At 40.2% G+C, this 144,179-nt stretch overlaps 3 protein-coding genes across 4 annotated transcripts; 1 reads left to right on the forward strand and 2 right to left on the reverse strand.

The window, feature by feature from the left end:
* Window positions 1-422: 422 nt before the first annotated feature.
* LOC124142346 (AP-4 complex accessory subunit Tepsin-like) lies at window positions 423-15,199 on the reverse strand. Of its 2 annotated transcripts, XM_046510768.2 has the most exons (13): window positions 15,114-15,199; window positions 14,653-14,725; window positions 13,363-13,454; window positions 12,842-12,935; window positions 12,238-12,305; window positions 11,508-11,598; window positions 10,946-11,014; window positions 10,234-10,263; window positions 8,226-8,426; window positions 6,683-6,803; window positions 4,641-4,836; window positions 3,280-3,414; window positions 423-2,796 (listed from the first exon to the last, which is right to left on the reverse strand). In XM_046510768.2, the coding sequence occupies exons 1-13, from the start codon at window positions 15,168-15,170 to the stop codon at window positions 2,563-2,565; spliced, it is 1,461 nt and encodes a 486-aa protein (XP_046366724.2). In that variant the 5' UTR covers window positions 15,171-15,199; the 3' UTR covers window positions 423-2,562. The 2 variants fall into 2 exon arrangements, with proteins under 2 accessions (XP_046366724.2, XP_046366725.2); XM_046510769.2 differs by lacking the exon at window positions 10,234-10,263.
* Window positions 15,200-18,163: 2,964 nt separating this feature from the next.
* Window positions 18,164-31,450, forward strand: LOC124142345. The gene is made up of 6 exons (XM_046510767.2): window positions 18,164-18,344; window positions 22,513-22,573; window positions 24,176-24,247; window positions 26,008-26,144; window positions 26,765-26,867; window positions 29,504-31,450. Exons 1-6 carry the CDS (start codon window positions 18,260-18,262, stop codon window positions 29,619-29,621), a joined length of 576 nt encoding a protein of 191 aa, XP_046366723.1. The 5' UTR covers window positions 18,164-18,259; the 3' UTR covers window positions 29,622-31,450.
* An 8,688-nt stretch (window positions 31,451-40,138) lies between these two features.
* Window positions 40,139-91,367, reverse strand: LOC124142343. Its single transcript, XM_046510764.2, has 8 exons — window positions 88,011-91,367; window positions 72,987-73,055; window positions 64,251-64,408; window positions 55,523-55,677; window positions 52,499-52,653; window positions 46,461-46,700; window positions 45,837-46,011; window positions 40,139-44,435 (listed from the first exon to the last, which is right to left on the reverse strand). Exons 1-8 carry the CDS (start codon window positions 89,488-89,490, stop codon window positions 44,159-44,161), a joined length of 2,709 nt encoding a protein of 902 aa, XP_046366720.2. The 5' UTR covers window positions 89,491-91,367; the 3' UTR covers window positions 40,139-44,158.
* Window positions 91,368-144,179: the final 52,812 nt, after the last annotated feature.

A 144,179-nucleotide genomic window follows, 5' to 3' on the forward strand; every position in this document is an offset into this window, starting at 1 on the left:
TACCCGCCTCGCCAGACCGGTGAGACTCCGACTACATGGCAATGTTTCTGGTGGAAGGTGTGCTGTACTCCAGCAATCTACTCCAAACACTGGTTCAATATCGAGCAACATTAGGATTTGTACAAAGTTCATGCACGGAGTCGGGCACATTTGACTTCCGGCAGTTATACACAGCCTCCTTCATTACCTGAATGCCATAGGCCTGCATCACTACAACACTGCAGGAACAGTGGGGTAGCCTAGTGGTTAAAGCATTCGTGGGGCGGTCGGGTAGCCTAGTGGTTAAAGCGTTCGCTCGCCACGCCGAAGGCCCGGGTTCGATTCCCGACATGGGTACAATGTGTGAAGCCCATTTCTGGTGTCTCCCGCTGTGATATTGCTGGAATATTGCTTAAAGCGGCGTAAAACCATACTCACTCACTCACTCACTAAAGCATTCGTTCGTCACGCCGAAGACCCAGGTCAGATTCCCCTCATGGGTACAATGTATGAAGCCTATTTCTGGTGTCTCCCGCCGTGATGTTGCTGGAATATTGCTAAAAGCAGCATAAACCCATACTCTCACCACAACACTGCAAAGCATCCATAAGTATTCACAGGTGATGTAGGAACACAGTGGAGTATTGATGATGAAGCTGAGCTTGTTTTCGTGAGCAGCAGACCCTGTACACTCCAAGGTACTGTCACAAGTTCTGTCTACTTAACCACAGCTGTATATCCTGTTTTACATAAACTACATATGTAGCACACAATATAGGGTCTATGTATGTTTATGAGGATAGAAATTTTCGCAACATGATCAATACAGCATGCAGCAGTGCTTGAATATATTTTACATTAAAATGGCATAGCATACTTGAAGCTATTGCCGAAGTTTAAAGGAATTACAGCCATGTAATAAGGAGAGAGAGAATCTCATTATGTTGTATTAATTAATACACTCTGCAAAAATGGAAACACAAAAGTAGTAAAATTGTAAATATCTGACAGTATCGCCAACATCCATACAACAATAATACCAAAAAGGAATTGGTAATTTCTGCATGGATTGGGCTGATTTGTGTAGAAAGAATGAGGTACTGCAGAAATTTTGGAGAAAAGATGGAAAATCGCAAAAACAAAACCACGTGAGAGCCTGTCGCCATCACACACCAACACAACATCACTTGTTGGGCTATAAAAACGTTGGGTTTTCATGTGCATGCTATCAGAGTGAACAGCAAACACATGCCACAACTAATGGAAGCCCAACACAACAACGCCATCAGCCAACACTGCAATCAGGAGAATCATCTTCAGCTGTAGCCAGGTTTTTCCACGTAGCACCAAGACCCATTACAAGACTGGAACCGTTATCAGACACACGGGACAACATGGGACCACTCCGGATCCGGTCGACCACGTATCACTATTACAGCACATGACAGATTCATATGGCTACATCACTTACATGAAAGAACCAGCATGGCCACCTCTACAACTGCGGCAATACCAGGATTGCATTGGATATCAGCCCAGGCAGTATGGAACCAATTATTTGTATTTGTGTTCGACGACCAGTTCGAGGCGTCATTTTGACGAACATGCATCAATGGCCGCGACGTCAATGGTGTCAAGGTCACAGAGCATGGCCACAACTGCGATGGAGACAAGAATAGTGACGAGACACGTTTCATGCCTTGCCGTGCGGATGGTAGAAGTTGTGTTTACAGGCGTCGCGGGGAACGTTATGCACAAAACTGCATACAGGAAATGGACATATTTGGTGGTGCTAGTGTCATGATGTAGACAGCCATCTCCTACATGTATATTAAAGGCTTAAAGAAATTTAAATACATACAAATATCTTCCAGAAATTAGCAACAACCATTTCTTTCGTAAAAACTACCAAAATGACTTTCTGTTGTTGAAAAAATGACTTCCCTTTCAAAGAAAGCAGCCACAAAAAATGCTAAATTGTGAGGTCTTGAACGTGTGGTGAGGTGAAATGAGGTTTAATGTAGGGCTGGGACAGGTTCCTCGGGTCCTCAAGTCAGTGGGATACTAAGTAGGACCCAGGTACCCGTGAATACACTACTCCGTGAATACACTACAGGTCACGAATATTCACAAAAAATTTCGGACTATTCACACATTCCTTCTGACTTTTGAATAAAGATAAAGCTTCAATCAAATTCAGTTATGCATGACCAGATCATTTTATAGCGAACCTAAATACTTTTTGCCCGGGCTCAGGTCAAACAATTCCCTATCGTACACTTTGTACCAATCTCTTGATACCTACAACAGGTACCCGGGTAGGGTGAGGTAATAGGAGGTTTGGTGTAGTACATTTGGACCCGTCCCAGCCCTAGTTTAATGTGTGTTCACGATTATTGCACTCACATAGCGACATGCATGCACATGTGTATGACAGATTGTAGTAGTCTGAGATACCACAGACACGTTACAATGAGTCCTTGACTTATCCCCATAATGCCAAGTGCCAGGCAGGGTAACATCAGTTGTCTCAGCAAGGGAATTTTCTCATCTTGATTCCAAATATACAGACATAGATCTATGTCATGATAAGTCATCACTATTATCCAGGAGACCGTCTTGTGATATTTCAAAGTCATCAGTAACCAGCGGAGTTGATAGTAGCTCAAGGTTGTCAGAGTTACCTCCCTCTAATGCTGTTTCGTCTGATTGACATGGAGAGGTTTCACGTCTATCTGTGTCTGTGTTGACGATCAGCTCACCAGGGTCGGGCAGGATACTTGTGTGAGATGTCAGTTTCTCAAGGATACGGATTATCTAAGGAAAAAAATGTTCATAGTAATCTCTTTGGTACTATTGTTCTTGTTGTGTAGTGTTTGTTGTTTAACGCCACACTCACAGGTATTCCAGCGATATTATGGCGGTCTGAAAATAATTGAGTCCAGACCAGACAATATAGTGATTAACATCATGAGCATCGATCTACGCAATTGGGAGATGATGACATGCATCAACCAAGTCAGCGGGACCTACCCGACCCTGTTAGTCGCTTTTCAGGCATGTACGGGTTGCTAGAGACCTATTCTAACCTGGATCTTCACGGGTCTGTAGTAAAATATTGCTAAATACCTCATACATAAGTGATACAATTTAAAGTATTTACTTACTCATTCTCTGATTACTAATTACTTTCCACTTCGTATGTCTCAAATAGAAGACACAAGGATTTAAGGTTTTGGACCTACAAGACCCACAAAATTAACTGGACAGTCATTCGATCATGCAACGACCTTGACCTACCTTCCTGGCCTTGGAGTGAGGTGGGCCAGTCCAGTGCCCATGGACTGCCAGTAGACTTTGTTCACTAGTCGAGACCAAGTATTCAAGGTTAACCAAGTCAGATCGCAAGTAGGTCTCAAGAAGAAGCATACTTTTCTGGAACGGCACAAACAGAACTCGTAAAACTTTGTTATCTCAGACTCCATTATCTTGCTACATCACTAAGATGACGCAAGCACAGATACAACAAGGGAAAACAAGGTGATCATTTTGAGACCACAAGTTGTAATACAAACAGTGCAGATAGCAATTTGTTTGGTACCTGTAGTGTTGTTTTTGTTGAAATGATCTAGATAGGAAGTAATCCCTGTACACCTGTACATATCCGATTGCCTAAACATTCCATGTATACATGTTGTTTCTGTGTCTCCTCCTGCAATAGCAATGTGATGTAACTTTCCTATCCTGGCACGATCCTTATGTCGGTAACATTGAATATCAGCACTCAGCCTCCGTGGAAACACAGGTAACTCAGCTAATATTGCACTGTCCTACAAGATGAAGGTCAAACTCTATCACTGGGCTGAAACAGGTTTGTCAGAGTCGGACAAAACATTCATCGTGTTCAGTAATCAATGGAATGTGGATATTCTCCATTTACTCTCTCCTTAATACCTATCATTCTTTTCTGTCAGCTTATTCTTAATATAGTAATATTCACAAGCTGGCGAGTTGTAGTATCTGGTAAAAATAGCCACAATGTTGTAGCATATATCGGAATGTAGTTTACAATTCATACCTAAAAAGTATTTCCAGTCAAACTACAGCATGACACCTTCAGACAGACAATATGAACATGAGCAATGAGTTGTCAATAGGTTACATATTTCCCCAGCTACATACTGTTGACAAGAATCTTCCAGGGTATACAAGGTGTTACACAGAAATACTGAATTGCCTTCAGATACGGTCCAGAAACAAGACTCAATCTTCAACAGCAAATGACACACCAAAACATTCCTACTGTTTGTACGTTTCATGAAGATATACTACGCAATAGAAGTTAAGGATCACCCGATTCTTTCATAATGGTAAAGTTAATCTGTCATGACATGAGAGATTAACTATAGTAATATGAAAGAATCAGGTGATCCTTAACTTCTTTTGAGTAGTATATATTAAATTCTATCATAGCTCTGTTACATAAACACTTGAGGGTAAGTTGAACTTTAACCCCTAGACTGCTTGTCACAACTGTTGTCAAGCAGGAAGCAGGAAAATGACTTTCAAACATCGGCAGGGATGTGTCAACAATCACTGGATCTGAAGCTTGAACAAGCAACATATTGTGAGTGACAGAAACATGGACGTGGAGCCCCTACCATGATGACAGGTTCCTGGTCAGATGTGAGTCTCTGGATGATGAAGTCAAGCACCTTCTCGGAGTTGAGCCTGGAACATCGTCTTTGGAACACTGCCAACTGGGACTGGGTCAGGAGAAGACAGCTTGGATCATCCACGATGGACGTCACAAGGTTCTCCTCTGTGCTCCAGTCGGCTAAGGTCACGGACTCAAGTCTAAAACAGAGGACAGTGTTTAAGAGAATCTGTTTCTCTTATAAATAACAATTTACCAACATTTGGAGATAGTGAGTTCGGAATAGCGCAACATAGAACAGTTTTCCAGTTATATCAGCATGTCAGCTTAATGTGGGAGTGAGGGAGTAATTTTTGCTTAACGCCACATCAGCAATCTTGCAGCTAGTTCCTGGTGGTAATGTGGGAGTAAAGCCAAAAGTGATGCAGGTTTTAGAAGTTTGCTTTGGGGAAACTTGCAAGAACGGATATGTTGCTGACAAACTTAGATACATCATCAGGGCGAACAGGGATTCAAACCCATGATCATAGGTTTCTGGCGTGCACAAGGGATGCAACTCTGCACAGCAAATTGCAGGGGCTAAGTGAGTGAGTGAGTATGGTTTTACGCCGCTTTTAGCAATATTCCAGCAATATCACGGCGGGGGACACCAGAAATGGGCTTCACACATTGTACCCATGTCGGGAATCGAATCCGGGTCTTAGGCGTGACGAGCGAACGCTTTAACCACTAGGCTACCCGACCGCCCCTTGCAGCGGCTAAGATGACAGGTCCATGTCCCCCACCCTCTTGCTGTTTGAAATTAGAATGAGTGGATGAATGCATCTTGTAGTCATCTATGTAGCAGCTACACCATGGGTCATAGGGCAGTGTCAATCAAGGAGCCATGGTGTGAACAGTCCTCCAAGCTGTTGATTCAACATATCTCGTGGTAATTCATTGTAGCATCTTCAAAATTGGCAGCTATTGTGACCATGTAATTTGGCCAAGCATGAGGTATTGAGGACGTATTCTGTTGTGTAATCCACACAGTGTAATACAGATTGGGTCATGTCACCTGGTGGCAAAAGCTGCGTCAGTAACATGGGGCTGCTTGTGTGAGACACGGCCGACATGACCCTGGCTGATCCACAGACATCCAGTAGTTCACTAATCTTGTTGATCTTCTGTCATCACCTGTGCAGCAACTGGGGATTATCTGTGTGTCACCTGTGCATCACTTGTGTGTCACCTGTGCATCATCTGTGTGTTGTAGGTGTGTCACCTGTGCATCACCTGTGTGTCGTAGGTGTGTCACCTGTGCATCACCTGTGTGTTGTAGGTGTGTCACCTGTGCATCATCTGTGTGTTGTAGGTGTGTCACCTGTGCATCACCTGTGTGTTGTAGGTGTGTCACCTGTGCATCACCTGTGTGTTGTAGGTGTGTCACCTGTGCATCACCTGTGTGTTGTAGGTGTGTCACCTGTGCATCACTTGTGTGTCACCTGTGCATTGCCTGTGTGTTGCCTGTGTGTCACCTGTGCATCACTTGTGTGTCACCTGTGCATTACCTGTGTGTTGTAGGTGTGTCACCTGTGCATCAATTGTGGATTACATGTGCATCACCTGTGTTATAGGTGTGCCACCTTTGAATTACCTGTGAACCACCTGTGCTACCTGTGCATCACTAGTGTGTCACCTGTGCATCACCTGTGTGTCATAGGTGTGTTACCTGTGTTTCTCCTGTGTGTCACCTGTGCATTGCCTGTGCATCACTTGTGTGTCACCTGTGCATCACCTGTGCATTGCCTGTGTCACCTGTGTGTCACTTGTGTGTAACCTGTGCATCACCTGTGTGTCGCCTGTGTCGCCTGTGTCACCAGTGCATCACCAGTGCATCACCTGTGTGTCGCCTGTGCATCACCAGTGCATCACCTGTGTGTTGCCTGTGCATCACCTCTGTGTCGCCTGTGCATCACCAGTGCATCGCCTGTGCATCACCTGTGCATCGCCTTTGTGTGTCACCTGTGTACGTCTCACCTGAGAATGACAATGTGCACAACTGACCTGTCCGCTAGGTCCGAGCTGCCTCCACTGTCCGAGTGTTTCTTGTGAGAGCCCCGGGATGGTGTGGGTGGGTCGTCGTCCCAACCCCCTCCAGCTTTCCCTGGGACATGCTTTGGGGGTGCTGGAGAGATATATTAGTAGTCTTATCTTTCTCTATTGTACACACATAATCATGATAATAATCACATGAACTTAAATTTTGAGTTTGGTTGAATGTTGCCTTGAACAGTATTTCAGTTGTATCATATCATGTAAACTTGTAGGAGGAAAGTCCAAAGTGATACAGGTCTTACACGCTGAGTACCTTGATGAAATCCACGAGCACAAGTATGATCCTGACAAAGTTGAAACATAATCAGGGGATTCTGGGATTCAAAGCAACGATAATACTGGTAGGTTTCAGGCATGCCTAAGGGAAGCAACTCTACACAATCTCTATGGTCTCATGAAAGATTACTTGAAATAATTGCAACATAATAATTAATAATAATAGTTTGAACTGTTGTACAGTTTGTGGGATAAATTGTTTTAAAATGATCATTCCCCAAATCTTATCATCAAGAAGGTATGTTTTTACTACTCTTTTAGCAATACTGCAGCCAGGGAACATCAAGAATGGGCTTCCTATATTCTAGTATCTGAACACACAGGGGGAATCGAACCCATGACAAGCCAGCACTTTAACCACTCGACCATCCTACCACCCTACTAACTACCAACCACTGATGGATGGATCAGGGTATTGTGGTATTTCAACGAATCAGTCACCACTTCCTAATAAATACTGGGATTTCAGTAGAATTCCTTCAATCGGAGTACTACATTCGCCGTAAAAGGCGCTCTGGGCACTTAGAAAATAGACAAATTGGGGTGCTTAGAAATACTATAAACTGTGAATTAACTTTGTTGTCAGAGATCAAGTTGTTAAGAGGAAAATAAGTACAAATCGTTACTAGGCAAATAGAATTAATGCTACACTGCTGTATCTTTTAAAAAAATCTGTAATATACAGTTACACAAGAAAATACAGACTGTCAGGGGTTTTTTTCACTTTAAGTACGGGTAATTATGAAGGTGAAATGGGGTTTAACGTCGCATCCAAGATTATTGCACTTATATAGCTACGTGCATGTACGTGTGTGTGTTTGTGTGGCTGCTTGTACTAGTCCGGACTGATGCCGATTTATAGTGCTAGCTCACTGAGACACCATGCTGCAGTTTAACATGAATACCCCACTCAGACACAGTATACTGACTCCGAGCCGACCAGTCCTTGTTTTAGCCCCTTAATGCTGAGCGCCAGACAGGGTAACAACAAGTACCATCTTTTAACGTCTTTTGGTATGACGTGGCTGGGGATCGAACTCCGGACCTTCCGCTCTCCGGGCAGACGCTCTACCACTAGACCACGGAGGCGGTCGTAATTATAAAGATTACTTTCAGATTGGTCTAGATTATGGTCAGGGAGTGCTGATAGAGTAGGTTGTTTAATACGGCAACCAATGTAACTACAGTACTTTAAGTAAATAGACAATGAACTTACTTTTCTTAACAGGTGATGTGATGGGTAGAGGTACTGTCACGTCGGTTGTGATTGGATCCGGGCTCATGATGACTGGAGGTTGGTACTGCCCACTGCTTCCATCCAGGTTGGCAAGCACCACCCTCTGTCGGTCCGAATCTGTCTCCGCCATCTTCTCAGCTATCCTGCTGATGCCATCGATGATTGTGTCCCCCAGGGATTCTAGGCAGAGTTACCCATCATTCTTAGGGACACTGATATGGATGGTTTTGTGTATTGTGTAAAACTACAGTCTTTTTGTTTATTTGTTGTTTCAGGCCGCACTCAGCTATATGATGTCAGTCTGTAATATCCAACGATTGACATTTTGAGCATCAATCCACACAATTGGGATACGTTGACATGCTTCAACCAAGTCAGCAAGCCTGACCACCCGATACTGTTAGTCACCTCTTACGACAAGCATAGTCGCCTTATATGGCCAGCATGGGTTGTTGAAGACCTATTCTAACCCGGATATTCACGGGACGTACCTGACAGTAAAGTTGTACATCCATGAATTGCATTACAAAAGTATTATGAGTCAACCACAGCCTTTAATAACCTTGCCAGAATGAGATTACTCACATAAAACTAATGAGAAGTATACTCCCCAGGGAGCTGAGAATGCAATTTGAAGAAAATACTTGGTTTTTGTTTAATGCTGCACTCAGCAATATACCAGCTATATGACAGCAGCCTGTAAAAAATCAGTCCAGAACAGACAAACTAGTGACCGATATTATTAGCAAAGATCCATGATGTCCATGTGTAATGACATGCTCTGAAGCAAGTCATCGAGCCTGACCACCAGATCCCGTTAGTCGTCTAATATAAGCTTAGCTTGCTGGGGACCTATACCTGGTATCCCTGTGAGGACAGTGACTACTTGCCTTTAATATCAAATATACAGATACATCGACATTTGCCAATGTTTGTTATATCTCCGACAATACTTCTCTGAATCTATTGGATAGTACACTAGAAGATAGGTAAACAGCACATGCTTTAATGAATTTAGTTCTTGATTTCTTTATCTTAAAGATGTTAAAAAGTGTTGCTTTGTTTTGCTTTTCTCCACCTGTCTTCACCTATTTTTCAGATTAAAATCTGTAACCATTTCATCAAATTAGTCTGATATCTAAAATTGTGAAATCTTTCAATCAAAAACAAATATGGTAAGAAACAAATAACATGCATATGATTTTCAAGAAAGCAATAACTTTCCCAATCATTAACCACTAATTAATGTCTCCAGTGCCATAAAATACTTAAGTCAGAATAGTTTGACAGGACCAAACAAATACTTCACCAAACAAAAGCTGACACACCCTGGCCATGCATGAAATATGTATATAACATAGGTACGCGATATACCACAGAGAACAATGAAGAACAAAGTGTGGTTTATTTCACGATAAAACATTGTTCTATCATGACGTCTTTACTGGGGATTCGAACATGGGCTCGCAACTTGATCACGTCGTATATTGGACGTTATTTTTGAGAGGGGAGTGTCTAGTGAGTTGTTCCCAATAGATGTAGCTGGGCAATGCAGATGAATGTGATGGCTGAACAATCGCATCCAAAAGCGAGAGAGATATGACGACTGTCATTGGGAGAAAAGGTACAGGTAATCGACATAAGGATTGTGAGAATATGCGGGAATACCTACCTGTGCATAATATGAACTCGACATTGCCGAGGTCAGATTCCATTGTGGCAGTCATCATTATTAAAATATGGGTAAATATTTTTTCAAGCTTTTACATTTCATCATCATCCTTAAAGAGGCTGTTCATAATGTTGATATCTCATATAAGAAATAAACGACTCGTGGTCGTTGTTTATCATGGTTTATTCTCCCTGCAGTGTTTTAGTGTACGATAAACAACTCCCACTCTTCGTTTATTTCTGAAATATGATGAAGACAAAAGTTGTAAAACCACAATGAAAGAAGAGATGAAGAGGCCCATAGTCTAATCCATACCTGCTGCGTCCCTCAATTTCCATGAAGTAGCTTTGAAAATGATTACATAATACACATCACTTTAATCACTGGAAATAAATTATTTATTATCTACAATATTCAGTTTGTTACTTGTGAATAAACTCTATTTGTTAAAATCAACGTAGGTGAAGACATTTTGAAAATAAGATGCCGTGTAACTTTAACCTTCTCAGTCACTGAACACACATTTCTCAGTCACTGAACACACATTTCTCAGTCACTGAACACCTATTTCTCAGTCACTGAACACGCATTTCTCAGTCACTGAACACACATTTCTCAGTCACAGAACACACATTTCTCAGTCACTGAACACACATTTCTCAGTCACTGAACACACATTTCTCAGTCACTGAACACACATTTCTCAGTCACAGAACACACATTTCTCAGTCACTGGACACACATTTCTCAGTCACAGAACACACATTTCTCAGTCACAGAACACACCTTTCTCAGTCACAGAACACACATTTCTTAGTCACTGAACACACATTTCTCAGTCACAGAACACACATTTCTCAGTCACTGAACACACATTTCTCAGTCACAGAACACACATTTCTCAGTCATTGGACACACATTTCTCAGCCATTGTTAATAAGTCATATATATGTATTCTATGTAACCTGCAAAGTAAATCAGAATTTTGACTTCTTAGAATAAAAGAAAACAATTATCATAATCTTACTTGGTTGATTCTGTGGGGAGTTACCAAATCCTTCCATTTTGCCCGAATTGGAAGAAGGGCCAAGTCCCACTGCAACAGAAGAATGAGACATTATCAAGTTTGGTGAAACCTACGAGCACGGGGATGGTGCTGACAAACCTAGAAGCACAATCGGGGCAAACAAGGATTCGTAGCCATGACCCGGTTTCTTGCATGCCCAAGGGGCGCAACTTTGCACAGCAGACTGCGGAGCCTTGGACAACTGGGCGACCAATGCCCCTCTTAACATGAGTATATGCTTGAATAAAGACATCATAATGCTGAGAGTTTACGTCATATTGTCATCACACCAACCCCAGTGAATAATTTCCATCTATCATGATTTGAAATTAACATGATTCAAGAGGATGTACAGGCTCCAATTCTGTCCCTTTACTGATGCTCTTTATTGGTGAATTTTATCAAACTAAATGCATTATGCAACTAAATATTTTGAACTTAATCATATCTAATATTTTCATATTTACACTGACATAACATTTATAAGAGCTTATACCTTTAGAAGCATAACAAAAAATCTTACTCATAGCCTTAGGAGATGGTCTTGCTGGAGTTGTCTCCCCTTTTCTTGAGTTGCTTGATTCCTCAACCTCAAACAAAACTTCACAAAGTTCCTATGGGAGGAAAATGTACAGACATGTAACCATGGTAACTGCTATGAGCTGAAAAAACATCTGGTTTAAAAATACAAAATCAAAAACTTCTATCATAATGATTTTTGTAGACCAACTATTTGACTGGATCAGGAGATGTGTTTATATTTACAAGTCATATACAGGGATGTGAATGGCTTTTTTTTAAAAAACACTCAAAGTCAGCTATGGTTCTGGGGTACTATATGAGTTATGCATATAAACTACGGTTACAATGAACCCAAAGGGATCACTAAATGTAGTTTACTGTATTGTAATGGCAAGTATTCCAAAAGTAACCCTTGATGTACATGATGTACCGGCAACAAAAGTCATGAAAAATTCCCATCCCTGTATATGAATCCAATATCATAACTCGGTTTGGATCACAGGGCAGAATATATCCCTAATACATCATGTTCAAGCCAACTAAATAGCAAAATGGGGATCAAGTGGCCACAATGGCTGCCACCTATGAACAGAGAGCACCTGGATCATCAAACACCAGGCTTATTGTATCATTGTACCCAGTGGATTGAATGGATGCTGACAGTAATACAGACCCCAAGTAAACCTGATTCACTCACTCACTCACTCACTGACAAGAGGTGGAGTACCAACCTGAGCTACTTTCCTGACCATGATGTAGGGTATGTTGCCATGCAGTGGGTCGGGCGGTCCGCCATACTCTGAAACACAATCACACTAGCAAACTGACAACAGTTAGAGATGGGCCCAACCTTCATAATGTGTTTGGGGGATTGAAATTCTTTTCCATTATCCTTTGATTAAACATGGTAATATACCAATCTCACTATTGATTTATTATGTCACAAATATCCAACACTACGGCACTAAGACTGAATTTTTCACTAGTTGGTACATTAAATGTTATACAGAAGGTCAAAAGAGTGAAAATATGCAAAGAAAATGTAATATATATAATGTATACTACAGGGCATACCACATATGTACTGAATGTTACATTCTACAATCACACATGGGTCACATTCTGTGAGCAATGCTTAGAGACACGATCTTTGAAAATCATTCATACAAAGTGTCAGCTATATATGGCATCAAAAATGTATTTTTCTTAGCTCGAACTCCTGTCAGTTTAGGTGAGCTAAAACAAGTCATTTTATCATCCTCATCAACAATTATCTGCTTGTACCTGGTGTAGTCAGGTACCCCCTGGTGTAGTCAGGTCCCCCCTGGTACTCACTTGTTGCTGCCCTCACCCCTCGGGCTGTCCTCATCAGACCCGCCTTAAAGTTGGGGTGGCCGTTGTCCACCGTGTACCGCATCACCTTCAGCACCTACAGGAGATTAATAACCTTCATCTTGTTTGTTTGTTGTTTTATGCCACACTCTGCAATAGTCCAGCTATATTCCTGGCGGTCTGTAAATAATCGAGTCTGGATCAGACAATCCAGTGACTGACATCATGAGCATTGATCTACACAATTGGGATACAATGACATGCATCAACCAAGTCAGCAGGACTGTCCACCTGACCCCATTAGTCGCCTCTTACAACAAGCATGGCTGCCTTTTAAAACCAGAATGTGTTGGTGAAGACCTGTTTCATCCCAGATCTTCATTTCATTATTCAAACTGTGATCAAACAAATTGACTAAGCTGTCACTTGTCAATTCAAATCTAATATTCTCAGACCAATGCAAAGAGGCAACCTTCTGCAGTTGTGGATTATTACTAAGCACAGCACAGTGTACTGAAGATTACCTTCAGTTTCACATGGTAGGAGTTCTTCTCCAGACGGTCCACCAGGTACTCCAGCAGACTCTCGCAGTAGCCGACAGACTCGTGGCTGATCCCTGACATAAACAAGAAACATTGTACAACCCTAGGCCATCTCGAACATGTCTTCGATGGGAGAATCATGTAAGACACTGACACAGACTGATTACTAATATCAAGAAAGATTCTCACATGAAACTGTGTATCATCTTCTTCAATGAATAGTGTCCTTGGCTTTCACTACAATCTCTGTTCTACAACTTAGTTTTTCTGTCTGCCCTGTTTTACAACATATTGTTTTTTATGGAAAGTCATTTAACTTCTTCATACTGTCCATTTATGTTACCTAGTTAAATGTTCCAATATGCCAAGACATGAAATCACCAACATGATCACCACCTTTTTCCATATGTTCAGAAATTAAAACAATCAGGTTCTACTGTCTCATGATAATTCCACAAACTTTCAAACCTCTTGGTGAAACTTCACAGGAGTATATAATCCTTTTCACCATGTGACAATACGAAACATAGAAAGCCATTTGAAATACAGTAAACTACGTTTATAACGAACACGCTTATAACGAACTGACGGATATAACGAACTTACTTTTTTGTCCCAACTATTTGCTGTAGTTATGCTGTATATATGCTTATAACGAACTAGGGTTATAACGAACTAAAATTAGTGGTCCTGTTGAGTTCTTTATAACCATAGTTTACTGTACATGAGATCTTTTACTGTTATACAATCCTCTCTGAGTGAAGATCTGAGACACTCCTACTTCATGTCGGGTGAACTCCCTAATCAGCTAATCAGCGTCAAGGCTTCTATATTCTCGGTAAGATTGAGTATAACAACTAGACAAGCATATCTAGAAAATGAATATGACCAGGGAGCTCTGAGAGCAAAAAATAAAGGTGTGCTATTACATATTCTGTCATTTCTGAGCACTGTGGCATCTACACCCCATAGGGAGGGTACATTTGTGCTCTGTGGCGGTCTTCTGTTTCTAATATTAAAATGTCAAAATCGAGGTGGTTAAGAAATTATGCCAAATTATTTTAGAAATCTGACACCTGATAAGCAAAAGAACACACATCCTTCGTTTAGGCTTGACGTTTAAAGTCTGTAGAGGGTTCACCTGACGTGACCTTCTATGAAGGTGCCCTTCGATCTTCACATTGGATTTAAGGATCTGCTGTTATGGTATTGATTTTTTTTCCATAATATTCTAACATTAACATTGACTACAAAAAGTTAAATCCTGCACACCACTGATCTCATTGTACAGGTATCCCGGTATCGGCTTGTCGTCATCGGAGGTGGCCTTCAGCAGGGTGCTGATCTGAAATGCACAAAAAAGGTTTTATTCCAAATAGATGATATTTACAAGCTAGTGTTATCTATTTGAAAAAGCCCCAACTCTTATAAATCCCTTTCAACTCCGATTAAGATGCCATTTGAAACTGGTGTTTCACAACAGTACTGTGTCGGTGCGAATATTTAACTTCTATAGAATTTTACATCTGATAAATTATGTGTGGTGTGACAGCTGTAGACAGCTGTAGACAGCTGCATGTCTATTTCTGTCAGCTGTCATTGAGACAAAAGTCATAGTGGAAACTGATTTACGAAGGAACAGTCTTACACTCAACTAAATTGTTCTGTTGAATACAAAAATAATATACCATAGCACTTGTATGTAAAACAACTTCATTTCCATTTATTCAAACCTTATTCACAAATGATATTCGTTGAGAAACCAGGTTCACTGATTCTGGGCTGTTCATTGCAGGTACTCTTCTTTTGCGTTTGGAGATAGTAAAGTGGGACAGGTTTAAAATCCGGACAAAACAATTTCGAAACCGGATAAAACCCAACAATATGTGGCGCGTATATCTCAATATTATCTAACGCTGCTACAACTACTTTATCAAATGTCGTTAGAAATAACAATAGAAAGGGAAAATAGAGAAGATGATTTGCAGTTTTAACTATTTTCTTGGGTACGACAGAATTGTGTGAAATATAAGTATTATCTCTTGAGTGGTTGTGTTCGAGTTCATAGGACTTGTTCATAGCTTCCGCTTGTTCGAGTACCGTGGCCAGAGATGCAATGCAAGTCTAAGAATCCCCGCTGCGGCGTCAGAAATACAGCCACCGTTTTTGAGTGATATGAACATTCATACTTCCCAGAAACTAGGCTTATATACCTGTCTTGTCTTTTATATATGACATTAACTGTGAAGCGTTTGGTTATTCGGGTATTTTATCAGGGGTTTGTCTTTGATTAGGTATCCACACAAGTTTTAGAGGGTATTCAAAAAATATTTACCCACCTGTTTCTTCATATTTGCATTGGTATTTAACTTAAAACCTGTTTTGTAACAATCCTTGAATGTAAATAATTTAAAACTATGTGAATAGTAGTATACCCGTCTGCGTTTGCTTGCGGCTCCGTTTCCACGAAGACATTTCTTTTGTTAATTTGTTTATTTGTTTAATCACCAATCAGCGACAACCGACATGTACACTGACTAGACACGGTGTGCTTTTAATTGACAGTATGTTTCTCGCAGAAGCTGTTCCGAATGTCACTGTCGGTAAGTGAATTTGGCGACCGGCTGATACACAATCATTTTATCTAACAGTTGTAATATACACAGTCGTTTTATCTAATAGTTGTAATATACACAGTCGTTTTATGTAATAGTTGTAATATACACAGTCGTTTTATCTAATAGTTGTAATATACACATTCGTTTTATCTAATAGTTGTAATATACGCATTAATTATATTTCAATAGCGTTTTTATATTTTTTTGTTGCGTATTTGATATGCTAGGATTTGATTTGTCTGCATATTTCAGTTGATTTTAGGCGTGTTTTACGCAAATACGCAGCTTATCTCGAGCTCTGTCAGTATAGTAGAGATTGTCCGAATTTCAAGGAGTTCTCAATGTTGAGATCAAGTGGCATGTACTTCAAACAGTAAACTATATGCGCGTAAGTGCAACCATCAGAAGAATTGGGGCGTGACAAGTTATAGGCGTTTGACCTGTGTTATTATCCGCCCGTTATTAGCCTGGTTTGTACGTCTGACGTTGTCCGAAATACTATAATGCGTTACCGTAACATGATCTCGCGGTGACGTGCACGAGCCCCTATGACGTCTTGGGTTAAAGAAGCGGGGTGTAAATATCAAACCCTGCTTATGGTACAGAATATACTTCAGTACTAAAGATAAGCTGAAATAATCACCCCAACCATGTTTCTTATCTTCTGGGTGTAATTATGCAGGGTAAAGGTTGTGTATAGCCACACCAAAATGTCATCCGCTCTGGGGACACGTGGCCCAGTGGACGGGGTGAGGTCAAATGTGATTCTAAGTCGCGTTCAAGGTTATTGCACTTATATAGCAAGGCCGTAGTTAACTCTTTTTTTGAGAGAGGCAAATATTTGTACAAGTATCAAGTTCAAGTTATCTTTCACAAGGAAAAATGTTTTCTTTCTCTGCTGTCAGACGCCCTATCCAGTAGAACACGGAGGTACACTTCAAAGTAAGCGTTAATAGCCGACGTTTTCTCTCGCTTGTTCTTGATGCAAAATAAATTTGATTACAAATACGGAGGGGGACTTATTTCAAATGACACAATTATATTTGCTTTAAGACAACAGATTCTAAAAATCCTGGGTTATTCTTGAGCGGCTCGATAAAACACTATAACATGCAAACGAGAAAAAATCCAGAAACAAATGGAAACTTAAGGGAAGAGAGAGTTTAGAAAAACTCAAACAACACACGTGGGTACAAGGTTGGCGTGGGTGAAGGGATGCACGATTATCGTCAGATCATACGTTATCGAACATCATACGTTTGCGGGCGACCATGTTTAGCGCGATTACGTAGAGGGGAATGTCCGAGTAACTCTCCATTCCTTAAAAATAATATAGAGAGGCCCCGCAGCGCCCGAGGCCCATTACTTTTAAGGAATGGAGAGTTACGAGGATATTCCCCTACTTAAAACTCATCCCTACTTTTACACTTTACAATATTCTGTAGTTGAAAATATTTGAAAAATTCAAATGCTGCTTCAAGATAATGTTCAGTTGACAAGCAACTCTCCATTCCTGAAAAATAATGGAGCGTTCAAACAATAGAATGACGTCACAGATGTGTTTTAATTGATCTTACTTGCGCTATAACAAGGGAAGTGGCGTCACACAGACATTGTAAATACTCAGCTGATGGCCTGTTTGTAAGACAAAGTCGTCTTTTATAAGTGACTGAGATGTTTTACAGTAACTGTTGTCCTCAGAAAACCCTTAAGGGTTTACTAGGAACTTCAATTGCCTCGAATAGCCTACATATACAGCTTTTATAAACCCCCCTCTCTCTCTCTATATATATACATACACACATACACACGCTCACACACATATTGCGACCCACATAACGTGTAACATGTGCTTTATTTCTATCGTTTGATTGGTGACGTTCAACTTAACAGAACCCATGCATTTGACCACATACTTTTCAACTCTGAGCCACTCCTTAATCCTTTCGAATGGATATGAGTATTGCTTGATACAAAAGACTCAATTAAAGATGAGAGAAAACGTTAATATATACACACACAAAATCATACAAAAAACATACTTTCGTTTGGATATGTCGGCTAAGAAACAAATTAAAGGTAAATAGAAAAGTATGCACGTGTTTCGAATGCATTTATATTTCGCGCCATGTAGAACATTGTCCAATCAGAGAGGCTCCCGGTCAAGCACGATTTCCGGATCACATTGTTGCCCTTGGATGCTACGGTTTTAGGCATGTTCTCCGTGCTGGTTTAGAAATGTTTACAAGTTTACAAACAACATGGGCTTGACTGGCAGGAAGTGTGATTGTTGTTGTGAAGTGTTCCAGTGGCTCTGTCGATTAGTTGGTATCGTTACAGCGCTTGGTAAGTGAAAACACGCCATGCGTGGCAAGGGAGTCTGCTGTTTGTCAACATGATCACGCCACTCCAATGGCAGTGGAGAACGGGCAAAATGCCAAACGTGGTATTTACCCTCGTAAATTTTAGTGGAAAAGAATAAAATATAAAGTTAATACCCATATATCGTAGTCGACATGTTATTCATATTGAGATTTACTGTGTTATGTTGATCTTATCGGCTTTAACAAAAGCAGTAAAGAAAAGAAATTTTATGAATGAAATTCCAAACTTGTCACGCCACTATTTAATGCACTCGTTTAACCCTTTCATTGTTATGTTTTGTTAAGATTCTTTGCCACAGTATCAATATATCTATATTATAAGTTCAACTGCTCAACAAATATTTGGTATTTAATTTTGTAAGCCTGTTGATTGAAATAAGCTAGATCTAGATCGTCCCATAAGTGTGTTGATCGTTTGGCGAATCGATCACTGTCCTTATTAAACAAGGAAGGATTATTAAAAGTATTGTGAAGTCAAGATTGTTTGCTTCAGAATTAATTCAGAGTGACAATCAAAATGTTTCTGAGTAAGTTATAGTACCTAGTGGAGAAACATCAGTCATGAACTGACTGACCAAAGTGACCACTTTGATCAGATGATTAGATCTGTAAACATAATCAAGATTAAACATGGCTATTCTAGTCTAGTCTAGTCTAGTCTAGTCTGTTTGTCCTGAGAGTAGATATCTGGAAGGAATAGGGTTTTAATTTTAAATATGAAATAATATTGATTTTCTTTTCACCAAATGATATTTTACATATCACAGTCAATAAGCAGTTGACTGTGAGTACATAGTGTTTGACATTAAACATGAAAGTCATAGGGTCTTTGTCATAGAAACCAAAGGTTAAAAGTAAAATATCTAGGGTCCCTTGATTCGAATACCGTAGAAGTTCTGAAGAACCCCAGGACCCCCTTAATTTCGAACACTGGGTGCATTACCCTCATGATAAACAGTGAAGCTTGTCTGATTTATGAAAACAGATTAGCCAGTGACAAATGCAACTAACACAAAGATTAGCTCCCTAACAACTATTCAGAAATGTCCCAACTGCCTATTAACATTGATTTAGATAATGGTAAATGAGATTAACTTTATTAAAAAATAAATTATTTATGTACATGCTTCCCCCTCGTACCTCTCCAGGATAACTGTTGATTGTAAACAACATGGTCGGAAGTTAGTTCCTAGTTAGTTGGTTGACTGTTTGTTCATTTGCAATAAAAGTATGCAGAAATCAGAGCCATTAGTGTCGGTCAGAAGCAGTGTTGAATTAAAGCTTGAAAGTCATGGGTTATTGTCGTATTTTGAAGGCAATATGTAATTCATTCTTAGATTTTCATACCCCGACTGTCTGACTACCAAACACCAAAATTGATTGTTGCCTAATCATGCTATTGTTAATCATTTTAGTTTAAAGGGAAACAACACTCCAACTTTCAGTCGTCTAGCCAGCACCATTTTAATTAGCCTGTGCAATCACCAGAAGCCAATTAGCGCCAGCGACCCAACAAACTGGGCTTCTGACTCCGCAAGGGGCCAACTTGAAAATCTTGTTGACAGTGAGGGGGAATCCCCTTGAATCCTCGACTTTGATTGGATGATACTTATTATAACCTTACACCTTGCAAATTCATCAGCGTGTATACATATGTATGTACACTTATGTAATTTGGTATTCAGAAAATATGTGTACATACTATTTTTTTAACAGTGAAATTCAGCTCATATGCTCAACGGCAACGACCCTCATTTTTCATGCAAATTGCCTAAAATACAACAATTGCTACTCCCTTCTTATCATCATGTTTCACGGTATAACAGCTTGTTGCTATTTCTGGCCCACTTTATGAGAAATTACACATGGTAATGTTTATTTTTGCATAAATAATAATGCCTAGCAGAACAGAAAATACAATTTAAATGGTAAGTCATCATGTTTAGTAATAGTTTATATAAATTTCACATTTGTGTTGATCAAGTTTGTTCTCTGAAGGGATACTATGTATTTTTTTATTGTATGATGTTGACCGATAGCTTCACCCTTTCAAGCCATGTATGCAAATCAACAACAAAACCCATGTCGGTTTGGCTGCAGCACTTTATCGTATGCCTTTGTTATGATGTACGGCTTCTCATTAGACTTTCAAACTTGGAGTGCAGTTTCCCTTTAAAATGATTGAGTGAGTGAGTGAGTATGGTTTCACGGCGGGGGACACCAGAAATGGGAATCGGGAATCGAACCCGGGTCTTCAGCATGACGAGCGAACGCTTTAACCACTAGGCTACCCGACCGCCCCTTCTCCTTAAAAGGACCGCCACCATCTAGTGCATAGATTGTCTGCCTTGGGAGCGGGAGGGAGGTCGGTGATTAGGTCCCCGACCATGTCATACCAAAAGATATTAAAAGATGGTACTTGTTGTACCATGCGTGGCGCTTGGCATTAAGGGGTTGGTCGGCTTGAAATTGGTAGATTGTGTCTGAGTCGGGTATTCATGTCAAACTGTGGCATGGTATCTCAGTAGGCTAGCACTATAAAACTGGCTATAAAACTGGCATTAGTCACATAAACATAGTGGGGTCACTATATCCAAATACTTCGTGAAAAACATGACCTGTGCAGTACAATATATCTATTGTTTTGTATTAATACATGATGCATGGTATTTTGGCGGGGACACAGGTGTCCCATTCGTTTAAGGCGGCGCCTTTCCTGTGTAGAGTTGCGCCCCTTGGGCAGCCAGAAACCTGTGGTCATGGGTCGAATCCTGATTTGCCATGATTATATTTCTTGGTTTGTCACCATCATGCCCATGTTTGTGGGTTTCACCAAAGTGGTAAACATCTGAAACCTGCGTCACTTCAGGCTTGCCTCCCACATTAAGTTGACATGCAGTGCGCCCTTAAACACCAACTCACACACTCACTGTTATAATGTGATGATTCACAAGATTGCAAGGCAATGAATTAGGCTAAAAGAACAATTTATTTTGTTTCTCAGGCATCTGCATGTCACTTGGAAACCAGCTCATTGGGCTTCTTATTCATACTTGGGGCGGTCGGGTAGCCTAGTAGTTTAAGCGTTCGCTCGTCACGCCGAAGACCCGGGTTCGATTCCCGACATGGGTACAATGTGTGAAGCCCATTTCTGGTGTCCCCCACCGTGATATTGCTGGAATATTGCTAAAAGCGCCGTAAAACCATACTCACTCACTCACTCTTATTGATATTTAAATAGTATGTTTCTGGCATCATATATTCAGTATTTCTGACATAAGTTTTCAAATTCTATACAATGCTATGCTTTGTCAACAATTATTATTTATTCACTGCCAAAGTTAATGAGACCTAATTTGTTGTCTTCAGCTTAAAGGAAATAGAGACATGACCTTCCCCATACAGATGTTGTGATAAAATATTTAAAGCATCCCACCTCCTCTCAGGAACAGAGGGGCGGTCGACTAGCCTAGTGGTTTAAGCGTTCGCTCGTCACGCCGAAGACCCTTGATCGATTCCCGACATGGATACAATGTGTGAAGCCCATTTCTGGTGTCCCCCGCTGTGATATGCTGAAATACTGCTAAAAGCAGTGTAAAACCATACTCACTCAGGAACTGAAATTAACACTAGCCCAGACAAGTTTTGTAAAAGGTATCCTAAGGGCTAGTAGCATTTCAAACATTTTGGGGGGATATTGCTATATGTTACAGCAATAGGAACTAACAGGTTTAGTCCACTAGTCCTTATAATGATAACATATAGCAAAATCCTTAAAAATCCCAAATATCTACTTGTCGTTAGGATACCTAAACTATTGGAAGTTTGGCAAGGACTACAGGACTTGTGCCAATTTCTAACGCTGATGTTATCACTATTCTCTGGCTAGTTATTGGTTGAATTCCATCCATCACTCCCTCATCAGTTCAGTAAAAAAAGAGATCATTTAACAGGGTTACAAATTAATGCTAGCGCGGGGCTAGTCCAAATACTGCGAGCTAGTACATATTTCCCTATTTCCCCATTGTTTTAACCAGGGCTAGTAAAGCTTTTGAGTTAGGTTCTAACCCTGATGTAATTATTTTATATAGCCCTACAACCATAATCACTGCAGCCTCTTCTGTTTGCAGTTCTGTGGGGTGCCGGAGTGGAGGCTGCATTTTATCAACATGTTCTGGGCATTTACATGCTGTGAGTACAATAATATGCCTTACACTGTAATTCCAATTTCCTGTTTCCATGGTAACGGTATTTGCTATCTTTATATAATTCATATAATGTTGAAGTAACTGGAGTAAGGGATTATTGTCTATCATGCTAGTTAGGAATTAATGCTGTAGTCCATTTGTGTAATGTACAAAGGGTTATGTTCATAGAGACACAATATCACGTTAAAGCTTCATGTGATTTTTATGGGGAAAATCTGAAATCAGCTTTATGAGTAAGAGAGTGAATAATTCATCTGCAAAGATATTTATAATTTAGAGTGATTTTGATGAAATGAACAAAGCACCAGCCAGTTTCAAACAATGCATAATTAATAGATTTTTTAATTCTAGCTGGTTAGAGGGAAAAAACACCCTTCATGCTACTGATAAATAGGGAATCTCACCCTCGTGTCTTTTGATATCAAATATTTATCATCCAAAACGGGCTCTCACAGGAGATATGGCTTGGGTGAGATCAAGTGATATCTACATTGTAGATATCGCTGCAATGAAATTTGCATCACAATGCTTTGCAGACCATTGTGACGTCATTGGTTACCATGATGTCACAATCAAATGATATCACTAATGGCTCTGCTACTGAAGCTGTTAGCAGTACGTTTTACAGTAAGACACTGCTTATAACTGTCTACAAAGTGAAAAAGTTGGAAGAATGATTTTGGATGATAAATAAAATCTCACCCTCATGTCTTTTGATTTCAAAGATATCAACACTCGTTCAGATGCATTCAACACAAAATGCATGTTATTTGTATGTTTACATAAGCATTTGGCAGATTGCCAACACTGCTGTGTCTAAACATTTCAGAAAAAAATATATACCTGTTACAGATATCCTTATTCATGTGATTTTTATACTGTATTTCTTGTAAGGATGAGGATATAATTTTTTGTTTGTTTGAAGCACCAGGGCTGTACTGGTACACAATGGAATATTAGCAGTTTGTTGCTTGTGTATATGATCTTGCAGTAATTCTGATGTGACAATCAACTCCAGTAGAAAAATGTGTCACTTGATACAGGGACAGTTACAGTTTGTGCATTCATTCATGTTCACCACATGGTTGCACGGTTTGATCCCAATTTCTGGTGTCCCCCCACCATGATATTGCTGGAATAATACGAAGGGTGGCGAAAAAACGTACTCGCTAGCGAACGAACGACATGTCGACTCAATAGTTAGGCATGAAATAACCATCTCAACTTTTTAATACATCATATGATATTGTTGACAAGCCATCCAAACTCAACACACTGGGAAAACGAAGTCATGTATGTTGGTATTAATTTCAAGATTCAGGGTACTGACTACTTTGGAATCCTGGTTAGAATAAGTGCCCAGCAACCTATGCTGGACATGAGCAATCAACTACATCCAATGGTCAGGCTCGGTGACTTGATTGCTTATCATGCCCCAACAGCATGGATCATTGCTCACAATGTCGATAACTGGATTGTCTGGTCCACAATCAATTATATACAGGCTGCTGTCATATTGCTGGGATATTGCTGAGTACTACTTTAAACAACGATAAACAAACCTTGTCTACTTGTTGGGTTTCAGAGTGGCTGCGGTAGTTGTCACAGCGTTGGAATTTGTCTTTGTCGTTAACTACTTTGTGGAAATATGTACACGGTAAGAAATCCTGCTATGCATGCAGTGTTAGATATTGGCACTAGTCTTGTAGTCCTTGCCAAACTGCCCAATAGTGGTATCCTACGGACTAGTAGAAATTTGCCTTTTGAAGGGTTTTGCTATATGTTTTCATTATAAGGACTAGTGGACTAAAAATGTTAGTTTCTATCACTGACATGTACATGTTGAAAAAAAAGAAGGAATTCTCTTAAAGAAGTAAAAAGTTGTACTTGTCATGTAATTTATATGAACTGTTCTGGAAATGGCACCAGTATTCTAGTCATCCAATCATTAAGCATATTGCCTCCAATATAATATGCCTCAAAACAAAAATGTATTCAGGTGCACCGGGGGGCATCCATTTAGATGTCGTGCATGCCCTATGGCATTGGGGTGTGCCCACAAGAAGAATAGTTTTGATCCGTCTTCAAACTCTGTCATTTCACCTAGGCGAGAGATTTTCCCCTTTCCTTTTTTTTTAGATGGATGACAGTAAATATTTGTGCAAAAGTACATATATCACTAGCTTCACATAATAAGCTCTGTGACGACAGATTTTTAAGTGTCCCTTTCAGGCACCAGAAACTGATTTTGACCCTGACATCTGCACAAAAATACAATGAATTTCTAACCCTGTAAAGGGTTTTGGAGGGCTTGAAGTTTTATTTTTTTTCACGTGTAATTAATATACATGCAGGGAAAGAAATACTGGTTAGCACTTTAGCACTTGTCTGAAGCAACCTGCCTTATTTTCAAATTTCCCTGTTGTCAGTTGAAGTTTCCTGTCGCTAACAGTGTACCTAGATGTTGTTATTATTTCATCTTCCCAAGGCAAGGGCGTTGACTGACACCAAAAGTCCAGTCTCTACCCATGCCGAATAAGGCAGGCTGGAATTCCGGATTTACTTTTGCTGGGCTACCGAGTCTATGCAAATGACGACCCGTGAACATCCTGGGTAGAATAGGTCTTCAGCAACCCATGCTTGCCGTAAAAGGTGACTATATTTGTCGTAAGAGGCGACTAATGGGATCGGGTGGTCAGACTCACTGACTTGGTTGAAGCATGTCATCTTATCCCAATTGTGTGGATCAATGCTCATGATGTCAGTTGCTGGATTGTTTGGTCGAGACTCGATTATTTGCAGACTGCTCAAGAGATTTGATGCATTTGGCAAGGTATGGCCTGTTTTTTTGCAATATAGATCTTGAATATCGATCAGGTCATCTTGACCAGGCGCTGTCATTTTGGTTGAACTTTTATAGTCCGTTAACACCCTTGACTTGGAAGATGTTATTTTTGATACATATACTGAGAAAAAGTATTCCATCCACTCCAAAGCTGGGGCTGCCTCTGTGGTCTAGTGGTAGAGCATCTGCTATGAGAGCGGAAGGTCTGGGCTTCGATCACTGGCCTCTTTCGAAAAGACGTTAAATAAAAAGAGTTTACTTGTTGCTACCCTGCCTGGCGCTTGGCATTAAGGGGCTAAAACAAGGACTGGTCGGCTCGCAGTCTGTATACTGTGCCTCAGTATTCATGTTATCTCAGTGGGCTAGCACTATAAAACTGGCATTAGCCTGGGCTAATACAAGCAGCCACACACACATACACCATGTATGTCGCTTTATAAGTGCAATAATCTTGGACGCGACATTAAAACCCCATATCACGTCACTTCAAAAGCTGGGCTAGTAAGCATAGGTAGATAAGTGTAAAGAAGCTTGACCTGTTTGTGCCTGATCACCTGTACGTGTGTGTCCAGCTCCACAGCGGCCAAGTGCTGGAGGTTCTGGGACTGTGTGATGTGGCTGGATGACTGGAAGAAGGGGATTCTCTACATCGCCATCTGTATCCCGTGCTTTATACAGCCACACGACGTGATCCTAGGAGTCCTTGCAGGTACGAGCGTCAGAAAGGAGATATTAGTTGACATTCCGCTTTGTAAAGTTAACTCAACGCCTTGCAACTCGTTTTGGCTCAAACTTGTTTTTGCCTGTTCTAAATATTATTTGCAACAGTATTTACCTGTAGCCATGGTAACCGACTTACTGTCACTTCAGAAAACAGACTTTGTTCATGTCATCTTCCCTTTGAAAGGTAAGGGTATGATACATGGTCCCCAAAGAATAGGGCTCTGTATTGGCAAACAAATGGTGTTGCAATATAGGTTTCTGTATTGTGATACGTATTGCGGTATATTGGGAGCTAAAGTGTGTGACAGTGACTGTACATTCTATTTTCTACATGCTAAAGTAAATATAGCTCAGCATGGTCAGTCACCGCCGTTTTGTAGTCATGGATAACAGTGTGAGGGCCAAATCACTTCTGCGTTTTCAACGTTTTGTTATCAGTTTCGAAGGGAAACATATGTAAATGAATTTCTGTGTAGATTTTAGGTTGTTTTTGCTATGTGCTATCATGACTGTACTGATGTTTTATTGGTTCACTGTCAGAAAGCATTTAAAACTTAAAGATAATAATTGGAATAATTGCAGGATTTCATTATATTTCTGTTGCAGGATGTATAATGTTTGTGTCGGCAGTGTTGTATATGCTGAAGACATTTAAGACGCGTCGGGAACGGCGTCTTGAAACTATCACTCAAAAACCATCATACGATAGGTAAGTAGGACATATTGAGATTGTAATGTTTAAGTTCTGATTTCAGTGTTAGTTTTGTCTTTGGAGGTATGAACGTAAAAAACGGTATGTGCACTGTAAATCTATGTAGCTGATATATGTGAAGTGTGCATTCTTAAATAAATAGGTCAACAATAGTAGCTTCACAGACTTCCTATTTAATTATTAATACCAATAAACTGTTGACAACATCACCAACCATATCATCCAATCAGGAAACAGTAGATCGGTAGAAGGCGTGCCTTAAGTATTTTTTCTCGGTTTTGGGGAACAAACGCAAAACAATATGCTTGGTGAGCCAATCAAATGCCATAAAGTCACTTGCAATTTATTGTAAGATGCACTAACATAAAGACAATTTTGACCTTATTTGCAATAAACCCTTACCTGCCGTACATATTTTCTAGCTAAAGATCTGTCCAGGCAACAGGACTTTTGCAGAACATTTTTGAAATAGGTCATGAGTGGTCAAGAAGTCCATGGTGCCACTTTTTGCAGTGCCGCCTCCACGGTGTAGTGGTAGAGTGTCCGCCTGGAGAGCGGGAGGCCTCCATGGTGTAGTGGTAGAGTGTCCGCCTGGAGAGCGGAAGGCCTCCATGGTGTAGTGGTAGAGTGTCCGCCTGGAGAGCGGGAGGCCTCCATGGTGTAGTGGTAGAGTGTCCGCCTGGAGAGCGGAAGGCCTCCATGGTGTAGTGGTAGAGTGTCCGCCTGGAGAGCGGAAGGCCTCCATGGTGTAGTGGTAGAGTGTCCGCCTGGAGAGCGGAAGGCCTCCATGGTGTAGTGGTAGAGTGTCCGCCTGGAGAGCGGAAGGCCTCCATGGTGTAGTGGTAGAGTGTCCGCCTGGAGAGCGGAAGGCCTCCATGGTGTAGTGGTAGAGTGTCCGCCTGGAGAGCGGAAGGCCTCCATGGTGTAGTGGTAGAGTGTCCGCCTGGAGAGCGGAAGGCCTCCATGGTGTAGTGGTAGAGTGTCCGCCTGGAGAGCGGGAGGCCTCCATGGTGTAGTGGTAGAGTGTCCGCCTGGAGAGCGGAAGGCCTCCATGGTGTAGTGGTAGAGTGTCCGCCTGGAGAGCGGAAGGCCTCCATGGTGTAGTGGTAGAGTGTCCGCCTGGAGAGCGGAAGGCCTCCATGGTGTAGTGGTAGAGTGTCCGCCTGGAGAGCGGAAGGCCTCCATGGTGTAGTGGTAGAGTGTCCGCCTGGAGAGCGGGAGGCCTCCATGGTGTAGTGGTAGAGTGTCCGCCTGGAGAGCGGAAGGCCTCCATGGTGTAGTGGTAGAGTGTCCGCCTGGAGAGCGGGAGGCCTCCATGGTGTAGTGGTAGAGTGTCCGCCTGGAGAGCGGAAGGCCTCCATGGTGTAGTGGTAGAGTGTCCGCCTGGAGAGCGGAAGGCCTCCATGGTGTAGTGGTAGAGTGTCCGCCTGGAGAGCGGGAGGCCTCCATGGTGTAGTGGTAGAGTGTCCGCCTGGAGAGCGGGAGGCCTCCATGGTGTAGTGGTAGAGTGTCCGCCTGGAGAGCGGAAGGCCTCCATGGTGTAGTGGTAGAGTGTCCGCCTGGAGAGCGGAAGGCCTCCATGGTGTAGTGGTAGAGTGTCCGCCTGGAGAGCGGAGGGTCCGGGGTTCGATCATACCAAAATATGTTAAAAGATGGTACTTGTTGTTACCCTGTCTTGCACTATAAATCGGCATCAGTCCGGGCTAGGACAAGCAGCCACACGCACGCACGCATGTCGCTATATAAGTGCAATAATCTTGGACGCGGCGATAAACCCCATTTCACCTCACCTCACCTCACCTGAGTTAAGTCACTGTCAAAGGTCTTGAAACAGGCCTGTCTCCATTCTAGGGCCTGGACTAGTGGAAGCTGGTAGGAATTCAGTGTTTTCAGATATCCAATCCCCACCTGACCAGTAGACAAGACACAAGTCAGGTAGAAATAGGCTTCAAATCAGCCTGTTGTTCTTATAGAGGTACAGTCACCCTTCTAGGAACTGTCCCACCCAGAACATCTCCATGATCAGGCCTCACATGTTTGTGTGCCACAACCAGGGGCAGATAACTGTAATCACTCCCAGTTAAGATGTGGCCACGATAGCACCACACATTTTACAAGTGTTTCAGTCAATTTCCACCCCTGACAATTACTACCAGTAAAGTTACTATGCAGTTTCTAATGCCACTGATATTACTCACACATAGCAAATGCATCTAAAAAAAACTGAGATCCTTGGAAATTGTATGAATATCCAGGTTATATTACTTGTAAGTTTGATAATGCCGGGACCCATGAATATCTGGGTTAGAATAGGTCTTCATTCAGCAAGCCATGCTTGCTGTAAAAGGCGACTATGCTTGTCGTAAGAGACGACGAATGAGATCGGGTGGTCAGGCTCACTGTTTTGGTTGATGCATGTCATCGTATCCAAATTGTGTGGATCGATGTTCAGGATATCAATCACTGGATTGTCTGATCCAGATTCGATTATTTACAGACCGCCATCATATAGCTGGAATATTGCTGAATGCGGAGTTAAACAACAAACAAACAAACAAAATGATGATGCCGGAGTCAGATTCAACAAAGTTTCACCACATTTTACAGAATCACACTATATTTTCTAATTTCAGATTTGAAGATATCCATGAGGACCTACATGATGATTTGGAAGACAGCATTGTAAATCCTAACAGTGACTTTAACCCCATTCCCAGTGTGGGGGACCAGTCGGAGATACTGGAGATGTGAGGAGCTACCAGACCATCTGTCTGTGTCTTGTCTGGTCCCTCGTGATGACCCGATCCTGCACAGCAGGTCACGTAGCCGATATCTGTTTGGCCGTCTCTGCTTCACCTAGATGTACATTTCCATGGAAACGTGAAATGGATGGCAGCTTGGAGCAAGTGTTTGACACTGTGATGCTTTTTTATTTTACCTATTGTCAAACTGCTTAATGCTTTCTTCAGAATTAATGAAGCTCTCAGGTCCATTAGACTTTATGATCAGTGAACATGTTATAAGAAGTAAAGATTTAGAATATCATCAAGGGATATTCACGATATATATCCTGATATATATTTGATTTTTTAACCGAAAATACATTCCAGAAGAGAAAATTAAAAAAATAATTTCAGATTTGTCAGAAAACAGCTGTCAAGGGATATTTTAATATGTTGTTATTTCTCTGAAGGAATTCAGTATAAAGTTATGGGGAGGTAAAGTCTGTACTGAAAAGAATACACGATTGAATATGACTTCCTGAACATCTCTTACCCACTGAAATACTTTGTGGGTCAGCATGCCTTTCATGCTTCGTCAGGATGGCTACCATGGTTACTGGACCACTTAAATGGACTTGTATCCATGTAGACGGCAAGTCCATCCGGCAACTACTGTTGGGAAGCTGTAGGGCACACTGCCTCATGCTGTCTTGTGCCTTACATTTCACTGTCTATCCTACACCAGTGAGTGATTTTACTGGAAACACTGGACTGGACTGAGTTCTCCTCCGTTGACAGATGGAAAAGGGCAAGTTAGTGAATATTTGCAAAATGTTTTATCCCACATCGAGTCATTGTTTATTCACACATATTCACAGTTATTGTCACTGCCACTTTTCCAAATTTATCAAATATTCCCACTGTCCACGATTCAATGTATTCTATGTACTTGACGGTATGCAACTAGAATCTGTTTATGCATGTTTTGTTTACTGTTTATAGAAACTATACATATCACATGCTGAAAGAACCCTCCATTGGTCCATTACACCGGCATTGTCACCTTATGGTGTTTATTTATGGATGATGCATGTCTGGTTTTATTTTTTTTATATTTTGCGATTTGATTTATGTGTATTCTGCAGCACTAGTTTTCAGCACAAAAATCTTTTTTCTTTGCTTGTGTTATTTCCCTATTTTCACATTTTTACATAGTTTATTGGCTTCAGACATGGCTGGGTAGCCTAGAGGGTAAAGTGTTTGCTAATATCGCTGAGGACAAGGGTTTGATTCCCACGTGGGGTCTGTGTGCAGGATGCGCGCTATTACCGGTATACCGGTAAATTGAGGTTCATTCTTTCCACAATACGTATCACAATATCATATTTTCATGCTCAGTATATCAGGTGATTTCAAATAGCGATTTTCATCATGGTTTTCATGTTATACACTTGCCAAATACCATCGCTGCCCCGGAGCATGCATCAGAGACTAAGATGGCTGCGTATTTATTGAATGAGTTAACATTATGTTATACCAGCATCTGGTTTGCTCTATTTATGAACTTCCATTCATACATTCAAGCTTCACATTGATTCTGAATTCAAAATTTAAGAAATACAATGTATTGTGATACGTATGGCAATATGGCCTTGTGGTTCGTAAAATATTGTGATACACGTTAACCATCAATACCCATTCCTATGTGCAGCCGATTCTTGTGTTGATTACATGGCACTATTATGACCTGTGCTTGTCCATCATCGAGTCTAATGTAACGTGTTATTTATTCATGTGTCTTTGACATGCTAGTGTATGCAGAAATAGGAATTTTATACAGATATACTGCTCAAAAGAAGTTAAAGGGCAAGTTCACACGGAAATTAACCTATTTTTCTTGTACTTTTTCCACATTAAAAGTGTTAACCTAGAAGTGTCATAGACAAAAATATAAAAATATCACAATTAATTAACATATTTTTCGCATTAAAACGATTTATATTTTTCACATTTACCAAGTGTTCTATTTCCACAACAAAAACACCATGGCTTATGCCCCTTGCAATATGACGTCATTGGTGCCAATTGATAAACATTATGACGTCATCATGCTTTGTTAGAGCCGCTTCACGTGGTGTAGGTCTAGATGTGTGATTCTAGCGTCTCAGATGCCAGCCAGCATAGTGTTATGCTGAGTCACCACTGCGCCGGAGTGTGTCGTAGACCATGTTGTTTTACCGCAAACTGGTACTTGATATCTTTTGCGTTGAGAATAGACAGGGACCCAGTTGAATTGGCACCAATTACGTCATAATCTAAGGGGGATAACTCAGGCCTGTTTAGCTCGAAAAACGAAGGCATCATAACGGCATATCATTTTCACACTATTGTGAGCTTCCTACTTTCACTGTGAAAAAAATGAGTGTATATTTTCAAACACAGATACTAATTAATTCTAAAATTGCGTTTTGTTTAGAAAAAGAAAGAAAGTGATTTTTGCGTGTACACTTCCCCTTTAAGGCACATAAAATTCGTTCATTTTACTATAGATAAGCTGTCATGGCTTGGTTAACTAACTATAATATTTGAAAGAATTGGGTGTTCTTCAACTTATTTTGAGTTGTATATTTTAGGGTTGAGAGACAGTTGAATATGAGCTTTAAATGCCGGAGATTATCAATATACACTGTCACCCATTGTGCTTTATATCTACTTTGTGCCTTGAGGCAGGGAGCGGTATACATGAACGACAGATAGTTGTTCGTGTCAGATCATTTTAGTAACATATTACATGTACATTGTGCTGTATGGTGTGTGTGATCCAGTGATCATGTGAGATAATGTTGAACTGTGGCAAATGAATGAGAATAGAATGATGCAATGTTTTTTTTCTAGAAATATTGTTTTAAAAATCTATCTTCATCTGCACAGTTGGTGAGAAAAGTGGAATAATTTGAAAATAACAGAGCTGTTCACTCCCACTCAAGAAGCTAAAGTATTCCTGATGGTAAGTCCTTCATTGTGAGAAACCACAATATTTTTGTACAGAGAAATGTTCTAAGGTACCCTAGATTTTGGATGTTGAAATAGTGGGAGGGTGTATAGGGGAGACCACTCTACTAGTCCATGCTGATCGTGCACACTCAAGTCAGAGTGATATGCTTTGCACTTAGTTGGCCAGGTTTCCAAGTCGGATTGACCACAAGGCCAAGGTGTCTAGGCTAAACATACCTATGTTACACACCAGGGTTAAACAAGACCATACAAAATCAGAATTGGTTTGTTTTTTCTTTTTGTTACTATTTCTATGAGGTTATGTTAGGAATGTTTGTATCGGTGACTCTCCGCAGTGTGCAAGTAGAGTTATCTCCCTTTGACCAACATTTACCAAGCTCCTTCCCAGCGCGTGACACCTGCGCTACACTCTCAGTAACATCGCTGCCACCAGTGTAGGCACAGCCATTACAAGAATCTTCAAATTTGTCCTCTAACTCTAAATGTAGTAATGTTTTTACTTCTGTTTATGTCTTTGGGAATGATGTCATAGTAAATTTGGAAAAGGTTTATGACTGACCATATGGTGACAGCAATAGTATAGAAAACTCCGAGAACGGGCTATCATAACATTTACATTACGGTTTGTAAGATGTTAAGAATATTTTAAAATGAATGTGGCAGTTATCCTTTTGTGGCTTCAACATTGGAAAGATAGTTGAAAACATGCTTGTAAACCTGTATGAACAGATGAGCTCAACAAAACCTATGTCTAAATGCAATGTTTTCTGTTGGAATTTGTCCAAAGATCAGTTGTAAAGTATGCCATGTGAAAAGATCATCAGTACTGTACACCATGGTTATATTTGTTGGAACAGATATAGTACAGCCTTAGCACACTGCAACCAACATAAGCCGATATTAAGGTATTGGAGTTATGATCACCGTAACGAAACCCTTTGTACAACACACTGGTTACAAAACAACCTTAGCGTTACGACCATCGTTAGCCTATGTTTAAGTTTGGGGGATACAATCACCTTAGCGAATCCCTTTGTACAACGACACACTGGTCACTAAACACCTAGATATCCACCACCTGCTGTGTTTGGAGCAGTGAACAGGATAAGATGCTAAGATATGTATGCTTCTAAAAAAGGTTAAGAACACCCAATTCTTTCATAATGCCGTAGATAATCTATAAATTATCTAGAAGTATGAAGAATTGGGTGTTCTTTTACTATTTTTGGAGTAGTATGTTTTCATAGTTGGTGTATAAACATTTGTCGTGAGTGAAATGTATCTGTATATTTCGATTGCATATTCGTAGCAGCTGTGGTGTACATTTTTATGTAGGAAACGAGTCTATTTATGATTGTGTCAGTTCTCGTTCCTTCTTTGTGAAGAGTTGTTTTAAGCCAGCAGTGTTACCATGATACCTGTATATTTGTATTGTATTTGCAGCATTAAGCTTCTCGGCATCGTAACTAATATATCTCTAACTCCTGGAGACGTCCATGTCTCTGCATGTAGTTTCTCCACCAGTGTATATTAACCCTAACACCTGTGTCTTGCCGCTTCAGCTGTCCTCCATATGCTTTAGAGTTAACTTGTTTTATGATGAAGAGGAGACAAAACATATTCTTACAATACTTGCGGCCCTTCCTTCACCATGGCCCCCCATTGCTGAATGTCAGAACACCAGCTTTACTTCCAATGCTCGATGCTTGTCAGACTGATGAGGCCACACATCTTTTATTTTTCGTTTCATGGGCCCGCACCACCTACTGAAAAGCAGTTGGAAAAGAAATGAATAAAACATCAAATATTTTACTTTTAGTATGTCTCCCGCTAGTAGTATAGACCAGAGATCTGGAAATATGTTTTTGCCAATTGGACATTTGCTTTTGGTCACGCTGGAAGTTCATGCATGAATAAGAAGAATAAACTCAAGTATCACTTTCATAACATATATAGTGGTCCCTTGCTATTGCGCTCTTAGTGCTTCAATAAAATTTACTTAAATTTTTAATCAACTCAAGTTTTACACTGACACACTGTCACCAATATCAGCTGATCACTGCTATCACGTAACACCGGAAATAACAGTCAACAAATCCAAACTGAAGAACGCAATATAATCACATTATTATAAAAACGTGTTCCATGTATATCTGGACTTGTGTTTGTAATATATTTTATTGATTTTATTCAAAATTTCTTTCAATATTGTTTACATTAATTTTGGAGAAATCATAGTATAGACCCCCTTACAAAATATAAAATGTAATATATAAATTCTGTGTCTACATCCCTATCAGTTGTTCAAGAAGCCTGCTGCAGTTTTAACTCCACGGCAGATAGACTTTCATATAAATAAATAAATGATTGACAGCTATTTATTTTTACTTTCATTTCGACCATCTTTGTGTGGAAAACCTGGAATAAATCTGTGAAACATTAAATGAAAAAAGCGTGGCCTTACTATTATTTAATAACTTGTCCAGGATAGAGATCCCAAGTCCTGTAATGAAAGTTAAATGAGCTTTACAAATCATGGGTCTGGAATGAACTATACAGAGGCAGCAATAAGGACGTAGTGGTGTTGGCTTGTTTGGGATCCTAATGTGCAACCCTGTGGATTCTGACTGGCTATTCTGGAATGTTGATCATTGTAATTTGTTTCTTTCTTTTCGATGCAGGAAACTATTATTTGAGTATTTTGACTCCGCTAACCAGCCACGGGATGCAAGGCTATTAGTTAGTAGTTCAACGAGAACAATATCGCCAATAAGTAGCAATAATTTACTCTCCCCATCTCCCCCCCCCCCCACTATGTATGTGGTATATGTTATTATTGCTTGCTTCATGTTCACAGGATGCCTTTGAGAATTACACTCACGGTTGGGTAAAATGTGTGAAGCTCATTTCTGGTCCCCCATTCTTTAATATCCCCAGGATTCCAGGGTAGAATAGTTCTCAGCAACCCATGCTTGCTGTAAAAGGCGACTATGCTTGTTGTAAAAGGCGACTAACGGGATCGGGTGGTCATGCTCGCTGACTGGATTGATGCATGTCATCGATCCCAATTGCGTGGATGGATGCTCATGATGCTCATGCTCACTGGATTGTCTGGTCCAGACTCGATTATTTACAGACCGCCGTCATATAGCTGGAATATTGCTGAGTGCGGCGTTAAACAACAAACCAACCAACCAACTAATATTCCCAGACTAAAAATTAGTCCCAGAAATAAACTTATCATTCTTATAAATATATATCTACACACACACAAAAAAAATCCAAATGGAGCCCAGAGCAATGCTTTGTTTCAGTTTATTTAAGCTGAGGCATTCTAGACTTGAGTTGGATTCCTTTCTTAATTTTTCTTCTTGACTCTGGGAGACAAGAATATCCTTACAGGGCAGCCTAAGTGCTGACTCCTTCAGGGTAGCCTTGTGGCCCAGCATGTCTGATACATACTGTTGTGTGTATAGCATAGAGTCTGGAAGAAAGCATGTGAGGCTTCATGTTCTCAGCACAGCGACGTCCGTGACACTCCATCTCAGCGTTATATTTCTGACTTTTCTGTACAGGTAATTTTTTTCAAATTAATTTCGAAACCTTTTCTGTAGGACACTTCACCTTGCTTGTTTTTGATGCCTTAGGGAATCCTGGAGGACCCAGTAGACCATGCAGAGTGGTAATCTCAACCTGCCAGAACCTGCTGGTCATGGGTTTGAAACCCACATTCCAGACCCTTGGTCTGACCGCACCAACTGATTATTTACAGGCAGTCGTTATAGAGCTTAAATATTGCTGGGCACACTATTAAACAACACACAGATTACGCAGATATATAACATTAATACTGTTTGAAGTTGCACCCACTCACTCACTGACTTAATACCTCCAACTTCACACTACTGTTAGGTTCAATCTCATAATCTCATCCCACAGTTTGTTACTTTCATGATTAAGTAAATAAGGACTATGTTTGACCGACAAATTCCGATTCTCTCCTCTTCTACCCCCAACCCAAAGAGAGTGTTTGATTTTGACGGAGTGCTTCCAATTACATGATGAGCCCCAGGAGATCCAGTAGCATTGATTCAAGTATTTAACCTTTATAACATAGATGGGGAATAATATATAACCTTTATAGCATAGACAGATAGGGAATAACAACTTAATATCTTGTGTCACCTTACAGAATATTTTATGGTCTTAGGAATTTCTTTCACCATCATTGGTCTCCGTGGAATAAAGGCTGATCTTTCTTGCGTGTGGGAAGTGTTCATCATAGCAGGCAATGGTCCCAGTGTCAAACTGTAATTGTGTGGGATTTGTCATGAAAACCTGATTTTGTAAGGGGAAGAAAAGACATACTAGAGATAAAACATGTAATATCTTGGGAGTAATAATTTTTGTTAGCTTTGGCCTTCCATTTCCCTTATAATACATGACTAGTTCCTCAGTGAGTTGTTCTGTCTCCAGGTGTGTTTTGTAGTTCTCAGACGGTGTTTAGAATAGTCATCACACAAGTAGAATCTCGCCCACAGCTTATAGGCTGCAGTTGGTTGCTTGCTGTTTGTTATGATTAACGATTCTTCAAGAATCAGAATAGTATGTTATTTTAGTGGAGTGAATGGATTTCATGCTTGTTTATATGTAGACTGAGAAATATTTTATTATGCTCTTTGAATCTCGTTTGGTTAGTTTTGCTTTCTACACTTTCACCATCTTCCTGAGGCAAGGGAGTTAACTGTCTATAAAAGTCCAGTTGCCACCCTTGCCGAACTAGGCTGGTATTATGGAGTTACATTTTGGCTGGACTAACAAGTCTATGCATAGTCCAATCAAAATCATGCACTGAAATCGAAATCCGGTTTGTAGAGTGTCATGCAGATTTCGGTCGACTGCAGGATTTGCAAAACATGTGCACCGCTAACTCGTTGTAAACAGATATTTTCTAAATCTTTTTATGTTTTTAATCAAGGTGCTCACGTGATTTGATGCACTTCGCGATGTAAGACTCGTTTTATCGATCAGATCGTCTTGACTGGGCGCCACCGTTTTGTTTGAAACAAATGCAAGTGATACGAGAGGTTAAATCTGATTGGTCAATAGGAGAGGCATAGAAAGGACATAACTCATAATAGCCACTGGTGGCGCTACGATCAAGCCCAGGAATTCCAGCCTAATTCGGCAAGGGTGGAAACTTGACTTTTAAAGTCAGTTAACTCTCTTGCCTCGGGAAGATGCACTTTCACCCACCCAGCGTGAGATTTGTCATTCTGTTTTCCTTTTGGAAATGTGCTCACTTGATTACACAATAAACATGATCATGATAATGTTGATCATGAAGACTTTTATGGATAACAGTTTCTTTCTTTGTCACTATTCATATGAAATATGTGCTTTTGTTACAGTGATGGTTTAGTGCCTTGTTAACCGTAAAAGCTTGATTAATTACCCAGGTGATTATCAGAGGACATTTATTACTGTAGAAGGAATGGGCAACAAATAGGGTTGTATTAATTCACATACTGACTGAACAGAAAGGGGGACGGCCATGTTAATAAGCCAAGCAAGCTATCTCAGTACTCGCCCTGAACATGTACTGGTCCAGTGACTGGCCAGACCAAAATCCATGTTGCCCCTGATCAATAAATATATCTACTCAATAGTGTCTGTGATTAACAATTGATGGACAATGATGGCTTGAGCCATTGTTAAGATTTGTATTTCCGCGCTAAGTCCTGGTTTTGTTAGGTCTTTAGTAGGGGAGGATGTTCATTTTGGAATTAATCAAGCATTTACAGTATTGATACTCTAACTGGATGGCCTTATTGTTGAAACATCTTTGTACTGCCTCATCTTCCCTATCTCGTCTCTAACTCAAAATGAACACATTTATCTTGTGGTTCTGATTTCACTTTTGAGCCTCATCGATCTACTAGAAATATATTTTTCTCAACGAGAAATATAAGTATTTTTCTTCCAGCAGTACAAAGAGATCATGTTAGCAATACCATTATTTGTAATGCTTAATGCAATTTTTCCTGTACTCAATATTATTTTAGGTGTATGTGCTATGAAATTAGGTGGAAATGTGCCTTGATGCCAAGGATTTTAGTCTATTCAAGTGCTTGAAGTTGGGTTTTATATGTTGATGTGAATAAACTACTTTCTGTACATCAAATGACTTTCAGAGTTCTGCTTTCAAAATCCTGCATGGGATGCCAAAATCAAATCTGGGTGAACATCAGTGAACCGGTATTCAGTATGCCAATGGTCTGATTTCACCCTCTAACCCCCCTCTCCCCCCCCTCTCCCCCAACCACTGTTGAAATACTCATGACGGGTGTGTTCGGTGGCATTTGTTTTTTAAATGTCCGTGTTGTGAAGTGTCATATTTGTCCTGTGCAGGTCTGCCACCTTTGGGGGGGGGGGGCACAGGTGGCCCAGTTGTCGCGATTTTCTGTGCAGAGTTGCGTCCCTTGGGCACGCCAGAAACCTATGATTATGGGTTTGAATCCTGGTTCGCCCCAAATATGTTTCTAGGTTTTTTAGCACCAACATAAAGATGATACGTTGTGATATAAATGGAATACTGTTAAAAGCGGCATAAAACCCAAATCACTCACTGCCTGCTTGGGCGTATCCGACACTTTCAGAAACATGAATACCATACAATACAGGAAGACTTACTCATATCGAAGTGATATTAGATTGGTTTGATGCACATACTGGTATGTTGTGTGAACCGACGCTCATGAATGCACGTCATAGATCCTCGACTCGAGATGCACCCTTTGTCTTGTGCAGGTTTAGCGTGTGAAGTTTAGAAATCACGTGCAGCATATCGTGATAACACTTAACTGATTGTTAGTTTTGATATTAATGGAAATATCTCTTCTTAACGTACATACTTCTGTGTTTCTATGGTTCGCGTTTCTTTTTGCTAGCCCTGCCTCCAAATCGTGATGTTGGTACTTTTTATCTGTCAGGTTTAGGAAATGGAGACCCAACTTCATGTATGTGTGATCCCTTTTAACTCTATTCTGTGGTGTTTGTAGATGTCTGATTGTTTGTCAACATCAATATTCTCATGGTCGATTCTGCACCTGTGTTAATACCTACAGCAGCCATTCAACAGGGTGACATCCACATGCCCATGGTGGACACACAGGTACAAGGTGTTATGGCAGCTGTGCTTGCGATGCACATGCAAAGACATTTCCATTAATGTTTGATGAATCCCACTTTCACTTATTAAGCCTTGTACAAGTCGCAGAATGAATCTATTGAGAACCAAAGATGCGTTTATAAGAATCATAAATAGCTCTTCTACATGTATATTTCCAGTGTGTGATGTTTCTTTTTTCAAAGAGTATATATTGGTTTGTCAAGAGTGTTTCTTTGAGTTACAATAAAAGAAAATTCTTGTGTATTACCATGATTACACCCGTCCATATTTTCCCGGATCTTTTCCATCAAAGCTAAGTGTCACCTTTGGCTGAAGAAAAATTAAAACTCAACTCGGGATTTAGTTTCACTGCTCCATAATTTATTGGAATTTTTAAGAAATGGACACAAAATATACAAATACATCTAAATGCAAGGAGTATTGGTAGGCTAAAGACTCAGATTAGAGGGAGTGTGAAGCTCAGTTCACGTTTCAATGAGACATAGCTATCTATCCAGATGTTGTTCAGTACTAAAATACAGATATTGCTCTGGTTCTTAAATCACTAATAAAATGTATCAAGTCTAAACATTGTTCTAAAATTGTCCTTCACTCAAGATTGTGTGTCAAAATCCTACATGATAACTCATGATAACATTTCAAATCACAAGTTCCTGAGCTTAAAAAATCATACATTGATCACCACAAAATGCTGCCCCAAACAGGAATTCCCCTGGGAACACATTCCCCCTGTACAGCACCTGCACAGCACCTGCACAGCCATCCTACATCAGCTGCCTGCATTTCATTACCAACTTTGTTTGGTCGCCAATATACAATATAAGACTTAGAAATATTGTCATGTATAAAAACATTCATCCTAATTTATTTGCATTAAAAGTCACAAAATTTGAAAAATACGAGTCACTATTTTTTGTAGTTGCAAATCTAGCACATGATGTGGGTTTGGTCCAGCTGTCGACATGACACGGAAATCCACGCTGGCCCTTGTTCTAGCACTTTTGATTTTTCAACTATGCCCTATGTGACAATGTCTAAACCAGCCCTACCTACCTACCTGCCTACATAGTTCAGCAGCATGTACTATTGCCATCTAGATGTCAGTATATTAAACTATACAAATTCATGCATTTTTGTTTGTCAAGCAAATAAGGATAGACAAGCCACAAATGTCTTGGTTCAGCCACAACAAAACCATGAGAACAGCTCTTGCACATGCAGGAAACAAGGACATAACTGTGCAGAGGGGATAGGAATTCGCATAAAATATACCAAAATATGCTCTCTGTAAACTCTTTAGCCTCTCAATAGTTTCCAAAACACTATCTATAAACCTCTGTAGAAATTAATCGGTTAAAAAGCAGTCATAATTCGGCACATTGTGCCCAAAAAATAAAAGGGATCAAGACTGCTCTGAAAGATTTCATTGAATGGGACTGTCACACTGCAGACTAACAGCAACACAAGGTAGCAGACACTGACACAGGACACTGGTGTAGTTTCCCTTGCCATTTCTACACAGAATGTACAGCTGGGCTCCCATGACTGTCCTGGAGAACTGAGATTCATAGTGGTTCAAGGCAACAACTGAAAGATGCATCGCCAGGAATTGGATACCCTTGATGATAAATTGCAAAACCACCATCTTTAACAAGACGTATGCCATCTTACACTGCAGATCACGGTCAAGCTGTCTCAAAATATGGCAGTTAAAATGAAAATAGTCCCAGCTTTTACTAAATAGGGAATTAAGACATTTAGAAACAAATGAATATCAAAATATATATTGAACGTGTTATCAATAGAATATAATTTGAAATGAAGCATTGAGTCCCTCTGAGGTGCAAGGAATAGAATTCTACAGACTAGTGCCAAAAAGGAAACAGTACATGACCTTGACCTGTTACTTTAAGCTTGATCCGATCTGTCCCACATACCATTAATTGAAATAAATAACACAAGTAGTCAGTTTAACATTTCATTAGTCAAGAATACCAGTCTGAATGTGCCGTCAAATAACCAAACTACCATTCACATTCATTCTCTAACAGCAAACACAACACCACTCATTCAACTCGAGTACAAATTGGCAGTGATCGAATCATCTTTACTTCATAATATCTATCATGGCTTGTAGAAATGAATGTCTAAAATGTATGCAATGTTAATACACTACTCAAATAAAGTTAAGGACCACCTGATTCATTCATATTACTAAAGTTAATCTGTCATGGCACGAATAAACTATAGTAATATGAAAGAATCAGGTGGTCCCATACCTTTTTGAGTAGTATATCTTCAAGAAAATCATTGACTGACTATTCACGATTTGTTTGAAATACATCGAATGTTAACCAATTTAGTCTTGACGGCATATTCGACCAGCAGCAAGTATGGCAGCCAGCTAACTGTGGAGTGACCTGTCCAGGAAACCCAAACCAGATCTGTCACGTAGCTACAAGAACAGTAGTCAGAAGCAAACAAGAGCTAAGAATGCACACAAGATAACCACTAGAAGCTACGGCACCCATTAGACTCAGACTCTATACAAATTGTGAACACAGGAGACACATCCTTATATCTGTACACTGCTGGCAATCAATCACATTGTGACCAGAGCCTACTGGCAACCATGTTTTTGTTGTTTTGTCCCTGTGCTTCAATATGAAGATTCTTCAACCACTACTTATTCACCCTGAACATGGGAGTAAGAACACGTTACTAAAATATATACTCTTTTTTGAATATCTTACGAAATATAAATATTACAGGATTAAAAACAAGAATTGTTTAAAATTTTACATGTTTTTACAGCTGTCAACTCTGGTTGGTATTCAATGTACAAATGGTATAATTTTCTTTATTTCATAGGCAATATACACACCACAGTCACAACACATTTCTAAAATCCTGACCAATATCATGTCAAGCAAAGAAGCTACAGTAGAGGTTAGTCAATCGACTCATGAGTCGAACAATCAGTTCCTGACTTATTTTCTTCCATTTATTGCATTCCTTAAACCAGCTCTGCAGACCACCATCTTGCTCATTTCCTTTCCTCCACAAAGGTTTGGTCCACAGGTCCACGGGAGTTATCTCCCTTCCATCAACCGGCACAACCAACATCTCTCTACTCACGCTACTGTACATTTATGGGAAATCACCAGCAATTTGTTGGTGAGCCATTTCCAAAACATAGATAAAAATGCAAGATCTAAACGTCCCACAGTGTCTATCAAAGACAGAAGAGTTTCATGTTGGGCTTCACGGCCTTAAGTTGGAGTATTGGAGATTGTAGTCCCTCGTGTACGAAGCAGAACGAGCTCACAGCAAAGAGAACCCAGGAGGATAGCGAGTCACAAATGGAGCTAAAACAACCAGAGACCAAGCATGTGGATTCAGGCAGGGTTTACATGCTTGGTCCTTATTGGGAATTAAAATACTGATAAAAAACGTGAACATTGCACTCTAAATGGACTGACTAAAAAGCATGATGTTTTATATACATGTTATGATGGTTGAGATCAATCTTTGGTAATGTTAAGTACCTATACTTCCACCCAAAGAATGCATATATATATATATATATTATATATTTGGTGATTTGTCCCTGATATTAAGTAATAATTTCTCCGAATTGGATTTTGATGCGTGTAAATCAAATGAGTTTCTGTCAGGCATGTCTCGATTATTGATATGCAGAGGAAATGAAAAATGGCAAGACCATGTAAATAATTGTGAATAATGAAAATAAACATGGGTGCTATTTTGACCGATAAGCTATGAAATGATCTCAGTATGTTATGGCGATGGGTTCTCTTGCCGTAGCTACGTCTCGTCTGCTGGCCGACTCAGACTCTTTCTTGGTCCCAAACCACTCGTTAAGTTCAGCGTGCACCAACCTCCTTAGTATCATCCTCATCAACTAGCACAGCATTCCAGCACTGGGATACATCCTACAGTCTAGTCCTACTCACAAAACAAGGCTGGCTCAGGATGCACAGAGAAATTGCTCACTTGCTTCTAAACTTAAATGGTTAATCAGCACCTTTAGAACGCTGAAAAATAAATTATCTAGAGCAAAATGCTGCTTAATTTTCAACCAACAGACGCACACAGTGTCTGTCGCTGATGTTGTCTGTCTTTGCGGCAGTGCTTTTGGAATACAACGTTGAAGCCCCAGATCCCACCCTAAATACACAATGACATCGGAGATGAGGGAGGTATGTCTATGTACAAATGAGCACATCCCCTGTAACTTTGTGATGAATTTCTCTGTACATGTGACAAGAATTGACGAGAATTGATATGTTCTAGATCTATACAATGACTTGATGAGACGCCTGCAGGTATGTCCCCTATCTCTGCTTTCCAGTAGAGGGCGCACTGCTGCTGCTACTGCTGTTGTTTGCGTTGTTGCTGTTTGTGTTGTTGCTGCGACCGTTTTGTGTAGTGCCAACTGGCATCTCGTACTCCACGAACAGTGAAAAGTGATCTGATGGGATGTGAGGATGAGGACATCCAATAACTTTGTTCTGACGAAACCATTCTTCATCGAGTGGCCCTAGCATGCCAAGCATGTTCATGTGATCTTTTGAATAGAAGATGTAGTCGATGATGCCTTTGAAGTCATACCTGAAACAAACATGAATACATGAATCTTTACCCGAGTTTATAATAATTTCAGTAATAATTTCTCTATTACACATTGTTTCTTAATCCTTTTGAGGTTCCTTAAAGAAAGCTGCACTGATTATGACCGCCGTCTTAGAAAACTGCAGTTGTCAAATGACGTCAATCCTCAGCTATGATGTTGTTTCTAGTGTGACGTCATTCCGACCTTACATTATATAAGGTTTGAATGACATCAACAATGCCGTCCTGATAATGCAAACAAGACACTGGTATGGGGGAAGGGATATTTGCACTAGTGCACATACAGAGTTTATGTATTTGGTTATTCCTAACCCTATGGGTAATAAAGTCATCTATTCCTTCTTCCTTAATTCTTTAGTTCACGTTAATGTCATGTTACTACTTTACGCTTTTCATTTGATGAAACAGTAGGGTTTCAAGCAATGCTGTTCATATATTCCAGCAATGTCATCCAGGAACACAAAGCATGGCTTCACACCCTTCTGCAGGGACTGGGTGATGACCAAACCAGTGGTCTCTCAACACCATTTGTGGCAAGGTTATAGAACATGACATTTCCAGAACTGTCATTCAGTAAATTTAAAAAATCAGGACATATTTCACAAGACTCCTTAACCCACAAACATAAGTTCCGATCTTGTATGGAATCTGCTTGTTCCAACAGTAATTTCCTGTCACCTGACTACGGACACACACAAGAAACAGGTCTGGGTGTTTGTTGGAGAAGCCCTACTACAGTGTATCAGTACACACGCAGCGGTATCAACATCTACAAGTGCTACAGCCCTGCATGCTTCCAGGGTATCCAGCAGTGTGAGGGATGGTGATACGGCAGATATATCTCACCTAGTTCACCGCCTTACCTACGACCAACTCCAACAAACACAGCACAACCAAAGGACTGAGCATGAGATTGAGATTTCTTGCAAATTCTATCAGAACTGTAATTTTCATGACACTGGGTGTATAAAAAGAAATCTCAACTTTATTCTTGTTGTAAATTCACTAATTTAGTAAATAATTCATTAGTTAATTAACATCAAGAGTTTTCAACAGTGAATTTTACAGTTATTGTTATTATACAGCAATACCACAAAAAGAGCCTAAAAAATGGAAATATTTAACCAATAAATATGCAAGCCATGACGGGGACTGAAAACAGGCCTTGTAAAACAAGCAGGGGTCAACGTAACCTGCCATAATAACTAACCTGTATAGTGACAGTATAAGGACACCCTAAAATTGTACAAGTTCTCAGGACATCTTTATCATTAGAGAAACTGACTGGGGCTTGTGCCAAGTTGCATCTCTGCATGTGACCAGGCCACCCAATGTCTGCCGGCAACAACAGTTTATTTAGAAGTGGATAAGAAGTCTTACGTGTAATTTGTGTAGGGCATGACATCCATGTAGGCACGAGAGAGTCGGAAGTTGTGACTGAAGGACTCTTTCTCAATGGTTGTGTTGATTTTCTGAAGGCAGGAATCGTAACCTATTTCCTTGAAGTCTTCGTGGTTAGCTGCCACCTTCCCGGAGGTCAAGTACTCCACAACACCTGCAACAAACATCACATACATACATCCGGGTTCCACAACCATGCAAGACAATGGGGTCCTTTTGCTTCCTTAGTTCAATTACCATAGGACCATTGGACCAAACTTCATCCCTTAAAGTTACAAATTGAAAATGGTAGCTCAAACCACTAGCTGCTACCCACAGTATCATTGTCCATCTTAGTTTTGGAACATGCGTCTTGAAACCAAACAATAATAAATAAATTGCAAGTGATTCTGTGGCATCATGTATTATGGCGAAAGGTAGTCCATGGATCTGAAGATCTGAAAATGAAAGGTTCTCCGAACCTTGACAATCTGACATTTGTACCAGTGAGTGAGCAAGATCTACTTGCCACACGTAGCCAATTTCCAGCCATATCAGGGATGAGAACACTCAAAAAGTGACAGCCAACATTACAAGATATCCACAGCCGGGAGTGGTGCTAACCTGAGTCTGGTAGTGAGTTGAGATCACCACAGAGAATAAGAGGGATGTTGTTGCAGTCGATGGATGAGGACGATGAACCCGGGCGGAATTGATGTTGGGCCTCCTCGATAACCTGACGGAGCTCCGACATAAGCATCATGGTCTGGATGAGCTTGACGTCGCTGAACTCGGGGTCCCAGTGGATGTGGGCTGTGGCCACCAAGATCGGCTGCTTCACCTGGTGCTCTGGTGGGTAGGGACCTGGGGAGAGACAACATGGGAATTAGTTACAGACCAAACACTGGTCATTTTTCAACTTACAATGTGTGTGTAGTGTGTCCGTTGTGAAACGCTGCACTCAGCAATATTCAAGCTATATGACAGCTACCTGTAATTAAACTAGTCTTGTCCAGATAATCCAGTGATTGATAATGTCAGCAACGATCCAAGCTGTCATGGAAGTAAGGCATGCAATCAATCACTGAGCCTGACCATGGTCTGGTGGCCTCATCATAAGTTGCTAGGGACCTTTTCTAACCAAGAATCCCCCTGGGGGAATTTACAAATGCAATGAAATTCAGTATGGACACCAAGAATGGATTTTACACATTGCAGCAGTGTAGGAGCTGAACATGGGGGAGGTGTGGAGGTTCCTATTGTCACCCAAAATCCTGCACTCATAACAGGTAACAAGTAGTATTTGTGTTCTAATTCATGTGAACTTGGTAGACCTCAAACACTGACTAATCAATCAGAATTTCCAATGATTCTTCTTCTTTGACAATACAGGTTCTAAAAGACAATCATTCATCACTAGTCATCATCATCATCATCATCATCATCGTCTGCCTCAGTGATGATTGATGATGATGTTTTAATCGATGCCCAACACCCAGCAACAGTGAAGCAGCCCCACAGATGGGGTTGATTAGATGTGACAGGTTTGTGTTGTGTTCACAGCAGGACTTTGTGTGATGAAGAACATGAACCAACCCACAAGGGTTGATCTGGTAATGGACAAAACTAGTTCCCTGTTGGGATGTTACATATTGTACAATGTGATTAAGTCCTGGCTTGGTGCACCAGGCCACATGTGGAATACTGCGTAGATGTGGGCATCGTTGGAAATTCCATACACATGGAAGTATATGGTTTGACAAATAATAATGTTTGTTGCTTAATGCCACACTCAGCAATATTACAGCTATATGACGGCGGCCTGTAAATGATCAAGTCTTGACCAGACAATACAGTGATTGACATCATGAGCATCGGTCCACACAACTTGGATACAATGACATGCATCAACCAAGTCAGCTAGCCTGACCACCCGATCCCGTTAGTCTCCCCTTACAACAAGCAATGTTGCCTTTTACCGCAAGCATGGGTTGTTGAAATCCTATTCTACAATTGATCCTGTGTTTAAAGAAGTGAGTGGGTTGATCTGGCAGTGAGTGGGACTTTGATGAAGATACTGAAAACCCCAACAACATCGATGACATCACTGATGCCAAGGAAATAACAGTGGGAAAAAGAACTTCAAAAGTTCTTTGATAGGCTTTTAGACTTTTTGGCTTTTTTACATGTATATATCATAAAAACACCATACACAGATAATTAATGAAACAATTCACCCCAAACAAATGATACATCCATTACAAGGTCTATGTAAGATGTTTAAATCTCATTCTAATTCAGATTTCTAAGCCAGCCAAAGAACAAATGTAGGCATGTAAGTGACCGGAAGTAACGGTTTGTCCACTCATACATTACCACGTAAATACCAGAATACACCTGTAAGTACAAGCCCAGGGTCTGGTTTAGAGAAAGGCATAAAGGGCTATATAGAATGTGGCTAGAAATAGGCCTCGGGAACAAGAAATTAATACAAAGTATATGATAAGACTAATAACAGTAACAGTGAAAAGCTGGCGGCACATCTGGACAACCGGGAAGGGAATACATAACTTCTCAGTTTGCTTGAGGCAAGTGCAGTCAATTCTTCCCTGTGTAAAAATCAAGGAAACATGGTTCCAAAATTTTTAATGACCGTGTCTGAAGTGTGTGAAGAGGAGCCCGAGCTGGGAACAGGGCTGACGTATCTGGGAACACATGTGTCTGTGTTAGAAGTCCCTGCAGGGAGGCTGCACCTACACCTTCTCACCCCTCATTGCTACTACACACAAACAACCTCATCCTAATCAACACATCGCAGACAGAAACTGATCACATACCTCCCAATGCACAGAAATATGATAACATTCTCAGATGAGCAAGATCTTAGAACTTTGTACAAAAACCAGTATTTTGAAAACACGATCTTCTGTAATGTACTTAGAGACCCAAGGACATCAATAAACATGTTTGTGACATGGCATGACGTAACCATCAGTGCCTGTTGTGAGAAGGACGGAGTGAAGGAGCATGACGTCATGTTGTTGCTAATGTATAATCGTGTCACTGTCAGCAGAGGATGTATGTGGGTCAGCTGCGAGAACAGTAGGGGTGGACGCAGGAAGGCTGTGCTTCGATTGGAAGGCAGATCATCCAATGGGAAAAGGAGGATGGCAAACAACCCTCTAGATTTAAAACATTACGGTGTTTTGTAAAGCAGAAAATGGAATAATACAAAACACATATTTGTTTTTTCCCCTTTGATAGATGACTAAGAAAGCCCTGATCCTCCTGAAGCCGACACTCTGAAGCCAATATCAGGATATTGTGTTACTTAACATCAGGAACATTATTAAAAGACATTAACAGCACATTCAAGCAAATTATAAATTTGATACGTGAGGTTTTCTGATAATGGAAGTGGTTTATTTAATGCATATAATGATAGGCTGTCATGGTCACTTGACGTAATGGAGAATTTCGGAGCCTGTATTATTTAGTATTATGGTTAATAAGAAATGGTTTAACCATTATACGTATATTAATAAGTCAAATTTGCATCATTACAATTCAGGGCAATAATATATTTTTAAAGATCAATCGTCTTGATGAAAACCATGAGAAGTGTTTGATATACTACAATTATTACCTATCTGAATTGTCACTAAACCCAGAAGGAGAACAGCGCACACAATAAACAGACATTCTAAAGCTCTGCCTGGCCTACAGAAGTTATTTAATTGCACAAGAAAAGCTGTTATTTTATTGGACAAGGACAACCTTGGAAGACATTTACAGTGAAATTGCCACTGATGGAAGTAGGTGTACATGCATGAACACAGTGGTGTGAGAAGCGAGGTGGGCAGCCTCCCAACTTGGCCGGCCGTGTCCAGATCAATACCTCACACATGCTGTACATCAGGGTCTGGCCTGCCTCCATTCCGGTCAATGTCCATACTCAACAGATTGACCACAGAAGGGGCAGACCCACAATTAATCCATAGTGGAAGAAAATCAAGACAATCCTATCACCAGCCAGGTCAGCTGTTATAACAGAACGCTCTGTTCTTTATGCAAGATGGCTGTAAATGGTCCTATGGGGGTCATGGTAGAAGCAGCCAAGTCAGTGTGGATCCTGTGACATGAACCTGTGGAACCTGTCGATTCAATACAGACACAGCGATGACTCACGTCTAGAGAAATCACGGGTTCTACAGCCAGACAACACATTACTGCCAAATGTATAAATCACTGTTATCATGCCTGGGCAATTGAAAAACAGCTCTTAGCACCGTCATTGTTGAAAGTGTATTCAGATGGTCACATCGTGTTTTCTTGATACTGAAGAGATTATAAATACATGATCTTCTCTTGATACTGAAGAGACTATAATATATGATCTTCTCCAGAGTGTGAGTTGGATTTTACACCTCTTTTAGCATGGCACGGGACACCAGAAATGGGCTTCACACATTGAACCCATGTAGGGAATCAAACCCGGGCCTTCAAGTGTGATGAGCGAACACTTTAACCACTCGGCTACCCCACCGCCCCGATCTTATCTTGATAAGGAAGAGTTAATGTATTCATTGTCTTTACATCAGGTCTGAGGCTCCATCAGTCTTAATGTATTATGACATGAAAATTATACAAACTATACATGATCCATTAACCAAAACAAGAAAATCATGCTTCTGTTAAGACGATGACATCAAGCTGACCTGGTTACACCAGGAAATGCCTGATCAAGCAAGTTGAAGCTGGTCACAGAGATCAGACATGACCATGCACCTGAAGTCCTCATTCCATCGTCTTGGGTAACAGCTGTCAAACTACGACCTATCTATCTCAGTAGGTAGTGTAGCTTCCGGATGTAAGCGAGTCCAGACTCGTTCGACACCCACCCATGTCGACATGGACAGACATACAGACATGCCTACTAGAGCACCTGTCATGTTAGTGCTTGTGTCATGGCAGGTCTGTTGAACATGTGTCATGCTATCTGCCTTGACCCATTCATGGATATCTGAGCTGTCCGAACAAAGGTTATTAGATGAATATCCTTGTCTTAGAACACCTATATCCTGAAAGAGGCCTGTGAAGATCTGGGGTAGAATAGGCCTTCACAACCCATGCTTGCCGTAAAAGGCGACTATGCTTGTCTTAAGAAGCAACTAACGGGATCAGGTGGATCGTTGCTCATGATGTCAATCACTGGATTGTTTGGTCCAGACTCGATTATTTACAGACCGCCATCATATAGCTTGAATATTGCTGAGTGCGGCATTAAACAACAAACAAACAAAAACATCCTGTCAGAAATGTTCTTTGCAAGGCCATACCAATTGTCCTTCTTGTATACAGTATACGCAGTGTTCGAAATTAAAGAGGGTGCTGGCATCGTCTTCTGTAGCCTCTGAATCTATAAATAATAGGGCTATGACAGGTACACCTTGACACACCTAGTTTCGAACACTGATACACATACCCTAATGACAAAAAATGAAGTTCCTCAAGTAGTTCTTGTGCAGCAGCAAGTCAGGAGAGCAGTATGCTCCGGTGTAAGCACTCGAATACTGCATCACAGTGCACTTGTACCAAGTCCTACCACATGGCGCAAGTCATTTCTCAAAGGATGTATACATGACTTTGTTTTCACAAGTTAAGTGGATTGCACATATGAATGGCAGACAGTGTGTTGAGTTTGAATGGCATGTAAACAATCCCATGCCTCACTATTGAGTCGACATGTCAGGTTGGTTGGTTGGTTGGTTGGTTGGTTGTTTAGGCTGCACTCAGTAATATGCCAGCTATATGACGGCGGTCTGTAAATAATCGAGTCTGGACCAGACAATCCAGTGATTAATATCATGAGCATCGATCCACGCAATTGGGATCGATGACATGAATGGATCTACAACAATCCTAGCGGAGTGAGTGAGTGAGTGAGTGAGTGAGTGAGTGAGTGAGTGAGTGAGTGAGTGAGTGAGTGAGTGAGTGAGTGAGTGAGTGAGTGACTACACATTGCTCAACTAAACACCATCAGCTAGGATCAGGACCATGCCAAAAGTCATCACAGCATTTTGACAGTCAAAAGTTCAATAAATACAACCGTCCAAGCACTATGGACGTCACTTCTCACATTCATGAACACCATACATTCACCTAGCTACAGCTGCTGAAAATCCCCACTAACACAGCTTAGATACAGTGTAAAGATTCATGGTGTAATACAATACAGTCAGTATTAGTAAAGAGAGCTCTGGTTTAGAACAGAAAGTGTGTGGATGTGAGTGTGAATGAGTATGTCAATGTCAAATTTAATAATAAATAAATCTAAGTTCATAATATCCATATGTCTAACATCAATCTTACTATTAGCATCAATGAACATAAAAATAGCTTCTGAAATTCATTTAATAACCTGGCCTGTGTTTTCTAAAATTGTATATCTATTCCAACTTGGGCCAGACACTACCCTGAGTGTCTGGCCTCATCTGCAACAGGGACTCAGAAACATGTATCAATTACATAAAAATAAAACTTCCAAGAGAAAAAGAAAACATAAAAAGAAAGAATGAAAAGAGAGCTCTAGATCAAACAATGATATCCGCCAGTGGAAGGCCCTCAAGTTCAATCACTACCAGTGATTGTACACTACTCACCACTATGATCAAAGACATCTTTCTTGGTTTCCAAAAGTGCCGCCAAACCAATATTGTCCTTGGTCATCACTCTGTTGAGCATGTCGTCATGGCCCTCTGCATTGGCCATCGCCAGCTGGTTGAACTCAATCAGCTGCTCCTTCACCAGAGAAAATCTGAGCAGGGCCAAAGGAAACATTTAAAATTGAATCAAACTTATTGGAACAAACAATCTAGCGGCATATTCACACCCAGTGCCTTTAGCTTCAAGGATGAAATGACACATTCACAAACAATCTAAATTTACCTGCATATTAACTGCATCCTACTTGTCTTCATAGGCATTTAGAAGTTGGGTGTAAACAGGGCAAGGAACATTATTATGGATAACCAGTTCTTTATTGGGAATATCCCCTACCTGGTATCATTATCATAATAACACTCCTTGTCATGCATCATACTTCATGTATTACGGTTTGTTAAATCTAACCGGCTCTCATTTCAACTGGACATTTCACAGTCCTTCCAAAGACCCAGTACAGACCTGAACCTAAGCATGTCATTTGTATTTCACCCTCCAAAATTGTGTACAAGTAGTTAATATCCTAGTCATTGCTGCATGCAACAGAAAATATTTGCAAATTATGACTATGAAGACATGACACTCCATTTCAAAAGAAGTTATCCATAAAAGTCGCATGTCTTCATGTTCCTCCACGTCTACAAGCCCATCAAAGACTTAAGTTATTCCAGTATATATGAAGTCTAATGACGCATGCATGTTTACAATGAAGCAAGCAATTTTCTGGGACATAAACATGACAGCCAGCAATTTCAACAAGCTGGAAACAGTCAGTCGTAAAATACATACAAAAATTACATTTGATTGCTGCCATTTCCAGACAGTTTAACCCAGGGCAAGGTGGCAGCATGGTGACCTACATAGGATTGGAAACTCCATTGAATTCTCAAACTGTTGATGCCTATTTATGAAGCATGTGACAAATCGAGCACCAGCAGGGTAATCAGGGCGGTAATCAGGGCCGTGACAGAGATCATCTCCCAGCCAATCATGACTCCGGTGGGACCTATCATCAACTATGGTATTCAACTATAGTACGTATTCAATAGGGCAGTGGAGCGACTCTGCTGGCTGGCCCAGATCACACAGTTGGACACAAATACCTAATTAGGACAATTGGGTCTCATGATTGGGGCATCTCTAGAACATGTGACTGTGAAATAGGCATTTAATCTACTGGCACCAGTGGAATCGGGTCAGGTGAGTCAGGGTGAGGCACTACGCTACGAGACACTACGAGACAGCATTAGGGACCACAGGGTAACAGCTGACATTATCAAGACAATTGAAAGATACTGTTCAACAATATTTAATATATTTAATATATTTGTATAAATGTCTGAAATGAACACATGCGGCAGGATGAGTCAACACCACGAGATCACATGGCACAAATGGCAACAGCTACAGTGTTCACTGAATCAGTACACAGATAAATTTATCATATCTAGACAATTGCAAAGCACCACTCAAACTAATATATGATGCTGGACAATATTTAACATCTTTGAATTAAGTTCATGAAAGTTCCAGAAATGAACACAAAATGCAAGAATGCTTTGAAACCTGACAAAGTCACAAAGTGAAGTGACCCTAGAAGATTCCGGGGTAGAATAGGTCTTTAGCAACCCATGCTTGCCGTAAAAGGTGACTATGCTTGTCGTAAAAGGTGACTAACGGGATCGTGTAGCCAGGCCTGCTGACTTGGTTGATACATGTCATCGATCACAATTGCGTGGAACGATGCTCATGATATCAATCACTGGATTGTCTGGTCCAGACTCGATTATTTACAGACCGCCATCATATAGCTGGAATATTGCTGAGTGCGGCATTAATCAACAAACCAACAAACCAACCAACCAACACAAAGTGAAGTAAGAGTACTGTGACCCGAGAAGACTAGCAGTGCCCTCAGGGCTATTAATAACTCAATACCTGACCTTGCCTCATTGAAAAGGACATAAGTAAACATCCTCTGGTCATCATAGAGTAGGACAGTGTTTGGCAGAGCTGACAACTGTACGTTACACCAATCTGACTAATGCACATGCGACATAATACAGTCTGTTAATGGACAGGGTTGAATCGATCATTGTAGTAATTCAATTAGTTGAGTAAATGTATGTAGTGGAGTGAGTGGTTGCATGGAGTTGTATGGGCTCCGTGGAAGTCAGGTACACCCTGCCAGTGTGTGCTACACAGAGTGAAGCAGAGAGGGAATGTTTTCTGCTGCAGTCAGCAGTATTACACCTACATCGCAGCGGCGTCTAAATAAAAATGTCTCAGTGGTTTTACATTATTCATTTCTATTTCACTGATTAATATATTTATCAAGATTTAAAGTTGGTTCAATACTATTGCAATACTGTTGCAATAGCTGACAACTATCGCAATACTGTTGCAAAAAGATGGGGTTCCATTTGCCATCATCTGCAATAGTGAAAATAGATCCAATAGTCACCTTAAGGTAAAAAGGGCCTATTCTGCCCCAGAATTCCTATGGGGTCTTTGAACAAAAGGGAATGACAATATGGTGTATATATTGATCAATGATTTTCTTTCTTTTCCGCTGAACTCATATTTATTTTAATACTGTTATATTTATCACAACAAATTTCAAGTTTGTTTCTTTGTTTGTTGTTTAACGCCGCACTCAACTATAGTTCAGCTATATGACAGCAGTCTGTAAATAATTGAGTCTGGACCACCAGATAACTGACATTATGAGCATTATGAGTGAGTGAGTGAGGTTTTACGCCGCATTTAGCAATATTCCATTGTACATTGTACATTGTACACATTGTACCCATGTCAGGAATCGAACCCGTGTCTTCGGCGTGATGAGCGAACACTTTAACCACTAGGCTACTTGACCGCCCCTTCAAGTAGGAAAACAGCATAGGAAAGTATCAATTTAGCAGTGTTTATTTCAGTTTTTTTCCAAGAACATTGCTACTTACTTTGATGTTCTGAAGAAGATGGCACAGCCATCCACATGTTTCCTCTCTTGTTCTGTCATTGTTCTTGCTCGAGATTTGGGTGAGAAAATACCGTCATACCCATCTTGTTTCAGCTCCGGGAGGAACATGCTGTAGAACTGGTCAGTCTCAACCTCCTGCAACACAAGCAACACCATCATTACATATGTTACACAATGTTTGTTTATAGATTAACGCCGCACTCAGCAATATTCCAGCTATATGACGGTGGTCTGTAAATAATCAAGTCTGGGCCAGACAATCCAGTAATCGACATCATGAGCATCGATCCACGCAATTGGGATACAATGACATGCATCAACCAAGTCAGCGAACCTGACCACCCAATCCTGTTAATCGCCTTTTACAACAAGCATAGTTGCTTGTTACCGCAAGCATGGGTTGCTGAAGACCTATTCTACCCCGGATCTTCATGGGTCTGTCACACAATGAGAACACAAGCAAAAGAATCAGAAGAGAAGAACAAGGCACAGAATCAAATACTGAAGCAGTGGGGTAAAATGGGGTTTAACGTCATGTGCAAGATTCAAGAATATTGCACTTATATAGAGACATCAGAATACACAAGTAGTGAGGCAAAATGGGGTTTAATGTCGCGTTACAGATTATCCCACCTCTATAGCAATATCAGAATACTGAAACACAGATCATCAGCAGGGAGTATGTTGTACTTGGTCCATAAATGTTCATAAATGTAAGCTTCTATCTATTTTCAAATACAGATAAGTGAGTAATAAACAAAAAGATTGCAACAAATACTAACGCTGGATGAATATTCGAGGAAGAAAAATCCGTCTGAAGATACCATTTTGTGGCATTTGCCACTTAACTTCCAAATAACTTCTTCATTAAAACAACATGGTCCATGTAGGGAGTGAGTGAGTGAGTGAGTGTGGTTTTACGCCGCTCTTAGCAATATTCCAGCAATATCAGGGCGGGGGACACCAGAAATGGGCTTCACACATTGTACCCATGTCGGGAATCGAACCCAGGTCTTCGGCGTGACAAGCGAACACTTTAACCACTAGGCTACCCGACCACCCGGTCTATGTAAGATGCATGTTACCGTGTATGTCAACATACAAAATCCCTTATAAATGTTAGTCTCCCCAAAGGATGAGAACAGATTGTACTTTACAGAGAGCACCTCCTTTCCCTTCGGTGAAATCCTCAGTAACTCAACTCTTGTCAGCATATTTGTCAAGCAGGATCAGTATGACAAACCAAATGACCATTATAACACACTGCAGCAGGACCTTCACATCCAGTAGCCCCTAGTACACATCATGCTAATGGCTTGGTCTTAAGGTGATTCCACATCAGAACATTAATCAAGATTTCAGAAACAAAAGAATTTCCATGTTGAGTGGGTTTTTTTTCTGAAGAACATTTTTTGTTTCTTCTGTAATTGGAGACAGCAAGACGAGAGAACATGAAGACATTGTGAAACTAGAGCTCCAAGGTAAAAGACTGAACAGGGCATTGCAACACCTGGCTCCACTGATGAGGAAACACCTGTCACACGTAGTGAGTGAGTGAGTTGGGTTAAACGCCGCTTTTAACAGTATTCCAGTTATATCACAGCGTGTCAGCTTGATGTGGGAGGAAAGCCCGAAGTGATGCAGGTCTCAGACGTTTACCACTTCGGTGAAATCCACAGGCACGGGTAAGGTGCTGACAAACCTAGAAACATAATTGGGGCGAACCGGGATTCGAACCCACAATCATAGGTTTCTGGCGTGCCCAAGGGACGCAACTCTGCACAGCAAATCGCGGCGCCTTAGACGACTTGTCCACCCGTGTCCCCTGTCACACGTAACACTAAGACATCACTGTTCATGTAATGATTAAGATTGATTATACTTGACCAAGATACCACAGACTCGTTGATGGTTGAACATTTGACCACGATACCATTGGTGGTTGATACATGTCTAGTAGTTCTACAAGATACCACTGATCAGTTAAGTGAATCAAATTCAGTCACGGAAACCTTATAATTACAGGCTTGCCTGCTAGTGTCAAAGTGCTTGTCATATACAACTCAAAATAAGTTAAAGAATTCCTGATTTTTTTCTCATGACATAGATAATCTGACATGGCCATGGATTAAGTACAGTCATATGAAAAAAATCAGGTGTTCCTTAACTTCTTTTGAGTAGTATATATCAGTCCACATGGGATGTGTTACAGGTCTTGATCAACACTGGATCTTGAGAACAGAACCTTCGTGAGACATATGCTAAAGGACATTAAACTCACCAGGCTGCCACGTGGCATGCGCTGTTTCTTCAAAACATGAAATGTATGGAAATATTTTAAATGTCCTATCCTTGTGCCTACCACTGTTTCCCTGACAGCCAGAAATCTCATGTGAGGGGTAATCACTTAAATAGTTTGAAAGCAAATAAGGAATTGGTCCAAAGTAGTGAAATACTAGCTGCAAGACGATTGATGGTCTAATTCAACTGTTGCACCCATCTTTCACTTAATCCTGTTTTCATGGCTGCCAACCCTGAAGGGAACTTGAAACTGTTTCATGAATGAATCCAGGTTTCCATGCCCAGACAGGTCACACAGCAGTGAGGGATTGACCCGGATGTCCAACTGGTTTTATTCACAAATGATGTTCACTTTCCATGTCCTCATCATCCAAGATGGTGGCTAATCATGACAAGCATGGTATCTCTCAACATGTTCTGTGGGTGTGCCTCCTCCATATTGATTTTCTAGCTTCCTTCTCTATATATGCTTCAACAAGTCCAAAACAAGAATTATGCATGCTTTTGAAGGGTTATATGTTAAGAGAGTTGTTTGTTTCTGTAAGTACTATTAACTACTTACTGTTGGTCTGAAACAAACACACCAATTGATTTCCCTGTCTGGATAACGTCACACCCACCCCTGGCAGCATCTATTCCCAGCCCGGATCTTCATTTCCATTAATCAACACCACCCAAGCATAAAGCAACAGAACAAATATTTAATGTCGCCAGGTTTGTTAAGAACATCGACTTGTCCTAGGGCCCTTCTCCCTTGCAAAGTACCAACAACCTTAGTATCAATTACACAATTTATTTTCACTCCACTTGATAAAGATATCAATGATTTTGCTGGAGGGGGATGTAGGGCTGTATTTACCCAGGACTGGATCACCAAACACTCTGAACTGAGCAACATCACCCTACACCCTGGAATGTGACCGCCAAACAACAGAATGTCACAACATCATGAATTTACATAAACAGTTCAGTGTTGACTTAGCATAAATTAATTTACGTTTTTTCACTAATACTTTATTACAAAGTAGACACAATATATGGATACCAATTTATGGATAACAACAGTAAAAATATATAAGTTGTTATATATAAACAAGTTGTTTTCCAAAAATTGTGTCTACTTTGTCATCCGTCAACTTCTAAGAAATGCCTATCAAATAATTTAATACTTTATTTCGTTCCTGTGTTAACATTAGGACCACTGACCGAATGTCCAGATGGAGGCTGACTCATGGAGGGAATATTCCCAATCAGATCATGATTAATTACACGCTAACAATTTCAGGTATTGCAGGTATGTAGGGGTTAGCTCTGACAGATACAGAACGGTACACCTATTTACTGTTATATCCAGCATATACACTCATCTCTCTCTGTTGCTATGGGGATGTCAAATTCGCTTCCTGACCCTGCCACATAGTAGCTTCTGTTGAGGATAATCACAAACTAGGTATACTACTAATCTTCATTACTAATTAGTGTTTGGTGTGACAGTTATTAAAGCAAACATTTAAGGTAAGAATCAATATATTTCACTTAGTATGCCACTGTGATCGATGCAGCGGAGTATCGTCCCACTACTAAAGACAAGACACATACACATCTGACAAAAACCTTTGGGTCTCCTAGTCCAAACTTGTCTTTTGGAATCTTTTACATTAAAACAAAGTTTTGTAAATTTAAGTAACTATTTGTGATAATTAGGGAAAGCCTTGATTAATCTTCAGGAATCCAAGGTAACTCAGTGAATTCATTTTAAGCAGGAGAATGCCTCAGGCTAACGGCCTTGAAAAAACCCAAGAGCAAGAGATTTCAGACTTTCTCCTCCCCACTGACTTAAGTCTTAGAAGTAGATACTAGTTACTAGCTGATCTTACTGGCCTGATAGACATTTCACTCGATGATGGCTTCTGAGTAGTGGTTGGAGAAGCAGATGTATCATTTGTTTGTTGTTTATGCTGCACTCAACAAAATTCAAGCTATATGACGACGACCTGTTAATAATCAAGTCTGGAGCAGGTAATCCAGTGATGGATAGTGTGAGGTACGATCCATGTCGTTGGGGTAAGATGACACACAATCAACCAGGTCACCGAGCCTGACCACATGGTCCATTTGGTTGCCTCCTACAACCAGCATAGGTTGCTGGGGACCTAGTCTTACCCGGAATCTCTGCTGGTGTGCAGACTTATCAGGGTTTGCTTGTATTGAATTCAAACTGTGCTTGCATGATTTCTAACCCATCCAAGTATATGGGTTTATGTGAATGCCATTTGGGGACGAAATACCAGCACAAAGAGCAAAAGTCAAACGAAAAGGTTTTAAGTTGAATACTTGCTTTCAGAAAAGAGTGGAAAATCATGCATGTGTAAAGGGGGAAAAAATTCAATATTTTGAGTAAAGAAAGTCAATTCTGTCCTCAAAGGGAATCAGGGAATAGTGTTTAACAAATAAAAGTACTGCTCCTGTCTACAGCCTTCAAACAAAGGGAAAAGCAAAGGTTTTTAGTTGAATACTTGCTTTCAGAAAAGAGTGGAAAATCATGCATGTGTAAAGGGGGAAAAAATTCAATATTTTGAGTAAAGAAAGTCAATTCTGTCCTCAAAGGGAATCAGGGAATAGTGTTTAACAAATAAGAGTACTGCTCCTGTCTGCAGCCTTCAAACAAAGGGAAAAGCAATTATATTGGTCATAAACAATTATAACCTGCAAAATACTGTGTTGATGCCTACATAACTACTCCCATGGAAATCAGCTCATTGAGGCTGATCAATGCTAATCCATATCATCTCAAAATAACTGCCCATTACTGAACAGTGGACGAGATCCGTGTTATCACACACCAAACACGGCAATTAGTGGGGGGCTCAGCTGTTGTCATGTGACAAAATGTGCCAGCTATGTTTCCGAGCAGGTTAATTAAGGAGGCAGCTAAAGGACGGTGTTGGGTGTTTCCTCAACAATAATACTGACAGATTTCACTTTTGTTTGTGTCACGACATTGTAATTAAACCTGACAACCCTACAGGCTTGACTTGCAAACATTACAGGTACTTCCGCTGCATGTTATCACTGCACGTTATTCAGTGACCCTATTTCCACTGCACGTTCCACAGTGACCCTATTTCCACTGCACGTTATTCAGTGACCCTATTTCCACTGCATGTTACGCAGTGACACTATTTCCACTGCACGTTATGCAGTGACCCTATTTCCATTGCACGTTACGCAGTGACCCTATTTCCACTGCACGTTACGCAGTGACACTATTTCCACTGCACGTTACGCAGTGACCCTTTTTCCTCTGCACGTTACGCAGTGACACTATTTCCACTGCACGTTGCTCAGTGACCCCAGTCCCTATTTCCATTGCATGTTACGCAGTGACCCTATTTCCACTGGACGTTATGCAGTGACCCTATTTCCTCTGCACGTTCCGCAGTGACCCTATTTCCTCTGCACGTTACGCAGTGACCCTATTTCCTCTGCACGTTACGCAGTGACCCTATTTCCACTGCACGTTACACAGTGACCCTATTTCCTCTGCACGTTACGCAGTGACACTATTTCCACTGCACGTTTATGCAGTGACACTATTTCCTCTGCACGTTACGCAGTGACCCTATTTCCTCTGCACGTTACGCAGTGACACTATTTCCACTGCACGTTACGCAGTGACCCTATTTCGACTGCACGTTACGCAGTGACACTATTTCCTCTGCACGTTACGCAGTGACCCTATTTCCTCTGCACGTTACGCAGTGACCCTATTTCCTCTGCATGTTACGCAGTGACACTATTTCCTCTGCACGTTACGCAGTGACCCTATTTCCACTGCACGTTACGCAGTGACCCTATTTCCTCTGCACGTTACGCAGTGACACTATTTCCACTGCACGTTACGCAGTGACACTATTTCCACTGCACGTTACTCAGTGACCCCAGTCCCTATTTCCACTGCACGTTACGCAGTGACTGGAATATTGCAAACAAACCAAACCAAAACTATTGATACTGTTATTAAGTATAACAAGGAACACCATAAATGCATATCACAAATTGAACCATGTTGGGAATTAAACCCTCCTAATGTTAACTTGGGGTTGGACCTGTGAAGATCCGAGGTAGAATAGGTCTTCAGCAACCCATGCTTGCCGTAAAAGGCAACTATAATTGTCGTAAGGGTGTTCAGGCTTGCTGACTTGGTTGAAGCATGTCATGGACCCCAATTGCGTGGATCGATGCTCATGATATCAATCACTGGACTGTCTGGTCCAGACTCGATTATATTTACAGACCGCCGTCATATAGCTGATATATTGCTGAGTACTGTGTTAAACAACAAACAAAATAACTTGAGGTCGTGACCCTACCCTTCACCTCTCCTATGTCCTATGTATGTCCATCTAGCTTGGAGCAGTACAGGGTCCTATCAATGAATGGTCAGCTCCCGATCAATCAGCCCCCCTCACCATGATGTACCCCATCTCTTAGAAGCACCAGGGGCAAGCTGTCTTATCACAGCTCACCCTCAAGCTAGTTGTGAAGGTCACTTTTAGGTGAGACAATGTATTGCCCTGGGTGTGGATTGGAACTAACGAATACAAGCACTTATTGATTACTTTGTAAAACTTCCGGTCTCAGACATAGTAAAAAACAAAATTCAACTTCCAAATTTCAAAAGTGTGAAAAAACATTCTCTGTTGATTTCACTTGGGAGAAGAGTGAGAATTGTGACTTTGACAGGTGACGGAAAATTATCCTAAGATTTTGAAAAAGAGTTATAGTTTATTTAATGGCTAGCACATGTAATATGAAAACACATTGGACACGTTGATATAGATAGAGAAAAAGCAAGGAGATGCTGACAGGGCATCTTCACATGACGTCAAGGGACATATGAGGAGGAAAGAACTGGTAATGGAGTAAAGTAAGATTCACTACCACTGAATGTATTCCTAAACTGTCACTTTGAACAGATCTCCATTAATTCAGCGCACAGCAGCATCTCCATTAATTCAGGGCATAACAGCATCTCCATTAATTCAGGGCATAACACCATCTCCATTAATTCAGGGTATAACAGCGTCTCCATGAAGTAGTTTTTTAGTTATAGGTGGCACAAATGTCTCAGTAAAAGAATTCTAAATAAAAAAAATTCTAAATAGCTGTATTTTTCCAGAAAATCCACATATTGAAATCTCTCCAATAGGTATAAAAAGTGTTCATAGACTTTGAAAAGAATCTATGCAGTAGTTTACAAGTTATGGGTCGCACACAACAAAGTACTCGGAAGGACAGACAGACGAAATTCCTTGGTATAACTATATACCATGATGCTAACAGACAAAGAATCTGAAATTTGAACCTACGCTAAGTGGATGCTTGGAAGGTGAAGGGATGCAACTCTGCACAGTTACTTGTGGCATCTAAGACTACTTGGCCACCTATTCTTCCACAAAGATATGGTAGAATCAGAAATATGGCCCGAGAATGTATGGGAACCCTTTTTTCCTTGCAGGATTTTGGATAGCATCAGTATGTGTCTGCACTAAGAAAGCAAGACCATGCTCAGCCCTTTCCGAGATACCACACAGAATGTTGGCATGGTATCTAGGGGCCAAAGGTTGTCTTGTGTAATGCTGAAACTCTGTAACTGGCAAACAACCAATGCTCATCCAAAAACAGCTCACAACACAATGGATTTTTTTCACACCAGAAAGTGACACCATGTCTAGTTGAATCACTCAACATGTTCTCATATAAAAGTCATTAAGGCAGAAAGAACCAAAACTTTCCGTCAGCCTGAGAGTGCCACAGATGCATCAAGTCACTTGTTCATGTCACTCAAGGTACGCAGGACATTTCATAACAACCAAGTACACATGTGACAACTGTTATAGATATACAAAAAAGGAGAAGATTGTTTAACACTGCACTCAGCAATATTCCATCTATATGATGGCAGTCTCTAAATAATCGAGTCTGGACCAGACTATCCAGTGATTGACATCATGAGCATCAATCCACGCAATTGGGATATGATGACATGCATCAACCAAGTCAGCGAGCCTGACCACCCAATCCCGTTAGTCGCCCCTTACGACAAGCATAGTCGCCTTTTGCGGCAAGCATGGGTTGCTGAAGACCTATTCTACCCCGGATCTTCACGGGTAAAAAACAATCTCCACATCTAATGGTTAAAAACATTTTTCACCAAAGGTATAAACAGTCGCTTCCTTATCTACTAAAGAATTCCGGTTAAGTAGTATCTGTCTTAAGCAAGTCAATAACATTATACGCAGGAACTGGACATTGGGGCAGATTTGGTAATTGGAAGAATAGCCACCATTAATCCCAGATAATGAGTTTGTAGTTGGGCACAAAGTCCGACATAACCAGATTACCTGTAAGCTGATGATGTCTGCGTTACAGCCACGGATCTCTTCCATGATCCCCTTCTTTCGGTACTCCCAGTTGAGGGCCCAGGACGGGCAGTAGCCGTACTGCTGGCGGGTGCAGTACTTGTCACACAACACATTATAACACATCACAGTGAAGATAGCTGAAACACAATGGAGGACATGACGTCAACAGGAGCACAATGCAACACTACTAGTCCAAAACAGTGAGTGAGTGAGTGAGTGAGTGAGTGAGTGAGTGAGTGAGTGAGTGAGTGAGTGAGTGAGTGAGTGAGTGAGTGAGTGAGTGAGTGAGTGAGTGAGTGAATCTGAGTTGTCGGTGAAATACCCAAACACAGGTAAGGTGCTGATGAACTAGAAACAATTATGGTGAACCGAGATTCAAACCAGTCATGTTTATGGAAGGGTCCACATTTGGAGACTTGAACAAGTCCCTATACCAATAGCCTGACTAGCGGTTAATGTCACTGACTTGCATTTGCCTTGTACATTCCTCAACCTTCAACTTGAAGTTTGGATATATCATTGTACATCCACAGAATATTGGGGCAACATGTATCTACGACAGAAACATGTAGCAGAATATTTTTAAAACCCTTGATAAAATTTATGAGCACAGTATCTAAGCTCTTCATGATTTTATACATTAATGTAACTGTGTAAAGTGATCTGACAATTATGACATGACTCTTGTGGACATATTGATCTGGGAAGGACAGCACTGCAATCGTCAATTCTGCAGTAATAGTGTACAATCTTTAATCATGAATAATATTTGTGTATCTTCTTGTAACCTGAATTCCATCTTTTAATTGAATAATATAAGCTTCTCTTTAGATGTTTACAGAACACAAGTGTCCTCTCTAAAGTCTACATGTGTCAAGTTTCAATTGTAATCTTAAAGGTTTTAACTTTTAATTTTTTAATGCATTTTAAATGCAGGATCCTGCCATTTCTTTCTGTCAAACAAATTAAACTGGATTTCACCTGGGGGGGAAATTGCAGGTGTGCATGTGCTTCTCGTAAAGTGCAGTCTTTCAACATAAGCCTTGGGGGATAAACAATGCAAAACAACATTACAAGTGATACCTCATAATTTTGTAAAGAGACAAGCTTCCTTTGTTCCACGCTCTCCAAATTGTGGGAAGCACAATACGATGCAAAGCTATCATAACAAGGTTTTTTTCAGGACAACCTTGTAACCACTGAACCAGCTGAATTGGTGATATCTGCCCTTGGGCAAGTAGCTGTGTAAAATACCTGTCTACAAAGATACTGGTAGATAGTTCAGACATGACTGATATAGTGTGTAGTTATCTCTGGGTTACTACCCAGCACACCATTATAAACATGTGAGTGAGTGAGTGAGTGAGTGAGTGAGTGAGTGAGTGAGTGAGTGAGTGAGTGAGTGAGTGAGTGAGTGAGTGAGTGAGTGAGACTTTAGTGAAACTCCTGAGCATGAGTTTGGTCCTGACAAACCTAGAAACATAACCAGGTTAACCGGTATTGAACCCATGATCATAGGTTTCAGGCATGTCAAGTTTAGCACATATAACTACGCCAACTGAGCCCTCTCAGCATATAGGCATGTCTTTAACACCACACTCAGCAATATTCCAGCGACATGATGGCAGCATGGAAATTATCCAGTCTGGGACAGATAATACAGTGATCGATAATGTCAGCAACGATCCATACTGTCAGGCAATGCAATGCAATCAACAAAGTCAAGGCATAAATACACAACTTTAAACATGTACAAGTATAGAGTGTGTGAGTGAGTGAGGGAGCATGGTTTTACACTGTTCTTAGGAATTTTCCAACTATATTATGTGGGGAAGCGAACCCAGGCCTTCAGCATAATTAGAAAACGCTTTAACCGCTGTGCTACCCTGCCCCACGGGCAGCCATATGCAGCACGGTAATGCATCCCAACTGCCACCTTGTCCAGGTGTTGATTAGCATGGCCCAGGTGGTTGTACTGCAACCACTGTTGATAGTGAAACAGCCTCAACCGACATGGGCTGAAATGGGGGAAGACTCGGGCTATGTGAGGTATTTGTCATTCCAGACAGCGGAGTGTGTCCATGCATTAACAGTAGACATGTCACTGTATGCCTTAACCCACTAACAACAACCCCAGCACAAGACAATAGCATGTGCATACAAGCTGACAGTTTTTCACATTGAGTACACATTGACCAAGCCAGCTCTATTTTAACAGTTACAGTTAAACCCAAAGATGAACAAGTAGAAAAGATCGTCAAATTGATGGAAGTTCTTAGTTGTGAGAAGTTGTCCTTCAATTCGCAGTTATAACACTTGAGAGGTTACAACACAGAGGTTACAAGGCTCAGTGAGGATCAGGTCACTTCCTTTGAAAGGCTAGGCTATAGAGAGGGTGTTGTTTACATATTGAATATAGGGAATCAAGTTAACAAAACTATTAGCAATGTCAAAGGCATGTGAGACAAGGGGAACGTATATCTCTTATCCCATTGGTATCGACTGACAGAAAACATACAATTACACCTCATGACTCGGGACCTGTAGAGCAGGTAGTGATTGTGTTTGTGCATTTTCCATCTCTGTTCTATCAGTATGCACAGTGAATTTGGCTGTAGTCAGCAATATTTCACAAACATACTACAGCTAGGGGGTAAAGGGAGGAGAATGGACAAGGCAAACAATGGCCAATAAATGTGACAGTGTCTTCACAAATAATTTGACATAATCCAACCTTAATCAACAATCAATAATACTATTCTTTCATATGATATTTTCAAAGTATGTAAATTTCACCATGTTTTCAAACCATAAAAAAGACCTATCACCATTAACTCTTTCCTCGAATATGAAATGTGGGCAATGTGATTATTGTTTTTTTATCAGTCTTCCAAAGATGACCCAGCATGATCCCCCTTCAGTGGATCGATGCTCATGATGTCAATCACTGGATTGTCTGGTCCAGACTCAATCATTTACAGACCGCCGCCATATAGCTGGAATATTGCTGTGTGTGTTGTTAAACACCACCACCAGTACCTATCTCATGCCACACATCACATTCCAGAACAGGTGCCCCTCAGTCTCCACAGATGACTGAGTGTCGGGGCTGGGAGTGAGTGGGTGGGTGAAAGCCACCCTGTCTGAATACTATCTACATTGTACACGCTCAATCTGATCTACATTGTATAACAAAGGTCCTGGATGGACTTAGGAAAGCAGATATCTCGTATCAGTACTGGACTTGACAGTGCATAAAGGTAAGGGGTGTGCCAGCCACTCAAGTAGTCAAGTGTGTAGAATGATGACATAACATCCTTTTATAGCAGTCCTGTAGTGACAGCAAAAGGGAAAATAAAGCATTTTATTCATATTATCAAACCAGTTTTCATTGTTCAGTATGAAAAGACTGGTCCTTAGATGTGCGGGTCTTTCAGTGTGTCTACTACACCAATGGCCACTAGTTTAGTTATTCAGACCTTAAAGCAAATGTCTCCAATACAGCCCATACAAGTCTATGCTAGTGGGCAAGTCTAGATTACTTCAGAATTGAAGCGAGTACTTGGGCTTCTTTTTATTATATTTTATTAAGAAAATCGAACAACTGTTTCCTCTGTAACATATTTTCATTTCAGAAACAAGATATTAGTCTACCTCAATTAGGAATCTCAAGCCAATTAACGTTTTTTCGGCACAGGCAGCTCAGCTGATATGTGTCCATATATTAACCCTTAAATTTACTGAAAATAGGTAAAAAAACAACTAGGGCCAATAGGTAACTTTTGACATGGACTGCAGTGATCTGAAATAAGCCTAACACACTGCAAAACATGTTCAAAAGACCTACGACTAGGGCATGATTGTACATGATTAAACAGGCAGAACCAGCATGACCCCTATCATACACGCACAATGATCCTACACTGTGCCCACAGATCAGTGAGCGAGAACGTGAATTCAGTTTTCCACAGCTAAGCACTCGCCCTGCCATATCACATCAGGGTACACAACAGCTTCACACATTGTACCCATGTGAAGAATCAAACCAAGGGCTTTGGCGTGACAAGTCAACGCTGAAACCACAGGGCTACCCCACCAGCCTCTGAGTCCAGCAGGCTTTTCCTACAGCTGTGAGCTTCATCCCTGTGGCCATCTTACTTCGTTTCTAATTAATAACTGTAAGATGCTAAGACAATATCAAAGTGATGCATACGTCTTAAATGTCACGTTTGGTCCACCAATTCCTTCCTTGTTAAGTCACTATTCGTTGTTTCCTCATATTTAGACCCCCTGACTTCCTTATTGTCATAGTGTTGTAAATGTAGCCTATCACCAGAGCTGGCCCACATCAATGTCACAGGTCCCATCCGACTGTCCGAAATAGTAACACAGGCCACCTGTCAGGAGGCCATGTGTGTAGGGTTGAACCATGACTATCAACGTGTGGTACGCCCTTACTACTGATGGATGCCCTCTGTGAGCTAGGAGTCATAAGTTGTACCACTACAATGATGAATTGTCTCCTCTGTGGTCAGCTGTTCTGTGTACAACAGGAGATGTTTGGACAATGAATGCACTGTAGCTCCCCAAGTTACATAAAATTACATTCCAATTCCCCTGGTTTCCCAATTCAGTACTTGCATACCATATATCCAGGGTGAAAAAGAACAATTTATTTCACATTAAACCAAACAAGTATTTTCAGATTTAGTACACAATTTCATAATTAGAAAGACAGTAACAAATGGGTTTATGCCATATTTAACTATCGATGGTTCTTAAAGTTTCAAGGACGCGACAAGTTACAACAACTACATGCTCCATGTTGATGGCTTGAACAAACAACAAGCACAAGAGCACCACAGTATCAGATGAACACAGGTTGAACTTAAGATCCCTTGTGGTACAAAACAACGACATCAAGTTTCAGCTCTATCAATCCATTGTAGAGACAAAGTTCAAAATGCAAAACATTACAATACAGCTTTGCCAGGACAAATATACTGCTCTTTAGGCCAGATGGAGCCATACTGGGGACATGTTGAACCAATGTCTTATGTTAGTGTCTGATTTAGCCACTGATTTGGGATAACCTTTGTCTGAATGAACATTTAATTCCAAAAGCGAATTACCCTGTAGCCATGACATGAATCACTTGATTGCCATTACTTAGATGATATAACCAGTTGTTAATCCCCATTGCATTGTATGTTCAATTTGACTGTCAGCCATCCTGAATGATCTGTGCAACTAAGTCTCTTCTCATTATTACCTGTTGTTCATATTTATGAAAAATTGATTAGGCAAGGTGCCCCAGGGCACCAACACACCAACTGTTAACACTACAGGCTGACCTGGCATACACTGCTTCTTGTACATAGCTACTTGCATAAAGAAAACTGGTGTATACTGCCAGTTATCTCCCCCTGGTCACTCCCACCAAGAACCGTACTCCGACCCATGGCATACAGCAATAATCAAATAATCATATTCAATGTAACATGTTAATGTCCGTTGTTATATCTATGAGAAAGTAAGTTGGATTTATTGCATTGTAACTATCTGCCTCATCATCCGACGCTGACTACACACAATGTGTTCGGTCACCCTCAAACTCATCATCAGACACTGACTACACACAATGTGTTCCGTCACCTCACCCTCAAACTCATCATCAGACACTGACTACACACAATGTGTTCCGTCACCTCACCCTCATACTCATCATCAGACACTGACTACACACAATGTGTTCCGTCACCCTCAAACTCATCATCAGACACTGACTACACACAATGTGTTCCGTCACCCTCAAACTCATCATCAGACACTGACTACACACAATGTGTTCTGTCACCCTCAAACTCATCATCAGACACTGACTACACACAATGTGTTCCGTCACCTCACCCTCAAACTCATCATCAGACACTGACTACACACAATGTGTTCCGTCACCTCACCCTCATACTCATCATCAGACACTGACTACACACAATGTGTTCCGTCACCCTCAAACTCATCATCAGACACTGACTACACACAATGTGTTCCGTCACCCTCAAACTCATCATCAGACACTGACTACACACAATGTGTTCCGTCACCCTCAAACTCATCATCAGACACTGACTACACACAATGTGTTCTGTCACCCTCATACTCATCATCAGACACAGACTACACACAATGTGTTCTGTCACCCTCATACTCATCATCAGACACTGACTACACACAATGTGTTCCGTCACCCTCATACTCATCATCAGACACTGACTACACACAATGTGTTCCGTCACCCTCATACTCATCATCAGACACTGACTACACACAATGTGTTCTGTCACCCTCATACTCATCATCAGACACTGACTACACACAATGTGTTCCGTCACCTCACCCTCATACTCATCATCAGACACTGACTACACACAATGTGTTCCGTCACCCTCAAACTCATCATCAGACACTGACTACACACAATGTGTTCCGTCACCCTCAAACTCATCATCAGACACTGACTACACACAATGTGTTCTGCCACCTCACCCTCAAACTCATCATCAGACACTGACTACACACAATGTGTTCTGCCACCCTCAAACTCATCATCAGCGAGTGATGACTGCATTGACATGTTCAACAGTACAATTTGTGACATCAATATTTATATCAAGTTGATGTTTGGATTATTCGAAAGCTTGCAGCTGTTATAAATGTTATTCTATGGTTGTCCTGGGTAATATTATACATATTTGTGCATGCATGTTGTGTGCAAATAAAAAGAACGGTGCAAGGACAACACATTGTCTGACTCATCCTTTAATGATTTACTTTCATGAAATCCAAAACAACGCAAATCGTCAAATATAATATTCCTATTAAAGAACCAGTTAATATTGATGTCATTGGTTAAGTACCTTAATTCCCTTTCAAGTTTACGTTTACAATCCACAGCATTGATCTGTTTCAGTTGTCAATAAGACCATCAGGAACCAACATTAAACTTTATTGAGCAGTTCCCTCATAGGAAACACTAACCTTGGCTAATTCTAACTAGAACATCCAAGACAACCTCCAGCCGGGGCTATTTGTGAACTGAACATCCACCATTTCCTGATGCCAATATTAGTGTGATGCTTGTGTGTACAGTCACAGTTTGCTCATCACAGTCACATTGTCACCCTAAAGTGTGAGCAACCTCCAGACCCTAATGTAAAGGTGTAGGTGGATCACAGGGAAAGACAGGCGGTAAGGGTGTTTTAAGTCTACACACTACGCAGCAGGAAATCCTTCGTCTAATATTTGAGCCAAACCACAGCCTACCCTTCTCTCACCTTTGTTTAGCTAAGCAACATGAGCCACAGCAAAGACCACCCTACTCTCACCTCGACGACTTAAGCCACTTAGGACATCTCTCCATTTGGATTTATTTAAATGATCAGCTTACAGGGTTCAATGGAACACATGTTGCATGGCCCAAATCTAGGACACACTTACAACAATAGAAACCACCTAGTATGTATATTAATAGTAACACAATTCTAATAACTGATGCCTTCCCATTCACACACACACCACTGAAGGAGTGTAACAGTCAATTATAGCAAGTGATATTTGCACTGTTTCCCTCATTGCACTTCCGACTGGTTGAGCACGCAGGGTCAGTTTGACTCCAACTCAACTCATTTTGTGTAACAATGATTGACTTTAGGCGATGCAGATAAATCTGTGCACCACTGCACACATATTATGTTCAGCTTGATTAATCCATCAGCCATGCCAGCTGTTACAGTATTAATTGTACTCCCTGGTAATGATTGGAAATATAGGAAGGGCTATGAACACATATAGCTTCAGAAACAGCTTATGTTCACAGGAACCACCAAATAGGCAACACGCCTTGAATGAAACCAGCCAACCGCCACATGGAGGGTATTTATTATACTTACTGGCACACATTTCACACTACAAATCATACATCTGATTCTGCTCCTGACACTGGAAATATCTTAAATAATGATTGTTATGAACTTGAAGCGTATCAATTTGGAGCTACCTGTTCACGCCTCAAATTTGAAAGTTGAAATGAATTGTCTCGATTCAGAGTCACACGCAACATGTTGTCAATTGAATGGTTTATAACTCAATAGAATCATCCAATCGAAACATATATTGACATGGTTCATGTTAATGATATCATACAAGTGACTGGATAACCACTTGTTTCATATGATCTTTTAAGGTGTTAGAAACTGCCTGCTTGAAGATGTCACTAGAAATAGCCTGCTAAAACATTATGATGAACATAAGTATTCTTCAGCAATTTTGTGGATGACAAGTTTTATTGATTGGTTGGTTTGTTGTTTAACGACGCACTCTGCAATATTCCAGCTATATGACAGCAGTCTGTAAATAATTGAGCCTGGACCAGACAATCCAGTAACTGACATCATGAGCATCGGTCCTGTTAGTCGCCTCTTACGACGAGTTTTATTGACCAACATTGAAGTTATGTGGTGTTGGTGTATGACAAGTGTTATTGACCAACATTGTAGAGATGTGGTGCTGGTGTATGACAAGTGTTTTGACCAACATTGTAGAGATGTGGTGCTGGTGTATGACAAGTGTTATTGACCAACATTGTAGAGATGTGGTGCTGGTGGATAACAGGTGTTATTGACCAACTTTGAAGTTATATGCTGGTGGACATACCTGCAGGCTTGTTCTTGTCAGGGTGGCCAATGGGTATCCATTGTCGTGGAGGGGGAGCACTGGCATGAACTGAAACACAAACAACGCAGGTTACGACTGGAACCTACCGACATTGGCACATTATGGTTGCAAGAGAAACAGTGACTGGGACTCACAAGTAGTACATAATGAACTAACCACTAAACCTGTTTCTCTGTATGACAAGAAGAGCAGTTACCCCTCTGTTGCCTCACCTTCATAAAACTGGGAACAGCTACATTTTCCCAGGTGGGTGAGGTGGGGTTTAACAAGCATTCAAGATTATTGCATTTATACACTGATGTGCAAATATGTGTGTGGATGCTTGTACCAGTTTGGACAAATGCCAGTTTTGTAGTGTCAGCCCACTGAGATACAAAGTCACATGTTTTAACATGGGTACTCCAATCCTGTACAGACTCAGTCGACCAGTCCTATTTAATGCCGAGCACCAGGCAGGATAAAAACAAGTACCGTCTTTTAACACCTTTTGGTATGATGCGCAGGGGATCGGAACCACCGACCTTCCACTCCGTGCAGTTGCTCTATCCACTACACCATGGAGGTGGTCACCTTTTCTCAGCACTCACCCAACTAATGTTAACCCCAACAAATAATTCAGTAATCAAAGGGTTCCTCTAACATGGGGATAATAGGGTGGAAAATATTTTTACATATTAAATTCAAACATTCGAAATCATCAGTAAATCTGGAAACTGCATGTCTCACTTAATTTAAACCTGCATCAGATGAAAGCAAGTTGTGTATGAATACAAAGTACATGCATCTTGACCGAAGTGCTGTACAACAGTTTTCTCTGAACTGGCATCTCCATAACCAAGCAGTCTACTAACTAATGCTTGGTCAAAGCAGGACACAGTACTTTATCCCTGAATAATTCATCTTTCTCTGAACCTTCCTGACCTGTTCAACTGATGGGCCAGACATACCAGCGTACATTATTCTTGTATAATAGCAGTACTGTAAACAATAACTACACACAAGTATATTAATCAATTACTTAACTAACAAAATGATCACTGATCAAAACATGTTTTCAGACATGCAATTGCGTGACCTCCTTCAGAACCGATCCTTATAGTTCCATGTCTATACTATCTACATGAACAAAGGTCAACTGGTTCTAACCCTCATTAATTAGTTCAGGAAAAAACATGAAAACAATGTCTTGCCTAGGATATTCAAATCTGTTTTCATTCCAGGGAACACCTGCCATGGATTAGCGCCATAGATCAAAACAGTTCTTACATTGCCATCAAAACAAAACAGCCCCGCTTCATATTATCCCATTTCATTGATGACATTTGTTATGGTGAATGGAATCTCGGCCAGGCGAGCACGTCAGTGAGGTGATCACTGCCCACTCACCTCCCCACCACCGCCCACCCACTCTCAAGTGTCCAGGATGACTCAACACGCTGCAGCCAGCGAGAGTCCCCAAACGATGATATTACACTGTCATGCCGACTCCACTGGCTTCCACACACTGGGGATACAAGGAATAGCCAATATCACCATAGACGCTAACAAATAGTCAGTACCTGAATATTTCACTGATCACGGAATTCTTGTGAGCACCAGTGTCCAAAGGAATATTAACAGTCAAAATTTTACACTGCATCAGCTAAAAAGGATGTATGTGATATGCATCTATCTTAATGCCTACCAATTAAAAAATCAAGTGAGTGAAAGTAGCTTTCATGGTATTTTTAGCATTGATTCAGCTCTTGTGGGCAACATCAAAAACAGGCTTGAGATACTGTACCAACGAGAGCCCTGGACCTGGATGTCTGGCATAACAAGCACCTGCTCCAGCCACTAGGCTACACCAATGCTACAGGGCAGTAAAAATGCAGTCATAATTCTTATCAAGAATATAAGAACAATACGAACAACTTCTTCCTCACTTTCACATGTAAAATGACCTATGTAAGAATGTTAAATATTGACTCCCACAAAATAAAACCAAGTTCAAAGAAATTCTGGCAGAAGGTTTACCCAGATTCTGAAGGTCTAAGCAAAGGAAGCATAAGCACAACAGACAAGTTGTTGGTTGTGTGTCACAGTAAGCGGCAGGCAGTGTTTGTATGGAGGCAACAGGCATGGAGATTCACACACTATGCCCGATTTGAGGACACTGTATCTTGAATTTAGTGATGGTGTGTTTGTATAACCTATCCCCGCAGACTGACAGATTGTAAGGAATTGTTGCCAAGGAATAATATCTCCGGCTGCTGTAGGTCACACTAACAGAAGCAATGCATAACAGCATATCTTACAATGTCAATAAATGTTAATGTACATATAGTTTACACCTTCACAATGTGGTATCTGGTTCATGCATGATGTTAAGCTACTTTTTCACAAGAAATACAATGGGAACGAATGATTGATTGAAAACCACCAGATAGTGACAACTTTTCAGGCTAAAAAAAAATCTCCACGTATGTCTCAAATGCAAAATAAATCTCACAGAAACAAAAAGGACATTTAATTTCAACATAATTAGCATTACTGTTATAAAACATGTTGGACTCCCTTGCTGTTCTTGCAAAAACAGTTAGCATGTACCAAAGCCAGTGTTTATCAGGATAAGATTACAAAATAATTTGTTACTTGATTCATCACTTTGCCCTGTGTCTTATCATGACCTTATCACTGAGTTATCAGACAGCATGGTCAACTGACATGTCTTGTTGATTCTACACCTTCACCCCAACTAGCGTAACTGCAAACCTTATTAAAGTACTGTTCAAAACAAGGTCTTACAAAGCTTGACACCACTGTAACTGGGGACATGTCTAATGACCAGTCTCAACTTCTACAGCAGACGCAAACGACAAAAAGCACAATCGATGAACTCCTACAAGCTGACAGAGTCAAGTGGACACATGTCGTGAATGTTCCTGATGAGGAGCCCAAACATATATGTAGCTTGTTGTGAACTGAAAGCAGTACCTAGTGACATGCAGCACACACTTATTGTCTAGCTAGGAGGTGTGTTTATTGAGCTTGAACATGTCCTATTTCTAAAGTAAAGATTGGTCAAATACACTTGGCCTTGTTCAAATCACAGTGCCTCCAACAGGTCACAATTGTGCTGTGATGGTCGATAAGGGACAGGGTGCCCCCTACTGGTCAGAAAGCATGTTGACACACATGTACTGTAAGGGTCGATAAGGGACAGGATGAAAGGAAAAAGAATAATTAGTCCTTTTTACTATATTTCCAAAGCAGACAAATCCTACTGTACTGTTAATATGGGGACAACAGGAAAGGCCTTCACATGGCCCAATGTAGGGAATCCAGCCCGGGTCTTCACCACGAACAAATGTTTCACCCACTTGTGCTGGGTGTCAACTTGAAGCAAGAGAACAAATGCTTTAACCATGAGACCTAAAGCATAGTTAGATAAAAGTGATATCCAAATTGAAGACCTGATACAACTATCTGTTTACCTCTTTAAGACATACACATGAATAGAGAAAAGACAATGTTATCTAAATTCAACACATCTGTTGCAAGGAATGTGAATGCAGAGGATCCAATTGTTCTGTTGTTGCTCACTACTAGCTCTTTTCAGATCCCAGGCAAATATGCACACCACACTAAATAGAATGCAAGATATTGATACGATGAGAAAGAGACAACTAGCCCACTTAGAGTTCTGTCAGCTCCACCATTGAAAGTGAGTAAGTGAGTGAGTGATTTTTTTGTTTTACGCCGCTTTTAGCAATATTCCAGCAATATCACGGCGGGGGACACCAGGAACGGGCTTCACAAATTGTACCCATGTCGGGAATCGAACCCGGGTCTTAGGCGTGACGAGCGTCCACCATTGAAAAAGATAAGCAGGTATTTACAGGAAAACAATATACACAATGAAGCAAATGCAAATTGCCATTTCCTGGTAACCGACCCAGTGGCATGTATTGACGGAGCTTCCTGGTACCGTGATGTCAAGTGACTGAGTATTGAGTTGGGCACCACATGTTCACCCAAGCTACCCTAACACAGGGCAAGCTGTGGCTTCCCTATTGATTTAACTGGGTGTTCATTAATCACTGGGAGCTTGCTCTGTCTGGGACATACCTGACTTACTACAGGAGAGAGATCGATATGTGTAGTAAACTTGTGTGGATATTTGTAAGCTCAGTTGGAGGACTTGGCAACTTCTGCCTCATCCCTCTGTTCTTCAGTTTCCTTTGGCCTCATACCGTATTCGCAGTATTAAGCGCCCTGCTCCTAAAGCACCCCTTGTCCAACTTCTGGACGTGATCTTCTAGTAGTAAGTAAACATTCTAAGTGCCCCCGTATCAGAGCAAAACTGAATATGAAAGTCCATGACAAATGTTTACAGAAGCTGCAGCATTGAAGGGGAATATAACTGTCTTGTAACTATTATGGAAAATGTTTTAGTTTCCACATTGGAACTAAGCTTGTTCACTAGCGATCGATCACTAACAACAAACTTAACTTGTGTATGGTTTCAAAAAGCTCCCACTTTGTCAATTTTCTAGCGCCCAGAGCGCTACTATGTATTAATATTCCCAGTGGATAAGGGAAATGTATTGTATCTTCTGTAAATGTTCTCCTGATAGGCATAATCAATATGGTAAGTGGATAATGGCCTGTTTGACACAGCTCCACCACGGTCGGTGATGTAAAGTCTTCATGTGACAGTGCACCAGTCCACAGACAGTGTGAGATGGTCATCTGCCAACAGCTCTCTGGGCTCATCCTACTTTCAATACTTATTCCCTCTATCAATTGCATCCTTGTCAGGTGACTGTGCAATCATCTCCAAGGTCTTAGTTATTGAATGCATACAAATATACAACCCAATATACCATGTGAAACCCTCAAAAGATATACTAGCATAACTTTTATGCTAGAAACATATTTCATGGTAGGATTTTTGATTCAAATAAAATGCATTGTCAGAAAAAACTCCAACATGCACAAGCCCAATGAGACCGCTGACAGATGTGGGCAGGGGAACCGATGTTGGCAGGTTAATTCACAAAAGGACAAGTCTACCATGCTTGGCTTCACATATAACAACCTTCATTGAGCTGTAATGTAACCCAGAATGGGGCATACAGTTACAAAGATGCCTTGGTTGAGGGAGAACACCCTATTGAGCATCACTCAAGTGGAACTCAAGACTGAACACTGAGAATGTTGCTGAGTCTCACTGAAACATCAGGTTGTTTAACTGGAGTGAGCCCTTAACAACTTAACATCTATTTATAGAGCAAAAACTATTTAACTAAAAAGGCTACAACTAGGAAGACAAGTATCACCATAAATTACAAGTTATCTCACATGGAAAACCCTATAAAACAATGTCCGATGAATATCCATTACCTTACAGGACTAAATAGAACATGCGCCAAAGCAACCTATTATTGAGTGCAGCTTAATATTCATGTCTATATGCACCAAGTGCAAGTAAAAATAATTCAAATTTGTCTGTGACTAACCCTTACTCTTCCACACAACAATCAAAAGTTTTAACACAGTCGATACATTCAGGCTTTATGTACCATACTACGTTGCTAATCCTTGTGTTGTGCGTAATTTGTCATGCTTTCTTGGGCTTGACATCATCGATCTGAGATATTATTTATTTAGACAAGTTTATGCATCTATCATGTCTCTGTTTCAACTTTGATACATTTATGGGACATGGCGCAACCTGGTTTTGTCTGGTGCACTTGACTTTCATGTCAACATGCAACTGGTTCAAGTAAAATCAAGTTCCTTAAATCGAGCCCTGCTTTATTTTTCAGTTACTGGCAAGCAAACCCACTAACCCTTATCAAGATGAGTGCAGCTAACCCACTAACCACTCGGCTAACCAACGAACCCTTATCAAGATGAGTGCAGCTAACCCACTAACCACTCGGCTAACCAACGAACCCTTATCAAGATGAGTGCAGCTAACCCACTAACCACTAGGACAAACCACTAACCACTTGGACAACCCACCAACCCTTATGGAGATGATCTCTGTGTAGCATCTGCAGCAAGCTAACCCACGAACCTCTCGACCATCCCACCAACCCTTATGGAGATGATCTCTGTGTAGCATCTGTAGCATCTGCAGCAAGCTAACCCACTACCCTCTCGGCCAACCCTTATGGAGATGACATGAGTGCAGTCCTGCCAGTCAATAACATGCCGGTTGTTACCCAAGTGGTATAATGTGGCCCACAAATGTTACACTTACAGTGATGACAGTAGGCATCAGGATGACCTTTCCTAAACACTGTATTGCCCACAACCGTGTGTGTAGAACTATTACTGGAACCTGGCAGCAATTCGAGAAACTGTTTTATCTAGGCAAACTCCTGCTCAACAACTCCATCTTGCATGACAATCAGGTAAAAAATGTAGAAAGCACCCCCTGATATAAAAACACCTCATGCAAGTTGGTCAAGCAGTGTGTGTCAGTAAATAGGAGGCCCTGCTTAGTGCAATCACAACTGTTTGGGCAAGTCATGGAACAGGTGAAACACGAGAAAGCGGATGCTCCAAACATTATTGCTACAGATGAGCTCATATAATGCATGGGGAATGATGCAAAATGTTTAAATTTGATGTCCTTTATCAGATACAGATTGAATTTGTTGACGAGGTGTTTTATCTTACATCATTGAGCTTGATAAATGTCAGGAACTAAAATATCAATTCCGAGCCGACAGTTGCAAGATAGCCAGCCAACAAAGTGGCAAGATACCTGGTTATTAAACAGAGAAGCCTGATAGCTGGCTATTACAGAGCAGCAAGTAGTAGATAACTTGTTACTAAACTGAGTAAAATCATAAAGCTGTTATTACACAGAGAGGCAAGATAGCCAGCCCAAGGAATGACAAGTTACCTAGTTATCACACAGAGAGGTAAGATAGCCAGCCCAAGGAATGACAAGTTACCTAGTTATCACACAGAGAGGTAAGATAGCCAGCCCAAGGAATGACAAGTTACCTAGTTATCACACAAAGAGGTAAGATAGCCAGCCCAAGGAATGACAAGTTACCTAGTTATCACACAGAGGCAAGATAGCCAGCCCAAAGAGTGACAACAGAGGTGGTTATTAAACAGAGGCAAGATAACTGGTTATCACACAGAGCAGCATGATCGATGCCGCTGGGCCAGGCAGCTGACAGAAGCAGGTACAGCCAGCACGCCAGGGCCGGGTCACTGAGCCTCTGCCCTGTTGCCCTGAAGAATGTGTATCCCTACGGAGGGGGCCTGTTTGTGACATGGGCCGGAACACTTGGTGCATATCAACATGTTAGCAGGAAGGTGCCACGTCTCAAGTCTGTTTACAAACATCCTTTATCAAACAGCCAGACAAACTCATTAAATATCCTCTCTACTTGTGCAGAATGCTCTGAATATCTGCAACTGTGGGGCATCCATTAGGCCTCCTAACCTTGCGGAAAAACACCATTACTCAAGTCTTAACATCTCCGTCATCGTCACTGTCAATATTCCTATGCTGCCACTCTGCTATTTGCTCTACCTGTCCCTTTTCACATTCACAACCGTAATTTCAGACATGGAAACATTTATTTTTTCTAATGCAATGAATCTTTTCCTAAAATGTGTTGCATGATGGCATGGATGGCTCTGCTCACGTAACAGTGAGTGACTTTCTGTGTCACCAACGCCATGGTATCCACGTCATGTCATACCCACTGGAAGGGCAGTGTTAGCAAGTCCTGGACGTCCCCTGCCATTAGAAGCTGGTACTTATGGCAGTGTGTGCCTTTACCCACTAGTACGAAGCCACAGTCTAGTAAAATTCTGTTTGGCTAGTGGTCTCAGCTAAAAAGTCCAAATAACACTAAATTCTACTGAAAATGATGCTAAGAGCCAAGTTCGGGCTCATTGTCCCGAAAGTTATTGGTATAGACTGTGATGGCATAAAATCCGTCTCATAACGTTGATCGTGCTGACAGTCCATGAAAAGAGCTTGAATTCTTATTAGATCATACAAAATCTTTCACCAAATGTTTTAAATAGAACTCAATGAGACATGATATTAATCCAAAATAGAAGGTGAGGTAAGGTAAAATTGGGTTTAGTTTCGTGTCCAAGATTACTGCACTTATATAGCGACGTGCATGCACGTGTGTCTGTGTGTGGCTGCTTGTACTACTCCGGACTGATGATTTATGGTGCTAGCTCACTGAGATACCATGCCACAGTTTAACATGAATACCCCACTCAGACACAGTATACTGACCCCGAGCTGACCAGTCCTTGTTTTAGCCCCTTAATGCCGAGCGCCAGACAGGGTAACAACAAGTACCATCTTTTAACGTCTATTGGTATGACGCAGCCGGGTCCAAAATAGAAACAACTGTCCTGTCACCATGTTTACAGTACATTAGTGAATAGTCCCAAGAAACTAATCTGTTCATGTTTCAAGTATTCTTGTCACTGCCGTAGTGTTCACGAGGAAGATACAGAAAACAAGAGATTATATTCGCATTTTGATGAGCCTCCAAGCGAGATGAACATGTTATCATTAGCCGTGAGTAGTTTACAGGCTTACAAAACAGACACCACACTGAGAGGAACACATCCAGAAGCAGAACGGGGAGCTTTAACATTACTGTTCCACGTAACCATAAAGAGATGGTAACCCATGGCATATCTCAAATAGATTTAATCCCTCGGAAAACTCATTTGTTTTAGTTAGGCTGAAGAATGTTGACAGAACAAAGGTGGTCTCACTGAGGAGTACACTTTGAAATGGAAATTATGCTTTATCAAGCTTCTTTTGTTCACAGTAGGATAGGATGAAAAAAACAACAACGGAGTTGGTTAATCTGTTGGGAAGTAACTTCAGAGAAGACTTGCTGTTTAGTAGAGAGTTACAGCATTAGGGACACAATGGGAACTCACAAAATAGCCCATCAATGGAAACACGATTCGCAAGAACTAATGAGCAAATAGTTAGCCATGTCCATGAACTGCCCAGAAAGTTGTCAGTATGAGGTCTATATTGACAAGTCATAATGAGATCCATGCTCCTTTCAGATACAGTAATTACACCCCCATAGAGTAATTAGTGTGGAAAGGCAATATACAAGCACATGCTGTGTCGCAGAGTATGTGGGCTCATATTGCAAACAATAAGACAGACTGCATCTTCAGGGAATACCACGGAGGAGTGAGTGAGTTTTACGCCGCTTTTAACAGTATTCCAGTTATATCACGGCGTGTCAGCTTAATGTGGGAGGAAAGCCCGAAGTGATGCAGGTCTCAGACGTTTACCACTTCGGTGAAACCCACAAGCACGGGTATGGTGCTGACAAACCTAGAAACATAATCGGGGCGAACCGGGATTCGAACCCACAATCATAGGTTTCTGGCGTGCCCAAGGGACGCAACTCTGCACAGCGAATCGCGGCGTCTTAGACGACTGGGCCACCCGTGCCCCCATACCACGGAGGAAAACAACCTGAGTTGGGGGAGAAATTAATCAAAAAGTATACAAACCTAAATAGGAAACATGAGGAAACCCCTTCAGAACCATGAAATTCAACAAAACCCTCACGGCAGCTTTAGCATTTAGCTAAACTAGTGCCAAAGTCTACCCTTTCAAGAACATAACTGTTTGAAATATGAAAAACTTCAACGCTATCAAACCAAGTTTTCAAACACAAAGAAACTGTTAGATTTATCATCACCACTGAAGCATGTCCATCTAGATCCTGCCCTCCCTGCATCAACACTCATAGCATAGTAAATGATGTGATACATCAATAGATACATCGATCATCATAGATCTGTTTACAGTCACTTTTAATCCTAATGAGGACACCCCCATCTATTAATCATAAGACCATGGCATCAACAATTCAAATTGCCATACAACCAACACCAGATGACATTGAACAAACTAGACATTGAAAGCTAGCAGACTTTCCCTGTGAGCATTCGTTGTCCTGCCTCTGAGGCCTGGATCCCGCCACTGTGAGTTCTAGCACCCATGATACACTACCTGTTGTTAAGTACCTCATAAAACTAGCAAGCATTAAGACAATCGGTTAACATCTTGCTTGGACTACTGCGCGTACTTAACCAGATCACATACCGTGAACAATTTGCCAATAAACTGAGCAATATCTGGGGAATATGACCTACTTACAATGCGTTATCCCTTGTACATCTCTGTCGAACTGTGTTTTATGATAGACTTAGCATAGGACGAAGCAGGTTCATTATAATATCTCCATAATGACTGATCTTTTTCTACCATGTTGCAATTTCACTTAACACTTTAAAAAAAATTAGGCCTAACTAAAACTTTATACAATCAGGCCTAACTAAAACTTTAAATAATCAGGCCTAATTAAAACTTTTAAAAAAATCAGGCCTAATTAACACATTAATAATCAGGCCTTATTAACACTTTAAATAATAAGACGTAATAAAACTTTAAAAACAGGCCTAATTAACACTTTAAATAATCAGGCCTAATTAAAACTTTTAAATAATCAGGCCTAATTAAAACCTTAAATAATCAGGCCCTCATTAAAACTTTTAAAAAATCAGGCCTAATTAAAACTTTACATAATCAGGCCTAATTAAAACCTTAAATAATCAGGCCTAATTAAAGAAAAAATAATGTTCCCATATCAATCATGATCCAACAGTTTTTATGCAGGTTAATTACACAAATATTCAGTGCTAATCTGTAAAGGTGTTGGCAGACTTTCTAGTTTGGCAAACTGGTAACTAACGGAAAGGTCAGACAAGTTTTTTCTCCCTCGAACGGTTGGCCAGGCAACTAGTTGGTGTTAGTCTTTTAATCTTCTTTGGTAAGACAAAGTAGGTAATCTTACATTGTGTTTCCAAACTTAGCCATGTGCTTAGCGTAACACTAATCCAGGACTCCCTCAGTGTTTGAGCAGCTTATATGCAGGAGCTAATTCACTTAGTACTCTTTCTAAGTACCTGTCTGTCAAGCATGCCCACTGTGTAACAAGGTACATCAGTGTGTTATTCTCATGTGTATACTCTTACAGTCTTACAGTGCGATTGTCTTAGTTACCATTTCATAGTGAGTGAGTTGAGTTTAAGCCACTTTGAACAGTATTCCGGTATATCACAGTGAATCAGCTTAAAGTTGGAGGAAAGCCCAAAGTGATGGAGGTGTCAGACATTTACCACTTTGGTGAGTGAGTGAGTGAGTGAGTTTGGTTTTACGCCGCTTTTAGCAATATTCCAGCAATATCACGGCGGGGGACACCAGAAATGGGCTTCACACATTGTACCCATGTCGGGAATCGAACCCGGGTCTTCGGCGTGACGAGCGAACGCTTTAACCACTAGGGTACCCGACCGCCCACCACTTTGGTGAAACCCACAAGCACGGGTATGGTGCCCACAAACATTTGAAACATAATTTTGGTGAACCTGGTACCATTTCACACTACGTAACAGTACTGGGTGAATCCTAGCAGTTATTCCAGCTATGTTACAGAGGCCTGTCAATAACCCAAGCTGGGAAAACTGGTGGTTGATAGCATGAGCAAAGTACTGTAGGCAGCATGGGTTGTATACTCCCTAAGGTGTTGAGAATGGAATGTAAATGGATTCACTGGTTGGGGAACAAATAAAACTGCATTTGAGAAGATACTAGTAACTGGGTCCTTACTACTACTACTACTGATAGAAATCCTGATATGAACAAAAAGTACAAGAAAGACACTAGTCTACTCACTACAAATCAGGAAGACAAGAACGTTTGGATGGAAACTATGAGACAGAATCTAAAGACAGTGTCACCTGTCCAAACACAAACTGACACAACCACCAAACTAAATACACAATAGGGTCATAAATGCCTCCTTCAATGTCCAACTTGCTACACAAGTCATCATTTCACATGAAAATCACTGGGTAATGTTTGATTATTGAAAACTGATATAAGTTAGTCACGCAAGATAATAATTACCCGTTTGAGACAGACAATGACAATCTACAGGATGAATCATTTCTCACTCAAACAACAGTAATCTAGCCTACCTAGTCAGTGAAGAATGGCCTAATCCCTGAACCTATCCCTCATGTACCCCTCCCTGCTCCCCTTCCCACAAACCAGAAGGTCACAACCACACCGGAAATTGTTAGCCACTGATTATTTCTGCTTTCATATCATTACAATCCAGGCAGGCATTCTTTCCCCTAGGATTCCCTGCCACCATGTAAAACAGGCAACATAGAACACAAGCTTTTATATTCCATTCATGGGATATACAAGTCATATCATAGCACAACGCCTCAAACAGTCATATATGCAGCAAGCAAGCACATGCTCTCTAACTAGTTCCTCTTCTAATGCTATTTACACCAATACTCCTATGGTATATTACTGAAAATCTGCTATTTACACAAATACTCCTATGGTATATTAGTGAAAACCTGTTTTTACACAAATACTCCTATGGTATATTAGTGAAGACCTGTTTTTACACAAATACTCCTCTGGTATATTACTGAAAATCTGCTATTTACACAAATACTCCTATGGTATATTAGTGAAAACCTGTTTTTACACAAATACTCCTATGGTATATTAGTGAAAACCTGCTATTTTTCACAAATACTCCTATGGTATATTAGTGAAGACCTGCTTTTTACACAAATACTCCTATGGTATATTAGTGAAAAACTGCTATTTACACAAATACTCCTATGGTATATTAGTGAAAACCTGCTATTTACACAAATACTCCTATGGTATATTAGTGAAGACCTGTTTTTACACAAATACATCTATGGTATATTAGTGAAAACCTGTTTTTACACAAATACTCCTATGGTATATCAGTGAAAACCTGCAAACTGGTATGTTATGGTTACTGTCTGCTGGTCTGAAAATAGTGAAAACTCTAAAAGGACACATAGTTTCTCCGGAAATAATGTCACCAAGATAACTGACATGAATTGTAAATTTACTGGATTTATATCAAGTAATTTATACCCTGAAATGAATATACCAGTGTCATAACCTCTCAAGTGCAGAATGTTGCTGATCACTCAATGACAAAGTCCAATATTAGCCTGCTCCTCCCTATATCACTTTCCCATCACCAGACGAACCGATCACCTTAATCAGTTGCATGTGTAACCTTTGACCAAGTGATCCACCCACATGTTCATTAATGAAGTAACTAGGTCAAGATGTTCACCCTAGGATGATCTGATGGCCTTTTAACCCCTTACAGACCCTAGTATGTGGGTTACCTCACCAGCTGGACCTGTCTACAGGTGGAAGGGTTAAGAAGCCCCGGGAGCAGTGTGTGATGTAAGCCAGGTTAGGAAGGACAACTTATAAATTATGGACTTAGTACATTTTTTCAATTAACTGCAGCATGGACAAGACAATTCTGTGTTTGAAATTATTATTATCCTCAAAATTCTATTAAAATTGAGGTCATAACAAGGAACCCATCACCTTCATTAATTTTCAACTGAACCAATCTCAAGAATAAAACCAGGCCTACTGCATGACAAGCTAACACACTTACAACTAGATCAGGTCATCGCAAGCAACAATCTCATTGGATTTAATCAAATGAAATAGACAGACATACTTCCTTATCACACTATCCACTTTCTTATATCTCATCAAGTTTGACTTATCAATAATTCTCAACAAGGAAAAAAAAACCCCGATGGCACATGCTTTGAAAAGTAAAACAGTGACGTTTGAAACAGTATGAATTCTGACTGTCAAGTTGTTGAGGGTTTGAGTGCTATATTGTTAACTTTAAGCACGTCACGTCTGTCATCTGTTGACTGTTCGTCACATACGTATCTCAGACACATCCTGCTTTCTAGCATTCATTCCAATAAATAAGTGTCGTGCTGATTAACCTGTGTAATAGGGAGTAACAGCATGAGACCATGACTCAACATATATGGGCAACTAACAGTACTGACACTACATTACAAACTAATTATACCGTTATGACTTCAAAGTGAAACAGATATACCACCACAAGATGAGCCAAACAGTATCATTGAGTGTGTATTAGCAGATTACAGACATAATCAAGTTAGAACATGACTCCGTCACCAGCCACCAACACACAGGCTATGAGTCCACCACAATGTCATACAGAAACTCATTTGCTCACAATATATAAATAAACCCATTAGAATGCCATAAGCCGTGTAAACTAAAACCATTTCAAAATGCTTGTTACTTTGTCTTTAAAAACATTTCTACTTAAACACATGCTATTATTTCTACGCAAGTGGTTTTTAAAAGTAGTCCAAGACACCTGACCTATGAAAGTACAGATTGTGTGTTGGAAGCATTACAAGTTGAATGGGGGTCTTGTTTAGAGGGGTATGAGATATTTTGTACAAGGGTTATGGAAGTGTGGTAAGTGCACTGTAGACACCTAGAGTGAGGCACAAGGCTAGGGTTACTTGAACAGGAACCAATGAATGATCTAGCACTCCCTACCCAGTCTCTTTACTCGGGGAGTGAATCCCCGCGATGACGAGGCTCATGTGGTGTAGATGATGTTAATAGTACGACAGAGCCTGGAAGGGGGATAGAGTACAGTGGGAACCCAGTTTCCAGTTCAGAGGGTGCCATACCGACCTGACAAAGCTTACATTAATTACTTAACAAGACCTAGACATTCAATTCATGGTTTAGTGAGTGAGTGAGTTGGATTTAACATTGCTTTTAACAGAATGACCATGGTTTCATGAATCACTAATATCCTTTTAGAGCGCATGTAATGGAAAATAAACCAATAGAGTTTGTTTCAACATGGGCTTCACACAACGTACGCATGTGCGGAACCAAACCCAAGCCTTCGGTGTGATAACATTTTAACAATAAGGCTACCCCACCACCCTTCCCACAACTGAGGTGCCAGTATAGGAACTGAACACGCAGACCCTGGATGGTTTGATGGTAAAAGTTCTACTTACACTTTTTAAGTTCTCTTGGTGGCACCATGGCAGTTTTGGGAAGTGAGTTGTTGGAATGTAAGTACGGTGATGATAGGTGATGATGACTGTACAGGGGCATCTGGTAGCAGGACGACGACCAGTAGTAGCCAGGCATGTGTTGTGGCGGTGGGTACCACGTGGTGCCGTTACTGCTGCTACTGTGGCTATTTGCATAGTTTGCATCTTGAGAAGACTGATTGTGATGATAATAGACCGAGAGGGACACATCAGTGCCTGTCAAGTCAATGTACACACTGTCCGGGAAGGAGTGGTCAGGCTTGTGTCTTCGTTGTGATGAAATGTCTATGTCCCAAAGTTGACGATGTGCTTTTTGATATTGAGATGTGGTCACATGTTCCGCTTCAATTTCTATTTCTTCGTCAGTACCTAAGTCACAGTCGATTTCAGTGAGTGTTTTGTCCGAGTCTACTGCAGCTGTGGCCCCTGCTGCCTCCACATCCACGGTCACAACCTCGGCCTCCGCGCCCCCCTCACGTGGACCTCTTTCTGGAACACTACTGGATTTCTTCTCAGGCAAAATGCTGTAATCTTGAATAGTGTAATACTGATAACTGTACCAGGCTGACAGACACTCCGGACATTCGGACGGAGGGCAGTCGTATCGAATCAAGGGAAATCCGGTGGTGTAGTTGGCTAGTTTCTCTAACTCCTCAGGAGTGAACTCAAAGGGAACAGTGTCATCTACCTGAATACTATCTGAGTCCGACACAGAATAGTTCTCAGAACTTGAAGCCACTGAGGATTTATCACTCTCTGTGTCTTCAAGACTCTCCAAGTGTTTCTCAGTGTTATACAAGTCATTACATATAAGTTCCACATTCTCACATTCAACAATACTGCGACGTTTAGCACCATCCATCTCATTTGAGCGAGTTGCATTGTTGAGCATATCAGAAAGTTTTGAATTAAGCAAAGGATTGTCTTTGGCGAAATTGCATTCTAAATTCCTAGAGTCTTTGTGATGAGCTTTTTCAATGACAGAAATGAGAGCATTTAGATTTTTGTTATCCTTCTTCTTTGATTTGTTGTGGTGATGATGTTTCTTGTAGTTGTGAGGTCTATCTCTATGCAATTCCCTCAATGAGTATTTAGGTACACAGGTAACAATATCATCCTGGTCGTGGGGCAGGTCGCTGTCCCCTGATCTTACCGAGGCCTCAGAGTCCTCCTCCAGACTCCTCTGCCTCTGCTGTAGAGCTGCCTTGAGTGTGTCTTTCAGGTGGATGACGATAGGGGTGTTAGTCTTCACCTGTTTACGTTTCCCCTTCTGGGGGTGACGACGCTGACCCTTAGTGCGCTCTTTCTGACAATTGATACATGATGAACTTAAACCTTCAAGTCTTTTAGCAAATTTTTCTTCACTCACCACTTCAAGGTTGGCACTGGCACTAACAGTTTCCCTCTTGATGGGAGACTTCCCTTCCGTGAGTTTCCCCATGGCGGCAGGTGTTCCAGTCCAGGGATGTTCACAAATCCTTAAGCAGTTGACTGATGTCAACTGTAACCCAAGTGTTGATAGTAGACACAGTGTATAAAGAGAGGCTAACACAGTGGCATGCAACTCCTCCTTCTGCTTGCAGGCTGAGAGTCGAGTGTCCTCCGCTTGATGTAGGCTGTATAGGCTGTGCCAGCATACTCTTCCTGACCTCAATGCTTCATTACCTTTCCAGGTAACCAAATGAGATGTGGTCAAACGTACACTAAAGGGAGAGGTGATGTAATGATGAAGCTGTCATAGCACATGCATCATGTTAGCTGAGGCTGATCACAGTCACAGAAAGGTCAGCTAGTGTTACCGAGTCCTGGATAAGCCACTCTCCACTGATCTAAGTCTTCACTTACACTGGTCCACTGTCACTATCTCCACACAACACAGCTGAGTCTTACCTCTGACAGGTAGTGAACACAGTCACTCGAGCGTCCCAAGCTTGAAGTGCAGGGGTTAGTTGTCTGTGAAGGCAGATCCCAGCCCAACTAGTGATACATGTATCACCGAGTAGATACTGTCAACTGGCCGGTGAAGGTGAGGTAGGTCCTTATACCACAGGTCAATGTTAATTTCACAAAGAGTTGTCCACTACCCAGTGTCCAGTTCATGCAAATTGCAGAAATGTATGTAGGCTAGCTGTGAGCTGCATGCCTTTCTGGTGTTGCTCTCTCAGCCATGTCAGGGCTTGTATGTAACAATAGACACCACACACAAAGGACAGTCAACACAAAGGAAGCATGATCTACCAATGAAAACACCACATCCAGAATCAATCAAGCCTTCTCTCATTAGATTAGTGAAAGCTGGTTGATGACATTAGCTACCTTTGTTTGTGGTCCAACTTTGCCATTCTCCTCAGAGCTCTGAATTCAGTTGATCAGCTCACTGTAGTGAGAAGGCTGCTACATGTGTTGTGACTGGATTGCTACAGCTACTATTGTAGCGTATACAGACTACTCACTGGCTGCACATGTGGCCTCAACCACGTGTTCGTCTCTCAGTGGTAGGTTATACTCAGTCACTCTTCACTACACAGGCCGAAACGAGTCGACTCTCACACACGCCGTATACCTGGCCGGCAACTTCAAGTGCAGATAGTATACCTCTCAAGAGGTAGATTATTTCCCAAGGTTGACACTTGATTGTGAGAGCTGTGTGTGTCACAGGACATACTGTTTTAGACGTGGATCGCTCTCTGTGTGAGCAGTGAGAGTTGGAGACAGGTCTAATGTGATTGTCCCTCACTGGCTCTGTCCTGGCTGTGATTGTTGTCTGCCTCGGGGCAGGTAGACGAATACTCAAAAACACACCATGCCAGTTCTGGCTGTTGTTGATAAAAATTGAGCTGGCCTTTGTTTGTCGTCCAATCAAGCTCACACACACAAACAAGAATCGTGAGAACAAAGAGCGGTCACTAGTTGCGTCCGTGATACAAATAAACACTGACCAAGCGCTCGTTGAATTGGGTTGAATTGTCACAGTAGCGACACCGCAGAACGCGCTTACCTATTGATTAGAGGAGGAACAGACCATCTAGAGCATGTCCTCTTTCCTAGGGGAACAAACACAGTTTTCCTCCGACTGACTGACAGTGTTGTACACTCCCTGAATTTACTTCCTCCTCACACCGTGACGTGGGTTGTAGTAGTGTGTCCTAATGGCCCTCCCAACTCAGCCCTGCCCTCCCGATCCCCATTCTGTCCTCCGCATTACTCACAGGAAACTCCTCACATATACAGCTAGCAATTCACCTGGCCCTCGCCATTACCTAGAGGCAGCCAGTGCAGCAGCAAGTCAGTCACTCAGTCATAGCGAGGGAGGGAGGGTGGGTCGTAGCTGGCAGCATATAGGCAGGCGGGCAGCAGCGGGCGGGCAGGCAGGCGATGATAGAGGCAAGACAGACTCGCTATGTTAATCACCTACAGTCATGTGATCTTACCAAAGGAATAAGGGAGACAACATTCTCTGCTGTGCATAAATTATCATTATTAGCAACTTGCTCAGCTATCGCATCTTCAACCATTAATACCGTATTCCTCGACGACTATCGACAGTAAGTGAGATGTGTGTGTGTCAACAATGGTCTACTAGCTTGTGCTAGTCAGCATGGAGCAGATGGGGCTATTCACAAAGCATTAAATGGAGGATGCTGGCTACACCTGCCCTGCCCTCGTTCTTCAAACATCAACACACGAAAGTCATTTCACAAATTTCTTGAAAAATTATATCCTGTTAACTATATATGTTGTGTCAATATGTCAAGATGTCAATGGTCATTTCAACTTTCACACACACAACAAAAGCTTTCCCTTCCATATTAAAAAATATTCTTCCTCCTGAATATGCCTTTCCTCAGTTGCCGAGAGATTTAACAGGGACATTGTGTGGGGAAATGTGTCCAGGAAAGTATTTTCAGAGAACCCAAATATATTCTCCAAAATATAAAGCTTCTTCTACTTCCGTCTGCTATCAGTGAAACAAACATGCATGGCACTATCAACACTAAATGAGGTATATTTAACCTCAGCTCTGAACTGAGCAAACATTCAGTATTAGTTCGTAATGAAGGTGACAGAACACCAACAACAATATGAAAACATGAAAGTTAAACACTGTGTTGTGTTGCCTGGAGGATAACCATCTCCCAGCCAATCACTGATAGTAAGTGTCACACAAAGTAGCTGTTCACAACACAGGGGTATATTTGTAATACACATAAGTGATGATATCTGCCATTAACCTAAAAACAGCCAGATGGCCAAGTGTTAATAACAAGCACATTTTCCTAGGAGAGGTAACAGTGATCACTAAATGTTAGTGTTGCATCTACAAATTCGTATCTCACGGATTCGGAGTGAATGCTCAATTACAAACATCATTATCACAAGTTAGATGTAGTGCACATAGATTAACGATTGGATGAGTGAGGCACAATAACATATCAAGAAATCATAGATTGTTTGACGCAACATGACTAAAATCCAGTGGAGGTTGAATATGAATTTTATACCAAATATAACTTAAGAAAAACATACCTAAAACTGTACTATTTTGTTCATCCAAACATAGATAAATTTGTTTCTTTGGTGAAATCAGTCAATACAAATACTGTACATAACTTATCAATGTACATTTATCATGTCATGTCAATTAGAAAGTAATCTGTATGTACAACCTCGCCATATGTATAAACTGAAACACTGGTAATATGCACTTAGGGCCTTTCAGTACTGAGAGTAAAAGACTGTCATTTATTATTTACACCAACTATTCAAGCCATACTACATAGGCATGTGAATGTCAAGAGTCAGGTAGTGGTTGACAGCAAGTGAAATCAATACATTACTACCCAGTCATCATTGGTCAACTTTGTTGTGGGAACTAACATGAATGATCTAACATAACCTTAACTTAACAGTGATGAACAAATAAACAAGGAAACAATGTTTCCCATTTCCTGTGAGATTTCAAGTGTTTCAAAATACAGGAATGACAGATTGCTCTCTCTGTATAAGAATCTCATATTTCTTAAAAAAGCCAAGTACCGTAAGTGTATAAAAGTGAATATATCTCTCAGCAGTAATATTCCAGGAATGATAGTCATATGTAGCAAAGGTTATGCTATTTAATGTCAACTTAATATCAGCGTTAGAAATTGTCACTTCAGTGCTATAGTCCTTGCAAAATTGCCCAATAGTAATGGCATCATAAGGACTTATAAGCAGAAATTTTCCCTTTTTAAGGGTTTTGCTATATGTTATCATTATAAGGACGAGTGGACTAAAACTGTTAGTTTCTATCACTGTACATATGAAACAATCAACTCACTTTATATCAAGTCCACCAGTACAAAAATACATATTTTTATTCAATTGCAAATTGCACAATATCTCATCGAGGAAAAGATCCTGAAAACAAAAGAAGGATAAAAAAATACAAAATACAAAGCACTTCCACGCGTTGGACACGTTTCCTTTGAGATAAGCAAGTCACTATCTGAACAGTGATTAAAACACATCTGTGAAGTCATTCTATTGTTTGAACGCTCCATTATTTTTCAGGAATGGAGAGTTGCCTGTCAACTGTACATTATCTTGAAGCAGCATTTGAATTTTTCAAATATTTTCAACTTCAGAATATTTTGTCCAAGTGTATTAGTCGGGATGAGTTTTAAGTAGGGGAATATATAGGGGCCTCTGCTCCATTATTTTTAAGGAATGGAGAGTTACTCAGACATTCCCCTCTACGTAATGTATGCCTGATCAGTGAGCACATAGTAAGTTGGTCACTACCAGGAATTTGGAACACTTTGAGATTTCAACATAACTGGATCAGATAGCAAAAGTAGACTATATTTATAAGTATCATGAATGGAAATAATCACTCTTCCTACTTCCATAATGTTGGGGGGACCATTGCGCGTTATTTAAATGTTGCAAGCAGCTTGAGCCAGGCAGTAGCAGTTACCCTATGTATTTGGTCATGGTCTATAGTCACTTCCTGGAACATATTTGAACATCCCTCTGCCTGAATACAAACACTTGACAAAGGTACAGGAAAAGTGAGCATAACAGCTCAAAACAAACACCTTATGTCCCTTGTCCTCAGACAGATCAAGATTATTCTCGTCTTAAGTTGGATTCATCAAAAGAAGAGATGACGAAAAGAAAAATATTTTCTATTTTCAAAAATATGACAATTTATGGTATGAAGGATACATGTAACAGACCAGGACACACAATCCCATTACTACATCATGAATAATGAGAAGCATGAATTGCTCAATCACAATGTGACGACAGAATTTATCCTGGTGTCACTGAATCAGTGTACGAAATAAATCCCTGAGTCCCTGTCATATCCCTAGCATTAGAAGTTAAAGATCAAGGCGGCACGAGGTTCAGATACCACAGGAGGGGACATGAACGACACCAGGACCACCCTAAGCTGGAGCGCTGTAGAATAAACCTGTTACTTTTTACTAATGACAAAAGACATATTGATGACATAAACACAAAGACTGTCACATAGAAAAGCATAACAATTTAGAAAGTCATATAACTGAACTGGACGTGATGAAATCTCTACATGACATATTTACATTTGACATTACAACTGTCATGCCGACATTTGAAAGCCAGTGGCAATTTCAGCATTTTATAAAGTATGTTGATGGCAAGGACAATGGGCCTCTTTGTCCTCTATCATATAGAGCTCACATATCACGCAGAGGAGTACATAGCTATATCCTGCTTGTTTCTCGAACACATCAAGTATGTTACAGACGTACTGCACTATTTGTGCATGCTACTGTTGACCATGCTTCCTGTTCCTCGAGTTGACAAGAGCCCCGTATACAAGATACACTAAGTGGAGATGTTATTTGTTTGTCATATGGGCCAAAACACCCCCCTTCTGTCTGGGGACTATTGACTAAATTGCCAAAATGAAAATCTCCCTGTTCCTTGTTCATGTTTCCATGAAGGATAACAGACCAATTACAATGAAGCCACTACAAAATACACATATATTTACATTTTGAAACCTAGTCTTTGTGTGTCCAGTAAGAAGCAATATAACAGAAACATTATGTATACGATATGTATGCCATGACGGAGAGAGAGAGAGAGAGAGAGAGAGAGAGAGAGAGAAAATAAGTGAGTGAGTGAGTGAGTGAGTGAGTGAGTGAGTGAATAAATGAATATGGCTTTATGCCACTTTTAGCAATGTCACAACAGGAAATACCTGAAATAAGCTTTAGGCACAGTACCCAAGGTGGGGAAACAAACCCTCAGCTGAGGCCTTCAATGCCACAATCAAACACTTTATCCACTAGACCACCCAACTGCCCCAGTAATGGGCCATCAATAGCATATGACACCAATACACCTTATCTATCAATCTTATACTCGTTACAAATGTGACTTTTTATTTATATTTTTCAGCTGGTATATTCTCAGTGATCCTAAGATAAGATAATAAGCAAACTGGATACTCCTGATGGTTTCAAAGAACATCTTGTCACCATCTTTGCCAGTCCACTAACCACATACTCCTGGACAAGAGTCACCACTGACTCATAAACACATACGTTACTGTATAACTGTCATGCAATCGGCCACGCAATTGTTTTATTGGTTCACCGTCCACCTCTCCCTGACCCTGGTCCAGCTTGGGGCTAGTCAGCCTGTACCTGTCGTTCAGGCCGCATGTACCAAGTCATGCTGGTAATGAGCAGGTTTACTGACAGTTCTTGTTTAGATATTGAATAAGCCTGAAAGTTCTGTGTAAATAGATTTTTCGTTGTCCTGTGACCTTGGCGATGTAAGATGTGCTTATTGATGCTGTTGCTACTGTGTTAGTACTGACGCCCAGCACTGAGATGAGTTGTAGCTGCAGTCTTCAAGGGTCACACCTTGTACACTTAAGCTCTTCTTTAAGACTCACAACATTACTTTAGTGCTCCTTCCTTAATCCTTATCATTACTACAAATAGAGAAGATAGTTTCCTTTTTTAGAACCGAAATACAATTGTCCAAGACATACCCGGGTACCTGACAGAAAGGCTTCCCAGGAAATGTTTGTCAACAGTTGGCAATTGTTAAAAACCCGATGAGACACATTTGGCTGAACATAAATCTGATAATTACAGTTACAAATGCTAACATGAAATAACTTAATAACAGGGAGCTGGTAGCAAGTTTGCAAATGTACAGTAAACTACAGTTATAACGAACACGCTTATAACGAACTGACGGACATAACAAACTTACTTTTTTGGTCCCGACTATTTACTGTAGTTCTGCTGTATATATGTTTATAACGAACTACGGTTATAACGAACTAAAATTAGTAGTCCCTTTGAGTTCATTATAACCGTAGTGTACTGTATTTCAACAAGGGATATTAAGAATAGGCTTCTATCATGAAGGGTCAGAACCCAGGCAGTCTATGTGTTACCAGAACTTGTAATACAGCCACTGAGCTATCACACCCTTTTGTACCAGCTGAAATAACAGCAGTTCCTTACAAACATCTCCAAATAATATACAGAAAATAATAAACATAGCATAACAATGAATGTAAGTCGCTCTTTCCAAAGCAATCATCAAAAGAAGGCTTATTCAATACCTAAATTCAGTTAAAATGAGCAATAAAAGCAGCAGGGTTTTAAGCTGTATGAAAATGAAAATGCATTGTCAGGAATATTATCAGCTGTTTTTGAAAACGCCTGAAGGTACTTATTTTCTACATCATTAAAAACATGACATTACCATATGTAACCATTTTCAGCATGACCATTTTTAGGATGACCAACCATGACAAAGTGCTGCCAATGTAGATAATAAAATATTCTTTTTGTATATTTTCTTAAACACACAAAAAACAAACCTGTGTGCACACTTTGCTATGCAGATTTACATAGTGTACACTTCATATTTCATTAGTTAATGGATAAATTATTATGGGTTGTTCAAAGACGTTAATGGAGGTTTAATGACACATTAATGGACCATTACAGTGTGATACAAGAGGGATTAGATCTTTAGGGGAAAGTAAACTCTATTACCACAAGGCGACCCCACCCATGCCTACGTCGTGGGGACACAGCCAGGGTTATTCTCTTGTTCCTTCTCTATCTACAGAAACTCAAGTTGTTAACTCATATAACGACGGTTCCATGTCCTGTTCCTGTATTCTGTGGGAGTCCCTAGAGACTAGAGAGCATCCTATTATCAAGGTTCAAATAGTTCCCCAGAAGACATACTGAACAGTTATGCACTACTCAAAAGAAGATAAAGAACAGCAGACTCTTTCAAATGACTATAATTTATCTGACAGCAATAAAAAAGAATTAGGTGTTCTTTGACTTCTTTTGAGTAGTATAAAGTTATCTTTGGAAGTGAGACAATTCTCTCAGAGCTCCAGATAAGCTGCGTATCTGCGTGAAATACGCATCAGAAATGCAGAAATACACAGTAAAATATAATCCAAGCGTATCAAATACGCAACGAACATTACAGATACGCTGCAAAAATAAAACTTGTGCGTATCATCAAAATATTGTGAAGTAACCCTGCGTATTTGATTAGCAAATCAGCAACATATTTTGAAATTATAAACGGGCATTCCGTCAACCTTGCCAAACTCCACGATGACAGTAACATCATGATCATTTGCCATCACACTTTCTTGTGGAAGTATCGTGGTATTTTTGAGTCCTATAAAGCTCTCGAACCCACACGACACCAGTTTGCAGGGACTAGATGAATAGTGTTTTTAAATATTTAACTTAAATAACCACATGTGTAAAAACTAGTGGGTAACAGAAATTTGAATACGCAGATAGAATTACTGATACCCAATGGTTTTAAAATGCATGGGTAAAATACCCACAACACCAAAAGCTTATCTGGAGCTCTGTCTCTTATAACAATATATATAGACATATACTGAAAAGAAAAGAAAGTTCTAAGACAGACTTTAATGGAGCAGTAAACATAAATATGCCCCTGCTAGTTATAGAATAAGATTGGGCTTAAGTTTATAAACTGTAAACATGCATTCAACTGTACTGAAAACATCATCAATCGGATACTCTAAAGAGGGCCTAATCAGGATGTACAAAATCTCCATTGCTCATGTTTACATACAGAAACATTATTCAATATAAAATCATTTGATAATGTAAAAATATTTGCATTGTCCTTGAAAAGTTGTTTTATACGATAGCAAATGGAAACACAACAATGCCTGTTATTCCACCTTCAATAGATATTATAGCAACATAACCACACATCGTAAAAATAATTAAAGTAAATAATCAATATATACACAAATCAATTTTCTAATTTCTCTAGTAATAACAGCAGTTACCAAGGGTAGTGAATAGGAAGTCATTCCAAAAAGTATTGACATAAGCCTCCCGTGGCTTTTTTAGGATGCCTGCTTCAATCTCAGCCAATATGGTTTCAGCCATAAACACATACATTTTGTATTGAACAAGAGGGTATTGTTTCAATATTGTAGCCATTGAGCATCTGACGAATTGTTGATACAATGTTGATAATGAACATAGGAATAAAGGCAAGTTATATGGAATTGCATAGCAGCTGCCTGTAATATCATCTAATATACTGCTCATAATCAGTAGCTAACAACTTGGGTGTGTCCCTAACACCATCTCAGCCGTATCGATCACTTGGGGCTTTGTTGTATAAAAGCATGTCTAATCAATATCATGCGATATAGATGTAATGGCACCACTGATTATTGCTAACATATGAACTTACGTGCCCAAAAGCCAATTAAATATTTCAAACTTTTTCTTTATCAGACTTCAGCTTCTTATTGAAAGTTTGTGTGGACTGGTTGCAGGGAAAAGCTTAAATTATTGCCCAAGACTAATGGTTAAAACATTGGGTATCACGCCATACACCTGGGTTTGATTGCACATCAGTGTACAATGCACGAAGCTCATGTCTGGTGTTTCTCAGCATCTTATTACTGAAATATTGCTATCAGCATGAAAACACTCACTCACTTAACCGACATGTTATCATTTTCGCAATTGCTAAAATAACTCCTATCATGTGAAGGTCATAGAGAAGCACCCCTGTGGGGAATATAGGATGACCAGTATCAAGTTACCCATGCTTGTCATAAGAGGTAACTTAATGTGTCAGCTGGTCAGGCTCTGTGACTGTCATCTACCCCAGAGGCATGGGGCTTTGCTCATAATATCAATACTGGTTCACTGATTTTGCTGGAGACAAAGAGGCATAAGGAATTTTTCATGACTTTTCAACTTTTGATAGGAAGTTCTTCTATGTCATTACCAAATGTTAAAACAATCTCAGGACATTTTGGACGAGTCAATATTCTCGAAATTAACTGATCTGAATCCCTGCTGGTTTGTCTGCTCTGTGCACAAATTCTACTCTATTCAACTATGACAATATTAAACACAAACTTTTTTGTGTTATCAAAAATATTGAGTAAAGCAGCATGGATTCAGTTCAGTGTCCTGAGAGGGTTGTCGATCTGAAGTTAGAAAAGACTGATAATGTTATTGATAGCCTTTGAAGTAAGTATGGTGCTTTGTGTGATCAAGGATTGTTTTTGTCTTTTACATCAATATACTTTACTTTGCATTTATTACAGGCATTGATAATGTGTAGCACCCCTGCAGCATATCGACAAGGATGTAGGATACTTTCTTCATGGTGATTGGCTAATTCATGCCAATTTTCCATTGTTTTCATCGTTTGGGAAGTTGCCCATAGCAACAAATTGTCACATCAATGTATTGTTTCAATAACTCAACATGTCATGTCATGTTAGGACAGTTGGTTTCATGTGGTGAAGTCCCTAGCCCAGACTCGTGACTTACAAAATTAATTCCCTCCGGACAGATAATCCGTAAATCCTTGAGCTTGTAGGTTATTCATGATTGGACAAGCTTGGTGTGACACAATATGAGTCTAATGGCCTGATCCTGGGTAGCCCCATGCAGAGACTGGTGTACAGGTGCTAATGGCTAGCTCCTCACACAGGGTGTACTATTCACCCACCAAACAGTCATTCTCATGTAGACAACACATGTGCCCAGGTTATCAGTGCAGGCCATAACTGCACCATCTGCTCTTTCATATCTAACTCGTCGTCACGAGGTAAATACATGCAATAATGTTTGTATACTACCTAAAAGTAGTTAGGGACCGCCCGATTCTTTCATATTATTCCAGTTAATCTTGCATGGCATGACACATTAACTTCAGTCATATGAAAGAATCGGGTGGTCCTTAACTTCTTTTGAGAAGTATATAACATACTTAAGTAAACTTGAGTGTAACAACTTTTCTTGTAATTTTAACAAATCAGGGCAGGTTGAGCCATAAAACAAGAAAAGACACACATGGTCCGGTTATGTTAAGATTTAAAGACCTATTTTAATGTTGTGGTGAATCAGCCGATCTTTAAACAAAACCAACATTTTGTCTTTCATTTGTAAATCTGGGGCATGTTCGGACACAAAACTAGAAAAAATACTGGTCTTTTCTTTTTTAGGATGATCTGTACTTGGGAACCTATTCACGTCATATATGATAACAAATCTTGACTTGAATCCTTTGTTAGACTATGACTGAAAAGGCTGTATTGTTTGCATGACCACCGCCATGCATCTGTTTGACCCAATTGATGATATGGATCATAATGGTCAGTGCGAGGTCACCAGGGGTTCAACTTTCCGCCAACACAAAGGATGGCCTCCTTCTCAGGTAGACTTTTACAGAAAAGTTCAGAAAATATTACTGATATGAAAACCTTAATCTAAGCATGCAAGCACCTACTGTATCTGATCATCATAACACACTTTTCGGGAGTTTTAATTTACTGTATAAAAAATCATACGTTTCATCATTAAAGATTTGATTTGATTCAACTTTCGCTATAAATCCATTTATTGGTCTCATATCAATTTTCAAAACCTCTATATTGAACAATGTTCATTCTACCAATACCTTAGCATTGTGATGTGGTCAACACGATGTGACAATACCTGACAGTGCCAAATCGACGGTTATACGAATCTGACATCTCACACTCCCAGTGATTGTTGGTCGTGTTTTTCATCTTGTATACATTGCCAGCTTGCTTTCATAATTTCATGTTGTTTATTGAGTACCAATCAGTGTATGTTATGTTTAACTGTTAGGTTTGAGAAGTAAGTCCTCTGAAATAATTCATTCTTTCTCAGTGATGTGTTAATCAACAAGATGTAGATTCCATAGAGCTTGTGGACCAATCAGAATACAGAATTTTCAAATGATATAGTGGAATAATTAAATTTTTGTTGTGTTCATTGAAATTCCTGTGTTCTGATTAGCTGAATTGGTCACGTGTTATTGCATTCATTTCCCAATGAATGTAAAAAATTAAGCCACGCCCACCGAGGCGGACTACTTTTATTACTTCGGAATGTCGGGGAATCCCAATATTACAATCGAGGGAATTCCCTTTCTGCTCACGTTTATCGCCATGCACAAGACATTTAGCGACTTTCATGCATATTCATTGTCCAAACTTACCTTTGAAACCGAAGGCCGAGAATGAATGAAATCGCAAACGTGCAGGCTCGCTGGCCTGTTTTTTTTCTGCTCGCCTCGGTTCAAATTTCATGTCTTCAGGTTTCATTTCTAACTAGCATTTTTTTAACTGTGTTTTACCGTAATCAGGGAAGTAATGTTGAATCTGGCGGTAACTGACCATGTAATTTGAAACAACCGCCTTCTCCCGGACATATGTCTTCCGGTTCATTACAGTTTGACTGCTGCAGTTCTTTTCGCCTCTTGTCTTAATTGACAGGTCCAATAAACATTGTTTTGATCCTGCTCTCCGTTGATTGGCTACTGACTGTGTAGGCGTGTCAAGTTATGTGCATAAATTAAACGATCACCTGATTCATGTCATGCCACAGTATGTATTCCTACACCTGGAATGTTTATCAATCTCATCATTTTTGTCTGTTTTGAAATATACAACTGTTTTTGATTAAACTATTGTAGATAAAACATGTTTTTTGTTTTTGAATTTAATTATAAGCATTGACTGTGTATTTGTTTCGGTTCATTGAGGTATGAATCGAAAAACCAGTGTGCCAAACTTTTGTAAGAATCCGCTACGTTGATTCATACCTCAATGAATCGAAACAAATACACAGTCAACCCTTAAATGTATTATGATAGATTGATGTTCCATCATTGGTGAAATTATGACAGATTCCCAACACAACATTTCCTCAACAAAAACAATCAAGTGTATTCATAGATCAACATCTTGGTATTGTATTGCGTTGAATTTGGATTAATCATACCATTTCAAAAATATTTATACCACTAAGCCTTAACTATGAACCATCTCATTGTCTCATGTTTGATTAAAAAAATACTCAAATTATTTGCAAACATTGCCAGTTAATGGGGTTGAATGGAGAATGAAGACATGAGATAATGTTCCCCTGAGCTTGCTCCTTCTTCATACAGAAGGCAAGTTCTTTTTTTGTGATAAAGATGCAACAAGGAAGGCACTTAACACTTCAAGTGGCAACCAGAAAACATTCATGCCAGCCTACATGTCAGCAGCAGAATGGTCAATGATTTACCCTTAAGTGTTTTATACACTGCCAGCTCACATCCAATAATTAACATATACAAGAAACCATTGTGTAACAAACAGGTTGTAACCAAAAACTGGTCTCCAGTAGTTTTTCAGCATGTGTTGAAATACGCTCATACTGAGGACATTACTTCAATTTTTTAAGGTTTCTGAACGTCCATTTGCAAACCAATCTGTCTTGGCAAAGAAGGATAACGCCTCCATGTGGAAAACCAGAGAGACTTAAATGGATTTGCTCTCAATTTCAATACAAAATTTCCAAGAAGAAAAAGTTATCTCCACCCCCATCCATTCTTGTGTGTATGCAGCTGTACAGAGAGATCTAGCCTTTCAAGACACATAGCCGAATAAGGTCTGTCAACTCATTTCAGTTCAATCTAGCGAAACAAATAAATAAATCAAAATATTGTCTTGAGAATGATTCATCAACTAATCTGTCTACATAAGAATTTCTATGTAAGAATAGACTGAAACAGTTTAATGACTGGCAGTATTCAGGTGAACAATGTGATTAATAGCCGACTGAAACTGGTTGACGTCATTCAGACAAAGTCAGCTTTTCCAAGTTTAATTCAATGACTACATATGAAGCTCTGATGTTGCAGCTTCTTGTTCTGCACTACAAGGAATACGAAGGGATCGTGAAAGTAGGTGGTGGAACTGGCTGATGACTCATCCCTGGCCTAGTGATGGAGCGTGCGCCGATATGGCACCTTCGTCACCCAGTGTGCCACTGCTGTCCACGACCATATCAGATCTCTGTCAGTTCAATCAAGACTTCAATGTCCTCTGTCAAGGAAATGAGGCCACTGATGGCAGAACACTGATCAGCGGTCACTGACCAACAGAAAATGAAAATGGAGGAATGAGAATGAGGACAGATGCTAAAGCAAGGAAGTTGAGAAGAGGAAGGAAGGCATCGAGCAGCTCAATCAATAACTAAAGCATGGGCGCAGTACATCCACATAGATTCTCGGTCAACGGCATTGTATTCCAGTGCCAGTTGGACACTCAGGGCTTGGTCAGTATCCTACAGCCTATCATTAGAGGCCAATTCAGAAAGCTGTCTAGGATCCTCCTGAATGAAGTGGGTCAAATCAAGACAGTCGACTATGCGACAATTAGTCCAGTTTTGGCATACATTCTTTGAGGTGGGCTAATGAGACTGTATCATCCGATTAACTTACAGAAATGTCCCATGCTACAATGAGATCCAGACATTCATTTATCACAGACGAATGAGTGTCAACTATAAAGCTTGTTGTGGAGAGGATTTCCCACAGCAAATGCTTTGATGAGGGACTTTGGAGAATACTTTCTATTTATCAAATCATATTGTGTGTCATTGAAGTAGGTTTACAACGAAGCTTAGTGGGTGAGTGAGTGAGTGAGTAGTGTATTATGTCAATCCAGCAATGTCTGCAATACAAGAATGACTTAAAAAGCAATAATTCATATAAGTCACTGTGGTATTTATGAAAAAGACAAAAACATTTCATGGCACAGTGGGAGATGGGAATAGAAAGCTTTCTTCACAGCTCACTCTCAAGCTTCATGGGCTCTTGTCAGAAATGCTAGGAGATTTTCTACCAACTGCAAAGTGAGTAAGCTGGGTTTGATACTGCTTTGAACAGTAGTTGAGTTATTTCCCTTGTCATCTTGGTGGTGGAAGGACAAGTTATAGATGATAAAGACTTTGGGGATACCCATGAAGGGTCACATTTCTAGAGTGAGTGAGTGAGTGAGTGAGTGAGTGAGTGAGTGAGTGAGATGCTGATGATTGTTTCTTACTTCCAAAGTTTCACCACTATATTTGTTTGTTGTTGAACACTGCATGACAGGTATGTAAGTCTAGATCAGACAATACAGTGATTGACCTCATGAGCAATAATCTACGCAATTTAGACATAATGACATGCGTCAACCAAGTCTGCAAGCCTGACCACCAGATCCCTTAGCCTCTTATGAAATGCATGGATTGCTGAAGACAATTGGATCTGCCGGATCTTCAGTGGGCACTACATTCAGTGAGAAACCAATAACACTTCATCTTTGAACGGACGAGTGGATTGGAGGCTTTGTCAAATCCTGTCAACACAAGAGTAAAATAAGTTGAAAATCATTCCAGGACACTAGTTGTGGCTTTGACGAAAGATTTTTGCCAGCAAGTTATTCCCAGTTGTGAGAAGTTGGGTCATGATTCATGGACCATAAATTCAAACTTGTTGATACAAAAAACAATTCAGCTACCTAGGTATCCTTTCAGGTTTTCATTCTGTATTGATTTTCAAAAGTAATATTGACTACTGTCTGCAATAACTCGGGCAAAGAAAACTGAAGGGTAAGGCCATCCTGTCAAACTACAAATCAGAACCTAATTATCCATGCACGTTAAACACAAAATGGTTTATTGTCAAACGCTCTCTTTAACTGGGCAACATAGAATGTCGACAATTTTAAGAAAAAACAACACAAATTAATAATCAGAATACCAACAAGAAAACTTTGATGCGTGGCATCAAAACAGCTCAACTATTTGTTTGACAAAATAAATTAAAACATAATATTTTTCCAAAATGTTTAATCAACACAGGCATATTTGAAAAAATAAGAACAATATTGGTCTCAAATCACTCCCTGTTTTTCATCTTACACCAAACTTTTTACTACTATGTGATTACCTCCCTTTGGTATTGAACATGATAAACAATGTCCTTCCATAGTAAATGAACACAGTAGCCTATTTAGGCCTGAACTACGTCAAGCCAATTTCAGCTTGTTATGAGTGAGTGAGTATGGTTTTACGCCGCTTTTATCAATATTCCAGCAATATCACGGCGGGGGACACCAGAAATGGGCTTCACACATTGTACTAATGTCGGGAATTGAACCGGGTCTTAGGCGTGATGAGCGAACGCTTTAGCTACCCGACTGCCCGACTGCCCCTAGCTTGTGATGAAATGACAGGTAGGCACTGTCTCCATCTCATTATTGCAGTATATTTTAAACAAATGCTATGCATATAAAGGCGTATCACTTTTTCATGTGGCCGTTTTTGCCATGTTTAGTGGCCGTTCTGACGAGGGTGTCACAATTTTGATGCATGGCTGTTTTGATCTGTTCCCGTCATATAGACTTTTAAAAAAACTGTCTGCTCTCATTACTGTGGTAATCGTGCTAACAAATGTCATGCATTTCTGGGTTTAAATTCAAATAAAAATCAAAAATTCAAATGAACAACTAACAACCTGTCGGGAATTTTAAGAACTAGTAGACTAAATATGACATGTTGTAAACAGTTGCTTAAAAATAATGAAAGGACATACTATGTCTCTTCCCCAAATGTTCTCACTTCCTTCAACTGACACTGTGTCTGTTTTAAAGTTATGATAATAACAGAGAGGTATCTGAACCTAAAACATGTACCAGCCGTTATGGTGATAGTAAATAAGGACAACCCCCAAAAACCTGAAATTCTACTAGCCAGTAGTATACCTTTTGCATACAAACTCAGGCGAGAGCAAAGTTGCATCCCAAAACACAATTCTGCCACTCAGCATGAGTGGTGATGATGTTTTATTTGCTATTATTCAGAATAAAGAAAACGGGATGGTGGACATGGTTGGGTTTCAATCTCACTAAGGGGTTTTGGGAACAGGGGTTATCCTGGAAATTTTTACCTATGAGAGAAATCTCCCCTGGTAAAAAAGCAATGCGATTTTTTGGCGTGTGATGAGATTTTGCTAATTTTCAGATACATTTCATAAGTGGGGAAACGGTATTTGATTTTGGGTACATGTGACTCAGATAATGTTGCAAGTAATATTACTAGATTATATAGTAGGGTTGTTACAATTCACTTGTGTATTCGGTGAATTGAACCGTATCCATTCTAGAATTGAATTCGTTATTCGTGACCAATAGAATCGAATATTTATTTATATGCAGTCATATACGCCTGTATCTAAAAATATCCATAAGAACATAAAACATGCATAGATTTCTTCAAAGACAACACTCTTATGATATTTAATTTGACAGTAATGTGGTCACTGGTCATTATCATTTGAGCAGATACTAGTACCTGGATAAGGGAAGTATATAAATGTATAATATATTAATAATTAACAAACCATGTCAAATAATTTGTGTTGCTTTTGTTTCATTGAATATAACAAATAATCCGTCAACTGCTGACTTATTATAGTATTTTTGAATAAATATTCGTATTCGTTACACTATATTTGTGATACAAATTGTATTCGCCTCATAGTGTATTCATTGCAGCCCTATCATATAGATATATGCTTGGATATCCTATCCTTTTCGAACATTAATTATTCAACTGCGAATACATGCATTTAAAAATATTAGCATAAATATTAACAAAAAATTACATTCGACTTATATTTCTGTTCATTGTCTACTTTAGGAGAAATTACCCAAATATTTATGTATTTCTGTTCATTGTTGACTTGATGGGAATTATTCGCAAGTACAATTATGGATCGTCTAGGAGGCATGTTTACCACCATCAGCTGTTCATGTCGTTGGCATGCAGGAGACAAGAATCTGCAGTTATCAAATTTTGACAATGTGTGTTTAGATCGTAATTCAATAGATTTAGAGTAATGACATGAAAAAATGACTGTTGTAAATGGTATTACAGTTTGTTGGCAAAAAATATATTATTTACATTCCAGTGCTTTTTTCTATTTTTTGCCGTCTTATTTCCATCTGAGGTATGAACCATATCAGAGGCCGGGTCTCTGACCGTATCAAATGAAAGCTTATCAATATGGATTTTCAAATAATTAGAAGTGACAGTTCAGTATACGGTGACTATTGCTCCAGGTTCACCCTCTTGTTTAATTAGCAACAATTAAGTCATTCATTTCTCACAGAAGACGTCATGTTTGCCATGTGCAGCAGCCAGAAAATGTTTACGAATAACCGGATGTTGAAAAGACTGTTGACATTCATGATGTTTAAGAGTTACATTTGAATGATTAAGTCAGTTTTCAGTTTTTATGGACAAATTTGGAAGCAAACATATCATAGCATATTCTAAACAATGTAAATCCAACGTGCTGTTTGGCTACTAGAAATAGTTCAAAATTCATAATTCACGCACGGTGGCCATTCTTGCACAAGGGTACATTCATGAAAACTCTTCCACCGGTGCCGCCACCGGCAAGGCTAATCTCATCTAAAATATGATCGTTTCTGATCTGTAGATTATTATGGTGAAAGAGTTGTATGTATATTCATTTAGTTTTTGTTTTGCTGTCATTCAAAAATCAAAATTTGCTTGTTTTTTTTAAACTTTACCCGTGATTGCCTTTTTTCTCTTGATTTCTGGACGGATGCACATACAAGTAGACCAACGTCTTTGATTTCTTCTAGGATTTAAGTCTTAAAAAAATATGCTTAATGACTTGGAGTTATAGATCACCGAATAAGATTTTCATGCGCTACCAAAGTGTTTAGTTTGTAAGTACAAACACTTGTTTTGCTAATCGAGGATAAAAAATATGTTGCGCACTCCACCATTGTCAGCTGATGCAAAGCTCCATGAAGTGATATAGGATTCGGTTATGCACAGTAAGATAAAGCATGCAATGCTGTGAGTATGCAAATCACTTCTATTGACAACTTTTGACGATTGAATAACCTGGAGTATAAGTTTTTTATTGACATTTTTAGGTACGGTAGATAAATTTATTCTAGCAATTCAACATTTTCGAATTTTGTAGGTGAAAATGAGGGTGTCAAAGCAGATAAAATTATTGAAAGGTCTACACGATTTTCAATCACGCTGATTGAATGTTGATGCGATATCTACGACAACTATGCGAGAATATCCCTGTGGGGACATCCTGGTTGTGTCTGAATGAACTGTGTCAAACTGGGGCCACGCACATGCACTGCTTATGAAAGATACAGCCCGTATCCCTTCCTGTGCAATACAAGTTACCACTTCCTGCTCTGTGAAAAAGAAAATTCATTACAAACACTATTTCTCTATTTAATAACCACTTAGCTTATATACTGTAAAATTTATTAATTTGAAAAAAGTCAATTGACGTTTCATAAATTTCAGCTATGAGGTGAAGATGAAACTTGGTTTAACATCACATCCAAGATTATTGGACTTATATACGTGTGTGTGTGTGTGTGTGTGTGTGTGTGTGTGTGTGTGTGTGTGTGTGTTTTTGTCTCTCTCTGCTTGTACTAGTCCGTACAGATGCCAATTTATAGTGCCAGCACACTGAGGTGAGGTGAGGTGAAATGGGGTTTAACGTCGCGTCCAAGATTATTGCACTTATATAGTGACGTGCATGCACATGTATGTATGTGTGAGGCTGCTTGTACTAGTCCGGACTAATGCCAATTTATAGTGCTAGCTCACTGAGATACCATGCCGCAGTTTAACATGAATACCCCACTCAGACACATTATACTGACTTCGAGTCCTTTTTTTAGCCCCTACATGCCAAGCGCCAGGCAGGGTAACAACAAGTACCATCTTTAAAAGTCTATTGGTTTGACGCACCCAGAGATCGAACCCGGCACCTTCCGCTCGCTGGGCAACATTCTACCACCAGACAACTGAGGCAGATACAAAACAAAAAGTTTACAATTATGATAATACAAAATACGAATATAAACCATTTTATCCAAAGGAAACATTTTGACAGAAAACATGTTGTTTGTCCTGCGAGAGTATCTGGAATCTGTCTGATGTTGAACATAGCCAGAAAACATGATACAGAAGTGCCAGGGGACACCCCTACTTGGGGCTGACTTTCCACCCACTGATAAAACACCAGTAGAGAGGTACTACCGCTGCTGACTAGACCCAATCAATAAAACTCATCTCATTTACAACATCAGAATATATTCATAAAGAGCGTGACATCGTATCGTACATGCAAAAGAAATGAAATTATCCCCATGCCCTGAATGTTAAGCTGTGAGACTGAGACCCCTTGAAGTCAAAATAGATTTAAGAAAACATGTCTATATTTGGTATAGATCAATGATGAGAAAGGCACTGCGGAGACAATCAGAGGGAATTTTACTCTGGCAAGAACAGCAGTCTGTGCGCAAGGAGTGGAGAGGATCATGGGATTAGCTGGTGTTCAACAGAGGCACATCGGTGCCATAGCTCCTGCTAGTGTCATCTCACTCCAACCCCGACATATTTCACACTTTTCAAAAACATGTTTGCCTCAATCAGAAACATCGCAGTGACAGCTGGCTGAGAAGAACAATAGGATTACACTGTTAAGAGTCTATTAAATGCTGATTTCTAAAGACATGACTTGTTCCAGTGTCGTGATCCCGTTATCCGGTTTTCTTCTTGAAATGGCTTTGTCACTTTGATCATGGGGGTACTTACGTGGAAATCACAAGAGACCAACTTCCTTGAAGTTGCTTACAAATCGACCATGTTCCATTTAACATGACAAGATGCCAAAAAGATACACTAACATTTAAAAAACCTATGTAACTTGTATTCATAATTTTCACAACTGATATATACCAAAAATTCTCCCAGTTATTAATCATCATAAATCCCAATGTTCTAGGGCAAGTAAAGACTCAATCACCCAATGCTGGTCACCATGATTGAGCTGGGTGTATATGATGCTGCAGTGTCTGAGTCAATCACAGCAGTTGGGTGCGGAAGGAAACCCAAAGTGATGCACCAATGCTAACTGGAGTGAGTGAGTGAGTGAGTGAGTGAGTGAGTGAGTGAGTGAGTGAGTGAGTGAGTGAGTGAGTGAGTGAGTGAGTGAGTGAGTGAGTGAGTGAGTGAATGAGATTTACGCAGGGAGTATGGTTTTACGCCGTTTTTAGCAATATTCCAGCTATATCACGGCAGTGAATACCAGATACACACACTGTAACGAGGTGGGGATTTGAAATCTGATCTTTTTGCGTGACGAGCAAACACTTTAACCACTAGACTGCCCCACCGCCCCCGTAACTGTAAGTGTAGACTACAATGAAGATCGGATGGACACAATGACTGGACAAGACTGTGCCTGATTATTATCAGGTTGCTGTGACATAGTCGGCCATTGCTGACTACCCACTACAACATCCACTCAGTTGATCATGAATAAAACAATCTTCCCCAAATCAAATCCCCAACCTTCTGCTCTCTGAGCAGTAGGTCTGAGTTAAGTGGAAGAAGGCTAGTGGTAGATGGCTAGATGTTTTTTGGGCAGCGGCTTTTTCTGTATTATTTACCAAGTGGAATAAGAAAACAGCCTTATCACTACTCCCCACCATGGGGCACATTAGTGGGTGAGTGAGTTGGGTTTAACACCGCTTTTAACAGTATTCCAGTTATATCGCGGCGTGTCAGCTTAATGTGGGAGGAAAGCCCGAAGTGATGCAGGTCTCAGACGTTTACCACTAAGGTGAAATCCACGAGCACAGGTATGGTGCTGACAAACCTAGAAACATAGTCAGGGTGAACCAGGATTCGAACCCACAATCATAGGTTTCTGGCGTGTCCATGGGACACAACTCTGCACAGCGAATTGCGGCGCCTTAGACGACTGGGCCACCCGTGCCCCCGGGGCACATTAGAGTTTTGTTTGTTCATATAGTAGTGAATATAAACTATAAACAAAGAGTCCTATAAAGCCTTAAGAAGAGATAGGCACTAGGGTTGTTTTTGTCAGAAAATATGATTACCGGTAAACGTGAAAATATACACAAAAGGCCCCTTCTCTGGAACAAATAATTTATGGCACTAATTCTCAAACTCAGTCTTGACAAGTATCTCTCATGTAAGCATGCAAGCTTTCATTCATGAAATTTAAGCAGTATCTGAGAAAACTTGTCCCCATTTCACGCAGTGTGAACTAAGTTGTAAAGCACAGAGCAAGGGCCATAACTCCATCAAAATTGAATATAAGACAGCAATTTTGCGAACTCGTGACAAGTTATATCAGTGTGTACAATATCATTTCTCTACAAGTTATATCAGTGTGTACAATATCATTTCACTACAAGTTATATCAGTGTACAATATCATTTCTCTACAAGTTATATCTTTGTGAACAATATCATTTCTCTACAAGTTGTATCAGTGTGTACAATATCATTTCTCTACAAGTTATATCCGTGTGTACAATATCATTTCTCTACAAGTTATATCAGTGTGTACAATATCATTTCTCTACAAGTTATATCAGTGTGTACAATATCATTTCTCAACAAGTTATATCAGTGCGTACAATTTTGTTTCTCTACAAGTTATATCTTTGTGAACAATATCATTTCTCTACAAGTTATATCAGTGTGTACAATATCATTTCTCTACAAGTTATATCAGTGTGTACAATATCATTTCTCTACAAGTTATATCAGTGTGTACAATATCATTTCTCTACAAGTTATATCTTTGTGAACAATATCATTTCTCTACAAGTTATATCAGTGTGTCCAATATCGTTTCTCTACAAGTTATATCAGTGTGTACAATATCATTTCTCTACAAGTTATATCAGTGTGTACAATATCGTTTCTCTACAAGTTATATCAGTGTGTACAACATCATTTCTCTACAAGTTATATCAGTGTGTACAATATCATTTCTCTACAAGTTATATCAGTGTGTACAATATCATTTCTCTGCAAGGTATATCAGTGTGTACAATATCATTTCTCTACAAGTCATATCAGTGTGTACAATATCGTTTCTCTACAAGTTATATCTTTGTGAACAATATCATTTCTCTAACTTCAAAAGTTTTTGAGAAAAGTTATCCCTTTGATAAGTGGAAGGACGGGTGGAAAGACAGTTGGACAGACAGACAGATGGACGTACGTTCCTACATTCCCGGCCCCACATCGTGGCGTTGAATAATAATGTATGAACCCTCTCCAGGATGTGTGTTGCCCGACAAGGATCTGCATGGAGTGTGGAATGTTGATTACACAACATGATTGTAACCACAGACTTGAACCCGATAAACCAGGTCTCACAAGCTGGAGATACCATTACCAACAGTACAAGGAGGCAACACGGTGTTCCCTGTAACAGGACCATCAACCACAACATATGTAAGACTTGTCAGTTACTTAACAGGGGGAGACATTAAGCAGGTCCGGTGGTCCCATAATGTTCTGCTGTAGGACTTGAACCTCATAAGGAACACCTACATAATCTCAAACATTAGGTATATGGTCAGGACCCCCTGACTTTTGTTCTTAATTTTCAAACACGGGATTCAACATGTGACCTTCTGTTATGTCAGGAAGAGTGAGTGAGTTGTGTTTAACGTGCCAGCTTAATGTTGGAAGAAAGCCTGAAGTGTCGAGGTTTCAGACGTGCGGTGAAACCCACAAGCACGGGTATGGTGCTGACAACCCTAGAAACATAATCAGGATGAACCAGGATTCGAACCCCAAATCATAGGTTTCTGGCGTGCCAAAGGGACAAAACTCTGCACAGCGAATTGTGGCGCCTTAGACGACTGGGCCACCTGTAGCCCCCAGGTCAGGTAGAAAACACAAGAAAAAAACTATTTAGGACAAAGAGGGACATTTCATGTGGACATTGTGTATGTTGCACTATCATGATACATTTACAGTTACCACACTTGCAGTATGCTAAATCCAAAGGAACAACACTGATGCGACAGAAACAAGGACCAAAATATATTTAATTTGTTCATTAAACTTACAAGAGAGATACAGGTAAACCCTACTCTGTTAACCATGTTCAATGCAGTAGTCACACGTAAATCACTTCCTGATTCTGAAATATATTGTTTGTAAAGAAAAATATGAACCTACACAATTGTGAGAGATTCAGAGAGTCCTGGAGTCCTTGAGGTGTTCTGATTTAGTACACTAAACTAAGGTTACAACGAACTCAAAGGGACCACCAATTTTAGTTCGTTATAACTGTAGTTTGTTCTAAGCATGGTATACAGCAAATGTCCGGGACCCCAAAAACAGTTTGTGACATTCATCAGTTCTTTATAAGTGTGACAGCACACAGAAGCCCTGCAACAGGTGCTCCTTTTTATGTAGAACATTATGTTGCTACACATAAAACCAGGGCAGTCTGGCCTCTTTGTTGACACATTTTATCAGATAACCAAATGTCACATTGTCATTAAATAGGTTACTGACACTAGCCATGTCTTTGATGCCCTTGTGAAGCAATTACCACAACATACATCCTTAATATAACTATTTTCACCACATTTAATGGGCATGTAAAAGACGTCCGTTCAAAAATGTTCAAAAGGAATGTCATGGCAATGAACCACAGGTACTTAATACAAAACTAGGTCAGCTTGACCTAATTACTTGTCTCTACCCTTTCGGAGATTCTATTTGTACAAGAAATCTCTACACATTCGAACAAGTACAATTCATTGTTGAAATTCTCACTGCCTATGTTTTGCAATGTAAATTTCATTGCTGACATTATCACCTTCAGATGATCGATGATGGCACAACACCTACAAGAGAGGCACAAATCCATTAAAGCCCTAATAAATAAATGTGTCGACATGTCCATTGAGACAGACAGGATAATGCCTTACAAATCCTCTACAAGGTCGCTGGCATAGACGACATAACACATTCCAATGCTTATGATTTTGTTGGACTGTCAATTTAAGTGAAAATGTTGATGTTTAACGACACATTGAGCAACAGTTAAATACATCCCAGCATGTCAGCTTCATGCTGGTCCATGCTGCTAAAAATGTTTGAAAGGAAAGTCATGGCCATTAACCAAAGATTCTACTCAGTACAAAAATAGATCAGCTTGACCCAATTACTTACTTTTCCGATCAGTACAAAACTGGATCAGCTTGACCCAATTACTTACTTTTCCGATAAACTATCTGAGTCTATTTGTACAAGAAATCTCCACACATCGAACAAGTGAGCAACAGTTAAAAATATCACAGCATGTCAAGTTCATGCTGGACAAGACATTTACCACTTGGTCCCCTTTTCCTAGCTAAGTCCCTAACTGGCAAACCAGTGATTGATAATGTGAGTAGCTCCATGCGATCCCTGAAGCCTCATCACAACAACATCCTCAAGCTCCCTGGCAGAGCCGCCTGGAAGAAGAGCAGATTTAAATGTTTGTTTGTTTGGTTGCTTTTTAACACCGCACTCAGCAACATTCCAGCTATATGACTGTAAATAATCGAGTCTGGACCAGACAATCCTGTTATTGACATCATGAGCATCGATCCATGCAATTGGGATACAATGACATGCATCAACCAAGTCAGCGGGTCTGACCACCCGATCAAATTAGTCGCCTCTTACAACAAGCCTGGGTTGGTGAAGACCTATTCTAACCCAGATCTTCAAGGGTCAGGTGAATACTGGCTGGTTTCACTAGAAGTGACCAACAGTGGGTCATGGCTTGCTGCATCATGCATCATTCCATGTCCTCTCACAAGGAAGGCAAGGCCAGATCAGCTCCCCAGCAACCTTTTACTGTTGTACAAGGTGACTGACTGGATCAGGTGTGGCAACTTGACTGACTGTGTCTCACCGTACCTCGATGGCGTGGGACGGTGCTCATGATATCAATCACAGGTTAGTCTGGTCCAGGCTTGATTATTCATGGCTGCCGTTATTCCCGCAAGTCCACTAGCCCGAGGACAAGTAAACTTTCGATTACAGGGGTCCTCGCTGTAGTAGCACTTGAAGGCTATGTTTCAATATTGCTACAATTTGGCAAAACTGACAACTGACAGAATCTGTAAACATAGTAAACATGTTGTCTTGTTCAAGAAGGACTAAGCTACAAACTCTGTGGACTAGTTTGCACTATTCCTCTGAATTAGGCTCTTAAAATAATAAATTCTAAGGCTGATAGCTAGAACATTGAGGTGTGTGGCATTTAACAACAAACAGCAAAACAAAAACACAGTTCAGGACCGTGCCCTGAATTTCACTCAGAAGTGAAAAGACCCAGATGTCAATTTTATTTCAAGACACTGGTGTAATCAGTACATCAGAATATAATTTGAGCTCATAGCCTTCATAAAGAAACCTGGACAACTTTTTTCCAAACTGGATCAAATAATGAGCCTATCAAATGTGTCTCCGGATTTCAAATATCATGACCTGTGGTGAAGACATACATATTGCTCACTTTGCTATCACACATGAACATATAGGTCTGTCAGAAGCAGTGCCAGGTCTTCTTTCTCCCTTGTACTTGGGCACATTGACAGATGACATTTTTCACGATTTCATGAATGTTTTCCAAGTAGATTAATGGGACCCTGCAGCTCATCTGAATTTTTGTGATCCTAAATATTGACTGAGCATTCTTTGAAATAATACGAAACAAAAACTCGAAAAGAAACTTCCATTAATCAATCATGTCAACAACAGTCACTGGAACCATCATCAAAACAAAATCTATAATCTGACAACAACAGTCTGCTGATAGGCACACTAAGCATCAGCAGCATGTTTCTGTTGGTTTATTAAAGGTGAGGTGCTTGGATCATTATTGTACAGAGAGATGTTTAAAATGTTGGACAGCATCAATTCACATGGAGTCAACATCAACTTGAGTACAGTACAGTGACAAAGTTCATTACCATGAATTCATACATACTGGGCAACCCAGCATGAAGTCCTGTCAACAGCCGTGGTAGTTGACCTGAACTAACAAGGGTTACAGTTATAATTAATATTACCGTGTTCGACGTAATAAGCCCACCCACGCCCACCCCCCTTTCTAATAAGCGCCCACAGCAATATTTGCTTATATATTAGCTAGTGAACAATCCCAATTAGCACCCATTCCGATTGATCAATGTACACAAGACTTATTTATTCGTGTATAATGCGCACTTGTGTGTTACATGCACCCTTAATTATGGGCAATTAAATTCTGGAAAATGTATCTGTCGTGTATAATACGCACAGACTTTTCTATTGTTTCATTTCAGGCTGTCAGCATAAACCACGAAATTTACGATCTTTCAACTCTGTTTTTTTTCACCAAAATTGAATTCTAATAAGAGCCACGTATTTTTAATTTTGAGAGCGCCCTGGGCGCTTATTACGTCGAATACGGTATTCATAAACTTTCTGCGGTCATGTATACCATCATTACCAGGAAAATAAATTCAAAGGGGAAAACCAATTCACTATCAGTTCATTAATTATTCATGTGTTTCACAAATAAAATCCATTCAGCTACAGATTAACAACCATAACAAACTAGAAATAGTAGTACATATAAATATTCATAGTAAGGATTAGGCATAAAGAACATCTGCATTCTCTGATGTCAACATCAGCAGATAGTTCATGCAGCTCTACTCATATGTGTCCAATATCCAAAACTAGTCCTCAGACAAGTCTCAAACTAGCATGAATTTTGAAGACTCTACATATAACTCCCAGGCTGTCGCAGACCAGCATCTTTAAACTTAATGTTACTGATAGAAACATGATCTCATTTTTTTTTCTATTTTAGGAATGTGTTTTAATGCAAACACAACACTATTACATCTGTGTTATGGTAGCCTGAAAAAAAATAATATTGGGATTCCAGGCAAGAATATACATCCCCAGCTACCTATGCTTACCATAAGAGGCAACTAAATGGATCGGGTGGGTCAGACTAAGTGGTTTAGTTGATTTCATGTCATTCCATCCAATTGCGTGGATCAATGTTCATGATGTCAATCACTGGCTTGTCCGGCCCAGGCTCGATTATTTCTAGACTGCCTTCATAAAGCTGGAATATTGCTAAGGGTGGAGTTAAAAAAGAAACATGCAAAGAAAATAAGGAGAGAGTGGGCCAGGCACATATGTGGTTGCTAGATAGAAGGAGCAACGATCCATGCCATCAGGATACACTGGCCTGCTCTCCCCCAAGCACACCTTCTTTAGTCAGCTCTTACAAACACAGGGCAGAGGGGACAGCTGCCATCGGATCCCCATGAGGGTCATCTTGTACAATTAAAACAAATCATCCCTTAGGATTGAAATAGGAAAGGATATTCCTTCTGGAATTTGATTAATTAATTAATTCATTCATTCATTCATTCATTAATTCATTTATTCATTCATTCATTCATTGTTAAACTAGGCAGCTTGTAATGGCAACTTGTCCTTATATGAACTTCTTTAACTCAGTTAAGAAACCTCTGATGACTTCACACTACAGTACCAGAGGGTTCTTCAAAATGTTGGTAAACCTCAAAGACAGGGCACTGTATTGTTTCACTATAAGTGTGTTGATGTTTTCTTATTTTACTGGTATTTCTTGCATTTAGACAGTTCATAAGTTGGATAAAACACATCTCCTCGGTTTTAGTTGGAAATGTAAAACCTTGAGCCTTGGAAAAGCCCTCTAGCCATCAGCCCTCGCTCGCAGTTTCACCTTTTCAACCAAAACCTTGGAGGCGTGTTTTATCCTATACTTAAGTAATAACATGCAGATACATTAAATAGAAATTATTGAACATATTATCACAAGCTTGTTTCTCCCAAATGTCAATTGGCCAGCCTACACAAAAGACTTGAGAGGTTAGCTAGAAATACCTGGACATTTGTGAATCATAATCAGCACCTAATCAGACATAACCATATATATTTAATGCACTGCTCTTCTGATGCCCCCGGGTTTTATAGCAAGTGTCATGTTGTATGCCACATTAGCAGTCCTCCGTACACAGAGCCACACAAGCTGTCAGAGCTACACCCCGAGACCAGACATCATTACATGTTGGGAGATGGCACATGGAACACAGATGACAAGTCATGGTGCAACTGTCATATCCGAAACTTTGTAAGCACTATTTAATATTCCCCAACAACTCAATTCTTGATGTATCATGCCAAATAGGACAGTAAAAATTCTAAACTAGGATTTAAGTCAAGAAATCTTTGAAACCATCTTTTGAAATAACATTATTGATGACCCAAATGATTTTTTAAATATCCATGTATATTGTCCAGTGAAGACCCCACCCCAGCCACACTGAAAGTATACAACTCGAAAAAGGTTAAGGACCACCCGATTCTTTCATATTACTGTAGTTAATGGCATGACAGATCAACTAAAGTGATAGGAAAGAATCCAAGGTCCTTAACCCTTTTTTGAGTAATGGGATCAGTGAACCCTTTTGACTTCAGATACTGCTCAACATGATCATCTATTATCAGTGATGAATGTGTTCTTGAATGATGAATAAAAGATATTAATTATCATTATAAACATAACAAATAGTTTTACCTTTTAGGTACACATAATTAGGCATCAACCTTTTCTTCACAAAAGATTATGGGCAATCACAATCTATCAAGTGTATGATTGCTTTTGTACCCAGGAATCAATCCATCAAACGTAATTAATCACCACAACATCACAAGTATCATGACGCATACTGTACATAGAATGAACTTGTGTTATAAAAATATACTAGACTTTGGTGTTCTTATGGATCTAACTGCAGTGCCCATGTTTCATATTATCAGGACCCATGTTTCATATTGCCACCCCCATCCATTGTTCATATTGCCACCGCCATGTTTCATATTGCCACTACCATGTTTCATATTGCCACCACCGTGTTTCATATTGCCACTACCATGTTTCATATTGCCCCTACCATGTTTCATATTGCCACCACCATGTTTCATATTGCCACCCCCATCCATTGTTCACATTGCCACCGTCATGTTTCATATTGCCACTACCATGTTTCATATTGCCACTACCATGTTTCATATTGCCATCACCATGTTTCATATTGCCACCCCGATCCATTGTTCATATTGCCACCGCCATGTTTCATATTGCCACCACCATGTTTCATATTGCCATCACCATGTTTCATATTGCCACCCCCATCCATTGTTCATATTGCCACCGCCATGTTTCATATTGCCACCACCATGTTTCATATTGCCACCACCATGTTTCATATTGCCACCACCATGTTTCATATTACCATCACCATGTTTCATATTGCCACCCCCATCCATTGTTCATATTGCCACCGCCATGTTTCATATTGCCACCACCATGTTTCATATTGCCACCACCATGTTTTATATTGCCATCACCATGTTTCATATTGCCACCCCCATCCATTGTTCATATTGCCACCACCATGTTTCATATTGCCATCACCATGTTTCATATTGCCACCACCATGTTTCATATTGCCACTGCCATGTTTCATATTGCCCCTACCATGTTTCATATTGCCACTACCATGTTTCATATTGCCATCCCCATCCATTGTTCATATTGCCACCGCCATGTTTCATATTGCCACCACCTTGTTTCATATTGCCACCACCATGTTTTATATTGCCATCCCCATCCATTGTTCATATTGCCACCACCATGTTTCATATTGCCACCACCATGTTTCATATTGCCACCCCCATCCATTGTTCATATTGCCACCACCATGTTTCATATTGCCACCACCATGTTTCATATTGCCACCACCATGTTTCATATTGCCACCCCCATCCATTGTTCATATTGCCACCGCCATGTTTCATATTGCCACCCCCATGCATTGTTCATATTGCCACCCTTGTTTCATATTGCCACCACCATCCATTTCATATTGGCACCACCATCAGTTTCATATTGCCACCCCCATCCATTGTTCATATTGCCACCCCCATAAAAGTTAAAGTGTAACGGGCAGCTTTCAGATGAGTTGACATATACTAGGACTTTTTAAAGTACATTACAAAGCTGCACAGGAAACACGACAGACATGTCGTTAACATTGTCCAGTACAACAAACAACATACAGTGCAGAGAGTAATAATCCTGTCCCGAAGTACGGCCATCTTCCCCAGACAGACATACAACACCGTAATTAACAGCATCTGTGAACCCCCCCGGAGGAATAACTGGATGGACATATATATTGTTATGACATGGTTAAGACATTTTTCATTAGTTTATTTAATTTAATTTACTAGAACCAGAGTGAATGTGTGTGTACTGTTTGACATTAAGCAATAAATACAGCCATGTCTTGCACTAATGTTGGGGAAAGTGAAACTACGAGTTCTGGATGAGACACGAGAGCACCAACAATTGTACTAACCCATTAATGAGATGGGTTTTTATGCTTCACAATCTATCATGTTTCCTTGAGTAGTAGTGTACCTCCCAACAGGACAGTTCTTCATCTGTCCTCTCAGGGCTGCTATCTGTTTGAGGCTGAAAACATTGGAAACTTCAACCATCCTGGGCAAAAACCTTTGGAGTCTCAAATGAGATTAGCAAGTGAACTGTAGCTGCCTTCACAAAACATAATTGGAAAACTGCCATTAACTTGTAAATGGTAGGAGTCTTGAGACCTTTCATTTTGAAAGCTCACAGAGATGTTGACCATTCTGAGTTTTTGTGCAGCCTTATTTAAGTGGAGTTGTGCAGCTGCTTGGGGAGTAGTTGGGCTGGGATTAACATTGCACTGAGCAGTATTTCCACAATATAACATCATGTCTGCTCAGTGTGGGTAATCCCAAGATGGTGTTTATACAGGTTTACCACTTTGGTTGAAACTAGGAGCAAGGATCACAATCGCGTGACCGACTAACGGGATAGGGTGGTCAGCCACGCTGACTTGGTTGATGCATTTCATCTTATCCCAATTGAGTAGATTGATGATCATGATGTTAATAACTGGATTGTCTGGTCTAGACTCGATTATTTACAAACCGAAGTCATATAGCTGGAATATTGCTGAGTGTGGTGTTAAATAACAAACAAACTCAGAATAATACAAACACATGAAGTAATATCATCAACTATAGAAGTAATATCATCAACTATAGAAGTACATGAGGTAACACAATATAGCTGAGCATGCCAAGTCCCGGGTTACACAAGATCACATAATCAATCTGTCATTACATGTAAGTACTTTACATGGTGAGAACATTGGGAATGGGGTAACTGGAGTCATATTAACATCATTCACAGCAACACAGCAGCAATCTCCCAGCAGGAGACATCCAGAAGTCAGTACCACTGGGGGGGGGGGGGGGGGGGGGGGGGGAGATCCAGTCTGGGTCACCTGGAGGATGACCACACAGGCTGGTGATGACCTACTATCTTACAGAAATTATGAAATACCAAATTAGTATCCATGTGGTTCAAGATAGGGATTTGATAAACATACACAACAAGTACACTTGATACCATGGTTTCACTTGCCCTGAAGCATTGTAGACGTAATACAGATGATGTTCATGCCATCTGCAATGCCGTCACAGTCACAGTCAGTACATCTAGGGTCTGGTGTTTATCGCAATGTTACTGTACAATAGCATAGCAATAAGTCCTTATGGAAACCCATGAAGATCCAGGTAAGAATAAGTCTTCATCAACCCGTGCTTGCCATATAAGGCAACCATGCTTGTCATGAGAGGCGACTTACGGGATCAGGTGGTCAGGCTCGCTGACTTAGTTGATGCACATCATTGTATCCTAATTGCATGGATTGATGATCATGTCAATCACTGGATTGTCTGGTCCAGACTTGATTATTTACAGACCGCTGCCATATAGCTAAAATATTGCTGAGTGTGGTGTTAAACAATAAAAGCAAAGTTCTTATAGGCATTTAGAAGTTGGATGTTAACATGACAATGAGTATATTATGGATAACAACTCTTATATTATACATACACACTATCAGTATATATGTGTCACGTTCCCCACACCTGATGAATGGGCAAGAAGTAACCCTGAAACCTTGTTTGTATAATAAAGTAATTGTTATCCATAATAATATTCGTTGTCAAGTATTGCAATCTGCAATCTATATATCTTCATGTAGATGTGGTGTATCTTCACAATACTCCTGGTTCAAGGGAACTCTCAAGTGCAGATATTTCCTGGCTTTCTCCAAGACTTCTTTGTGATCTACATCTTGGCATCAGGAGACCTGAATTCAGTTTGCTAGCATCGAGAAAGTTCACAAACACAATTAAACCCAACCAAGCCAGGAAAAGATTACAGATGTCTCCCTCGCGACTCTTATTTCAGTGTCACACAAACCAACATTCAATGCCAGCACAGTTTTCATCCACAAACACACTGGACTAAATGGAAAGAATGGGATTTCACCACAACATTTGAAAGTTTTTCTTATTCAAGTACCACAAGAAACATGTTAGAACCTGAAGAATAGATGTGCACTTGCACATTCAAGCCATGTTTATTTAACATCATAAAGCCAACTACCGAGACAAAGCAGCCATAAAGACATCACATTAAACATACAAACAAAGTCTTCTTTTCTTTAAGTCGACCTATAAAAATACAAACAACAATGCTTTTCACAAAGAATAACCAGCAGCCAATGGGTCCAACCATGGAGCTAGCTATGGCCATTGTCAAGGCAGCAGGGTACAGAAAGGGAAGAATGCCTTCACATCATGATCTCTCCCTGGTGGAGCTGCTGTGGTGAACCTACTCCACAAGCTGGTCACAACACATGACTGGGACTTCCTGCTGTGAACATGACATGGCTCACTGACTTTCTGCACACAATAGCCCCTTGACCTTTTGGGGGACTCCAGGTCCAGTTAAACTAGATGTCGTGTGTGTACATTATTGACAGGGTATGAGGTGTTTACACTAGGTTCGGTGAAATTAGGTAAACACTATTGACAGGGTACAAAACCCAGGTTCTAGGTTCCTTTAATGACGGGGTACAAGAAATGTGCCTATTGCATCAGCCAGTGTTGGCAACCAAGGCAGTACAAATGTTTGGTAAAATCTGTAACTGCCCCCCAAAATAGTAACAAGAGTCAATCATCAAGAATTTGGACAATAGAAAACATAATTCTGACCAAAATGAATGTCACTTATACAGGGGTAGATTCGGATCCTGTTTTGCATTTTGAACATAGGGAGAAGAAATTATGCTGTAGTTCATTTAACAAGTGATAGTGAGTGAGTGAGTGAGTTGGGTTTAACGCCGCTTTTAACAGTATTCCAGTTATATCGCGGCGTGGCAGCTTAATGTGGGAGGAAAGCCCGAAGTGATGCAGGTCTCAGACGTTTACCACTTCGGTGAAACCCACGAGCACGGGTATGGTGCTGACAACCCTAGAAACATAATCGGGGCGAACCAGTTCGAACCCACAATCATAGGTTTCTGGCGTGCCCAAGGGACGCAACTCTGCACAGCGAATAACAAGTGACAGTGTATACTCTAACATCCAATTCTTCTCCATGTTCTGGTGTACAGCAGAAACTGGTATACTACAAGAAACTTCATAACCTACATAAACTTACAAATATAACCAGTACCTCACTGTGATGGAATGCTAAATGTTTCGGTTCACGGCAGGTCAGAATTAAACCATAATGATCTTGCATGCTTTTGTTATTGCAATTGATTCTGAGCCAGGAAGTCACTGGCCATTCTGAAGTAAAACTGATGCAACAGTAGGTCATTGTCCAGAATTACAGAGAAATTATATATCAACCATAACATGGTTTAATTCGGAGAAATTACTTGAATCTGTTGATTACCCATCACCTATTGCCATGGCGTCCAACAAGCAAGACAAGGTCAATAATCTATGTCATTGTTAACAACAAGGTTGACTTCACTCCAACTACAATCAACATCCTGCAAAGGACTGAAAGCCATGGTTCCTTATTCTCTGTCATGTCTCCAGATGTCTCACAGGACAAGCACCGTATACACTATCACTGCTGATCTCCTTCATGTGTATGTCCCAGGAAGATCACTCGCTCAGAGAAGATGAATATGCTCATCGTACCAAACGACCGGACATCACACTATGGCAAACGTTCCTTTGCATACTCAGCAGCTATTGCCTAGAACAGTCTAGCACAACACCTCTGTGACTGCAGTGAACTGTCTACTTTCCACTCACAACTCAAATCCTATCTCTTTAGACTTACTGTCTCCAAATGACTTCTTATTGTTATGCGCTTTGAGCATTCATAATGCATGGATATGTGCAGTCTTATGATATTACAATACAGGATAACATTCGATTTTTCTTTGTCAAGACTAAATCTGAGGTAGAGTTATTCTCCAGCATCCCCAAGCTAATTAGTGGTGGATCACGATTTTTTACTTCTCAATACAAGTATCGATCACAGTCGCACACTAAGTATAAAAGTATTGATTCCTACCTTAAATGTTTTCTTGAATAAGAGTTACACCAAACACTAATTACTAGTGAAAACATAAATATTTTCATCCATTGCACCATACCAGACACTGCCAGCTGTTAATCATTAGTGTGCCAGGTATTTGTCAATCTTGTCTATGAAAAAGATGGCTTACGCACCACAGATAAGTGCACATGCAATAATCGCGATACGTATCGGATCGTGAGCAAGGTATCGTGATACATTGACCGCGTTTAAACAGCTGCAACTACCTACTTAAATACAGGTAGACAGGTAGACTAAGGTAGGTGAGGTCGGGTGAGGTAGATCAGGTGCAACTATACACCTGTATTCTACCAGGTAGACTAAGGTAGGTGCAGGTCGGGTGAGGTAGATCAGGTGAAACTATGCACCTGTATTCTACCAGGTAGACTAAGGTAGGTGCAGGTCAGGTGAGGTCGGGTGAGGTAGATCAGGTGCAACTATACACCTGTATTCTACCAGGTAGACTAAGGTAGGTGTTGGTCAGGTGAGGTAGATCAGGTGCAACAATACACCTGTATTCTACCAGGTAGACTAAGGTAGGTGCAGGTCAGGTGAGGTAGATCAGGTGCAACTATACACCTGTATTCTACCAGGTAGACTAAGGTAGGTGCAGATCAGGTGAGGTCGGGTGAGGTAGATCAGGTGCAACTATACACCTGTATTCTACCAGGTAGACTAAGGTAGGTGTTGGTCAGGTGAGGTAGATCAGGTGCAACTATACACCTGTATTCTACCAGGTAGACTAAGGTAGGTGCAGATCAGGTGAGGTCGGGTGAGGTAGATCAGGTGCAACTATACACCTGTATTCTACCAGGTAGACTAAGGTAGGTGTTGGTCAGGTGAGGTAGATCAGGTGAAACTATGCACCTGTATTCTACCAGGTAGACTAAGGTAGGTGCAGGTCAGGTGAGGTCGGGTGAGGTAGATCAGGTGCAACTTTACACCTGTATTCTACCAGGTAGACTAAGGTAGGTGAAGGTCAGGTGAGGTAGATCAGGTGCTACTATACACCTGTATTCTACCAGGTAAACTAAGGTGGGTGCATGTTAGGTGAGGTAGGTGCAGGTCGGTCGAGGTAGGTGCAGGTCGGTCGAGGTAGATCAGGTGCAACTATATACCTGTATTCTACCAGGTAAACTAAGGTGGGTGCATGTTAGGTGAGGTCTGTGCAGGTCGGTCGAGGTAGATCAGGTGAAACTATACACCTGTAATTCTACCAGGTGGACTAAGGTAGGTGCAGGCCAGAGGCGAAGTGTCAGCCAGGAACTGGCATCTACTCCATATTCGTGTGATGCAGGACAAACAAGGCCTGGAAGGGACACTGCTGACAACAATGATGTGATGAGTGATATGCTTTACTTTATCTCTTGTCTATATCTTCTACAAATCTACAGGCAGTCAGGCATAAAGGTCAAGTATACTCCATGTGCAGCTAGGCAAGTGATAGATTACTACAATGTGGCAATCCTGAAACATGTAACTAGATTATATTCTTTCATTTGCTCATGTGACTTTTGTTCACAATAATAACTGACTGATGAAATACATGCAGTTAATGAATATTTTAAAATGATATTTTTGTTACACAAAGACAGACAATTACAGGAACATTCACATTCAAATAAGACCTCTGGGCAAGATTTAGCACTTTAATGCATCTTTATGATATCATATCTTTCTCTTCAGAACAGAAACTATTGTGTTTGAAAACAATGTCAATAGAAAGCTTGACAAAGGAATACTGTAAATACATGACCGAACTCACAAAACTTAAGTGTTGACAGACAAAAGTATATTAATGGCAAGACACAGTAAATGTTCATAATTCTGCAATAACTGTGAAATAAGGTCAAATTTTATCATTATTCTCCCTGTGTAAGCCCTTTTCAGTGATAAGAAATCAGTCATCTGGCCATCTGACCTGGTTTACGCTTCTAAATCTATTTACCTGGCAAAGATTACATTCCTCTGAAACTGACCAATGGCCTTGAAAGAAGACAAAAACAACTGAGGCAATATATGCAATATATATGTATAATTTCATGAGGAGAGTTGAGGAATAACTGAGGATTTAGATATAAACCCATCTTGCCTTACAAAATGAAATCAGATCAATAAATTCAGAATGAACTGGTTTCTGGACAATATAATAAAAGGCTAACCTAGGTTTCCTGTGAAATCAAACCTAAACCAATTTCAATTTTCGGACAGATTACAACAAACAGTTCATGAATATTCTCAATTGTCCATTAGTACCAGTTTAAACAAGGACAATTTCAGAATGTGAATTACTTTCCTGGAAATTGCAACAGGATTTATTAACTCTTTCTAGGTTACAATGATAGATCACATTCATGAAACCTGATGAAAACTACATGTAGAGCCGATTGAGTGTTTGTGGAACAAGAGTTTCTTATTGACACAGTAGGCCTACTGCTGGTGCCACTGACTGAACAATCAGTTCATCATTTCATGTTGACAATCAGAATGATTATTAATCTACCATGTCTAATCAGTCTAATTATTTTAGGAATTTAGAAAAAATAGGATAGATCTCTAATTTTGAAAAAACATTGCAAAATGTTGACTGACATTAAGTCCCATAAATAAAGTTCTTTTTTTTTAAATCTGTATCTAATACATGTAAAGTATAATCTAAATGGAGCCCACAACAGTCCCTAATTTCTGAGCTGACTTCCCAAATCATTCTAGACTTGAGTTGGACTCCTCTTTTAATTTCTCCTCTAGGGTCTGGGAGACAGACGAGGCAATATGGTTGCTATTAACTCACTTTCATTATATAGATGATAGGTGATAAAGAGCACTACAGGAAGAGTTATAAACAAGCACTATGTCTAGAGTATGAGTATAAATGACACTGTATCTTGACAGCATGTGTTTCCAAGTGACACTGTAGGACAATGCATCATTCATTGACCTGTGTCCCCGGTGAGGCCATTGCTGGAGCCTGATTCATCCAACATAATCTGTGACATTTTCCTCCGATCACCAGACCTGCCATATCACTACTTGCTTCCATCCGACATGACCCTTCTCCCAATGGCGCCCTAAAAGCGCTAAAGTAATTTTTCTTTAAACAAACAATCATCATTTTTCTCGCTGTGAAATGTCAGGAAGTCTTGCTCCCTCTCCTGTAAATGTTACAACAAATAGGGACACAGGGTCTCAGATTCGCCTCTCTGGCTCTTTCTCGAAGCAGCCAAACTCAGGATTTTCTGGTTTCGCGATGCTGTACAGAGTTTGCGTTTACAGCATACCATATACAAAAATATGCACTGGGAAAAAAAACTGGGACACAAAAAACAAACCTACACGCATCCCCTGACACGTTTTTCATTTTGTAAAAAGTCTTCTTTACACATAAACTTACTGTTGTTTTGTTACAAGTTTCTCTCGCGTCCCAAAGACATTAAAACAGACACTAAAAGATTTCAACCAGACACTTTATTTATGCTATGAATGGTTTGAAGCATTCCTACATACAGATCCAACTTGGACACTATTGGCATACTGGCATCTCTCTGAAGCAGCATGGTTGTACTTCATGAGGGTTTCAAACCACTGACATTTGCATGAAGTTTGCCCCGTGCAAAGGCAAGTCAGTGACTTGAGACAGCAAAGTTTACATCACATTCATAAGCTCTGTTGAGACATATTAAAGCATACTTACTTATTATGGTCACTCAGGCCAGCAGACTGAAACTTTTATGGACCAACAGAGGTTTTCTTTGATTAAGTAGATTTTCTGGTAATTGAAATTTTATCAAACTGTCAATCTACCATGAATTTGCAAAATATTTAATTCTGATTGGTCAATCAGAGGTTTCAAATCAGCATAACCACCTGATTCAAATAGCTGATTTATAGGCTGCATCACCAGGGAAGCTAATATCTATAGTACTTTTATTTCAAATCGACTGATTTGAGTGATTGAGTGAGTGAGTTGGGTTTAATACCGGTTTAAACAGTATTCCAGTTATATCACGGCATGTCAGCTTAATGTAGGAGGAAAGCTTGAAGTGATACAGGTCTTAGATGTTTACCATTTTGGTGCTGACAAACCTAGAAACAAAATCAGGGCGAACCAGGATTCAATCCCATGCATAAATGCTGTATTAACTACGCGTTGCTACCTGCATTAATGCTGCAAAAACTAAAAGCTAATACCTACATAAATGCTGCATAACCTACATGTTGATACATAGAGATTATTATACAAGCATGTGTGCCATTTTACGAAACGAGGGAGAGTGAGAGCGAGGGTCATACATGAATTCTTACACGAGTTTCGCACATTCAGTGCAACACACATGCAAGTATAATAATGTGTTTATTAACCATTATTTCCTAACTTTATTAGCTCCTCTTAGAAAAAGACACTGATCATGACTGCCGTCTCAGGAAATCACAATTGTCGGATGACGTCAACAATCTTCAGCTATGATGTCGTTTCTAGTGTGACATCATTCCAAACTTACGTCAGAATTAGATTCGAAGGACGTCAACAATGACATCCACATAACGTAAGCAGTACACTGGTGAGCGTGAAGTGATATTTGCACTAGTGCACATACGATTATTTTTAACACGAATATTTCTAACCTATTATGGGTAATAAAAACATAAATTCAATATATTGCTACATGCATAATTGCTTCATAAACTAAACATTGCTACATGCACAAATGCTGCATAAAATGCACGTGGATATCAAACTACACATAGAAGGTATAGATGTCAAGACCACATTCATTATTCTGGCAATATCTGTACTGGTCCAGCTGTAAACGTGTTAAAAACATGGTGTAAGACCTGATTTAAGAAAAGCAAGGGCAAATGCTCTGCTGAATACGGTTCCAAAGGGCAAAAACTCTACTACATATGATCTGATAATTCTCATTTCAGAACCCAAATGCAAAATTTCAAAACAATATCTGAAACAGCCTTCCTTTATTTCTCCTAGACTGTACAGAAAGACGAACAGCATCCTTCTCTATTCATTTTGGGAATAAAAATCACAAATGAATTCTGATTTGTCTGTCATTTTTTGCAGTATGAGCGTCTTTCGTCTTATCAACAGACATATAATACATTTAGTTTCATGTATCATGATGACGCACTGCCCTTACTTCATGACTAGATCTGTCATCCAAACAGTTTCTTCATGTGCAATCACTCTGTACTTCACACCCACACACACACCCACCCACCCACACACACCCACACACCCACACACACACCCACACACACACACAGAATATTTGCAGATGAAAAAAGTATCCCAGTCCATCTTTTCACAGTATAATGGGACACATGCTGGCTGAATATACAATATGTCTGAAACAAAACCTTCAAACCTACACACAATATCTGACAATCATTGCGTGACAGCTTTTGAAAGCAATTTCCTTTAACAAATAAACTCAATACAACATTTTGGATAACTAATCAATAATTATTTTCCTTGATATCATCACTGACAAAAAAATATCTGAACTTCATCAATACATTCAATATGAACAGTCTCAGAAATTTGGTTGTTGCTTTTTTTTTAAAGACAAGAGCAAACTTTATTTCATTGGTCCTCAGAGTTTGTAGCTAGTCCTGCTTGAAGAAGAATGTTTACTTTATTTACATTTTCTGTCAGTTTTATTCACTTCCAATATGTAGCAAAACTGAAGCACTGAGAACTGGTTCAGAGCCCCCAAGTGCTGCTTGTCAATGTGGACTACCATCATTAGAATTCTACCTGTCCTCAGCATGATTTAGTTGTCTCAGGATGGTAGACTAGCATGAATTTTGAAGGCTGCTGCACGAAGCAGAAACAGTGACAGTGAACAGGCCACGTATAGTGACAGGGGTGCTGGACAGACAAGGTCGGAGGTCGACTTGTTCCAAACAAGGAAACCCTCAGAAGACAACCAAGACATGCCAGCATCAATATCGCACACCTTATGGTCTGCAGGAAGGACAGTGACTTACAAACTAGTTTCCAAATGTGGCAAAGGTATAAGGAAGGCTGTGGTTTCAACCAGCAGGCTCTCAGCGGGAGAGCTTCGGTCCCATATTTTTTTGTCTCCAGCAGTTGCTACACCTCTGATGTTATGCACGATATCTCATAAATGTCACATAATATATGTGATTGTACTTTGTCACTGCTCACAGGCCCAACAGGACTGATGGTTTTTTATATGTCATACCAGGTGTGTTTTGGGGGTATAATCTAAATTTAGATCAAAACGTGAATGGTGCACCAACAGATGTAATAGTTAGCCAGACTGACACATAGCATGATTATCTGCACTTCAAAAACTAGTGTGGTTCCTGTGCCTGTATGTTAAACTTAGAACTCAGTATGAACAATGAGCTAAACCACCTGAACACTGCTGGCATATTCCTTCACCATGAAGCAGGAAACAGATGCGATGAAGGCTCCAACCAATTAAGCCAGTTAAAAAGGAGTTCTCCTTTCTAATTACTTTTCTCAAACATGCCCGGGTACAAAGGAGCATGTTATTGTATGGTTTTATTTCCTATGTAGGTTATGAGTCTATTAAAGAAAACTATATTCTTATGTACAAGACCTTATTTCCTGTGGTGGAAAATATACTGAACAAAAGAAGGGACTATGAATATCTTTGGGGATATTTTTGAATACTCAGCACACAATTTCATAAAAGTATCCACAAAAATACTCATGATCCCTAACCTGTAACATTTTTCTGTTCAGCACAGAAAGACACAGGCCCATGGCCATAATGATCAGTTACATACCCCTATGAATCTAACTCTGTAAATAACATGGACAAGCAGTCAGAATCAAGTGAAAGAAAAAACATTTATCCAGTGCTTCTCTTGTGCTACATTTCGAATCCTTATTATTTTTCATCCTTATCCTACAAGCAGACAAGTGACAGCATCTCTCCCATAAACAACAGTGTCTTACTACAAACGTCATGGAATGCAGTGTCTCCTCTGAAAGACTTCAAGCCTACCAATACACGTGACAGCAGAAACAGGTCATCATTAGGCCTATGTCAGCAGCTTTTAACAACACCTTTTTCACCAAAACAACAGCATCATTGTTGAAGAAGGTATTCTTTAACAAGTATTTCAAGTCGACAAAAACTTGGCTTTTCTTAAGCTCCATTTACCACAACCTGTGAGGAGAGTATCTGCAGGTCATATTGTTCTATTTGTGATCACAAGTTGTGTGAACAAAGAGACCATGCTTTCCGCCATGCCGCAGCATGCCCTTGTCAGCCCAGATCAACATGCATCTAATTAGGACAGATCAAGTGGTTAAAGGTAACAAAAGGACACAAGGTGGCAGACAGAGGGGATATAGGGTTTATCACATAGACAACTATAAGGGCATGGATGAACAGGTATACAAGCAATAACGCTATACTTACAGGCACAAAAGTGTTCATAACAAAACTTCATACGGGTACTGTTACCCACTGGAATGGAATTAAACAAAAAAAATGGACATCCCTCTCACAAAAAATTGAGTTAGTCAGCAAGCCTTTTGTGGATGAGTGTTTGTATGTTTAACACCACACTCATCAATATTCCAGCTATAGGGCAGTGGTCTGTAAAAATCAATCTGGACAGAATCCAGTGGTTGCCATCATGAGCATTGATCTATGCAACTGGGATTTGATGACATAAATCAACCAAGTCAGTTTGCAAAACCATGCGATCCCATGGCCACTCACGCCAAGTATGGGTTGCTGAAGACCAATTGTAACCCGGATCTTCACTGGTGAAGGGCAAGTAAGTGGGTGAAGTATGGGTTGCTGAAGACCAATTGTAACCCGGATCTTCACTGGTGAAGGGCAAGTAAGTGGGTGAAGTATGGGTTGCTGAAGACCAATTGTAACCCGGATCTTCTCTGGTGAAGGGCAAGTAAGTGGGTGAAGTATGGGTTGCTGAAGACATATTGTAACCCGGATCTTCTCTGGTGAAGGGCAAGTAAGTGGGTGAAGTATGGGTTGCTGAAGACCAATTGTAACCCGGATCTTCACTGGTGAAGGGCAAGTAAGTGGGTGAAGTATGGGTTGCTGAAGACCAATTGTAACCCGGATCTTCACTGGTGAAGGGCAAGTAAGTGGGTGAGTGATTTGGCAAGCGAGCAAGCAAGATAAGGACTCACTTAGAAATCTTCAGCAGACGAATCTTCAGAAGATACATTATATAATGGGTCTCCAGCAATATCATAACAACTAGGTTAAACTGTCGTGATACACTTTGGTAGGATAAGATGACATATTTTGAAAGTAAGGCTGCGTTACAATACATCAAGACAACACTTACTGTCCTTACGTCAACAACTGCCAGATGTCACTGGCCTGACCATGTAACACTTACAAACTGAACACCATGCAGACTTCTTCACCTCACTTCAAATAAGCATGGCATGCTACTGTGTAAGTTTACTCTTTCAAAACTGCTGTTTTTAACTGAATATGTGCTTAGTAATTGTCCTTCAAAGACAAACGCCTTTTTTCATAAAAACTACAACATATGTCCTATATAAGCCACAACATGTTCAAAATTCTACCACAGAAAATGTGACTTTTTCCTTGTCTGGAGAGAAGAGCAACCATGATAAGCTACAAAGGTACTGGGATCTGTCAGTGCTTAAATGGGCTCAGGCACATATCTGCACATTTCCTCTCTTTAAACATTGAGTAGAAATGGAAGGGGGGTCTGAACATCTGATTAAATGACAATAGACCTTGTTCTCTCCCTCTGGTGTGCTCCTGCTGACGAAGAAGGTTCAGCTCATCTTCCTGAGGAAGGGAGTTAACCGACTATGAAGACCAGTTTCTACCCTTGCTGAAATAGGCTGGAATTCTGTGGAGCCACCAGTGGCTATCACGAGTTATGTCCCTTCTATGTCCCTCCTATTCACCAATCCGATTCAACAAAATGGCTGCAACCAGTCAAGACAATCTGAACAATCTATATTGTAATAATACGGATCATACCTTACCAAGTGCATCAGGTCACTTCAGTACCTTGATTAAAAACATGAAACGATTTGGAAAATATCTGTTCACAGGCAGTTCACAATATACATGTTTTGCAAATCACCCAATCGAACAAAATCTACCTGGCAGCTGCAATGTTGTTACAAACAGAATGTTGATTTCGTTACGCGATTTTAATTGGACTATGCATAGACTCGTTAGTAAAACCAAAACATAACTCTGATATATCCAGCCCAGTTTGGCAATGGACTTTTATAGTCAGTTAACTCCCTTGCTTCAGGAAGATGGGTTAAACTTTACATTGACAGGATGACAATGAAAACAATTCAATCATCATACAAGTAGAAACCGTGAGAAATGTACAGAGCCAATATTGATGGAGATCTGAACTGTAGCCAGCTCGAGTCAAGTAAAATTCTGTTTGGTTTAGTAAGCTTAGCTAAAAACAGTCCATAAACTAATACTGAAATCTACTGAAAATGATGCCAACAGCCATGTTGGGTCTAGTTAGACTCAAAAGTGTTTGGCACAGACTGCTAGAACAATTGATCAAATAATAGGTCAATGCTTTGACATGGACAGACAGGACAATCATTCATCTAGTCATGCCGAATTGATCTAGAGCAAAATATTTAGGAAATTGCATATACAGGACACATATTATGTTCTATACATGATGTATTTGTATATATTTGTACCACAATTCAATAAACAGTAGGAATTGGGCGTTGATATTATTTGAAATATCATCATTACTTCATGACAATTAAAATAGAAACAATCCATACTAATGATCAATGCGAGAGCTAGGATTATGGGTATGGATATTCAGACAAATAACCAGCACTAATGATCTGTGAAGTCAATGAAACAAGGAACATGAACCAATTCCTGGTCTCCTGTATGTCCACGGCCTCGGTGCTTCACTGGAAGCAATGGATCTGCCACCAAGGCAATCACGGAATGTCCCAGTAAGCGAGGGAGGCCATACAGAATTCATAGTTAGCAATATCACAGCTACATCAGGATTATTAAGTGATGAAAGTCAACTGATCTCTATTAGAGTGAGTGAGTTGGGTTTAACACTTTTCAAAATATTAGTCATATGACATGCAGTGTTTGAAATAATCCTAAAACCCGCCAAGACAAGACACTTGGACAGGTGACCCATAAATGTTGCCTGCCCATTTTCTAAGTTAACAGCCCGTATTCAGGCATTATAAATATTGAAAAATCGAAAAACTAAGAGAGAAATCACGTCTTGATTAGGTTGAAATAATGCAAACTTGAGTATCTGCAACACATTAAAATAAAACTGAATAGATAAAGAGTCTTACAAAAATATCTGACAGACAGTCGGGCAGGTGGAGCAAACATTTCATGCGGCCCTACAGAAAAGTCACCAGCCATGGGCAGGCGGGCAGCCAGTTATTTCAGACACTGATGCCATGTGTTGAGTGAGGTAAGCCCCAGTGACTCAGGTGCTCGATGATTACCACTTTGGTGACACCCCAAGCCTTGGTATGGAGCTGACAGACCGACATCCACAACTTTGGTCATCATTCTGGTTTTCATCACTCTACAAGCCTTCCTGTCAGACAAGAATCCACTCTTCAAAGGGAACTACAGTACTGCAGACCACTGGACAACACATAAGAGTACAAGACCCGTGAAGATCCGGGGTAGAGAGGGTCTTCAGCAACCCATGCTTGTCGTAAAAGGCGACTATGCTTGTCATAAGAGACTAACGGGATCAGGTGGTCAGGCTCCCTGACTTAGGTGAAGCATGCCATCGTATCCCAATTGCGTGGATCGATGCTCATGATGTCAATCACTGGATTGTCTGGTCCAAACTCGATTATTTACAAACTGCCGTCATATAGCTAATATATTGCTGAGTGCGGCGTTAAACAACAAACAAACAAAAACACCAAAATGCCCAAAATATGAATAACATCTAACATTCAAGGCTAATAATGTTGACAATTATTCAAGGAAACAATGGGGCAAAACTGACAAAATCTTATTTAAATTGCTTGACTATTTCACTAAACAATTTAGAAGCTGTTCACAGAGACCGTTAAAAAAGAGTTAATAATGATCACAATATCGGTAGTCAGTGAACCAAATGGCAGTTCACAAGAGAGAAACATCATGTTTTTGGGTGCCCAATGATCTTGCATGCCAGGAAGCAGGTATTTACAGACACCACATGCAGGTAGAAATTCTAGGTCTGTCAGAATGTGCCCGACACACATACTTAACAGCACGATCTCGACTTTCTGAGTTAAGCGCTGATACAGCACCAGTGAGCAAATTCCCCTCGAAATAAGCTTGAATTTGCATTATTTCCTGCAAGAGGAGTCTAACTTAAAACAGCTTGACTTTTATCTGAAAGTTGCTTCTTTGATCATGTGTGAACCATGGTTTTTTTCATGGAGTTCAAACATGCAAGTTACACTGTACGCTGATTGCTGACGGGATGTGCGAACATGCAACGAGACTGTGGAAATGTGTAGTCACGTTCGCAACAGTCAGTTCATGCACTTGCACGCAATCTGGGCCATTTTTAACAGGCCAACGAGTCAAGGCGTTAACTGCCCTGCTGCAACTCTGTCAGCCTATTGAGCAATTCTTCAATGGCCAAGAACTGAACTCATTGCAACTTTTTGATCAATTCTCTTTGGGCAATAATTGAACAAAAGGTAAAGATCATACAAAAGGCCTTCTGTACAAACCACCCTTTGTTGTGTACAATCACAGCACGTAGACAGACATAGTTGTGACAAGACCATCCACATCCGAGGTCTCTGACCCTGAGTTGAGAGGTCAACACAGGTTGCAAACAAACTTCCCAGGGTGCAATAACCTGTCTTTAACACTGCAGGACCTTCCCTTCATCTATGGTGTTAATGTCCTCTGACAATGTTAAGTCATGTTTTATAGAGTCTCACCCCTGTGTTTCAGTGTTTATCATCACAGAAACATCACCGGTGCAGCGTATCACGAGAGATCACTAACCAAAGGAGATTGTAAACAAAGGCCGGGAAACTCAGAGTCAGTTAATTGGGTTTAATGCCGCTTTGAACCTGAATAATCACAATGTTCAAGGTCTATGATGTACAGCGGCAGAAACTAAGGGTCCTTCAGGTCCTGTCTACAGTATCTGAATCCAAGGACCGCCAAACTTGGATAATTATCCTTTGACTTTTTTATCTTTAGTCTTGAACACTGATACAACAGATTACTTTAATAATGGACTATTTTCTGATTAAATAATACAAAAACTGATAAATTCATATAAATATTTAATGTTCCTTTAATAGTTCTTTCCTGTAACAAAAGGATCAACTCGCAATCTACTGAACGAAACTATCTCCTTCTGGTATGCAAATGGGCGGTGGGGTAGCCTTGTGGCTGAAGTGTTGGATGTCCTGCCTGGGACCTGGGTTCAACTCCCAATACGGGTAAAGTGTGTGAACCCCTGTTCATGGCACTCCACCTTCAATGTGTCTTGAACAGAATCAAAAACAGAACATCCATAATAACTACCTGTGGTATTATAAAGTGTGAGTGAGGATAAGTGTTTTCTTTCTAAATATATGTACATTACATGTGTATTTGAAACATGTAATCCCATTATATATAGTTACAATAGTTATGATGAATATAAATCCAAAACATCAAACAGAATTTTTATAGTTTCCATAGCGATGTCACTTAACAATGTGATGAATGATATTTCCTGAACTAAATTCACATCAGATTAAAAATATGTCCTGAACCATATCAACAGATTATAACAGTTGCAAAAAAGTGTTTTCATGTACGTTAAATTCCATGCACGAAATGTGAAATGTGAGGCTTGTTTTGCTCCTGTTGTGATGACCCCTTAGAGTTCAACATGGAAACTTGGCAGGCCTAAGGGCCCCCAGACCATGATGACAAAAGACGGAGCACATGGGAGGATTTGGGGAGCATGTTCTCCTGACAGCAATTAATCTACTTTATGTGTAATAAATACATATCCATCATGTGAAGAGGCCTTCTGGTTATGGACATGAATTTGCTGACCTTTAAACAAGGGAAAATGACCCCTAATTCTTGAGGCATGCTCGTTATTAATGTTATCAAAACATATGTAAATCACAGCCGAACTGAAGGCTTTGTGACACATTATTATAAACCATGGAGATCAAGACAGGTTTTGGTTATTTGACAAAGTGCAAATTTAAGTCACAATGAGCCTGGAGATAGCAAGAATTGTCTTCACACACTGTAACCATGTGGGGAATCAAACTCAGTTCTTAGCATGACAGACCAGTGCTTTAGTCACAAAGCTACCCATCATCAGTGTTCAAAACAAGCACCTGCCCATAGGCCCCAGCAGGCCCGTCATTTCAAATTATATCCTTTTCACTCGCAGCAAATTTACGTGTCAATATTTTTGTCACAACAAGTTGCAGTTTTTTAAATAAAGGGCCTCAAGACTTTGGTCAGGGCTTGCAGCTTCTAAAGTATGTAGGTCCCGATGGCACCTGGACATTTTTCATTTTTTTAAATTTCAAACCCCGCCCATCAACTAATGTAGTAATTGAAACAAAACTTGTTGTGTTCATCATTCATTTTGGTACACATTCTGTGAGTCACATAAGTTTGATATCTGATGTAGAGATCACTTTTGAAATACCATCTTAGTGTTAACCTCCTGCTGTTTACACACTGGATAAATTTAGAGGCAAAAAGAAGAAGGGAAAAAAAAAAAAAAAAAAATGCAGTCAGAAAAGGGGTTCAAGAAAATTTTTACACACACTTGATAGGACAAACAAATAGGTAGTTTACATGAAGCTCAAGCCCAGACATGTTGGGGAGTGGTACAGGGTTGCGGATTCATGCATTTTCTAGGACACTGACTGATTGTGATCCAAAAGGTCCTAAAGGTATATTTTTTTTCAAATTTAGTGAGGATGTAGAAGAATGTCCTATCAAAAGTGGATACATTCATGAAAATCTCTCACTGCCTTTGTCTCCAGCCAAATCACTGTCTGACACGGTATCACTCAGTACGCTCACTGCTGAGTGACACGGTATCACTCAGTACGCTCACTGCTGAGTGACACGGTATCACTCAGTACGCTCACTGCCGAGTGACACGGTATCACTCAGTACGCTCACTGCCGAGTGACACGGTATCACTCAGTACGCTCACTGCCGAGTGACACGGTATCACTCAGTACGCTCACTGCTGAGTGACACGGTATCACTCAGTACGCTCACTGCCGAGTGACACGGTATCACTCAGTACGCTCACTGCTGAGTGACACGGTATCACTCAGTACGCTCACTGCTGAGCACTACAGCATGAAGGAACCACACAGACTGATCATGTTATTCATATTTCATAATGACGACTCTTATTGTGGCCTCAAAGAAGCATGTAACTAAAGGCTGGGTCTATTATACACAAACAGTAATAGTGGCTAAAGTATTGTCAAAAAATAACAGCACAATGTTTGTTGTATTGTGAGTGAGTGAGTATGGTTTTACGCCGCTTTTAGCAATATTCCAGCAATATCACGGCGGGGGACACCAGAAATGGGCTTCACACATTGTACCCATGTCGGGAATCAAACCCGGGTCTTCGGCGTTTGTTGTATTGTACAATAACAATGTTTTTCTTATCTGAGACGCATCATCAGATTAATACAGTTTGTATTCTTCATTAAATACAATGTACATCTGGAAATACAGGATGAAGATGCAGTCTTCAGCAAACAAACTTAAATACCCAGCTGTCGTAATTCACAGTGCTTTTCCATAATGTTCCAAAAAAGGGCACTGTAAAATAAGGGGCCAAAACCTCTAACAATATATAACTTGAATACTTCAACATTGTCGCTGCATGCCTTCACCTCATTACAGTGTTAAACATCAAATCATGGCAAGCTTGAAGGTCAAAGGGAGGTAATACACTGAATATTACGGAGGACAAAGGAATATTTTTGTTAAACTAACAATTCCACAATGGTATGAAGTAACACAGAATCACTCATACACAGACCCAAATTATTCTAAATTAATGCATTGGTTAAGATACAATCATAAAAACAGATTCTTATGAAAGTGACTGAAGTGCAATAAAATCACAAACATAGCTCATTCATAAGGAGCATGCCTGTTAATCATATCCATATTTCTGAAGTGAACAAAAGTTGAACACTTTACATGAAACTCTATATGTTACAAAGATGAACAAAATTATTTCGACAGTCAATTTATAATGTGCAAGATTCCATTCACCAAGTTAATGCTCACTCTGCTACATATGTGCAAGACCCGTGAAGATCCAGGTAGAGAATAGGTCTTCAGCAACCCATGCTTACCGTAAGAAGTGTCTAACGGGGTCAGGTGGTCAGGCTTGCTGACTTTTTTTAAGCATGTCATCATATCCCAATTTCGTAGATCGATGCTCATGATGTCAATCACTGGATTGTCTGGTCCAGACTCGATTATTTACAGACCACCGCCATACAGCTCGAATATTGCTGAGTGCGGTGTTAAACAACAAACAAACAAAACAAAACATACATACAAGCAGGCTATGCAACAGCAAGGAAAAAGTCGAGGAGGTGTTGAATAAAGATTGAATATCAGAGTTACGACAAAGACTCTTCAACCTTCATGTTTAATTTCAAACACTGCATATCTAATTACCACATGAGCATGTGACGAAAGCAGAATACTCCAAAATATACGTCAACGGCAGAGAATAACCGCTCAGATTCCAACTGGGCATAAAAGGCAAGATAGTGGAGAAATAATATGAATGGATCACTGGAATCAGTGATGACACCAGGCGTTGGCAAGAGGGTAATTGTGTCCAGTCCTACCGGTAGCTACTGGTTGGTTGGTTGGTTGGTTGGTTTGTTGTTTAACGCTGCACTCAGCAATATTCCAGCTATATGACGGCGGTCTGTAAATAATCAAGTCTGGACCAGACCATGACAATCATGAGCATCGATTCAAGCAATTTGGATCGATGACATGTATCAACCGATCCCGTTAGTCGCCTTTTACGACAAGCATAGTCGCCTTTTACAGCAAGTATGGGTTGGTGAAGATCTATTCTACCCCGGAATCTTCACGGGTCCAGTAAGTACTCCCACTCACATGATTTGCAATTGTATTCCATTCCTCGATTCAACTTGGTAAATGTAGTACAATAAATAAGTGGTTTCACACTTCTGCAAACAGAGATTTATATGGTCCACAACTCCCACAAAAATATCCCTTTGTAACAGAATATCAACCGATATTTTACAAATACAAACTTACAGTGATTTATCTTAATAAAACAAAAATATTCTGATAAGCATATAATCAAGGACAAGAGCACACAGAGTCTTGTATTGCAGTTATCCTTTTTACAGGAGATGTGCTACTTCATCAATCTAAACATGCATTATGTGTGAACAAGGTCTATTAAGAGAGTCCCCCTATCAAACATAATGTTTTTATTCAGTTTCCTACAGAGTCTGGCTTCTGGGCAACTTCATCAATAGCATGCTGAAAGGGCACCTGTCAGCCATGACATACAGTGGCCCAGCACGCTCTGCTCCCAGGGGTAAGCGCCACCCATAAGCTCACCGAGTGTGCTACAGGGCATTACCAGCTTGCATCCCCATGATTCTGATTCAGCAACAGCTGTGAACTGGTGATTATGTGATTATCTCAAAGCATGAGAAAGGGTTATCAACATCCCAAAGGGCAAACCGACCCGAGTGACAGCCCTTCCTACGATCCGAGACTTCATTACAGCACTGTTATGCTGTAAACTACAACGGCCAATTATTTTGGTGCGGATGCAGGGAAAAGATAAGACACTCTTAAACATATTAACAGTATCCTTGGACAAGTTGAAATTTCTCACATTTATTCAGTATTCGGAGTGATGAGAAAAGTGAAATGTCTCCTGTAAATGTAGGTGTTGAACTTTTTATCCAAATCTTGCTTCTTCATACAAAATATCAACCTCATCATGTGTTTCTTAGTTTTGTTGATGTTCAAAAACACCCTGTGTGTGTGTGCATGTGTTGATCAATGTGAATGGGGCTTTAAAAAAAAAAAGGAACACTTATTCAATTTACTTACCTGTTTCTGTGAATATTTTGCATGCAATTTATACATATTTCAAATAGAAAACACATGACAGACAAAAGCATTTGGCATGGATTCATCATGTACCGCTATTTTAAGTGTCATATACTGGCATTACATGACCCAACATTTAACTGAATGTTTGAAGGAACTAAGATTTCAAAGAAACATTATTTCCACATTAACATCACAAAGGTTGCAGAAAATTAAACATAAATAAGGAATAACTAATTTGATTCATCTGATTCCCATGTTCAACGTATTTTTAAGAATAACATGCAGATAGTTCTAATGCTGCTTTGAACAATATTTCAGTTGTATCAGTGTGTCATAGACGCTTACCACTTTGGTGGAACCCCACAGGCCAGAGTAAGGTGGTGATTGACCAAGGATCATGAGGAGCGTAAATCTGGGATTCAAACTACCAGCAGATCCGGGCTTGACTAGGGGACACAACTCTGCACAGCAAGTTATGACACCACAAGGGCACCAGTGGACTCAACATTCAAAAAAGGAGGAACAGAAAACTTGAAAATGGACAGTGTGGACAAGGTACATAGATCTAACCTTGCTTTTAGAGCAGTATCTCAGTACTAATACTTGGCAAATAGCAGTACATGAATTAGACACCCTGAAAACTCATGAAGCAGATAAAGAACACTTACCTTCATTGATGGGCTTGTATGTGTTGGATGGGACAGCTGTAAAGAAATGAACATGGTCTTGTAGATTTTTAAACAAGTCCGAACAACATTCTTAGAAATAATCATTGCCAAGAAAAGATCTTCTAAGGGACTAATATACATATGCTGAGGCATATGTAACAGTGTATATATTATATCCGGGGTAGGGATAGGTCCTCAGCAACCCATGCTTGCTGTAAAAGGCAACTATGTTTGTCTTAAGAGGCGACTAACGGTATTGGGTGGTTAGGCTCGATGACTTGGTTGAAGCATGTCATCGTATCCCAATTTCGTGGATTGATGCTCATGATGTCAATCACTGGATTGTCTGGTCCAGATTCAACTATTTACAGACCGCCCTCACATATATTGCTGAGTGTGGCGTTCAACAACATCTAACATGTATATGTTGTATTGCATCGGATATCTTCATGTGAAAATCATGTGAAAATGCATGTTTGGTTACACACCATAGATACACACTGTACGCATGCCCCGATAATTTGATTTGATGCAATTCTGTCCCAACATATATGATGAAAGTGTTACATTTGAAACGGTGTGGGTGACCTGTGTTTTTTTTGTTAAACACCGCACTCAGCATTGAAGGCAGCCTGTGAATAATTAAGCCTGGACCAGTGATTGATATTATGAGCAACTATCCACACCATCTATCAACTGCCCCCCGATCCATTTAGTCGCCTCTTACGATCAGCACAAGTTGATAGGGACCAATTTTAATCTGGAATCCCCAGGGGACAAATTCTAAACCTTGGTCCCCACACGGCTGAATCGGCGTGACTAATCAGGATCAGGATGCACTGTTTGCAAGTAAGACAAGCTACTTTTCTGCACCACCATTTGTACCCACTTTGGCCATTGTTGTTGAGACCCGTGAAGATCCAGGGTAGAATAGGTCTTCAGCAACCCATGCTTGCCGTAAAAGGCGACTATGCTTGTCGTAAGAGGCGACTAACTTCCCATGTAGTGACGACTTTTTCTTTCAATTTAGAAATCATGTTTTAAGCATATCAATGAGAAATATATCTCTTGTGCTGTTGCATAGGTGAATCATTGCAGCCTCTGTGATCGCAAACCCAACATTTCATGTTTCATAAAAAGAAGAAATGTAACATTGTCAAAACAATTGAACAACCATGGAACTCTTTGCATCCCAAAAACTTGAGAACACTTATGGTCACCAACTTCTAGTAATTGAAAACATAAAGATTATATATAACCGAAGGCAACAGACAGTACATGACTCACCACAACAAAAGCACACACAATCCTTTGGGCCAGACGATACCAAAATACAATTCATCAAGAGTGCTTCCTTCACACATACTGCCCTATACTATTGGGATTCTG

The sequence above is a fragment of the Haliotis rufescens genome, unplaced genomic scaffold, assembly GCF_023055435.1.
Source record: "Haliotis rufescens isolate VD_foot unplaced genomic scaffold, xgHalRufe1.0.p SCAF_11, whole genome shotgun sequence".
NCBI lineage: Eukaryota > Metazoa > Mollusca > Gastropoda > Lepetellida > Haliotidae > Haliotis > Haliotis rufescens.

Excerpts from the sequence above, each read along its gene's own strand:
- LOC124142346 (XM_046510768.2), bottom strand. The coding sequence starts at position 15,170 with ATGAACAGCCCAGAATCAGTGAACCTGGTTTCTCAACGAATATCATTT. Across the intron at positions 13,455-14,652 it reads CCTGTACAATGAGATCAGTG|GGATCAGCCACGAGTCTGTC; the intron begins GTGTGCAGGATT and ends TGTTTATGTCAG. Across the intron at positions 10,264-10,945 it reads CTCCCCACAGAATCAACCAA|CTACTTCATGGAAATTGAGG; the intron begins GTAAGATTATGA and ends TCATTTTCAAAG.
- LOC124142345 (XM_046510767.2), top strand. The coding sequence starts at position 18,260 with ATGGGCTTGACTGGCAGGAAGTGTGATTGTTGTTGTGAAGTGTTCCAG. Across the intron at positions 22,574-24,175 it reads GTTCTGGGCATTTACATGCT|AGTGGCTGCGGTAGTTGTCA; the intron begins GTGAGTACAATA and ends GTTGGGTTTCAG. Across the intron at positions 26,868-29,503 it reads CAAAAACCATCATACGATAG|ATTTGAAGATATCCATGAGG; the intron begins GTAAGTAGGACA and ends TTCTAATTTCAG.
- LOC124142343 (XM_046510764.2), bottom strand. The coding sequence starts at position 89,490 with ATGGGGAAACTCACGGAAGGGAAGTCTCCCATCAAGAGGGAAACTGTT. Across the intron at positions 64,409-72,986 it reads TGACAAGAACAAGCCTGCAG|CTATCTTCACTGTGATGTGT; the intron begins GTATGTCCACCA and ends ATTGTGTTTCAG. Across the intron at positions 44,436-45,836 it reads ATGCCCTACACAAATTACAC|GTATGACTTCAAAGGCATCA; the intron begins GTAAGACTTCTT and ends TGTTTGTTTCAG.